This window comes from Oncorhynchus masou, chromosome 27 (genome assembly GCF_036934945.1).
Source record: "Oncorhynchus masou masou isolate Uvic2021 chromosome 27, UVic_Omas_1.1, whole genome shotgun sequence".
Classification (NCBI taxonomy): Eukaryota; Metazoa; Chordata; class Actinopteri; order Salmoniformes; family Salmonidae; genus Oncorhynchus; species Oncorhynchus masou.
This window is the reverse complement of record NC_088238.1, coordinates 21,941,899-22,083,635: the sequence shown is the minus strand read 5'-3', so window position 1 is coordinate 22,083,635 and position 141,737 is coordinate 21,941,899. Positions and strand designations below refer to the sequence as shown.

The 141,737-nt window shown below is 45.8% G+C and overlaps 8 protein-coding genes and 3 long non-coding RNA genes across 17 annotated transcripts in view; 4 read left to right on the top strand and 7 right to left on the bottom strand.

Annotated features, from left to right (window-relative positions):
• The window catches only part of LOC135515794 (golgin subfamily B member 1-like), a 24,954-nt gene extending 6,958 nt beyond the window's left edge, over positions 1–17,996 (bottom strand). The window contains 13 exon segments of the mRNA XM_064939531.1: positions 1–347; positions 466–5,683; positions 6,671–6,740; positions 10,428–10,504; positions 10,620–11,202; positions 12,407–12,520; positions 12,628–12,759; positions 12,873–13,040; positions 13,214–13,327; positions 13,711–13,869; positions 13,872–13,889; positions 14,346–14,436; positions 17,910–17,996. The exon segment at positions 1–347 is cut by the window's left edge and continues 77 nt beyond it. Of these exon segments, the coding sequence (XP_064795603.1) occupies positions 1–347; positions 466–5,683; positions 6,671–6,740; positions 10,428–10,504; positions 10,620–11,202; positions 12,407–12,520; positions 12,628–12,759; positions 12,873–13,040; positions 13,214–13,327; positions 13,711–13,869; positions 13,872–13,889; positions 14,346–14,426 (7,081 nt within the window). The 5' untranslated portion in view covers positions 14,427–14,436; positions 17,910–17,996.
• On the top strand, positions 17,555–21,563 carry LOC135515807 (uncharacterized). Its single transcript, XR_010451856.1, has 2 exons — positions 17,555–17,637; positions 17,985–21,563. It is a non-coding gene; the product is annotated as an uncharacterized LOC135515807 (long non-coding RNA).
• Positions 21,564–22,889: 1,326 nt separating this feature from the next.
• LOC135515291 (guanylyl cyclase-activating protein 1-like) lies at positions 22,890–25,437 on the top strand. The gene is made up of 4 exons (XM_064938983.1): positions 22,890–23,087; positions 24,872–25,021; positions 25,115–25,208; positions 25,310–25,437. Exons 1-4 carry the CDS (start codon positions 22,890–22,892, stop codon positions 25,435–25,437), a joined length of 570 nt encoding a protein of 189 aa, XP_064795055.1.
• A 3,373-nt stretch (positions 25,438–28,810) lies between these two features.
• On the bottom strand, positions 28,811–68,814 carry LOC135515790 (origin recognition complex subunit 5-like). 3 transcript variants are annotated; one of them, XR_010451851.1, is made up of 14 exons: positions 39,680–39,770; positions 39,274–39,450; positions 38,326–38,604; positions 38,060–38,134; positions 37,486–37,597; positions 33,646–33,776; positions 33,047–33,095; positions 32,770–32,860; positions 32,517–32,572; positions 32,028–32,140; positions 31,656–31,703; positions 31,455–31,565; positions 30,751–30,903; positions 28,811–30,430 (listed from the first exon to the last, which is right to left on the bottom strand). XR_010451851.1 is itself a non-coding variant. In XM_064939529.1 (14 exons), the coding sequence occupies exons 2-14, from the start codon at positions 39,385–39,387 to the stop codon at positions 30,385–30,387; spliced, it is 1,338 nt and encodes a 445-aa protein (XP_064795601.1). In that variant the 5' UTR covers positions 39,388–39,450; positions 68,489–68,814; the 3' UTR covers positions 28,811–30,384. The 3 variants fall into 3 exon arrangements, 2 of the variants coding, with proteins under 2 accessions (XP_064795601.1, XP_064795600.1); XM_064939529.1 differs by lacking the exon at positions 39,680–39,770 and adding an exon at positions 68,489–68,814 and having other exon boundaries at positions 30,751–30,863; XM_064939528.1 differs by having other exon boundaries at positions 30,751–30,863.
• LOC135515791 (LHFPL tetraspan subfamily member 3 protein-like) lies at positions 42,335–84,239 on the top strand. The gene is made up of 4 exons (XM_064939530.1): positions 42,335–43,848; positions 80,794–81,021; positions 82,482–82,522; positions 82,632–84,239. The coding sequence occupies exons 1-3, from the start codon at positions 43,419–43,421 to the stop codon at positions 82,499–82,501; spliced, it is 678 nt and encodes a 225-aa protein (XP_064795602.1). The 5' UTR covers positions 42,335–43,418; the 3' UTR covers positions 82,502–82,522; positions 82,632–84,239.
• Positions 84,240–85,158: 919 nt separating this feature from the next.
• LOC135515792 (uncharacterized) lies at positions 85,159–86,090 on the bottom strand. 3 transcript variants are annotated; one of them, XR_010451854.1, is made up of 4 exons: positions 86,008–86,090; positions 85,771–85,902; positions 85,658–85,723; positions 85,159–85,192 (listed from the first exon to the last, which is right to left on the bottom strand). It is a non-coding gene; the product is annotated as an uncharacterized LOC135515792 (long non-coding RNA). The 3 variants fall into 3 exon arrangements; XR_010451853.1 differs by having other exon boundaries at positions 85,165–85,225; XR_010451852.1 differs by lacking the exon at positions 85,159–85,192 and adding an exon at positions 85,431–85,476 and having other exon boundaries at positions 85,654–85,723.
• A 459-nt stretch (positions 86,091–86,549) lies between these two features.
• Positions 86,550–86,893, bottom strand: LOC135515793 (uncharacterized). The gene is made up of 3 exons (XR_010451855.1): positions 86,816–86,893; positions 86,680–86,782; positions 86,550–86,595 (listed from the first exon to the last, which is right to left on the bottom strand). It is a non-coding gene; the product is annotated as an uncharacterized LOC135515793 (long non-coding RNA).
• A 315-nt stretch (positions 86,894–87,208) lies between these two features.
• LOC135515789 (zinc finger protein RFP-like) lies at positions 87,209–90,511 on the bottom strand. Of its 2 annotated transcripts, none has more exons than XM_064939527.1 (2): positions 90,365–90,511; positions 87,209–89,416 (listed from the first exon to the last, which is right to left on the bottom strand). In XM_064939527.1, exon 2 carries the CDS (start codon positions 89,412–89,414, stop codon positions 87,783–87,785), a length of 1,632 nt encoding a protein of 543 aa, XP_064795599.1. In that variant the 5' UTR covers positions 89,415–89,416; positions 90,365–90,511; the 3' UTR covers positions 87,209–87,782. The 2 variants fall into 2 exon arrangements, with proteins under 2 accessions (XP_064795599.1, XP_064795598.1); XM_064939526.1 differs by lacking the exon at positions 90,365–90,511 and adding an exon at positions 89,668–89,860.
• Positions 90,512–93,708: 3,197 nt separating this feature from the next.
• LOC135515788 (inactive histone-lysine N-methyltransferase 2E-like) lies at positions 93,709–127,072 on the bottom strand. The gene is given in 23 exon segments (XM_064939525.1): positions 93,709–95,928; positions 96,324–96,403; positions 96,499–96,856; positions 96,962–97,558; positions 97,645–97,880; positions 97,994–98,162; positions 98,863–99,156; positions 101,111–101,446; positions 101,605–101,778; positions 102,298–102,369; positions 103,909–104,013; positions 105,241–105,508; positions 107,429–107,538; positions 107,684–107,801; positions 108,104–108,176; positions 108,179–108,233; positions 108,369–108,608; positions 108,828–109,012; positions 109,766–109,905; positions 110,120–110,349; positions 111,551–111,662; positions 115,936–116,120; positions 126,757–127,072. Coding segments are annotated over 22 exon segments (5,070 nt in total). The 5' UTR covers positions 116,007–116,120; positions 126,757–127,072; the 3' UTR covers positions 93,709–94,881.
• Positions 127,073–130,734: 3,662 nt separating this feature from the next.
• Positions 130,735–132,140, top strand: LOC135515787 (NADH dehydrogenase [ubiquinone] 1 beta subcomplex subunit 2, mitochondrial-like). Of its 2 annotated transcripts, XM_064939524.1 has the most exons (4): positions 130,735–130,895; positions 131,323–131,467; positions 131,614–131,706; positions 132,043–132,140. In XM_064939524.1, exons 1-3 carry the CDS (start codon positions 130,810–130,812, stop codon positions 131,686–131,688), a joined length of 306 nt encoding a protein of 101 aa, XP_064795596.1. In that variant the 5' UTR covers positions 130,735–130,809; the 3' UTR covers positions 131,689–131,706; positions 132,043–132,140. The 2 variants fall into 2 exon arrangements, with proteins under 2 accessions (XP_064795596.1, XP_064795595.1); XM_064939523.1 differs by having other exon boundaries at positions 130,736–130,895; positions 131,614–132,140.
• Positions 132,141–132,234: 94 nt separating this feature from the next.
• The window catches only part of LOC135515786 (lysine-specific demethylase 7B-like), a 24,321-nt gene continuing 14,818 nt past the window's right edge, over positions 132,235–141,737 (bottom strand). The window contains exons 7-16 of the mRNA XM_064939522.1: positions 141,199–141,361; positions 139,205–139,399; positions 139,003–139,094; positions 138,643–138,729; positions 138,123–138,359; positions 137,580–137,865; positions 135,925–136,013; positions 135,667–135,818; positions 134,988–135,367; positions 132,235–134,848 (exon numbers count right to left, since the gene is read on the bottom strand). Of these exons, the coding sequence (XP_064795594.1) occupies positions 134,760–134,848; positions 134,988–135,367; positions 135,667–135,818; positions 135,925–136,013; positions 137,580–137,865; positions 138,123–138,359; positions 138,643–138,729; positions 139,003–139,094; positions 139,205–139,399; positions 141,199–141,361 (1,770 nt within the window). The 3' untranslated portion in view covers positions 132,235–134,759. The remainder of the gene's footprint in view (positions 134,849–134,987; positions 135,368–135,666; positions 135,819–135,924; positions 136,014–137,579; positions 137,866–138,122; positions 138,360–138,642; positions 138,730–139,002; positions 139,095–139,204; positions 139,400–141,198; positions 141,362–141,737) is intronic.

Genomic DNA, 141,737 nt, shown 5'->3' with positions numbered 1-141,737 from the left:
TCTCTGTCAGGGTCTTGGAGGAGCGCAGGTCTGTCTCCAGTTGTTCCACGCTCAGGCCCAGCCTCCTCCCCTCTGCCTCCGTCTCCTTCAGCTGGGACCTGACCTCGTTGGTCTCTCCCTGCAGCTTCCCAACTGCCTCTTCCAGGGCCTGGGTTCTGTGGCGGAGCCCCTCCGCCTCGCTCTCCAGGGAAGCCAGCTGGGCGCGAGCGTCAGCCAGGGAGGTCACGGTCTGGGCTAGGGACTTCTGAAGCTCTCCCCTCTCCTGCTCCAGGGCAGCCTGGTTCTCACGGAGCCTCTTCTCTTCCTGCTCCCATTTCAGCTGCCACTGCTCGTCTGCTTTCTGCAGTCTGGACAAAAAAACAAAATAAAACACATTACATAACACACTATAGTGTATCACAAACCTGGCAGGAAATTGGGGCAATTTAATTAATTAACTTTTTCAGGAACTGTAGCCATTTTTACCTGTCCACTGTAAGCTGTAGCTCTTCTCTCTGTGCGGTCTCTTTCTGCAGCTGTTCAGCCAGATCTCTGGAGCGGGTCTCTCCCTCCCGCACCTCGGCCTCCTTCCCCTGGAGGGTGCTGTTGAAGCGACTCTCCCACTGCCGGGTCTCATCCAGCACGCGGTCCCTGTCGTCCTGCAGGGAGGACATACAGCGCGAGAAGGCAGCCAGTCGGGCCAGAGACTCATCCAGGCGGGCCTGCATCTGCTGGGCCTGTCTCTCAGCGGTGTCAGTCAGCTCTTTTGCCTCACGGGTGGCATTCTCCTCTCTCTCCCTCTCCCGGTAAGACTCCTCCAACCTCAGCTCAATCTGCTTCAGCTCAGCTCCCAGTCTGAACCTCACAGAGTCCAGGCTCTGCTCTGCCTCTGCTTTCAACTCAGCTTCTCTCTGTAGAGCAGTCTGCTCACAGGCTCTCCTCTCAGCTTGGGCCTGGCTGGCCTCTGTCTGGGCCTCAACCAGCTGGGCTTTGCAGCTAGATAGCTCAGCCTCAGTCTTCTTCAAAGCGTCTGTGACGTTGGTCCTCTCCAGATAGGCTTGCCCAAGCTCTTTGTGGACCTCGTTGCTGCCCAGTTGCAAAGCCTTGCCCTCCCTGGCCATCTCGCTGATCCTTTCCTGGTACTGGATGCAGTCCTTCTGCATCTGGCGCACCTCCAGCTGCTTCTCTCTCAGCAGCTCCTCCAGCTGCTTTGCCCGGCTCTGGCTGCCCTCTTTCACCCTCTGGGCGGACTTCAGCTGCTGCTCCAGCTCCCTCTGCTTCCCTGACTCTGCCTCTGCCTCGGCCCTCTCTCTCTGGGCCTGCCTCTTGTCCTCCTCCAGCCTGGCTGCCCGGTCCCTCTCGCTCTCGGCCAGGGCTTCCAGTTCGGCCCGCTCCCTCTCCAGTCTCTCCACCTCCCGCTGCAGTTCCGCAAGGCGCTCCCGGCTGTCTGCCGCGTCCTGCTGGTAGCCGGCGATGCTGCCATTCAGCTGGGCCAGCTGGTTCATCAGACGCTCCTCTAGGTCGTCCTTCTCTACCTCCAGGCTGCTGTGGAGCCCCTGGAGTTGGGCTTCCCTTTTAGAGCTCTCCTCCATCAGGCTCTGTTCCTTACCTTTACTCTCCTGAAGGAGCTGCTCCAGAGAGGCTAGTCTAGCCTTGAGTTTAGCCTCACTCTCTTGCCACTGTTCCCTCTCTGAATGTAGGGCTGCCTCCATTTCCCTCCGCTTTCCCTCAATTGTGGCCAGTTCACCTTCAGACATGTCCGTCTTCACTGACTCCTCCCCCTGGGTCTGTTCCTTTTCTTTACTCTCCCGAAGGCGCTGCTCCAGAGAGGCCAGCTCAGCAGTGAGTTCAGCCTCGCGCTCTTGCCTCAGTTCCCTCTCTGACTGTAGGGCTGCCTCCATTTTGCTCAATTTCACATCAATTAGGACCTGTGTACTTTCAGTTATTTCGTTCTTCCCCGTCTCCTCAAAAGAGTGCATTTCAGGTGCAGCTACCTCAGACTCTATAGCCTGACTATGTGGCTCTATGTCCTGAGGCTGGCTCTTAACTGGCTCTTGGGTAGTTTCAGTCATGACTGTACTAGACTGCTGGGCAACAATAGTTTCCTCCACTACATCAGAGATGGGGTTTTTATCTGGAGCTAATCTGTCCCCTTTCTCTAGCTCTTGGGCTAGTTGTTCCCTCACCTCAACAACTTGCTGTTCTAAGGAGTCCCTCTGTGCCGTAGTGGCATTCAAATCAGCTTTCAGAGCCTCAAACTCTTCTTTGAGTCTTTCAAGTTCTCCTTTGAGTGCCTTGTCCTCCCTTCTTATTCCTTTCTTTTCATCCATCTCTCGGAGTCTCTCATTCTCCTCCTCTAAATCCATGATTTTCTGCTGCTTGGTCTTGGCAAACTTCCTCATCTTGTCTTTGACAGTGTCCACCTCTTTCTGGGCCTCTTCTTTCTGCCGTTCAGCCTCCTGCTTGGCTGCCTCGTGGGTCCTGGCTCTAGCAACAAGCTCCTTCCTCTCCTGCCTAGCAGCTTCCAGCACCCGTCTCACACGCTCTGCCTCATCACTCACGTTCTCATAGGACTTTAGCAGAGTCTCATACTCATCCTTCATCCCATGCACCTTCTCCTCCCATTCTCTGCATGCCCGGGCAGCCTCCTCCTTGGCAGACTCGGCCTCTCTTTTACAGAAGTCTTTCTCTGTCAGCATACCCTCCATGGCCAGCTTGAGGCTCTCGCAGGACCCCCCAAGGCTCTGGTTCTCCACCAAGGTCCGATCAACCTCCTCTATCAGCCTCTCTCTTTCTGCTCTCAGCTTCTCCAGCTCGACTTCTCTAGCATCCACCCTCTGCTGCAGTTCAGTGATGAATTTCTCAGTGGAGGCCAACTCCTCTTTCTGGCTTTTGTTCTCTTTGAGGGCCTCTTTGCGGGAGATAAGGGCGGCCTTGAGCTTCTGCTGAAGCTGCAGGATCTTGGCCTCGCTGCCCTTCTCTTCCTCCTGCCTCTGGGGGACCTCGGCCTCCAGTCTCTGGCTCTTTTCCTTCTCTGCTCTCAGGCCTTCCTGCAGGGAGGCGATCGACTGGTCCTTCTCATACACTGTCTCTTGCATGGACTGGAGGAGGGAGCTTTGCTCACCCAGCTGCTGGCCAAGCTCCATGATCTCATCGTTCTTGTTGCTCAGGAACTGCTTGAAGTCCTCCACCTCTGTCTGCAGGACGGCAATGGTGGACTCAGTGGAGTCCGAGGCGGCTCCCTTGGCCACAGCCTCCAACTCTGCTTTCACAGCTTCTGCATAGGTCTGAGCCTGGAGACACTTCTCCCTCAGAGCCTCCAACTCCTCATAGACATGTTCAATCTGGCTCTCCTTCTCTCTCAGGGCCTGCAGCTCTTTGCCCAGCTCTAGAAGCTCACTTTCCCTGAGTGACAGGCTAGCCTGGCTCTCCTGCAGTTGGCCCTTCAACTCTGTACAAGATGCCTTCTCAGCCTGGACCTCTTCTTTCAGAGCTTGAAATGAGGCCTCAATGTCAGCTGAAAGTACCTGAGAAGGTTCCTCAGCACTGGGAATGGGTTTATCACCTCGTTGTTGTGCTTCGTTCTCAGGAGCGGCAAAGTCCACCCAGTCTTCCTGGACCCAATCTCCTGCAGCTGGCTTCTCAATCTTCTCCACTGCAGCGTTGGACTCCAGCTCGGCATGGACTTCCTTCTCTGTGCTCACCTCTTTCTGTGCTTGCAGTTCCTCGAGCTCGCTCAGTCTAGTCAACAGCTCATCTCGTTCACCAACCTGCTCCTCCAAACGCTCCAACAGCCCGTTGTACTCTTCCTTTTGCTGTTTAAGCTGGTCGCGGTGGTGCCTGTCCTTTTCTTTGGCCATGCGGATGGTGTCTTTGCGAGAGTCCTGGGCCTCCTGGAGTTTCTTTTGCAGTGTTTCGCAATCTGACTCCAGTGAGGCCACCTGGGACTGCAACGCAGTGACTTCAGATGAGGTGTCAGCCTCTGGAGTCTGCTGAGCTCCCTCACTCAGCCTTCTGTTCATTTCAAGTGTCTCTTCCAGAACCTGATCCTGCTGGCTGATTTTCCGTTCCAAAACCTCCATGACCTCTTCTTTAGACCTCAAGGCTTGTCTGAACTCTTCGAGAGTAGTCTCAATTGCCATGACCTCTTGTTTTCTGTCTTTTTCTAAAGCTGGTACACTTGCAGGGGCTTCCTCTGTTGCTTTCCCTACCTGTCCTTTCCTTTGATTTGCCTCTTTCTCAAACTCTGCAACTTTTTTCATCAGCTCTTTGCGCTGCATCAGGGCTGCCTGCAACCTCTTTTTAATGGTGGCCACTTGGGTTGTCAGATCCTCTTTGTCCTTTCGCAAACTAGTGAGCTCATCACCATCCTCTACATGACTCTCCCCTGTCACTTTCTCCTTTTCTCCAGCTTTCTCAAGTTCAATTATCTGCTCCTTCAGTTTCTTGACTTCAGCACTCATCAGGAACTTCTCCTCACCGGTCTGGAGCAGTTTGGCAGACATGCCATTGCTCAGCTCCATCATCTCCTGCTCTTTCTGGGTGATGCGCAGTTGCAGCTCGTTAATCTCTGTGTCCCTCTCAGATAGTACAGCTTTGGCCATGTCCCTAGCCTGGGAGATGTCCAGTAGGCTGGCCTCCATGTCTTGGAGCTTCTGCTCCAGCTCAGAGGAGGTGATCTCCCCTTCTTCCAGCTGGGCACTCAGCATCCTGGCCTGGCCCTCCTGCTGAGAGAGAGAGCGCTGAGCCTCGTCCAGGTCTGCCTGCAGGGCCTGGATCTGCTGCTCTTTGGAGCGGCCTTCTGTCTGCAGGCTGTCCAGCTGCTCCTCCAGGAGATGCATCTCCATGCTCTGCCTCTCCATGTCAGAGCCACTGTGCTGGGCCACCGTGTCCATCTCTGACCTGGCTGACTGGAGCTCTTCCTCATATCTCTGGGCCTGGGACTCTGCCTCATCCTTGGCAACTGCCAGGGACCGAATCTCTTCCTCAAGGCCTTGGGTTCTCTCCTGTGACTCTGAGGCAGCCTCTCTCAGTCTCTGGAGCTCAACCATGAGCTCACTGTACCTGTTCTGCAGCTCATCTGCTAGGGCCTGGGCAAATACCTGTCCAGGGGCAGAGTCAGAGTCAAAGAGGGTCGCCCCCTGCTGGCTGAGGTGCACCTGCACAGTCTCACGGATGATGACTGATGAGGACTCCACCTGGACTGTGGATGTTTCCTGCTCAGAGCTGTTCTCTTCCCAGGATTGCATCTGGAGCTGGCCAAAGCCCTGCAGTATGGGAGGCGACTGCTGACCTTCATCTTGGTTCACAGCCTCTAGGAGGGTCCAGCTGCTGTGGGCCACCTCGGAGTCACTGCTCGTGACCATCTCATCAGAGGAGGCCCCCTTAGATTCTCCGGGAGAGTCAGACTGGGGTTCAATGAGCTCTGGACTGCTCTCGTTATCAGCGGAGACTGACAGGATTGACCTATCCTCTGCCACCAGGGTGGTGTCCTCCTCTCGCGTGTCTTCTAGGAGGTCTGGCAGCACTGTAGGACTGTCGTTGGGGGCCATGGCAGTGTCCTCACTCTGGTCTAGAATCTGATCAGCGCTTACCTTGAATGCATCATTTGAGCCCTGCTCTTCAGCCAGCACAAGTCTCTCTCGCAGGGCAGCCAACTCATGGTCTTTCTCCAATAGCTGCTGCTCCAGAGTCAATATTTGGGCTGGGGAAGTCAATAAAGATGAAAATTAATAGCCAGCCTAATTATCTCACAATACACAATTAATTGATCATACCTGAATTGTCAAAACAGATATTTTTTTCATGACTGCCTATATATTATAGATTTCCTTTCAGATTATTGCTTCTAACTGTTAACAATTGAGATGATTATTGACATACTGTCAACATACTGACAATACTGTTAAAATACTATCAATACTGTTGACATGTCTACTAAACCACCAGTCTTTCAGGTTTAGTTACAGACTGTGTGAAATGGGTAAGGCCTGTAACCGCATCTGCATCACTACGCTGAACTCTGTTGGCAGCGGGGCCTGTGACAGCACAGTGTCCAATCCTATGCAAACACATCAATAGAGGGTGTGTGTGCTGCTGGCAGGATGTATGACTGGTCCTGGCGGTTGGCTTTCAGATGTATGACTGGTCCTGGCGGTTGGCTTTCAGATGTATGACTGGTCCTGGCGGTTGGCTTTCAGATGTATGACTGGTCCTGGCGGTTGGCTTTCAGATGCATGACTGGTCCTGGCGGTTGGCTTTCAGATGCATGACTGGTCCTGGCGGTTGGCTTTCAGATGCATGACTGGTCCTGGCGGTTGGCTTTCAGATGCATGACTGGTCCCGACGGTTGGCTTTCAGATGCATGACTGGTCCTGGCGGTTGGCTTTCAGATGCATGACTGGTCCTGGCGGTTGGCTTTCAGATGTATGACTGGTCCTGGCGGTTGGCTTTCAGATGTATGACTGGTCCTGGCGGTTGGCTTTCAGATGTATGACTGGTCCTGGCGGTTGGCTTTCAGATGTATGACTGGTCCTGGCGGTTGGCTTTCAGATGTATGACTGGTCCTGGCGGTTGGCTTTCAGATGTATGACTGGTCCTGGCGGTTGGCTTTCAGATGTATGACTGGTCCTGGTGGTTGGCTTTCAGATTCAGAGAATAAAAACACACATCTTAAAATAGGTCTCCTTACCTTTTTCAGCATCAGTCACGTCTTCCACAGCCGGGTCAGTCACACACTGGACCAATGACTCGCTGGCAGCCTAGGAGAGAAAGACAAAGGCCTGAGTTATTTCTGAACACACAGAGGGTGTAAACCTTATGACTTAATAATACATCAATCCCATTGAAGTTTCGACTACATTCAACATGAAATGAGTTAACAGTTTCACACAGCTGTAATGTAGTTACACAATAGTTACACTGTAGTTATGATGAGCCTGGGTGTGAAGGTCAGCCCAGGGCTGCAGTCATAACAGAGGATCAGTGGAGAGGCGATTAGCATTGCCTTGACCCAAACGACAGGAGGACATTCTGCCTCAGCATTATTAAACCTAACCACTGTCTCTGTCCCTCAGGCTGTCCCCTCTGAGATAGATTGTGGCCGACTGACCTGCCCCAGTAGTCAGGGCAGAGACCAGAGAGACTTCCCCACATGAATAAGCATGTGCGACACTCAATGTGCTGACTGGGCAGTCCTCACAGCACAGTGAAATAACAGCACACCAATAGATCATATTGTATCAGACTGCACACACATACAGCACAAATGTCTACAGAGGGTTTGTTGCTTTCTATTGTGACTCCGCACAGTCAACAAATTTTGTCTAGAAGGGGGATTGTCTAACAATTAGATTGAACATAAAGTGCCTTCAGAAATATTCACACCCCTTGACTTTTTCCACATTTTGTTGTGTTACAGCCCGAATTTAAAATTGATTAAATTAAGATGTTTTGTCACTGGCCTGAACACAATACCCCATAATGTGAAATTGGAATTATGTTTTTAGACATTTTTCAAATTATTTAAAAATTAAGAGTTAAAATGTCTTGAGTCAATAAGTATTCAACCCGTTTGTTATGGTAAGCCTAAATAAGTTCAGGAGTAAAAATGTGCTTAACAAGTCACATAATAAGTTGCAGGGACTCAATGTGTGCAATAATAGTGGTTAACATTTTTTTTTTAATTTTACCTTTATTTTACTAGGCAAGTCAGTTAAGAACAAATTCTTATTTTCAATGACGGCCTAGGAACAGTGGGTTAACTGCCTGTTCAGGGGCAGAACGACAGATTTGTACCTTGTCAGCTCGGGCATTCGAACTTGCAACCTTTCGGTTACTAGTCCAACGCTCTAACCACTAGGCTACCCTGCCGTCCCGTGGTGGTGGTGGTTAACATGATCTTTGAATGATTACCTCATCTCTGTACCCCACACATACAATTACCCCTCAGTCAAGCATTGAATTTCAAACACAGATTCAATTACAAAGACCAGGGAGCTTTCCAATGCCTTGCAAAGAAGGGAACCTATTGGTAGATGGGTAAACATTTTAAAAGCAGACATTGAATATGCCTATGAGCATGGTGAAGTTATTAATTACACTTTGGATGGTGTATCAATGCACCCAGTCACTACAAAGATACAGGTGTCCTTCCTAACTTAGTTGCCGCAAAGGAAGGAAACCGCTCAGGGATTTCACCATGAGGCCAATGGTGACTTTAAAACAGTTAGAGTTTAATGGCTGTGATAGAAGAAAACTGAGGATGGATCAACAACATTGTAGTTACTCCACAATACTTACCTAATTAACAGAGTGAAAAGGAGGAAGCCTGTACAGAATAAAATTATTCAAAACATGTCTGTTTGCAACAAGGCACTAAAGTAAAACTGCAAAAAATGTGGCAAATAAATTAACTTTTTGTCCTGAATACAAATAGTTATGTTTGGGGCAAATCAAACACAACACATCACTGAGTACCACACTTCATATTTTCAAGCATGGTGGTGGCTGCATTATCTTATGGGTATGCTTGTCATCAGTAAGGACTGGAGAGTTTTTCAGGATAAAAAGAAACAGAATAGAGCTAAGCACAGGCAAAATCCTAGAGGAAAACCTGGTTCAGTCTGCTTTCCAAAAGAGACAGATTCCCATTTCAGCAGGACAATAACCTAAAACACAAGGCCAATTATAAACTGGGTGGGTCGAGCCCTGAACGCTGATTGGCTGATAGCCTGGTATATCAGACTGTATAACATGGGTATGACAAAACATTTATTTTTACTGCTCTAATTACGTTGGTAACCAGTATATAATAGCAATACGGCACCTCGGGGGTTTGTGATATACAGCGTTGCGTCGTGCCTAAGAACAGCCCTTAGCTGTGGTATATTGGTCAAATACCACACTTCTGGCCTTATTGCTTAAATATACACTGAGTGTACAAAATATTAAGAACACCTGTTCTTTCCATGACATAGACTGAACAGGTGAATCCAGGTGAAAGCTAGGATCCCTTATTAATGTCACTTGTTAAATTCACTTTAAATCAGTGTAGGTGAAGGGGAGGAGACAGGTTAAAGAAGGATTTTTAAGCCTTGAGACAAGTGAGACATGGATTGGGTACATCTGCCATTCAGAGGGTGAATGGGTAAAACAATAGATTTAAGTGCCTTTGAATGGGGTATGGTAGTAGGTGCCAGGTGTACCGGTTTGCGTAAAGAACTGCAACACTGCTGGGTTATTTCTCAACATTTTACCATGTGCGCTAAGAATGGTCCACCACCCAAAGGACATCGAGCCAACTTGACACAACTGTGGGAAGCATTGGAGTGAACATGGGCCAGCATCCCTGTGGAATGCTTTCGACACCTTGTAGAGTCCATGCCCCGACAAGTTGAGGCTGTTCTGAGGGCAAAAGGGGAGGGAGGGGGCAACTCAATATTAATAAGGTGTTCTTAATGTTTTTTTCCTAAGTGGCCTAGTTACAGTTGACTTAAATCGTCTTGAAAATCTATGGCCAGACTTGAAAATGGCTGTCTAGCAATAATCAACAACCAACTTGAGAGCTTGAAGAATAAAAATAAATAAAAGTGAAAATATTGCACAATCCAGGTGTGCAAAACTCTTGGAGACTTACCCACAAAGCCTCAAAGCTGTAAACGCTGCCGAAGGTGGTTCTAGCTGTATTAACTCAGTGGTGTGAACACTTATGTAAATTAGATATTTCTGTATCTCATTTTCAATAAATGTAGGAGCACTTCTAAAAACATGTTTTCACTTTGTCATTATGGAATATTGTGTGTAGTTGGGTGAGAGATTTTGTAAAAAAAAAATTAAAATACATTTCGAATTCAGGCTCTAAAACAACAAAATGTGGGTTATGGGTCAAAGGTTATGAATACTTTCTGTAATTTCACTGTGTGTGAAAACATCTGACAAATAGATGCCATATATTAACATAATAATAATTAATAATTAGGTGCTTCTACACCTGCATTGCTTGCTGTTTGGGGTTTTAGGCTGGGTTTCTGTACAGCACTTTGAGATATCAGCTGATGTACGAAGGGCTATATAAATAAATTTGATTTGATTTGATAATAACTATCTTGGATCATTGGTCATAGTTTTTTTGGCATTGCATAACTTCTCAAACAAGCATTGTAAGACATCCACAGCTTTGTCTTTTACACAGATGAAAATGAGCCCACCATTTGGTCAAATTACAGAAATACATTAGAGAATCTAGCAATGGGTACAACAGACTGAAGAGTCTGGTAATTTGGGGTTCACAGATAATAAACCATATAAGCTATTTCTCCCAAAGTACATTTTGATGTTTATTTTCAGGTTATTACAGGATTCAAAACAAGCTTACAACATGTGCTACCTTAATTCATTTAGTAGTCGTAACAATCTCCAAAATTAATTTAGTGCGTCTGACTGCTCACCATTCCAATTTGCTGCTCCAGCTGTTGTATCCTAGCAACTGCCTCTTTGCCTTCTGCGGTGCGCTTATCCAGTTGTTCTGAAAGAAAAAAGAAAATTATTAAATATGCTGCAAGCAAGCCACTTGTTAGGGTATCATGAATGCTATACACTTATAAACGGAACTTGCATGATAGTGTATTTGGTTCCCTTACCTTGCAATGTCTCCATGGTGTGGGTGACCTGGGCGCAGCGTTCCTCGCTCTCCCTCTGCTCCACCCTCAGCCTCTCCAGCCGGGCCTCCAGGGCCTGCAGTGTCCCCAGGCACTGGGCCGGGTCGGTGGGAACAGGGCTGTCCTCCTCGGCCCCCTCTCCAGCCAGAGAGCGCAGGCCTGTCAACAACTCAGCCAGGGCCTCTCCTGATCTTTGTCTCTCTCCATACTCCTCTCTTAAGGCAGCAAGCTCCTTCTCTAACCTGGCTACTTCTCTGTTGGTCAATTCCTCCCGCTCTCTAGTGGCCCACTCCAGTTTCACTGTCAGCTCCTCCATCTGGGTTGATCTGTCTCTCTCTGAACCCTCCAGACTGGCTAGCTGAGCAGCTCTGTCATGCTCTGAGGCCTCCAGGTTGGCTAGCTGGGCTGCTCTGTCCTGCTCGGAGGCCTCCAGGTTGGCTCGGAGGGCCACCAGCTCTGCCTCGGCCTGGCTGGACCACCCAGCCCACTGCTGCCTCTCCTCCTCCCTCTGCCTGCCAGCCTCAGCCAGCTCCTGCTCCATCTGGCGGAACTGAACTGTGAGGATCTGCAGAGAGAGAGAGAGAGGCAGAGAGAGGCAGAGAGGGCAAGAGAGGCAGAGAGAGAGGCAGAGCGGGAAAGAGAGGCAGAGAGAGCAAGAGAGAGGCAGAGAGAGCAAGAGAGGCAGAGAGAGAGGCAGAGCGGGAAAGAGAGGCAGAGAGAGCAAGAGAGAGGCAGAGAGAGCAAGAGAGAGGCAGAGAGGGCAAGAGAGAGGCAGAGAGGGCAAGAGAGAGGCAGAGAGGGCAAGAGAGAGGCAGAGAGGGCAAGAGAGAGGCAGAGAGGGCAAGAGAGAGGCAGAGAGGGCAAGAGAGAGGAAGAGAGGGAAAGAGAGGGGCAGAGAGGGAAAGAGAGAGGCAGAGAGGGAAAGAGAGGCAGAGAGGGAAAGAGAGGCAGAGAGGGAAAGAGAGAGGCAGAGAGGGAAAGAGAGGCAGAGAGAGGGCAAGAGAGAGGCAGAGAGGGCAAGAGAGAGGCAGAGAGGGCAAGAGAGAGGCAGAGAGGGCAAGAGAGGGGCAGAGAGGGCAAGAGAGGGGCAGAGAGGGCAAGAGAGAGGCAGAGAGGGCAAGAGAGAGGCAGAGAGGGCAAGAGAGAGGCAGAGAGGGCAAGAGAGAGGCAGAGAGGGAAAGAGAGAGGCAGAGAGGGAAAGAGAGAGGCAGAGAGGGAAAGAGAGAGGCAGAGAGGGAAAGAGAGGCAGAGAGGGAAAGAGAGAGGCAGAGGCAGAGAGAAGCAGAGAGACAGAGAGGGGCAGAGAGACAGAGAGGGGCAGAGAGACAGAGAGGGGCAGAGAGACAGAGAGGGGCAGAGAGACAGAGAGGGGCAGAGAGACAGAGAGGGGCAGAGAGACAGAGAGGGGCAGAGAGGGAGAATGAAGACAGATGAAGATGGGGACGGTAGGGTCTACAAGGAGGACTGCTCGGCTGTGCGAGTAAAGCAGTGATTTTGCATTTAGATGAGAAATGAGTCTGCCCCTCAGCCCTTATGTAACATGCAACTTGTCAATCACCAAATGTACTTACTCAATCAGTGTCACTCCGCTGTCACACGCGTAACTTGGTGAATAATGTAATACAGTACTCTGTCAGTCTCTTCAGATGGGCTCATTTTGCTCAAGGGTCAGTCAGGTTGCATTGTTATTCTATTGTGGGACCTTCATTGAGAAAACACCATTCCCACTATGGTTCTACACTGACCAGCACAGTAGAGCATGTCTGTACCTGTTTCTGCTGGTCGGCATTGTTCAGCTCCCCCTGCAGCATCTCCAGCACCTGGCAGCGTGACCGCATGGCTTCCTCCTGCTCCTCACAACGCCGCTGGGCTGCACGTAGAGCCTAGCAACACACACACACACTAAAGGCTTGGGTACAGGCTAAAAACAGTGTATAGGACCTGGCCTGTGTGAGGGAGTGTAGAGTGAGTCAGAGAATGAAGTTTGTACCTGCTGCACCTGCTGCAGCTCAGCGTCGTTCTGGCTCTGCACTGTGACCCTCAGCAGCTCGTCCTCATGCTTCTGGATCTGCTCCTGGAAACGCACGTCCTTTTCACAGACAACTGCCTGAAGCACACGAACCTAAACGCATGACACATCTCTGCAGTCAGCTGAAGGGCCCCCCTTTTTTTTTTATACCATGCAATCCATAACATTTTCATTGCAAATGGTTAGAGTAACAACAAAATTGGCACCTGCTCCGTGTGTACGGCTTCCTTTTCACACAGGGCCTGTTCGGACATCTGGAGACGCTCCTCGAGGTTCTTCGCCGAGGTCGAGACCTCACTGAGCTGCTTCCTCAGCTCCTGGAGTTCCTCCTCCACAGCAGGAGCTGAGCTGGTGAAGGAGCTGTCTGGAGAGCTCTTCAGGAAATAGACAAGCATTTCAAAATGTTATTGATGACAAAATAGTCTAGTGTAGACCAAACTGGCTGTAAAGAATCGACAACATTTAAATGAATACATAACAGCTAAAATACACATCAGAACCATGCTTAATGAACGTAGAGTTATTTGAACTCTGCAAAATGACTCACTGTTGCTCCCTCCTGCCCCTTGAGGTCAGCAATTTGTTTGTTCAGAGTAGCCATCTTGGCTTTGGCCTGCAGCTTCAGTTTAGTGAAGCGTGCCTCCGCTGTCTCCCTTTCACTCTGTAAACACACCAACAAACACAGCATTGAAACTTGTGTTCCAGCAACAACAGCATCATCTCAGTATACTTCTGACCACAATCATTATTTGACAAGAAGTGCATCAAATATGAATATTTCATGAACCCAACCCACACAGGAGAGTAAAAATCAAAGCTATGCATTGAGGGCACATCCATATAAAACCACTGCATTCATGTCTCACACACGCATAAAAGTCAAAGCAATATACACAGGCACGCGCACAGGCACGCACGCACGCACGCACACACACACACACACACACACACACACACACACACACACACACAGACACAGTCAAAACAATACATGCAGGTCCACAAAACCAAAGGAAAACACACCCACCTGTACCCAGGCCTCACCTTGAGCTGCGTTTCGAATGTGGCCAGCTGGCTGTCCTTATCTCTGACCACCTCCTTGAGATGCACAGTCAGCTGCTCCAGATGAGCCAGCCTCTCCAGGGGCTCCTCCTCCACCCCAGGCCCAGACTCCTCAGGGGCCCCGGGGGCATCTCCAGGGGGAGCTGGGGGACCAACATATCCTGCAACAGAGCCACAGAGAAGAAGAGTGGATACAAATATGGGGACTTGGAGAACATTAAGGTCTTCAAAGGTGATTCGTTAGAGCAGGGTTTCCCAAACTGGGTCCTGGGGTCCCTCCTGGGTGCACGTTTTGGTTTCTGCCCTAGCACTACACAGCTGGTTCAAATAATCAACGCCTGATGATGAGTTGGTTATTTGAATCAGCTGTGTAGTGCTAGAGCAAAAACCAGAACGTGCACCCAGGGGGGACCCCAGAACCGAGTTTGGGGGACCATGTGTTAGAGTGCTGATCAGTTTTGCCTTTTAGATCACAATGGATTTATTATTATGGACAGAGAGGAGCTGATCCTAGTTAAACACTACTACTCTGAGACAGTTGATAAATATGGGGCCCAGGACAGAAAACATGTACCACGTTATGTAAGCTTGTGAGGGGTTGAGGGGGTGTCTCTTACATGAGGGGCTCCATCGGGGGGCTCGTCCCCAGACAGCTCCTGCAGGACGTTGGTAAAGCCCTGGGACAGCCGGCTGAACATGTAGCCGAAACTGGTGGTACAAGACAGAGTCATTAGGCCTTTATCTGGACAGGTGGGACCTGGGTCAAGGTCAGTAGGTTGCAAAAGATCCTACCCAAAAAAGATCCTTCAAGAGGTCCTACCTAAACTTTCCAAATATATTTTGGGGCTTTCTTATCTTCTGAGTCCATAGATGCCACAACAAAATAAATTATAAGCTTATCAAAAGTTTCTTAAAAATTGTGAATATTCCATGCAGTGTTTCTTCCCGTGCAAGATCCCTGATCAAAGAAAACCCATGTCCTAACATGATACTTTCACCTTGGTTTGACATGTTAGATATGGGATTTCTGAGAGATGCCCAAGATTCTAGAGTTTGGAGATCGAGGGTTCTGTCTCAATCAATCACTCTTTATAAAGCCCTTTTTACATCAGCAGTTGTCACAAAGTGCTATACAGAAACCAGATAAAAAAATCTCCATGGCGTTATGATGCATTTCCAATGTTAGCACCCCTGTTACATTATGATTCACATTTCTGTGTATTGAAATTATTTAAGACAAAAACATAGATAAAAATAAAATAATAAATGGAAATAAGTTTAGTGGATGATAACAATTGAGACCAGTGAAATCATAGAATGAGGATTCCTGGACAGTCAATCACTGGAGGCCCCTCGGAGGACCATCCTCCTCAGTGAATTTCATAAAAAATTATGACATTTTCAAAAAGTTATTATTTTTTGATCAAACTAGAGGTCGACCGATTAATGGCCGATTAATTAGGGCCGATTTCAAGTTTTCATAACAATCGAAAATCTGTATTTTTTGGCGCCGATTTGCAGATATTTTGTATATTTTTATACCTTTATTTAACTATGCAAGTCAATTAAGAACACATTCTTATTTTCAATGATGGCCTAGGAACGGTAGGTTAACGACAGATTTTCACCTTCTCAGCTCGGGGGATCCAATCTTGCAACCTTACAGTTAACTAGTCCAACGCAATAACGACCTGCCTCTCTCTCTCGTTGCACTCCACAAGGAGACTGCCTGTTACGCAAATGCAGTAAGCCAAGGTAAGTTGCTAGCGAGCATTAAACTTATCTTATAAAAAAACAATCAATCATAATCACTAGTTAACTACACATGGTTGATGATATTACTAGATATTATCTAGCGTGTCCTGCGTTGCATATAATCTGACTGAGAATACAAGCATCTAAGTATCTGACTGAGCGATAGTAGGCAGAAGCAGGCGCGTAAACATTCATTCAAACAGCACTTTCTTTGCTTTTGCCAGCAGCTCTTCGTTGTGCGTCAAGCATTGCGCTGTGTATGACTTCAAGCCTATCAAATCCCGAGATGAGGCTGGGTGTAACCGAAGTGAAATGGCTAGCTAGTTAGCACGCGCAAATAGCGTTTCAAACGGCACTCGCTCTGAGCCTTCTAGTAGTTGTTCCCCTTGCTCTGCATGGGTAATGCTGCTTCGATGGTGGCTGTTGTCATTGTGCTGCTGGTTCGAGCCCAGGGAGGAGCGAGGAGAGGGACGGAAGCTATACCATTACACTGGCAATACTAAAGTGCCTATAAGAACATCCAATAGTCAAAGGTTAATGAAATACAAATGGTATAGAGGGAAATAGTCCTATAATTCCTATAATAATTACAACCTAAAACTTCTTACCTGGGAATATTGAAGACTCATGTTAAAAGGAACCACCAGCTTTCATATGTTCTCATGTTCTGAGCAAGGAACTGAAATGTTAGCTTTCTTACATGGCACATATAGTACTTTTACTTTCTTCTCCAACACTTTGTTTTTGCATTATTTAAACCAAATTGAACATGTTTCATGATTTATTTGAGGCTAAATTGCTTTTATTGATGTATTATATTAAGTTAAATTAAGTGTTCATTCAGTATTGTTGTAATTGTCATTATTACAAATAAATAATCGGTATCGTCTTTTTTTGGTCCTCCAATAATCGGTATCGGTGTTGAAAAATCATAATCGGTTGACCTCTAGATCAAACTATACTAAATATATTCACGTCACCAAATAATTGATGAAAACACACTGTTTTGCAATTAAGGTCTACAGTAGCCTCAGCAGCCCTCAGCATGTTAGCACCATAGTGTAGCTGGAGGACAGCTAGCTTCTGTCCTTCTCTGGGTACATTGACTTCAATACAAATCCTAAGAGGCTCATGGTTCTCACCCCCTTCCATAGACTTACACAGTAATTATGACAACATCCGGAGGACGCCCGAGAAACCTATCACAGCATGAACTGACATGTTGTCCACGCAATCAAAAGATCAGAGAATGAATCTAGTACTGAAAGCATAAGCTTCAGCTAGCTAGCACTGCAGTGCATAAAATGTGGTGAGTAACATTAGTTGACTCAAAGAGAGAGAAAGACAGTAGCTGAACGGTTAACAAAATACTTTTCCTTCATTTTTTGAATAAATTAAGAGAGAGTGTTGTATTTTATTTGTGTTACTTTCACTTACTTAGCTAGCAAATGCAGCTAACAAGTTAAGTGTACTGAAACAGAGAGGGATGCTATGTTAACAAGCTGGCTATCCAACACTGGATTTCTTCCAAGGTAAGCTTTTTATTTTTACTTATTGCCGCCGGTTCATAAACGGAAAGAAACTGGGGGGGGGAAAGACCTGAATTTGTCCAATAGAAATTCACATTTGCAACTGTCAGCTGGATGCAGTCAAGAGTGTGGAAGGCGGTATTGACTGTGTCACTGTCTGTCACCTTGATTTCCCACCTCATTCATAGGCTAGGTTGTAGCAACATCACAATGGTTACAGGGGAAATTAGAGTATCATGTAGTAGCCTAAACCTATCGATGTTAGCTGGGTGAATGTGAATGAGTCATCCGATATGCTGTAGAAGTAAGGCCATACTCATAAAAATGTATCATCCTCCCTCATCTTAAATGGCCCCGACCGCCACTGCAGTCAATCATCCTTTGTGCCAATAATATACCTGTGGCAACATACATTTACGGGCATTATTGTTATTGCGACCCAGATAGTTCGTGCAGAGGACCTCGGGTTCGAATGTCACCCGAAGAACCGAACACTGCCGAACAATAGGGCCATTCGACTGCGGCTGCGTCACTTCGTTTTGCCCACTACTCCTGAACAGCAGATTATGGGGAGAAATGGATGGCTTACTTTCTGAACATTTTGACAGTGCTGGCTCCAACCATAGTAAGAGTATTTGATGTTTATACATAAATCGGAATTATGATGTATTGGTTGCGCTTGTATAAAAACAGCACAGTAGACAATCTCAGAGAGAAAGCGAACGACTTAGCTTTTCAGTGCACGTAGACAAGCAGCTAGCTAGCTTGCTGGCTAACAACGATAACAATATTGTCTAAATATATCGCCGTGCCTTGTTTAATTGGAGCTTGTGGCAGCTGTTCTAAATTGCAACTCTGTGAATGGTGTGCTGATAGTTGAAAGAACGAGCGACTAACCTGTATGAAAGCTTCTCAGATGTCTGTTTATTCTTTTTATATGATAAATCTCCTCTGCTGTATTTCTGTGCATAGCCACATCACCAAACATCCCGGAAACAAAACTTGCAGAGCATCGATTGGCCAGTGGAGGATTGCTCAACAGTAAGGGGGAGTCTGTAAATTCCGACCTTTACCATTTTTATAGAGACCGTCTTAGGGACATGGACATTTCAAAAAACGAAAAATGTGCAACATGCGCCAAAACACTTAACAAAAAATGTTTTTTACAAGATAATGTTTTTGTCTTTTTATACCACGATTAACCTTCTTATCCATTTCCGTTTGGAACCAGACTGCTGAATTTATTAGGATGGGGCCGGGTCATGACCCACGGGTCAATCTGATCATCAACAATGGAAGGCAACTTGGACGAAGCCTTCTCCTACTTGCACACTACACCACAGTGTTTCTGACCTTTGTGAGTCGCTCTGTGAACTGGTTCGTGCAGATGCTAAAGTGGACCACGCTGTTTGCACGGTACACCGTGTCCGTCTTTGACTCTATCTACAGACACCTGCATTGGTGGCGTAGAAGGGGCGGTGGAGGGGTTGCCAAGCAGATCTGCCCCAGCCCTGACACAAAATCAGGGTGACCAGAGTAAACCTGCCAAGTGCCTTTAAACCTGAAGAAGTCTCAATTATTCTAAGAGTTTTAACAAACCCTATCACTAACCGGACAGCCTGCTCAAGACATCACATCAGAAGATCTCACTGATCTTTTGGGTAAATGAAGTGCAACAGTGGTGAGAAAGTTGGGAGAGAGTTGAAGTAGAATGGAAAGAGCACCTTACTGAAGTCATTCAGCTTGAGCATTTCATTTTTAAATTTAATTTATTACTAACAGTCTAGTGTTTTACAGTATATGCATGTATCTGTTGCATGTGTATTCCTTGTACTGTAATGCCAATATGAAAGTTACATGTTTGAATATTCATATCATAAACTGCTATAATAATGTTCAAGGAAAGCTTCTCCAAAACCACTAACAGGAGGGGACGAATCGGGCATTAAACACACTATTGTAACACTTTTCTAAAGGGGATAACGTCAATTCAACTACACTACCCACCTATGAACTGTCATTTGTATCATGTATAGGATGTACAGTATAGGGGTATAACTAAGCAGCTATTTTGTCCCACAGCCAGCTTTTCATGTGACTGTACATAACTGAGAAGTGTGTTTCCTGGGCCACCAGACAGGGAATGGGTCTTTCACATTCTAATCTCGGCACCCAGAACCAAATCTACTCGATTACATTCATGTTCAGTCTGTCACAAGACTATTCCCATTCCTGCATTATACTGTGTCAATCAGAAATTCAAACCACTATTGAGTTGAACGAATACAGAATTGTCTTTATCTATGCTTATGTGTATTGTTTTATTATTGTATTTACTTATTTTATTTGTACAAACTGTGAAATTACTATATGAATGGCAGCATTGTGGTCAAAATCATGCCAACAATAATCCCTAAAGTTGCAAATATGTTGACTGTTGTCTGGATGTGTGAAGTTGGCTGGATGTGTGAAGTTGGCTGGATGTGCGAAGTTGGCTGGATGTGCGAAGTTGGCTGGATGTGTGAAGTTGGCTGGATGTCCTTTGGGTGGACCATTTTTGTTACACACATGAAACTGTTGTTAGAGTGGAAAAACCCAGCAGCATTGCAGTTCTTGACACAAACCGGTGTGCCTGGCACCTACTACCATACTCCATTCAAAGGCACTTAAATATTTTGTCTTGCCCATTCACCCTCTGAATGGCACACACACACTCGATGTCTCAAGGTTTAAAAATCCTTCTTGAACCGGTCTCCTCCCCTTCACCTACAGATTGAAGGGGATTTAACAAGTGACATCAATTAGGGATCATAGACTGTCCAGGTGAAAGCTATGTCATGGAAAGAGGTGTCCTTAATGTTTGGTATCCTCAGTGTATATCACAGGTGTCAAACTCATTCCACGGAGGGCTGAATGTCTGCGGGTTTTCGCTCCTCCCTTGTACTCGATAGAGGAATTAAATCAAATCAAATTTTGTCACACGCACCAAATACAACAGGTGTAAATCTTACAGTGAAATGCTTACTTACAAGCTCTAAACCAACAATGCAGTTAAAAAAATACAAATAAATCAATCAATAAAGTAACAAATAATTAAAGGGCAGCAGTAAAATAACAATAGCGAGGCTATATACAGGGGGTACCGGTACAGAGTCAATGGACAGGGGCACTGGTGAGTCGAGGTAATTGAGGTAATATACATGTGGGTAGAGTTATTAAAGTCACTTATGCATACATAATAAGAGTAGCAGCAGTGTAAAACAGGGGGGAGGGGGCAATGCAAGTAGTCTGGGTAGCCATTTGATTACATATTCAGTAGTCTTGTGGCTTGGTGGTTGAAGCTGTTTAGAAGCCTCTTGGACCTAGACTTGGCGCTCCGGTACCGCTAGCCGTGCTGTAGCAGAGAGAACAGTCTATGACTAGGGTGGCTGGAGTCTTTGACATTTTTTAGGGCCTTCCTCTGACACCGCCTGGTATAAAGGTCCTGGATGGCAGGAATGTTGGCCTCAGTGATGTACTGGGCCGTACGCATTACCCTCTGTAGAGCCTTGCGGTCGGAGGCCGAGTAGTTGCCATAACAGACATTGATGCAACCAGTCAGGATGCTCTCGATGGTGCAGCTGTAGAACCTTTTGAGGACCCATGCAATATCTTTTCAGTCTCCTGAAGGGAATAGGTTTTTGTCATGCCCTCTTTATGACTATCTTGGTGTGCTTAGACCCTGTTTGTTTGTTGATGATATGGACACCAAGGAACTTGAAGCTCTCAACTTGCTCCACTAAGGTCACCCACTAGTAAGGAACTCCCCTCACCTGGTTGTTTAGGGCTCTATTGAAAGGAAAAAAACAAACCTGCAGACATGCAGCCCCACATGGGAATGAGTTTGACACCCCTGGTCTAGATAAAGCCTTTAAAATGGAATACACATTAGGGGAAACGGCACCACTGTCTCTCAAATTTGGCCGTACGTGTCCTCCTCTTCTTGATATATATGCCACACCTGTCTGGTGGATGGGTTACCTTGGCAAGGGAGAAATGTTCACAAACAGGAATGTAAGCAAATTTCTGCATTTCATTTTGGAAAAATTCTGGGATCTTATTTCAGCTCATGAAACATGGGCTCAACACTTTACATGTTGCGTTTATATTTTTGTTCAGTGTAGTAATATCCCAAACGGATATGAAAGTTTCACCATTAAAGGATTCCAGCTTTAAGAACCAGTAAAGCAAACTGTTTTGGGGATTTCTGTGAAAGCTACAGCATGTACCCTGTACAGTAGTCTAAGTAAGAAACCTCTAACCGACTGTAGGATGTGCCACAATGTTCTATCTGGGCCTAAGCTCCACAGTTGAAGTACTTTATTGTGCATTATGCTAAATCCACTGCTTGTCTAGCATCAATGTTCCTGTTGGGCTGCATGAAGAATCAAAGTCTGGCACTGTAATACAGAAAGCATTGTCTTGTAGTCATGATGAAGTTATTCGTGAGTAATGACCTGGGCCTACTTGGTCTATGAATGTGAAGGAATCTCAATAAACCAAACTAAACACAGAACTGTGCCATTCTTTACTATTTTCTTCCCTTTCCAGTTAAATGCCACACAGACACATGGTCCTGATTGACATAGGCTTGCAAATAGGTGAGAACATGAAATTATTCCAGATTGTTAGAGAACTTCTTGTCACCCTAAGAGTTAGTCTGTTGTTGCTGTTTTAAAGAGCTCAGTCTTCAATGAAAACATAATTTCCAGAAACAGTAGCATTTCCTTTACAATTGCTGATCCAGAGAAGCTCATATGTATGACTAATGATGCTGTAGTGCATTCAGTGGTGGAAAAAGTACTCAAAAGTCATACTTGAGTAAAAGTGAAAGTAAATGCGTGACATCAAATTTCTTCGATTAAGAAAACCAGATTGCACACTCCAACACTAAGACATCATTTAGAAACAGTATTTGTTTAGTGAGTCTGCCTGATCAGAGGCAGCAGGGATGACAATGCTTTATCGTGATAGGTATGTGAATTGGACCATATTGCTGTCCTGCCTTAGCATTTGAAATGTAAAAGTTGTCAAAAATAAAAATAGTAAAGTACAGACACCCCAAAAAACTACTTAAGGTTCAATGCAGCAATTTTTAAAATCTCAATATCAAATCATTTCTGGGTAACAATTAAGTACCTTACTGTGATGGTTTAATTAAAATTGTCAAAGAGCAATTTCTCAAGCAAGAATTTTGTTAGGACTGTCTGGGAGTTGTCTGAGTGGGGAGGGGAAAACTGAATATTAGCTGTTATTGGCCGAGAGGTTTTGAACTCTTTCTTATTGATCTATTAAATCATTTACAGCTTGGTGATGTCACCAGGCAGGCCAAAACTCCATCCCACTAAAACAGGCTGAAATTTCAGGCAGTCTTTTCAAACAGCTCTTACACTAAAAATAATATAATTTTCACAGTATTATTCCAACCTCAGTGTGAAAATATACATAAAAACACAGGAATATCACATTTTTGACTGCCTGGGCCATTAAATAGTACTTATCAGTTTGGGAAGAGAATACCAAGGTGTTAGTCAGCGTCCCTGTCCCATGGTTGGTGGACAGTGTACAGTCCTCCTTTCCTCCAATGGGACCTTAAGCCTTTTATCAGCTGCTTCACCTGGGTTACAGCCAATTAGAGACAAGGAGAACACAACAGGGTGTGGCCCGTCCGACCTGATACAAAAGCCCCGGCCGGTGCCCACCACCTCCCCAGGTCCCATCGTTGTGTGACTGTGAAGAGCGATACCCTCTGCTTCACAGTAGACCAACAGGGCTCTTAAGTCGACCCCCAACCCCGTCTTTCGACACTTCACAACACAGTCAGTCGACTGTACAGACATGGGTAACTCTACAGGATCCACCGTGGAAGATCTCCAGGCTGTGGAGAAGCACCTCTGGTATAAGAAGTTCATGACAGAGTGTCCTTCGGGTCAGCTCACCCTGCATGAGTTCAAGCAGTTCTTTGGGCTCCGGGGACTGGATGCTGAGGCCAACGCCTACATTGAGCAGATGTTCCGCACGTTCGATATGAACAAGGTAAGACTATGCGGAATTCATTGAACCGAGGCTGCTTGCAAAGGATGCTATAGGCTAAAATAGACGTTACATTCATGTAAAAGTAGGAACGCCTCAGGCACACTCAAAATGGTGAAGGGCACACCTTACCAACAGAGGTACGTATAAGGATATGATTGGCTGTATTGTAAATGTATGCACAAATTACAAGTGCACCTAAATATACAGTATTGTCATAATGCCAATACTCAAATAAGATCCCTAGTTCTCCATTTCCAAACGCTAAAGTACATTTTAAAAAGTGTACATCTTAAACCAGAAAGTATCTACAGTTCAACATAGGGAATCTCTTGAATCCACAGGTTTTATTTAGACTAGTCTTCCAGATGAGTTTGAAGAAGCTAATCATCTCACAAGTACTAAGGCTCAATTTACACAACTATATTTAGTAACCCTGTCACCTTTGATTATAATATTATAATAGGCTGGGATTAGATTCATATGCGATTTAGTGTGAGGATTATTTTGAGAGACAAGTTGTCAATATCTCTGTGGTAGGAGTGCGGTCTGAGTTTATCTACTATTCTCTTTAGAAAGACAGCACCAGGTTCTGGTATTCTCCAGTACATTCTGGTTGATTTCAGAATCAATTCAATAATTTCAGCATCAGAGACAGCTGATTTTAATTAGGAATAACTTATGTGAAAGTTTAATGACGGAACATGATGCATGTGAACAGTTGGTTACACTGATCAGAATATTGAATGTTCACTTCAAAGAAATTGCTTGAATCTCCCTTTTATCATATTGAAGCCTAAGGAATGTCCAGATCTCAAGAGCTGTGTGCCAGAATAGACCGTTGTCTTTTGAGTTTCCCATTTCTGTCAGTAGCTAGTAGTTTTATGGGTGGAGCTGGGGAGGTTGGTACTATCGGAGGTTGGTGCTATGGTACTATTCCCTGGGGACAGAACTGAGTGACTAACTGTTACTTTCAGATCTTCAGGACAGTGCAGTGAACAGGGCTGGTAATTGTTATAAAACGGGATGTTTGAATCCTGTCATACTGCACTTCTTAATCAGAATCCAATCTTAGATTGTGCACGCCAGCTGCGTTTAACCAGGCAGCCCAATTCTGATATTTCTTTTCAACTAACTGGTATTTTTATGACCAATCACATATCTTTTTCAGAGCTGATCTGATTGGTCAGAGACCAATTAGTGAAAAAAAAGATCAGAATTGGGCTGTCAGTGTAAACGCAGCCATAGTTAAGTGAGGGAGTGTGTCAGTATAAAGCTGAGGGAAGTGCGACTCATTTGGGTTGACCCAGAGGGCACTAATGCTGCCAAGTAATTTTGTAGGATCTTAAATGGGAGCAGGTTTTCTACAGCAGGAAAATAATCCTATATCAACAGGAAATGTGAATTATGTGGATTATAATTAATGGACATTTTTTAAGGGGTTGATGTGTTTTTCATGAGAGAAAATCAAGTCTGAAATGTCAAAGTGGAAATTAAACTTCAGAAGCCTTTTTAAACCTCAAATACACTACAGATTTAAAAAGTCTTACATTGCAGGAAAGTTAACCTACAACAGGGTGATCAAATTATGATCCTACATCTGTAGGTGTTCCCACGGCCTTGGCACAGATCAGTGTGGGATAATCCCCCAGAGATTATACATAGTTATCATCTCTGATAATGGATCTTCTAAGTAGAACATGATCACCTACATCTTGAGGAGATGACTGAGATAATCTGAGATGGTAAAAAGAGACGTTCCAACTAACACGCTTTCCTTTTTACAGGATGGCTACATAGACTTCTTGGAGTATGTGGCTGCTCTGAGCCTGGTGATGCGAGGTAAAATGGAACATAAACTCCGCTGGTACTTTAAGCTGTATGATGTGGACGGCAACGGGTGCATTGATCGAAGTGAGCTGCTAAACATCATAAAGGTATAGAGACCAGTCCAGTAACGCAGTGCTGTACAATGGAATCTGTATCACACAAAGGCATGCAGGCTAACTATTGCCTTTTGTCTTATTCAGGCTATCCGTGCAATCAATGGGAATGAAAACCAGGAAGTTGATGCGGAGGAGTTCACCAACCGGGTGTTTGATAAGATAGATGTCAACGGAGATGGCGAGTGCCCACTTCTTTTTTTGTCAGACTTGTAGGTTTGCGAGTTATGTCCCTTTCCATTTCAGGTTAAAAACCTCTTAACCTTGTCTTCTACCCATCAGGGGAGCTGTCTTTGGAGGAGTTTGTGGCGGGGGCTCACACTGACGAAGACTTCATGGAAGTGATGATGAAGACCTTGGATCTCACCCACATAGTCGCCATGATCCACAATCGGAGGCACAGTGTTTAGAGTCTGCCGAAGGGCCACATAGGAACTGAGCCATGAGCCCTCTCAAAAGTTCTAGCCCAGATTCGTATAAAGACAATCTTTATCTTAGCAATGCTGAAGGGCCATGCTTTAAATGCATTCTTTGTTGTCGGAATTCACAAGAGGTTGAATGACAATGAAAAATGCCCTTTGCCTGCATACAAATGACTCAGTCAACCGTCGCTGGCTGGTTAGTGCCCTTGTGCATGATCTAAATCTCTGAGAGGTCTACATGATGAGAGAAAGATCATCTCTCACACCGTCAGCTGAACCGGAGACCCAACTAGGTCATAACATAAGGAGGGTGAAGGATAAAGAGGGTGGAGGGAGTGGTGGGGTTCTATTGGTGGAAGTTATAATTCATCTATTTTCCTCCCAGAACAGTCAGCTCAAATATGACTAGAACACAAGTTTATTTTGTGCCATGATTAAACGGTCCAGTTCTTCAAGAAACAGGTACTTCCACAAGTTAGGGATCTTCAATTTGATACTTGTCACAAACTGCACTTAGTAAACAAATAAGACCAGCATGTTTTAACATTGCACTGGCCCCAGTTGTTAGATTAAAGTTAGCATTTTTAGGACTTCATTAATTTGAAGGAATATCTTAACAGAACTACATTCTAATGTTTTCCCTACAAGACAGTAAAATGTAAAAAACTAAATTGTGCAAATTTGTTTCTGTGAGTGTGAGACATTATGCATGAATGATCACTGCTCTCGCCTAGTGGACAATAGAATGAACTTTATATACAGTAGCAGTCAAGTTTGGACACTTACTCATTCAAGTCTTTTTCTTAATTTTTTACTAACATATATGGAATCATGTAGTAACCCCCAAAAAAGTGTGCAAATCAAAAATATTTGATATTCTTCAAAGTAGCCACCCTTTGACTTGATGACAGCTATGCACACTCTTGGTATTATTTCAACCAGCTTTATGAGGTAATCACCTGGAATGCATTTCAACTAACAGATGTGCCTTGATTACTTTATATGTATTTTTTATTTCTTTCCTTCTTAATGCGTTTGAGACAATCACTTGTGTTGTGACAAGGTAGGGGTGGTATACAGAAGATGGTCTTTTACCAAATAGGGCTAAGTCCATATTACGGCAAGAATAGCTCAAATAAGCAAAGAAAATGACAGTCCATCATTACTATTAAGACATGAAGGTCAGTCAATACGGAACATTTCTAGAACTTTGAAAGTGTCTTCAAGTGCAGTCGCAAAATCCATCAAGCGTTATGATGAAACTGGCTCTCATGAGGACCATCACAGGAAAGGAAGACCCAGAGATGCCTCTGCTGCAGAGGAAAAGTTCATTCGAGTTACTAGCCTCAGAAATTACAGCCGAAATAAATGCTTCAAAGTTCAAGTAACAGACACATCTCAACATCAACTGTTCAGAGGAGACTGCGTGAATCAGTCCTTTGTGGTCGAATCGCTGCAAAGAAACAACTACTAAAGGACACCAATAAGAGGAAACTGGCTTGGGCCAAGAAACATAAGCAATGAACATTAGACCAGCGAAAATCTATCACCTTGGTCCGATGAGTCCAAATTTGAGATGTTTGGTTCCAACCACTCTCTTTGTGAGACACAGAGTAGGTGAACGGATGATCTCCACATGTGTGGTTCCCACCGTGAGAGGTGATGTGATGGTATGGGGGGGTACTTTGCTGGTGACACTGTTGGTAATTTATTTAGAATTCAAGGCACACTTAACCAGCATAGCTACCACAGCGTTCTGCAGCGATACTCCATCCTATCTGGTTTGAGCTTAGTGGGACTATCATTTGTTATTCAACAGGACGATGACCCAACACACCTCCAGGCTGTGTCAGGGTTATTTGACCAAAAAGGAGAGTGATGCATCAGATGACCTGGCCTCCACAATCACCCGACCTCAACTCAATTGAGATGGTTTGGGATGAGTTGGACCAGAGTGAAAGAAAAGCAGCCAACAAGTCCAACAATATTTTCATCACACTCCACAGCTTTAATTGCTCGCTATTGTTTTAGAAATCAAAATGCCTAACAGACATTACAGTCTCTGTGGCGTAATGAGGGAGACAGGGAGGTGAGTCACAAGACAGACCGTGCCAATATGGTTTCCATGACAACCAGGACCCATTTCCATGGTAACACACATCCATAAAGCACTACAAAAAGGTTGATATATAGAAAACACCCAAACCAAATAAAAAGGAGTTTAGGTCACAGTCAGTCAGGGTGAGGACCTAAAACCACCAAAACTCCCCTTGTGGATCTGACTGTACTGGCTTTACCTCTGCAGACAGGCAGGACAGACTGCATTGTGCTGTGCTGGACAAAGGCCTTTAATCATCTCTAAAATACAGCCGCAGCTTGCAGGCACATCCCAAAGCTGGTTCAAGAGGAGGCCATTGTCATCACCATTGTTACGGGATTCACTGGGGCAGGAATGGCTAGTGACAAATAAACAAGTACCCAGGAACATGGCACCTGTCAACCCAGAAAGCATTAATAATCTACAACTGCAGCCCAGAACACACCACTAACCACATATACTAAATCAATGCACCACTGTTATCAGGAAGGATGTCAACCATCATGGAGAGCTGATCATTTTACGCTTCTTACAGTAGCGAGTGCATACATTTTCATACTGGTTCCCCGTGGGAATTGAACCCACAACCCTGGTGTTGCAAGCACAATGCTCAACCAACTGAGCAACAATGAAACAGGTGGACTGCTACTACCTAGTGCTTTAGCTCAGATCCCTCCCACATATAGTTTAAAGAGAATCTGAGAGACTACGTAGTACATGGGCTTTGACCATTATAGAATTTTGGGAAATGATTAATTGTCATGAAAACGGTCATGGATATTGTCAGTCATTTTTGTTGAAAAATATTTTGCGCTTTTGATGTATTATACTGAATCTTTGAAAATAGCCATACCTAATGAATACAACACAGCTTTGGTGACAACCGCGTCTCAAAAATGAATGGGTTTGACCGCTTGGAACATTTGGAAAGAAAGTTTCTCCTCTCGACCATGCCGTTCTGCTCGTAAAACGATGACCAACTTTACCCTCATGTAAAAATGAAAAATTGCTATTGAGTAAACTTGTCTATATCTACTAAATAAAGTGGAACCACCCCTCCCCCTCCTAAAATGAAGGTTTCAAGAAGAATTAACATTTTTGTTCACAGTTATTGCCCATAATTGTCATTTACATGATTATTGTGCCAACCTTATTTCATACTATCAGCACAGCCATTTACGCAACGGAGCAATTTGACTTCATGGGAATGCAAGATCTAGAATCAAAGAGAAGGAAACCTAGAAATAAACTAAAGAAACGTCCTCACTGTCAACTGCGTTTATTTTCAGCAAACTTAACATGTGTATATATTTAGTATGAACATAAGATTCAACAACAGACATAAACTGAACAAGTTCCACAGACATGTGACTAACAGAAATGGAACAATGTGTCCTTGAACAAAAGGGGGGGGGGGGGTCAAAATCAAAAGTAACAGTCAGTATCTGGTGTGGCCACCAGCTGCATTACCCCACTCTTCCACCAAGGCACCTGCAAGTTCCCGCACATTTCTGGGGGGAACGGCCCTAGCCCTCACATCCAACAGGTCCCAGACGTGGACAATGGGATTGAGATCCGGGCTCTTCGCTGGCCATGGCAGAACAATGACATTTCTGTCTTTCAGGAAATCATGCACAGAACGAGCAGTATGGCTGGTGGCATTGTCATGATGGAGGGTCATGTCAGGATGAGCCTGCAGGAAGGCTACCACATGAGGGAGGAGGATGTCTTCCCTGTAACGCACAGCGTTGAGATTGCCTGCAATGACATGCTCAGTCTGAGCACTGATGGAGTGATTGTGCGTTCCTGGTGTACCTCAAGCTCGTTGTTGCCATCCTGTACCTGTCCCGCAGGTGTGATGTTCGAATGTACTGATCCAATGCAGGTGTTGTTACACATGGTATGCCACTCAGAAGACGATCAGCTGTCTGTCCTGTAGCGCTGTCTTAGGCGTCTCACAGTACGGACATTGCAATTTATTGCCCTGGCCACATCTGCAGTCCTCATGCCTCCTTGCAGCATGCCTAAGGCACGTTCACGCAGATGAGCAGGGGCCCTGGGCATCTTTCTTTTGGTGTTTTTCCAGAGTCAGTAGAAAGGCCTCTTCAGTGTCCTAAGTTTTCGTAACTGTGACCTTAATTGCCTACCGTAAGCTGTTAGTGTCTTAAGACCGAGCAAGCATGGGAAACAGTGTTTAAACCCTTTACAATGAAGATCTGTGAAGTTATTTGGATTTTTACAAATTATCTTTGAAAGACAGGGTCCTGAAAAAGGGACTTTTTTTGTTGCTGAGTATATTATATTTCCTCCATTTTGTACCTTAAGAATTCTTTGATGAATCCTTCATTCTACCAGGTTCTTATTGTGCGTAGCTGTAGATGTCAGACTATGGAGAGAACAGAATCCTGTCACAATTATGAAACCTTTGTTAACAGGGACATTTTATTTTGAAGTACTGAAAAATAATATTAAAGTCCACCAAAACCCGAAGATATCCAAGGGCTCCTGTGAATCCAGAAAATTATGAATGTTCTCTATTGTTTGTTCACCACAATCAAACAAGTGTAGCTAGGGAATCAATAGGCGCATTCACAATACAGTACATTCACAATGCTGCAGATGCTGGTGTCTGACAGTCGTTCCAGTCAGTCACCAGGGGGCAATAAAGCATAGGCTTAATGATTCCATAGTCCTCCGGTCCTGCAGAGTGCACACACAGTGAGGAGTCCAGACAAGAGAAGCATCTCCCACCTTTCTGCTCATGTTTGTCCAATGTCCACCAGTACATTCCATTCCATCAGAGTCCAGATGAATTCCTCTCCCTTAAACCACCACGACTAGAGGAAGTCATACAGGTACTTTACCATGTCAAAGCTCACAGTCCTAGAAATTAAGAGCAGCGGTCACAAAAGTCAGCATCTGATATTCTAAAAATAGAAATGTCTAGCAGTAAAACAGATCTGTGGCGAATACACTAAAGCAGGGCTCTCCAACCCTGTTCCTGGAGAGCTTACCCTCCTGTAGGTTCCCTTCAACCCTGTTCCTGGAGAGCTACCCTCTTGTAGGTTCCCTCCAACCGATTGGTTGATGAACCGAAAGAGGTCAGTTACAACTGGGGTTGGAGTGAACACCTTATGGAGGGTATGTCTCCAGGAACAGGGTTGGAGAGTCCTGCACTAAAGACAACAGTAACATATACACACCTGGAGATGGTGCGGATGAAGTCCAGAGAGACAGCACATTTGTATTTAGGCGCATCCAGCTGGTCATCGTGGCCCACCTGATTCAACAGTTGAAGGGTCACCAGGGAGGAGATCTGGGGGGGGGCGGCTTGTCATCAACCATGTTTCATTTGGCTTTACACAAATAGAGAATTCAGACTGGAGATCAAATCATTTTAAAATCACTTCACATTAAGCCCGTACCACACATCAATTCAAGAGCAAAGTAAAGTGTTGGTCCCATGTTTCATGAGCTGAAATAAAATATCCTAGAAATGTTCAAGAAATCTTTCCAGCCTAGGGCCTCCATATCCAGCTCCTTCACCTGCAGGAACGTGGGGGGGGGGGGGGGTACTGAGGAGTATTTCTATATGTAATAAAGCCCTTTTGTGGGGAAAACTCAGTCTGATTGGCCAGGCCTAGGTCACCAGTAGATGGGCCCGGCTCCCTATGCCCTCCCAGGACCACCCATGCATTTATATTTTTGTTCAGTATATATGATTGCATTTTACTTTTCATGTATTGACTTGTATATTCATGTGTATAGTGATGTGTAGGTTTGATACAGGGCTCATCTGTAAGAGACCTTATTCTCAGCATAACTCCCTGTTAAAATAAAGGTTAAATAAAACAATTGAGATGATCCCTTGGATGGCACTGCAGAAAGCCTGAGTGTCTCAGCTGACCTGACAGAAAACACTGGCGGTGGGGGCCACTCTGCTGTCCACCACACTGTAGAAGATGGCCAGGAGACGGTCCAGAGGGAATGGCTTGGGCCCCAGCAGGTGATTACTGGTCTGAATGGGAGGGAGGTGAATTCACTAGGTAGAACATCTCATTGACTAAACCTAAAGAATAGTACAACAGCTTTAGCTAAAGACAATCACCTTTTCATGTTTCTTCAAAAAGTTGGTCTTTTTTATTTTGCCATGGTGCTGTTAGGTAAGGGAGAGAGAGAATCATGTAAATCACCAACTAAAACACATACAAGGGGGGGGATTATGCAAACAATTACATTGATAGAAGCTACAATCCATCTGCAATGTTAAAGCTGATCTACCCCCCCCCCCCACAAAAAAAGAGAAAAGGAAAAAAAAAATATTAGTAGGAAAAGTAGCAGGCAAATAGAGTTGGTGAATAGCAGGTGGCATTGATGTTTAACAACTGACTCCTATTCCAATGATGACTTGACAGTCATGTGTCTAGCTTTTGAGATGATGAGGTGAATGAGGTTCAGGTGCTGAGGAGAGAACAGGTACCTTGAGGAAAAAGCGTTTGTCAGTGCGAGCAGGGTTGTAGGAGGCCAGGTATGCAGCTATCAGCAGGAACTTGGAGTAGTAAGGCAACTCCACATGGGCATGAGCAGACAGACCTGAGAAAGGCAGAGGACTCTCTCAATGTCATTACCTGGGAAACATGTACAACATCTACAGACGGCTTGTGGATAGGAGATGAGAGAAACATCTGCTGTTGTTTCCACTGTCTGGGTATCTAGTACCAATGAGTCTGGAGTGGACCCTCCATTCAGAGATAAACATAGGGGTAGTTTAGAGGGTCCACTCTCCTGAACTCCCTCTCAGGCTGGGGACAAGCAGCAACACAAACAAGGGGATAACTGGGGTCTGGGAGTGTGTGAACTGGTCCTGGTCACTAGATTCTAACTAGGTTATTTCTACCGGTCTTGTTCTCAGTGCATGCGTGCATATGTTTCTGTGTGTATCGGTGTGTCCACACTTCTCCTTGCCTACCTCTCACGACTCCTGCCTCCTTCTCCTCCATCTGCAGCTGTTGCTCCCACTGCACACTGAGCAGAAGAGAGACATGACCAAGTCAGGGGACACACCACTATTACAGAGCCAGCAGCACTGAGCCGCTGTTGTGTAATAAAAGCCGGCAAATGGAATAAAGGCTGCCTGTCAGACCGTGAGAGAAGGTCGGTCACGGAAGCTAAATCAATGGGAGTCGATCATCTTTGGCTGAGGCAGATGTACACAGACAGACCTGGACACCTCTCGCAGGTACACTGTCTGCATGGCCTTCTTCAGGTGAGGCTCGATATTCCTCCACAGCTTGTGAGTGTCACCCTCTTTCACTGAGGGCAGAGAAAATAAAAGTTGAAATTTAAACATTGATAATCTGAGAGACAAGCTAGAGAGAGGATGACATGAAAGGAATCCCATCATCAAATTAAAGTACAGATAGAGAGACTAAGGGGAGACAGCAAAGTAATTGAAATATTGACGTCGTTATTACTGTTCTAGAAATATGAATATATTACCTTTGCCTTGCTCCAAAGGTTCAATGAATTTAGAGAAATGGAGGGCAGCCTGTTTGAAAGGAGAATTAAAAATATGAAAGGACAACAAGTACAGACTATGACAATGTAAACAACATGCCTGCGTTGGATCATTATTACAATTCTGCATATCAAAGAAAACCCCAATCCTTAGAAGTAGTAACTCAAGTTGACTAAATAAAATAGTGATGGATAGCCTGGAAACAAACTCATACTGAATCCTCAAAGGGTAGCATGGAGAGTGTGTCCGTACATATTCAGAGCAAGCTGTTGCCTAATCTGAAATTAACCCCTTGCACCAACATATTGACATTTCTTTAAGCCCCCAGAATACATCTTAAAAGGACTGGATAAGTGTGTATGCCATACCTTTTCTTCAAACATACATGGGGGCATCAAGATACATCTAGAGAGAGGTGCAAGAGCTAGTTCTTTGTCAGAGAGTGTGTCATGACAGCGTGTTAACAGCTATGTGAGAGTTGAGAGTTACTTTGAATGCGTCTGTGTCCTTACTGAGTGTGGTCTGAATGTGAGCATGTGTCTGTGAGAGTTCAGTGTTACTATGAGTATGCATAACTGACCAGGTGTCTGAGCTCTCTGAGGTCCCTGCAGACAGAGTAGAAGACTCCCAGTAGGATGTTGATGAAGGCAGAGTAGAGCTCTGGGGAGTAGGATGGGTGGCTGTCCTCAGACAGGATCTGCTGCAGCTCCCCTGTACAGGAACAACACACTCAGTCAACGCCTGAAGTCACACACAAAGACTCTCTCACACGACTGTAGTCATTTTATGTACAGGAACTCAAGACATTCTTTCAAACATTGATTAAAGCCTAAGTGTTCATTTTCTTGCCGTTCTCTCACGGATGCCTTTATTTGTTGTATTTTGTCAAAATCAAATCAAATTTTGTCACATGCGCCGAATACAAGTGTAGACCTTACTGTGAAATGCTTACTTACAAGCCCTTAACCAACAGTACAGTTAGAGAAGAGTTAAGAAAATATTTACCAAATAAAATAAAGTAAAAAATAAATTATTTTTATTAACACAATAACAAGGCTATATACAGGGGGTACCCGTAACGAGTCAGTGTGCAGGGGTACAGACCAGCTGAGGTAATTTGTACATGTAGGTAGGGGAGAAGTGACAATGCATAGATAATAAACAGTGAATAGCAGCAGTGTACAAAACAAATGGAGGGCGGGTCAATGTAAATAGTCCGGTGGCCATTTGATTAATTGTTCATCAGTCTTATGGTTTGGGGGTAGAAGCTTTTAAGGAGCCTTTTGGTCCAAGACTTGGCGCTCCGGTACCGCTTGCCGTGAGGTAGCAGAGAGATCAGTCTATGGGTGACTGGAGTCTCTGAAAGTTTGATGGGCCTTTCTCTGACACCGCCTAGCATATAGGTCCTCGATGGCAGGAGGCTTGGCCCCAATGATGTACTGGGCCATACGCGCTACCCTCTGTAGTGCCTTACAGTCAGATGCCGAGTTGCCATACCAGGATTTGATGGTGCAGATGTAGAACTTTTTGAGGATCTGGGGACCCATGTCAAATCTTTTCAGTCTCCTGAGAGGAAAAAGGTTTTGTCGTGAAGAGGGTCTGGGGACCCTCTTCACAACTGTCTTGGTGTGTTTGGACCATGATAGTTTGTTGTTGATGTGGACACCAAGGAACTTGAAACTCTCGACCTGCTCCGCTACAGCCCGTTGATGTTAATGGGGGCCTGTTCGGCCTACATTTTCCTGTAGTCCACGATCAGCTCCTTTGTCTTGCTCACATTGAGCGAGAGGTTGTTGTCCTGGCACCACACTGCCAGTTCTCTGACCTCCTCCCTATAGGATGTCTCATTGTTGTCGGTGATCAGGCCTACAACTGTTGTGTCGTCAGCAAACTTATTGATAGTGTTGGAGTCGTGTTTGGCCACGCAGTCGTGGGTGAACAGGGAGTACAGAAGGGACTAAGGACACACCCGAGGGGCCCCAGTGTTGAGGATCAGCGTGGCAGACGTAAAGTTTCCTACCCTTACCACCTGCGGGCGGCCCGTCAGGAAGTCCAAGATCCAGTTGCAGAGGCAGGTTCAGTCCCAGTGTCCTTAGCTTAGTGATGAGCTTCATGGGCACTATGGTGTTGAACGCTGAGCTGTACTCAATGAACAGCATTCTCACATAGGTGTTCCTTTTGTCCAGCTGGGAAAGGGCAGTGTGGAGTGCGATTGAGATTGCGTCATCTGTGGATCTGTTAGGGCGGTATGCGAATTAGAGTGGGTCTAGGGTATCCGGGAGGATGCTGTTGATGTGAGCCATGACCAGCCTTTCAAAGCACTTCATGGCTACCCACATGAGTGCTGCGGGGCAGTAATCGTTTAGGCAGGTTACCTTCGCTTCCTTGGGCACAGGGACTATGGTGGTCTGCTTGAAACATGTAGGTATTACAGATTCAGCCAGGGAGAGGTTAAAAATGTCAGTGAAGACACTTGTCAGTTGGTCCACACATGCTCGGAGTACACGTCCTGGTAACCTGGGGCTTTTTGAATGTTGACCTGTTTAAAGCTCTTGCTTACTTCGGCGACCGAGTGCGTTGTCACACAGTCATCCAGAACAGCTGGTGCTCTTGTGCATGCCTCAGTTTTGCTTGCCTCAAAGTGAGCATAAAAGGCATTTAGCTAGTCTGGTAGGCTCACGTCACTGGGCAGCTCGCGTCTGGGTTTCCCTTTGTAGTCCGTAATAGTATTTAAGCCCTGCCACATCCAACGAGCGTCAGAGTCAGTGTAGTAGGATTCAATCTTAATCCTGTATTGACGCTTCACTTGCTTGATGGTTAGTCTGAGGGCATAGTGGGATTTCTTTCTCCTTGAAAGCAGCAGCTCTAGCCTTTAGCTTGATGCGGATGTTGGCTGTAATCCATGGTTACTGGTTGGGATATGTACGTACGGTCACTGTGGAGACGACGTTGTCGATGCACTTATTGATGATGCCGATGACTGAGGTGGTATACTCCTCAATGCCAATGGATGAATCCCAGAACATATTCCAGTCTGTGCTAGCAAAACAGTCCTGTAGCGTAACATCCGCGTCATCTGACCACTTCCGTATTGAGCGAGTCACTGGTACTTCCTGCTTTAGGTTTAGCTTGTAAGCAGTAACCAGGAGGATAGAATTATGGTCAGCTTTTCCAAATGGAGGGCGGGGAGAGCTTTGTATGCATCTCTGTGTGTAGAGTAAAGGTGGTCTAGAGTTCTCCCCCCCCGTTGCACATGTGACATGCTGGTAAAAATGTGGTAAAACTGACTTAAGTTTGCCTGCATTAAAGTCCCCGGCCTCTAGGGGCGCAAATCTAGATGAGCATTTTCTTGTTTGCTTATGGCCTTATAGAGTTGGTTGAGTGCGGTCTTAGTGCCAGCATCGGTCTGTGGCATCGGTCTCATCTACAAATAATATAGATGAGAACTCTTGGTAGATAAAGTACCTTATGATAAGCTGTAGACCACACTATCTCAGGCGAACAATACCTTGAGACATGTTTAATATTAAACATTGCGCACCAGCTGTTATTGACAAATAGACACACAAACCCAACCCTCGTCTTACCAGACGTAGCATCTTGGTTCTGCCGGTGCATGGAAAATCCTGTCAGTTCTATGTTATCCGTGTCGTCATTCAGCCACGACTCGGTGAAGCATAAGATATCACAGTTCTTAATTGCTGGTAGGACAATCATAATCGTAGGTCATCAATTTTATTTTCCAATGATTGCATGTTAGCAAGTAGAACGGAAGGCAGTGGGAGTTAACTCGCTCGCCTACGGATTCTCAGAAGGCAGCCCTATCTGTGTCCTCTTTTCCTCAGTCTTTTCTTCACACAAATGACGGTGATTTGGGCCTGTTCCCGGGAGAGCAGTATATCCTTCGGACTCGTTAAAGGAAAAAGCTTCTTCCAGTTCGTGGTGAGTAATCGCTGTTCTGATGTCCAGAAGTGATTTTCAGTCATAAGAGACAGTAGCAGCAACTTTATGTACAAAATAAGTTGAAAATAAGTTACAAATAATGTCACTTTTTTAAATTTTTAAATAGCACAATTGGTCAGGAGCATGTAAAACGTCAGCCATCCTCTTCGGTGCCAGCTTTGTCAGAGTCATTTCTCAAGTGTTGGTGCAAAACCACATGTACAAAGAGTTCTCACTAATCACATGAGGTTGGTGGCACCTTAATTGGGGAGAACAGGCTCGTGGTAATAACCGGAGCGGAATCAGTGGCATGGAATCGAATACATCACACGTTTTCCAGGTGTTTGATGCCATTCCATTTGCGCCTTTGCGGACATTATTATGAGCCGTCCTCCCCTCAGCAGCCTCCACTGCCACTCATCCATCTGTACTTAATTCAATGCTAAGGCCATAGATGCTTATCTGTTGACAGCTGTACCTTTCCTGTAGTCAGGGAAGTGGAGCAGCAGTGGTTCAAAACAGCCAGTGTTGGGTCGGAACTTATCCCACACGATCTCACTGAGCAGGATCACCGTCACATTGTCCTCGACCTGCCAGGGAAACAGTGTCCGTTACGTAGAGGTACAGGATCAGATCACATTGTGGATTCACAAAGAATACAACTATGTTTGTGTTCAACATTTAGTAGTCAACTACACCTTTACAGTACCACTACAATATCAATGTAAGGGGACGGGTTTTTAAAACACTTCTACCAAGATAAAGACAGGTGGCATTTAGCTTTAAAAACTAAACAAAAACTAAACTAAACATTCTGGGTGTCTATCTGCACTTTTGAGGTTCAGAATTAATATGCAAAGAATGATTATCAAGAATGATTGTCATTCTTCCTCATCTCTGCCTTTCAAAGCACTTATTCGAGTGCCTCCTTGAAACATTCAATTCAAGGTTATCAATCAAAAAGGGACCCTTCTGCGCTAGTTCACCATCCATCACTCAGTCTGTCTACAACTTAATGAAGTAGAATGCTCAACAGGTGACATGACTCTTACCAGTTCCTGAAGGCGCAAGAAGGCAGGGAGGAGATTGGCTTCCATATCTCTAAGGAGCTCAGCCCGGTCCAGCACCTACCCATATACACACAGCAGAGGTCACTGTAACTGTTTCATCATACATTGTATAACACAAATTATGCTTTATAACAATTCACTTTATATTTCATCAGAAAGAGAACCTGCAATGTAACTGAGGATGTAATTTTTAAAAAGAAGTGGATTATCAAGCATGAATATCACAGATGAGGATGATTTTTACTCACAATGTATCGTGTCTGCTTGGCCGAGGCCTGGACACACAGTTGTTTGTAGACTCGTACGAAGTCTGACAGGGAGGGACTGCAGGACAGTAGGGAGGCAGAGTCGGAGCCAAAGAGGGAGAGGAGAATCTGCTCAAACAGCAGTCCTACAGAGACACATTCCACACAGCTCACTGTGGCATAGGGAAGCTCCAATTCCTTCAGCAAGGTGTGTATCACATGGCTTTTTCCTGTGGCACGATGACCATAAATGAAAATGGAAGGGTAGCTGCATTGCTCTGGCTGTAGGCACAAAATGTATTAAAGTGTCAATACAATGATTCACATATTTGGGCTAGAATTATTTTTTTTTTAACATATGTAATTGTGGCGGTGGGTGCTGTTTAAGATGAAGGAGGACAATCATTTTTTATTTTATTATCATTGCCTTATTTCTATTACAGCATATTGGATGACTGTCATTCATATTCCATTGACCCAGTTCAATGTAACATTGATTTAGGCTACTACATGATACTTGAATTTTCAACAGAATCATCTAAATCAATACACCCCTGATCACACGTAAACCCAGTTCACTTTCATAGCAGCCACGTTGTATTCCTTCTCGCATATACTCGCAAAAAATACTTTCCAAGCCAAACCCGCTACACACAGCCTACAACTTTGTTACCATATGAGCTAAAGTAACGTCATTGTCAACATAGCTAATTGAATTAACACGTTAATAAACCCACTACAATCATGCAGTACAGTGTTAAGCAGTTTAGCAGTTAAACCGACAGGCCCCGATGGCAATACATTTGTAAAACCAAAAGCTTAACTTGACTTGGAAGAGTTCCTGTGTTAGATAGTTAGCTGGCTATGACTATCTGTTGTTTTATTTAACCTTTATTAAAACTGTTTACCGTAATGTGCTTGATGTTACAATGTTTCAAATCAGACACAGACCTCTCCCATCAACGCCAGCAGCATGCTCGCCTGGACATCTCTGCAAGGCAACCTCTCCATCACGCGCTGCAACTTTTCATCCTCATACCCAAGGTGCTGAAGTTGTGCTGCCATTGTTTAGGCAACTTTTAGACACACACCGAACCGTAAAGTGTATGACTTACAAAGTAGTTTGGCCTATAACAGAAATAAAGAGACATTTACAGAACAAGGTAACGTTAACTCTTTTCAAACTAGCAGTGCATTGTGCAAATTGTCTGTCCTTGCTTGCCTTCCTCTGCAGCAGTGCTAACTAGCTAGCTAACTCAACTGACAACAACAGTGTAGCTCTCGTGGAAACTCAAGGGTAATGATAAGTTGTTGAAAGTTCATATTTTGTTACTGCAAGCATACTGAATAATGTTACCTGGTTGGAGTTCATGCAGTGAAATTACCCATATCCAACATCCCTGTAAACATGTCAAGAGTTTCCCGCGTCTCCAAATGCTACGTCACAATTTCCTGTCTCTTTACAAGCCAATCACCGCCAGGTTAAAGCAGTTGACTCTGGGAGTTGTAGTTGTCTATTTGCAACGTAATGCCACTATCACCAAATGCCGTCACCCCTATTTGCAATGTTTTGGATGTATGAAATCGAGTGATTTAATTAAGGACATTTTTTGTTTCATTGCAAAAATGTTCAAACACCGGCTTCTCGGGCATTAGCACTTAAATAATCTACCAGTTTACTGAATACCATTGGTGTTTAATATGAGGGTTTTAGCATTAAATATCTTTTATATTTTTTTACACACTTATTTGACTACTTTGTTGTAAATGTTTTGACGCCAAACTGGTTGAAGTTGTGAAATAAGTCAACACTTGGAATAGTTAATTGAAAATAAATGCCACTCATCAGCCTAATTAGGCTATTTGTTTTGGAACATATGGTCTATCCACTAGAAGCCCCACAATATGGACCATATAAAAAATGTATACTATATATGAATACTTTTAAAAATTGTTATTCAAGTATAGGCCTACATTTCCAGTTACCATAGATTTCCATAGATTACTTGTTGCCATAGATTACCGAAGATGTAGGTTACGTTGGTCAATTACCCGTAGTTTTGCAACTCTGTAGATCTGTATCGGCGGCTTGATGGAAGCTGGTAGGCTACTCCTGGCTAAGTGAGGTCAGGGGCAATCATTACCCCCGCCTGCGCCACTCTCTCAAAAGAAGAGAGCTTCCATACTAACCAAACTACCGATGATTTTACTTGACAGCTTTACTATTTTGTGTAGTTGGTTTTTGTTTGAGATGGTTAATTAATTGTACCATGGTACCTGCAGGATTGGAAACAGAACGTGAGAACACTCTGAATTAAGGATGAGTAGAATATGGTTATTTTTTATTTTATTTTTATTGACCTGATATTTCTCCTCATTAAACACTGTTTGGTAGATCGCTATGTAGACAATCAACATCAGTCTACCCTACTCGAATTATATTTATTTCAATGAAGGTCTTATCTAAATGTTTATGCTGAAACAATGTATTATACCGTCCTGTGTGGCTCAGTCGGTAGAGCATGGCGCTTGCAACGCCAAGCGTCGTGGGTTCGATTCCCGCTGGGGCCACCCATATGTAGTAGTGGCCCCAGCCGACTTGTAAGTCGCTTTGGACAAAAGCGTCTGCTAAATGGGATATATTATTATTATTATTATATTATATAGCGTTTACAGCGGGACACTACAGGCTAGGTAGTAGATGACGTGGGACAATATTGTCTCATTAGAAATGCATTAATGTCCCACTTCACCTGGCACTTATTGTGAAATCATATATCCGACTTTGTAGAGGCTTAGGCCTATATACTGTATAAAACACGCTCAGTTTTCACCATGTCGTGACAAAAATCTTATACTAGACTCACCCCATGCCCTATGAATATTGACTTGGGAAGATTCCAAGCTCTTGGTAAAAATCTAACTAAAATGAGTCTGCACACCTTTTAATTGATCCTGGAACACCTCTATTATTCCCCAAATGCTGTCCAATTTCATGAATTCGTTAAAAAAAATCATAAATGTTTCTATTCTCTCTTTCTTACATGTCATGGTCCTTTCTTTCTATCCTTACCGTCACACTTGTTATTTCCCTCTAATTCCTTCCACCATCATCCTATGCTGTTTTATGTGATACATAGCCTCTAGAATTTATTTTGAGATGTTATGAACAACTACAGTAACATATTTCCATGTATTTTTAGAATATCGAATGAATTAAATTACATTTAAATTGATTAAAGGTTTAATTTGAGCATTTTTGTAGCTGAAAAAAGGTCCATATGCCACTATTCAAACACCATTCGTTGGAATTGGGACAGTACTACACATTTGCTTTTTGAGAAATACATGTTAACATGGTTATTATATATTTTTTTTAAACTGACAATAACTTCCTTTTAATACCAAAAGTTAGATTGCTGAATTATAATTGACAGAATGACAGACATCATTCAAGCGCAAGGTTTCATAGTTTTCATGATTTTCAACGGGTCACCCATCTAAGAAACCTGAACACACACTTTGCTCAGAGTCTGTGTGAATGGTCACCTTGTCTTCTTTTACAGCTATGAAGTTTGTAATTTCTTTGTTTTTTTTTTTTTTTCACATTGAAAATGATTCAATTTGTCTTACACCATTCATAAACTAATAGGTATGCTACTGTAAATATAAAGTAATTTTCTCAGCTGCACAATAATTGTAACCACAAGCCTTCTCCTAAATAATGAACATAAAATGTTTTCATGCCTGTGTACACGTTGTTTGTTTTTCTTGTTTGGCCTATAGGCTACCTCTCCGTGCCGTGGGGAGAAATATGCCACATGCAGCTTTGAGAAGGCTAATCCTGAAGAAGAAGAATAGACTGCACTGAGAGAAGGTACTGGCAGAGCAGTCAAAGCCACTTCAGAATCATCAAGTGATCAACAAGAAGAACATCAAGTCAACCTAACCACTGAGCAATGTGCATACTGTTGCCCGCTGCATAGCACACACAGTTGGAGACTTGGAGTAGGCTATCAAACAGATTATGCATTTATAGTGATTACCTAGACATTGCAGTCATGATTAAGTTTAGCCAATTAGCCTATATCACGACTTCGTGATAAAATGCCATGTCGCAGGGCTGAGTTTTATAGCCTGCCCTTGATGTTGATGTGCACTTGCTCGCTGTGCGCTAAACACCAGAGCGTCTTGATGTGCGACAGAAACCGTCCTATTTCGGTGGACACAGATCAACACCGAGAGAGAGAGAGAGAGAGAGAAAGCTGAAACTTCAATATTCTGCCTCGAAGGTCAGAGCCAACCTAGACTAAATCAAATAGGAGTGTTGCATTTTAGATTTAACGATTTTATTTCAGATGTCTCCCATTCCATCATTGCACTGGGGCATGAGAGAGTGGGATTAGGGGATAGGCTGTATTGCGCATGGTGCTTTATCAGAGGGGCTTTGATAGGCCTATCGGTTGTGACAGTCGGACTGCGCCTGTCTGGAATACAGGTGTTCTTTGGTCAAATATGGACGCAGAGCACATCATGCACAGTGAGCAGATTGTCAACACTCGCGACTTCATCATCTCAGTTAAATGCACCTCCGACACCTCGGGAAAATCGGCATTCGGTGGAAGATGAGGTTGTAGCCTTGACCACTACGGTAGTGGCCACGTCTGTGAACGGGGATCTCAGCTGCTCTCGGTGGATTGTAGCATTTTTCATTGATTATTCATCTCTGTGCGCCCTCAATCGAATGCAGTTCTGACCGTAGGATGCTTGTTTAGCCTACTATGGCCGTTTCGAATTAACACCCGGTGATTATTACATGCTGTTATCTCAGTGATCATTCATTCAGAAGATTCCTCCTCAGTATTATTCGTAATATCTCTCGGATACCCAGCCTACCATTCAATAAATATAAGGAAAACGGTGGCGGACCCAAGTACAGTGCAAGCTGCAAGGCTTTAGTAGGCTGAACACTCGCCCAGAGTGGAGCAGTTTAGTCGGGGATATCATGTCACATTGACGCGGCCGGGATGTGCTTTGTGCTTGATTAAAGCTCTGTGTGTGAACAGTTCGTAAATGTAAAAACCTTTAGAGATTGAATGATGGTGCCTGGGGCTCCAACAACCATGCTTCCCGCTTCCGAGGCTGCCAAAATCTACCAGACCAACTATGTGAGGAACTCCCGCGCTATCGGGGTTCTGTGGGCCATCTTCACCATCCTCTTCGCTATCGTCAACGTGGTGTGCTTTATCCAGCCCTACTGGATCGGAGACGGGATGGACACGCCGCAGGCCGGTTACTTCGGCCTCTTCCACTACTGCATCGGAAACGGGCTGTCCCGGGACCTGAAGTGCCAGGGCAGCTTCATGGAGTTCAGCACGATCCCTTCCGGCGCCTTCAAAGCCGCGTCCGTCTTCATCGGGATGTCCATGGCGCTGGTCATCGGATGCATCGGCTGCTTCACGCTCTTCTTCTTCTGCAGCACAGGCACGGTCTACAAGATCTGCGGCTGGATGCAGCTGGCTGCGGGTAAGTCCCCCCGTCTGCATATTGATTCATTGAAGGGTGAAGGATTTCAGAACTTCAGCATTTCTACAACCAGAGAGAGATCTCTGTATTCCAGCTGTTCAATCAGCAAGGAAGGGGAAATAAACTATGTGTTAAAGCTAGAATCCTTAGTTGCTACATCCATCCATTCTTGGACTTAAAACGTAAATTATAGGCTGCCAATTGATTATTGATGAATATAACTGATACATGCCTCATGAGTTTAGTTCAACTGTTGTGCCCCATCAGAACCCTAAATATAAACTTGTTTTACTCCAATGTTGATAAACAACGTAAATGTAAACAAACACTGTATAGCCTAAAAACATGGTTAAAACTATGCTTTCGATATCATTGGTGGTTAGTCCTTGCATCTATAGCTCTGTCTGTGAATTTTAGAGTGGTTACATTTCTCCAGCCCAATCCCTTACATTTTTTTGCAAAACGGGCGGGGATGCTCTTTACTATTGTTTAAATTACTGATTCTCGCTTTAATCAAATCAAATTTATTTTATTTGTCACACATACACATGGTTAGCAGATGTTAATGCGAGTGTAGGGAAATGCTTGTGCTTCTAGTTCCGACAATGCAGTAATAACCAACAAGTAATCTAACTAACAATTCCAAAACTAATTTCTTATACACAGTGTAAGGGGATAAAGAATATGTACATAAAGATATGAATGAGTGATGGTGCAGAGCAGCATAGGCAAGATACAGTAGATGGTATCGAGTACAGTATATACATATGAGATGAGTATGTAAACAAAGTGGCATAGTTAAAGTGGCTAGTGATACATGTATTACATAAGGATGCAGTAGATGATATAGAGTACAGTATATACATATACATATGAGATGAATAATGTAGGGTATGTAAACATTATATTAGGTAGCATTGTTTAAAGTGGCTAGTGATATATTTTACATAATTTCCCATCAATTCCCATTATTAAAGTGGCTGGAGTTGAGTCAGTGTGTTGGCAGCAGCCACTCAATGTTAGTGGTTGTTGTTTAACAGTCTGATGGCCTTGAGATAGAAGCTGTTTTTCAGTCTCTCGGTCCCAGCTTTGATGCACCTGTACTGACCTCGCCTTCTGGATGATAGCGGGGTGAATAGGCAGTGGCTCGGGTGGGTGTTGTCCTTGATGATCTTTATGGCCTTCCTGTAACATCGGGTGGTGTATGTGTCCTGGAGGGCAGGTAGTTTGCCCCCGGTGATGCGTTGTGCAGACCTCACTACCCTCTGGAGAGCCTTACGGTTGTGGGCGGAGCAGTTGCCGTACCAGGCGGTGATACAGCCCGCCAGGATGCTCTCGATTGTGCATCTGTAGAAGTTTGTGAGTGCTTTTGGTGACAAGCCGAATTTCTTCAGCCTCCTGAGGTTGAAGAGGCGCTGCTGCGCCTTCTTCACGATGCTGTCTGTGTGAGTGGACCAATTCAGTTTGTCTGTGATGTGTATGCCGAGGAACTTAAAACTTACTACCCTCTCCACTACTGTTCCATCGATGTGGATAGGGGGGTGTTCCCTCTGCTGTTTCCTGAAGTCCACAATCATCTCCTTAGTTTTGTTGACGTTGAGTGTGAGGTTATTTTCCTGACACCACACTCCGAGGGCCCTCACCTTCTCCCTGTAGGCCGTCTCGTCGTTGTTGGTAATCAAGCCTACCACTGTTGTGTTGTCCGCAAACTTGATGATTGAGTTGGAGGCGTGCGTGGCCGCGCAGTCGTGGGTGAACAGGGAGTACAGGAGAGGGCTCAGAACGCAAACTTGTGGGGCCCCAGTGTTGAGGATCAGCGGGGTGGAGATGTTGTTGCCTACCCCCACCACCTGGGGGCGGCCCGTCAGGAAGTCCAGTACCCAGTTGCACAGGGCGGGGTCGAGACCCAGGGTCTCGAGCTTGATGACGAGCTTGGAGGGTACTATGGTGTTAAATGCCGAGCTGTAGTCGATGAACAGCATTCTCACATAGGTATTCCTCTTGTCCAGATGGGTTAGGGCAGTGTGCAGTGTGGTTGAGATTGCGTCGTCTGTGGACCTATTTGGGCGGTAAGCAAATTGGAGTGGGTCTAGGGTGTCAGGTAGGGTGGAAGTGATATGGTCCTTGACTAGTCTCTCAAAGCACTTCATGATGACGGAAGTGAGTGCTACGGGGCGGTAGTTGTTTAGCTCAGTTACCTTAGCTTTCTTGGGAACACGAACAATGGTGGCCCTCTTGAAGCATGTGGGAACAGCAGACTGGTATAGGGATTGATTGAACATGTCCGTAAACACACCAGCCAGCTGGTCTGCGCATGCTCTGAGGGCGCGGCTGGGGATGCCATCTGGGCCTGCAGCCTTGCAAGGGTTAACACGTTTAAATGTTTTACTCACCTCAGCTGCAGTGAAGGAGAGACCGCATGTTTTCGTTGCAGGCCGTGTCAGTGGCACTGTATTGTCCTCAAAGTGGGCAAAAAAGTTATTTAGTCTGCCTGGGAGCAAGACATCCTGGTCCGTGACTGGGCTGGTTTTCGTCTTGTAGTCAGTGATTGACTGTAGACCCTGCCACATACCTCTTGTGTCTGAGCCGTTAAATTGAGATTCTACTTTGTCTCTGTACTGACGCTTAGCTTGTTTGATAGCCTTGCGGAGGGAATAGCTGCACTGTTTGTATTCGGTCATGTTACCAGTCACCATGCCCTGATTAAAAGCAGTGGTTCGCGCTTTCAGTTTCACGCGAATGCTGCCATCAATCCACGGTTTCTGGTTAGGGAATGTTTTAATCGTTGCTATGGGAACGACATCTTCAACGCACGTTCTAATGAACTCGCACACCGAATCAGCGTATTCATCAATGTTGTTGTCTGACGCAATACGAAACATGTCCCAGTCCACGTGATGGAAGCAGTCTTGGAGTGTGGAATCAGCTTGGTCGGACCAGCGTTGGACAGACCTCAGCGTGGGAGCTTCTTGTTTTAGTTTCTGTCTGTAGGCAGGGATCAGCAAAATGGAGTCGTGGTCAGCTTTTCCGAAAGGAGGGCGGGGCAGGGCCTTATATGCGTTGCAGAAGTTAGAATAACAATGATCCAAGGTTTTGCCAGCCCTGGTAGCGCAATCGATATGCTGATACAATTTAGGGAGTCTTGTTTTCAGATTAGCCTTGTTAAAATCCCCAGCTACAATGAATGCAGCCTCAGGATGTATGGATTCCAGTTTGCAAAGAGTCAAATAAAGTTTGTTCAGAGCCATCGATGTGTCTGCTTGGGGGGGAATATATACGGCTGTGATTATAATCAAAGATAATTCTCTTGGTAGATAATGCGGTCTACATTTGATTGTGAGGAATTCTTGTGTGGTTGATAGTGTTATACTTGACGTCAGTTTTATAAGACATGCATGATCAATGTCGGGGGGTTAAGCAAATATATTTCTATAAAATGAGCAAAAGCTCCTTGCAGATGACAGCCATGTTTGTTTATCTGTCTTAAATCACCATACACTGTCACACTATCTTTAACACATCTATTAATGGAGCAAAGACAACTACACAAAATACAGCCAGACACGCGAACGACACCGGCCAAGTTGCATGTAATAAACCTTGCAAAAATAAATGTACACACGCACGTGTCAAGCGCAAACGTGGTTCTATTTCAGATGCTGCAGGTGCTGCAAGTCCCCCTCCTTATTGTATATCAGGAAGATACAAACCCACATAGATGCTTGAAAAACACACGATAAGAGATGAATTAACGATAACTAAACACCAACTAGGTTTCCCTTTTTATCTGTAGATGAGTCCTTGGAGTAGAGAAACACAAGATTATGTATTCTACAAACACCCATTTTAAAGGAGGACCATATGAATGTTAGGTAAAATAACAACCCAATGTTAATCTCCCAGCTAAATATCCATTAACGTTTCACGTGTTTCGACCAACCCAAAATTAATATAATTGATGCACAGTTGATTTGAGTTTTAACCTGCATGTCATGATTGCATCTTGTCAGATAGACAAAATCCCAGTGGCATGCGGACGCACTCCAGTGGTGTAGTCTGCACGTAATGCTCTCTTCTCTCATACATCAGAATTTACCCAAGCTTGTAAACAAGCATCACAGTGAAAGTTACTTTGCAGAATTTAAGCTGGTAAAGAATGCACACAGACTCCAGGTTGTGGCTTTAAAGCGGGTGCTTACAATCATCCAGTGATCCATCAAAGGCAACGATCCTTCAACTCATCTCTGTAACAAGTAACACAAACCACTGATTTAAAAAACATAATGAATGGGTGTTAATGCTGCTTGACAGATGTTGGTCTGAGACCCACAACACCATCCGTCTGTATAGCTGCAGGAGCCTCGCTGTAAATTCATGTTGAACACAAACACCAGCATGGAGATTATCCGGAGGATTCCACAGCATTCTCGTCCCAGACTGAGTTCAAACGGAAGCCCTGCCCAATGAACACAGCCAGGGTGTTTATATCAGCACCTTGTCTTTCCACATGAAAGAAAGACACTGCTTATCCCTCAGTGGTGACCGCTTGGTTGGTATCCACAAAATTGTTCTCAGGGTAGGAGTGCTGATCTAGGATCGGTTTTGCATTTAAAAATCATCATGAGTATGATTATATGGACAGATCCTAGATCAGCAGGCCTACTCTGAGATGTCTTCATAATACGGTACAGATCTGATCATGTTCAGACTATACAGGGGGGTGATCAACAAACGGACTAACACGGCCTGTATGCTGCCAAAAAACACACTACTAAACATATTGTAAATATTTACGTAATTTAAATTAAGATTATTATTTTTGACGATCTCTGCCTAGTTATGGGGCCTTTTCACCACTGAGATTCTCCAAAAATACAGGTGACAAATATGTTTTATCAACTCAACAGTCCATGCCATGTTGAGGTCACTGTGAAATGGGCTATTAAGACGTTCCTGGGGAGTAGAAAATGGAAATATATTGTACTTTTATTTTCTCATTGCAGCCACAGATCCCAGGCATGATTGTCAAATCCTTCTAGCCTCAGTGTAGTCAGACTTCTATCCAGGACCAACTGGCTGTTGTGAGTGTCTGCCAAAGACGGCTCATAGCGAAGATGCACCTCTCCTTAAAAGCAGAGGAGAGGATGAACGTCTGATGAGAACAATCTAACTGTAGGCATTTGAACAGCAACGCCAGAAGGAAATGTACATGAAACCAACTGACATGTTCCCGCCGCAGCAATACAATACCCAAAGAAGTCTGTCTCCTTACTACTATTAACACTCTTGAATAATCTGCTTAACTGGCACACTGCACACAGCACTTCTCAGGTAGACATGCCCAGTCTGCACTCAGCCCAGTAGCTGCCTGCAAACTGGAGCAGCTGGACCATCCGCCCTGCCTCCCTCCATCCTCCCTCTCTCCCCCCTTGTGTCGCCTTGACCACCCCGATCACTGCGGACCAATTAACTCCCAAACTAAGACTGACAGGAAGCCCCCTCCATGGCAACCACACTGCATGGTCGGTCGATGATAATCACACTCATCCTGTGACAACTTCCACCAAATGCCAGGCGCTTCTCCACTCTAGTGGAGGATGTGATGGATGGGTTGGCTCTGGCAGCATGACAATGCCTGCCTGTCTAGCTCTAGTGAGGAAGCAGATTGGTGCTCGGCTCGCCATCCTGGATGGAAACAAGAACTCCGCTGACCATCCCTATTTCCCACCCTCACCAAGGCAAATGCCTGAACACGCAGGAAGGTGATTATCAATTCATGTATTCGGCAGGGGCTCCTTGCTCAGTTTGGATATGGCTTCCACAAGCAAACAAAGGAGCCAGGGGGGCTCTTGAGTGCGTTATGGAGGCATTTCAATGACCTGTTTCCTGGCTCTGTTTGGACCACTAGGCTGCCCGTACGGGCAAGTGGCCGCACATTGCTGCACTCAGTACTGGTCCAATGGGTCCCCAGAGACGGAAGCTGGCATTAGCATCAAACATTAAAAGGCCCATTTGGTTGCTAGTGGTTTATTGATCCAGAGGTTTCTGTGCAGAACAAAACAGCACAAAGCTTCACTAATGGGAGACATATGCTGTCACCGTCTGGCTCCTCTGCTGCTTACAGGCAGTACTGTCTGTTGGTCTATTTATTCAGGTGTGTGTGAGTGTTTGAGTGTGTGTGTGCTACTCTTTACTGCGTCTTTAATTTCTCATAGGTGTCTGTCACAATCCCTCAGTCTGGGGATTGGGCCAACTCGTGCCTATGCATGAAAATGCATGATTTGGCATTTAAATACACACAGTCTGTTCAGCACTCATACAGTACTGTGGCTGTTGGGGATCTTTGCACAGTGTGGCTCTCCATTTCTTACACTTCTTTAAAATGGAGGCAAGTGAGAGACATCACATGGTGCCTTGTTGGGGGAAAGAGAGGAGGTGGATAAGAGATGTCAACTAAGGGAGGGGATGAAGACCAGCAGGGAGGAAAAGATAAAAGCACATTAAAGAAAATGGAAAGTGATGGTCACAAAGAAGGTTTTGGAGAAAAAAACAGAGAGAAGAAGAGTTAAAATATTGATGCTGAAAAGTACTATCAAGAGATGAGGTCAGGAAGAAAGCCATGCCATTAGAAGTTCAAGCTCGGGCCCAGCCTTTCTGAACCGAACATGACCAAACGGGAGTCCCAGTTACTCTCTCACACACACACACACACACACACACACACACACACACACACACACACACACACACACACACACACACACACACACACACACACACACACACACACACACACACACACACACACTCTAGAGACATTAGTCAGAGTTTTAGAGGACAGCAGAAGTAGTGTGGTGGGACATCAGGAGAAGTTGTGAATGGGGCTGATGAAAGCTGGCCCACTTCTCCAGCTCTTTGGAAGCCCATTGAGACTCCCACAGCATACTCCACAGATCAGACTCTCCCACAGCATACTCCACAGATCAGAGACTCTCCCACAGCATACTCTACAGATCAGAGACTCTCCCACAGCATACTCCACAGCAGAGACTACAGACTCTCCCACAGCATACTCCACAGATCAGAGACTCTCCCACAGCATACTCCACAGATCAGAGACTCTCCCACAGCATACTCTACAGATCAGAGACTCTCCCACAGCATACTCTACAGATCAGATACTCTCCCACAGCATACTCTACAGATCAGAGACTCCCCCACAGCATACTCCACAGATCAGAGACTCTCCCACAGCATACTCTACAGATCAGACTCTCCCACAGCATACTCTACAGATCAGAGACTCTCCCACAGCATACTCTACAGATCAGAGACTCTCCCACAGCATACTCCACAGATCAGAGACTCTCCCACAGCATACTCCACAGATCAGAGACTCTCCCACAGCATACTCCACAGATCAGACACTCCCACAGCATACTCCACAGATCAGAGACTCTCCCACAGCATACTCCACAGATCAGACTCTCCCACAGCATACTCCACAGATCAGAGACTCTCCCACAGCATACTTTACAGATCAGAGACTCTCCCACAGCATACTCTACAGATCAGAGACTCTCCCACAACATACTCCACAGATCAGAGACTCTCCCACAGCATACTCCACAGATCAGACACTCCCACAGCATACTCCACAGATCAGAGACTCTCCCACAGCATACTCCACAGATCTCCAGAGAGGGAGATAGAGAAAAAGGGCCCACCCCTCCATCCCTCTCCTCCTTAACTCATCCCTCTCTCCGTTCCATCCCCAATCTGCAAAGCACCTGTCCAGGCCCTGCTGTCAGACACACACACCATCCTTTTAGAGTGTAATGTTATTTACAATGGGCCAATGGACCTTTAAGCCTCCAATGCAGTCATCAGGAAGTTAGATGGTGCGCCTGCCAAGCATGAAATGTGTGATTTCTCAAACCCACCTCCCAAATGATCAGCATAGCATGCCTCTTAATAGAACTGTCAGCTGGTAAATAAATCAGAAAGCAGACGTTGTACGTCAGGAGGTGTGAAGGTGTCAGAGCAGGAGGTGTTTTATGTATCTTCCTGTGGATTAGAGGTGGCAGATACAGTGCCAAGTTTAGGATGTCATTCTGACACATCCTGTACCTGCCAATGACCCATAAGATGGGTTTGTGCTAAGAGGAGAGAATGACTGTAGATGCCATTATTGGGATTTGCTTCAATAAAATTTCATTACTAGATCTGATGGTTTATATGCAGTCTTATTATTCAGATACGGGAAATTGTTTTAAAGATGTTGTGATCTCATCGTATTGGTGCACACCATTACTTTGATAAAATAGCTCGTCAATTTTTCATGAGTTTGATTGGCAGCTGTGATGGAGGACTTGCTAGGCCTGTTAGAAATAGAGTGAGAGTGACATCTCTGATTGAAGAGTTGCATGGTCTTTTGGGACTAAACTGTGACTGACTTATGATTAGATCTAAGAGGGTGATGATAAGAAGGTGACGAGAGACAAATGTACAGCAGAAGAGAGGTTTGAAAGACAGCTGATTCCAGAGAGAGACATCTAAAATAGCATGACAATGCAAATCCCTAAAGAACAGTTAGTCCTCTGGGAGTACAATATAGCCTCATTCAAAATGGGTTCTAACACTCAACTATCTTATGATCAATTTCCTGCCAATCGAATTTGCTTGGTATGGAATGCAAGCATCAGCCATACTGCCAGGGAAAATTCAGAGCAATGCTAAATATATTTGATGGAGGCCTATCTGTCAATACACTGTTCCTCTCTGGAGTCAAATTCAAGCTTTCATAACCACAGGCACTCTGACTCTACTGCATCATTAAACCAACTTCCAGTAAAATAGAGGCATTTAAATGCTCTACGAGCTATTAAAGTGGGTTCCTGCGCATCAGTGGATTTTCATTGTAGACTGGCACAGTTGAACCACAAATTGAACTTTGTAATTTTTCAGGTGAAGGCTTTCCCCGGTACATGTCGCGCTTCCTAAAGAGCTGTGTCTTTCTGGACCTTTTCTCCCGGGGTGTCAGCCTCGGTGCCACAGGTGGGTGGGGGGTAACTCACTGTGTTCGCCCTGGTACCGTGGCACCGGCCGGCGAGCGTTAGTGTTATTTCCTGCTGTTGCTCTTTCAATGGAGAGGGGGGGTTAATAATGGGATTAGGACTGGTCGACTGACTGAGACGCTGGTACAGCTGACAGGAGAGATAACACAGCCTTTCCTAGAGGTCCTGCAGGATGCACATGGTGTATTTGTCAGTCTGCTGTTGGTGATGCATGCTACAGCTCAGTAACAGTACTAATCATGCAAATCATAAAGAACCACAGAGGGACTACTAGTGCTACTGTACCAGTCAAAGGTTTGGACACACTTACTCATTCAAGGGTTTTACTTTATGTTTTACTATTTTCTGCATTGTAGAATAATAGTAAAGAAATCAAAACTATGAAATAACATATGGAATCATGTAGTAACCAAAAAAGTGTTAAACAAATCAAAATATATTTTAGATTTTAGATTCTTCAAAGTAGCCACCCTTTGCCTTGATGACAGCTTTGCACACTCTTGGCATTCGCTCAACCAGCTTCACCTGGAATGCTTTTCCAACAGTCTTGAAGGAGTTCCCACATATGCTGAGCAATTGTTGGTTGCTTTTCCTTCACTCTGTGGTCCAACTCATCCCAAACCATCTCAATTGGGTTGAGGTCAGGTTATTGTGGAGGCCAGGTCATCTGATGCAGCACTCCATCACTCTCCTTCTGGGTCAAATAGCCCATACACAGCCTGGAGGTGTGTTGGGTCATTGTCCTTTGGATAAACAAATGATAGTCCCACTAAGTGCAAATCAGATGGGATGCCGTATCGCTGCAGAATGCTGTGGTAGCCATGCTGGTTAAGTGTGCCTTGAATTCTAAATAAATCACAGTGTCACCAGCAAAGCACCATCACACCTCCTCCTCTATTCCATGCTTCACGGTGGGAGCCACACATGCGGAGATCATCCGTTAACCTACTCTGCGTCTCAAAAAGACACGGCGGTTGGAACCAAAAATCGCAAATTTGGCCTCATCAGACCAAAGTACAGATTTCCACTGGTTGAATGTCCACTGCTCATGTTTCTTGGCCCAAGCAAGTCCTCTGTACAGTTGATGTTCAGATGCGTCTGTTACTTTTACTCCGTGAAGCATATATTGTGGCTGCAATTTCTGAGGCTAGTAACTCTAATGAACTGTTCCTCTGCAGCAGAGGTAACTCTGGGTCTTCCTTTCCTGTGGCGGTCCTCATGAGAGCCAGTTTCATCATAGCCCTTGATGGTTTTTGCAACTGCACTTGAAGAAACTTTTGAAATTCTTGAAGCTTTCCGTATTGACTGACCTTCATGTCTTAAAGTAATGATGGTCTGTAGTTGCTCTTTGGTTATTTGAGCTGTTCTTGCCATAATATAGCTTGGTCTTTTACCAAATAGGGGTATCTTCTGCATACCAATCCTACCTTCTCACAACACAACGGATTGGCTCAAACGCATTAAGAAGGAAAGAAATTCCACAAATTAACAAGGCACATCTGTTAATTGAAATGCATTCCAGGGGACTACCTCATGAAGCTGGGGCGGCAGGGTAGCCTAGTGGTTAGAGTGAATAAGAATTAAATAAGAATTTGTTCTTAACTTACTTGCCTAGTTAAATAAAGGTAAATAAAAAAAGCTGGTTGAGAGAATGCCAAAAGCGTGCAAAGCTTTCATCAAGGCAAAGCGTGGCTACTTTGAAGAATCTCAAATATAAAATATATTTAGATTTGTTTAACACCTTTTTGTCTACTGTGTGTGTAGGTGTGTGCAGCTGTATGCAGCATTGTCTGTGTATTCCTACACATTTGACAGTTATCCTTCAGGAGTTATGCGTGTGCAGTATTTGCCAGCACTACCTGGGTAATCTTGGGTAGAATGAGCAATCTACAAATGCTCTACTCTGCAAATGTTCTACTCTGCAATAGAGATCTTGCTCAGTCTGCTGCAGTGCAGATGTAGGCTATTAATTTGAGCCAGCATGCTTACAGCAGGAAAATAATCCTGCAGCAACAGGACATTGTAATTATTATGTGTATTATAAATAATGGACATTTTTGTAGGAGGTGATTCATTTTTCGTAAATACAAATCTAAAATGGAAATTACAAACTTCAGAAGGCTTTTAATAAACCTCAAATAAACCAGAAGTTTTACATTTCCTGCATTTCAGTTAAGTTCTCCTGTGATCAAATTAAGATCCTACATATGTATCATCCATCCCCAAGGGAGCGTCACTAAATAGCTAGGCTACCCACCACTGCACAAGGGATCAGTGACAAATCCCCTAGCAGGGGAAAGTGATCATCTCAAGGAGCATAAGCTTCTCCCAAGAAGAGAAAATACTGCCTGTCTCTCACTTTCTCTCTCCATTCTCTCTCTGATACAACTCAGCTATCACTGATCATAGTGAGAGAAGCTGACTTATTTAAAGCAGATGGGTTTATGCCACATGTAAAACTTAATTTTAGGTCACTTGTAGAAGTAGCTATCATCAACTGCAGTAGTGTGTAAAAAATAAGTTGACCCGATTGACTTGTAATTTTTATGTTTGTCCTACTGCAGTTAGTCAAACAGTATGTGCTGAAATAAACGTTTAATACAACTGTCATGACGTGCCCTGGGGGGAGGATCCAAGCCCCCCCCCACCCCTTCAATTCAATTCAAGGGGCTTTATTGGCATTTGAAACATATGTTAACATTGCCAAAGCAAGTGAAGTAGATAATAAACAAAAGTGAAATAAACAATAAAAATGAACAGTAAACATTACACTCACAGAAGATACAAAAGAATAAAGATATTATAAATATCATATTATGTATATATACAGTGTTGTAACGATGTGCAAATGGTTAAAGTACAAAAGGGAAAATACATTTAAAATACATTTACAATGGTGTTTGTTCTTCACTGGTTGCCCTTTTCTTGTGGCAACAGGTCACAAATCTAGCTGCTGTGATGGCACACTGTGGTATTTCACCCAGTAGATATGGGAGTTTATCAAAATCGGGTTTGTTTTCAAATTCTTTGTGGATCTGTGTAATCTGAGGAAAATATGTGTCTCTAATATGGTCATACATTTGGCAGGAGGTTAGGAAGTGCAGCTCAGTTTCCACCTCATTTTGTGGGCAGTGTGTACATAGCCTGTCTTCTCTTGAGAGCCAGGTCTGCCTACGGCGGCCTTTCTCAATAGCAAGGCTATGCTCACTGAGTCTGTACATAGTCAAAGCTTTCCTTAAGTTTGGGTCAGTAACAGTGGTCAGGTATTCTGCCACTGTGTACTCTCTGTTAAGGGCCAAATAGCATTCTAGTTTGCTCTGTTTTTTTTGTTAATTACTTGACACATTGGAAGTAATTATCTTTTTGTTTTCTCATGATTTGGTTGGGTCTAATTGTGTTGCTGTCCTGGGGCTCTGTGGGGTCTGTTTGTGTTTGTGAACAGAACCCCAGGACCAGCTTGCTTAGGGGACTCTACTCCAGGTTAATCTCTCTGAAGGTGATGGCTTTGTTATGGAAGGTTTGGGAATCGCTTCCTTTTAGGTGGTTTGTAGAATTTAACGGCTCTTTTCTGGATTTTGATAATTAGCAGGTATCTGCCTAATTCTGCTCTGCATGCATTATTTGGTGTTTTACGTTGTACACGGGGGATATTTTTTCAGAATTCTGCATGCAGAGTCTCCATTTGGTGTTTGTCCCATTTTGTGAATTATTGGTTGGTGAGCAGACCCCAGACCTCACAACCATAAAGGACAATGACTGATTAAACTGATTAAAGTATTTTTTGCCAGATCCTAATTGGTATGTCGAATTTTATGTTCCTTTTGATGGCATAGAATGCCCTTCTTGCCTTGTCTCTCAGATCGTTCACAGCTTTGTGGAAGTTACCTGTGGCGCTGATGTTTAGGACAAGTTATGTATCGTTTTTTGTGTGCTCTAGGGCAATGGTGTCTAGACGGAATTTGTGCTTGTGGTCCTGGCGACTGGACCTTTTTTGGAACACCATTATTTTGGTCTTACTGAGATTTACTGTTAGGGCCCAGGTCTGGCAGAATCTGTGCAGAAGATCTCGGTGCTGCTTTAGGCCCTCCTTGGTTGGAGACAGAAGCACCAGATCATCAGCAAACAGTAGACATTTGACTTCAGATTCTAGTAGGGTGAGGCCGGGTGCTGCAGACTTTTCTAGTGCCCTCGCCAATTTGTTGATATATATGTTGAAGAGGGTGGGGCTTAAGCTGCATCCCTGTCTCACCCCACGGCCCTGTGGGAAGAAATGTGTGTTTTTGCCCATTTTAACCGCACACTTGTTGTTTGTGTACATGGATTTTATTATGTTGTATGTTTTTCCCCCAACACCACTTTCTATCAATTTGTATAGCAGAACCTTATGTCAAATTGAGTCAAAGGCTTTTTTAAAAATCAACAAAGCATGAGATGACTTTGCCTTTGTTTTGGTTTGTTTGTTTGTCAAATAGGGTGTGCAGGGTGAATACGTGGTCTGTCGTACAATAATTTAGTGAAAAGCCAATTTTACATTTGCCCAGTACATTGTTTTCACTTAGGAAATGTACGAGTCTGCAGGTATGATAATGCAGAGGATTTTCCCAAGGTTGCTGTTGACGCCTATCCCAGTTAAGAATTTGTTCTTAACTGACTTGCCTAGTTAAATAAAGGTAACAATAATAATAATAATACTTATTGGGGTGAAATTTGTCTCCACTTTTGTGGATTAGGGTGATCAGTCCTTGGTTCCAAATATTGGGGAAGATGCCAGAGCTAAGCATCATGTTAAAGAGTTTTAGTATAGCCAATTGGAATTTGTTGTCTGTATATTTGATCATTTCATTGAGGATACCGTCAACATCACAGGCCTTTTGGGTTGGAGAGTTTTTATTTTGTCCTGTAGTTCATTCAAGGTAGTTGGAGAATCCAGTGGGTTCTGGTAGTCTTTAATAGTTGATTCTAAGATTTGTATTTGATCATGTTTTTTGCTGTTTATTATTTGTTATATAGCCAAAACGATTGGAGAAGTGGTTTACCCATACATCTCCATTTTGGATAGATAATTCTTCGTGGTTAGAAGTGGTCAGAGTCTATGGATTTTTCAATTACATTGAGTGGATTTCTGACGTGCTGTTCCTTCTTTTTCAGTAGTTTATTTCTTTATTGTTTTAGTGATTCACCATAGTGAATGTGGAGACTCAGGTTTTCTGGGTCTCCATGTTTTTGGTTGGACAGGTTTCTCAATTTCTTTCTTAGGTTTTTGCATTCTTCATTAAACCATTTGTCATTGTTGTTCATTTTCTTTGGTTTTCTGTTAGAAATTTTTAGATTTGATAGGGAAGCTGAGAGGTTAAATATACTGTTAAGATTTTCTACTGCCAAGTTTACACCTTCACTATTACAGTGGAAAGTTTTGTCCAGGAAGTTGTCTAAAAAGGTTTGAATTTGTTGTTGCCTAATTGTTTTTTGGTAGGTTTCCACACTACATTCCTTCCATCTATAGCATCTCTTAACATTACTCAGTTCCTTTGGCTTTGATCCCTCATGACTGAGTATTGCTCTGTTCAAGTAGACTGTGATTTTGCTGTGGTCTGATAGGGGTGTCATTGGGCTGACTGTGAACACTCTGAGAGACTCTAGGTAGAGGTCAGTGACAAAGTAGTCTACAGTACTACTGCCAAGAGATGATCTATAGGTGTACCTACCATAGGAGTCCCCTCGAAGTCAACCATTGACTATGTACATACCCAGCGTGCGACAGGGCTGCAGGAGTTGTGACCTGTTTTTGTTGGTTATGTTGTCATAGTTGTGCCTAGGGGGGCATATGGGGAAGGGAATGCTGTCACCTCCAGGCAGGTGTTTGTCTCCGTGTGCTGAGGGTGTCAGGTTCTTGTCCGGTTCTGGCATTTAGGTCGCCACAGACTAGCACATGTCCCTGGGCCTGGAAATGAAGGATCTCTCTCTCTCTCTCTCTCTCTCCACAGTTTTATGACTTTACGACAGGTCGTAAATGCCTGGAAGGGACCCTCTCCCCCTTTAGACATGCAGTATTGAGAGAGTATTGAGGGAGAGAGAACAAAGAACTTCTCTTGTCAAAACTCCTAATCACCGAAATGGGAGTATTAAACAATATTTCTACATTTGAGAATGTGGGAATGGTCCGTGGACACTTAAGGGACAGTTATAACAAGTGTGTTTCAGTTCGTGATCTCATGAAGGACAGGAAACACACATAACTGTATCTCTTAAAGTGTACATTTCCCAGCCGTCAGGTTTACATCTAAATATTGTGAAACGTATGTGATTAAACATTAAACTATTTGTGAAAAGATGTAACGTGATGTTAACCTTCTCAATGAGAAAATATGGGGTTTCATATAAAGTTAACCAAGTCAGTAACCACGCCCACGTGAGCATAGACATTACGTTGGCGTTATGGACCGCCCTTTTCTCTGAAGTGTGTAAAACCCACTCCTGATGAAATTCACATTAGTCCAGAGAACATGCAGCTGACGCTTCATGTGAAATAGTTTAAACTACAACTCTACCAAAGGACAAGTCTGAGAACTCCGGGACAGAGTCCCCAGGTTGGAATGGCTACAATTCTATAGGTCATTCTATAGGAGACCATGCAGCTGTAGTTTTGGCTACACGGCTGAAAATTGTTCCACTCTATCGATCACTACAGAATAACTATCGACCACTACAGAATAAGAGCAAATCTTAGATGCATGATTACTAGTCTGCAGCTTGAAATTACATAAACCTAGAACGAGAAAACCGACAACCACCAAAGCATCTATTCTATGAGAACATTTCCGAATGGTATTCTGAAGTATCCATTCTAAATACCTACAACCACGAAAGACATTGAAACTTCTGGGAAAGGTAACCAGAGACTCTGATGAACTCTACAGGACAATCAAGGATTCCAACAGAGAAGACAACAACGACATATGGGCATAAATATATACATTTAAATTATTCTCGAATGAGTGGCCGTTCAGGTGCAAAGGACTAGCATTTCAATTATTATAATTATCCATTGTGTGTCGTGAATCGCTTTTGTCTTTCCTGCTCTCTCAATCCCCACCCATTTCCTTTGTCTACCAAACCGTCATATTGGCTTAGCCCACTAGGGACTTTTCTATCATTGTTAGTAACCAATATCAACTGTTTGTTTGTTATGTATTTCTGTGATTACTTAGTTAGTAAATAAATAATTAAGCCAATTTGTATATTGATGATTCATTATGGAAACTAGGGTTCGTGCAGATATCCAAGGGTTTGCGACGTTCAGTAATGAGAACTGATGAGGTAATAATTCATTAATAGAAGACTAATTGATCAGATATTAATATATATATAAAAATTATAACTCTGTAGCTCTAACCATTTTCCCGTGGTGCCACGTCTTCCTAATTAATTCATGTTTACATGATTAGCTTAATCACATAATAATTAAACCTATAGATCTGATTTTATATAAATAAGTCTCCACATTTAATGATAGTCCAGACACGACACAGCATTGACAAGAACATCAAATGTCAGTGTTTGTCCTACATTCATTTAGCAATGGTGCACCAAATGTCTGCCGAGACTCGCTTTTAAGATCAGAGTGACACGTTACAACATCAGATCGTCCGAGAAATCTCCAAGGTAACTAGCTAGCTAGGTTGTAATCCTGGAAGTGTATCCAACCCTATTAATATATTTATAAATGTATGCCCCAGGAAGACCCTGCTACCTCTGCCACCACTGGTGAAAGAAATCCTAGGGGAAACACTGCATGGGAGATAGTGGCTGCTGCAAACACCAACCGCTAAAGATAAGACTAGAAATCAGGGCATTTAGTTTCAGAATTGTGTACTTAATGTATGTGTAAGACATGACTTTAACTTTGGTGTATCTAAGGGTCACAACAAGGCTCTCTAAAGAGCCACAATTGAGTGACTTTCTCTGGGCTGAATTTCCCCCAGGTCTGTGAACCTTAGCAGTGAGAGCAATCACAATTGAGATCTCACTGTCAGAATTGTTTATCCGTTAAAAAAATGCTGCATGCCGAAATGCTAAATACATGACCTTGTAGAATGTGTTGAAGCATCTTGAATCATTGAATGCATAGAAATGCATGAGCCATATCAATAACACTGCGTAACTCTGGTTTGTGAATAAAGTATAGTTGCGTCAAATATGAATGAAAGGCTTTGAAGGCGTTTGGTATTTCAAGTTGCCGTGTGGGAGCAGTTTTAGATGAAATGCAATCGTGAGTTGTGCAAATACATTCATATCTGCTGTAAACAGGGGATAGCAGGTAGGAAATAAACTCAGTTGCTCTTTTGAATCACATGAACTCAAACACAATGGTGCAGCCCATTCCAGCAAGCTGAATCTCCCTGCTCAACCACAGGTTCTTGAAAAAGAAAAACAGTCCTGAACAAGCATTTCCCTTCCTGACTTCATAATTAAGAAATAATGACAGTTTAGAGTTGTTTAATTATGACTAGAGGCAAAAGAGTAAAAATGAACTACAGATAAAGACAGGATGGCGCCGGAGGAGATGGCTGACGTTTTACAGGCTCCCAACCAAATGTGCTATTATGTGTGCTTTTTCTCATTATTTGTAACCAATTTTCTACATAATGTTTCTGCCACTGTTTCTTATGACCAAAAAGAGCTTCTGGATATCAGGACAGCGATTACTCACCTCGTAATGGACAAAGATTTTTTCTTTAGATCCTTCGTGTCCGAGTCGGACACAAAGGATTTACTTCAGACACTTGACAAGGCCCAAATCCCCATCATTCGCATGAAGAAGAGACGGAGACATCGGTGACGTAGGTCGGGGTGCTTTGCAAGGATCCGACGGTGAGTGAGTAATCACCCTCTACCATCAGTCCTCGTAACCAACGTACAATCATTGGATAACAAAATGGATGAGCTCCGATCAAGATTATCCTACCAATGGGACATTAAAAACTGTAATATCTTATGTTTCACCAAGTTGTGGCTGAATGACGACATGGATAACATACAGCTGGCTGGGTTTTCAGTCCATCGGCAAGATAGAACAGCTGCCTCCGGTAAGACAAGGGGTGCGGTCTGTGTCTATTTGTAAATAACAGCTGGTGCACAAAATCTAATATTAAGGTAGTCTCGAGGTTTTGCTCCCATGAGGTAGAGTATCTCATGATAAGCTGTTGATCACACTATTTACCAAGAGTTTTCATCTATATTTTTCATAGCTGTTTATTTACCATAACAAACCGATGCTGGCACTAAGACAGCACTCAACGAGCTGTATAAGGCCATAAACAAACAAAAAATGCTCATCCAGAGGCGGAGCTCCTAGTGGCCGGGGACTTTAATGCAGGGAAACTTAAATCCGTTTTACCTAATTTCTACCAGCATGTTAAATGTGCAACCAGAGGGAAAAAAACTCTAGACCACCTTTACTCCACACATAACTCTATCCTCCTGATTCCTGCTTACAAGCTAAAACTAAAGCAGGAAACACCATTGACTTGCTCAATAAGGAAATGGTCAGATGACGCAGATGCTATGCCACAGGACTGTTTTGCTAGCACAGACTGGAATATGTTCTGGGATTTTTCCGATGTCATTGAGGAGTACACCACATCAGTCACTGGCTTCATCAATAAGTGCATTGATGACATCGTCCCCATACGACCGTACGTACATACCCGAACCCATGCAACATCCGCACTGAGCTGTGTAGAGCTGTCACTTTCAAGGAGCGGGACTCTAACCCGGACGCTTATAAGAAACCCCGCTTTGCCCTCCAACGAACCATCAAACAGGCAAAGCATCAATACAGGATTAAGATCGAATCGTACTACACCGGTTCCGACACTCGTCGGATGTGGCAGGGTTTGAAAACTATTACAGACTACAAAGGGAAGCACAGCCACGAGCTACCCAGTGACACAAGCCAACCAGATGAGCTAAATAACTTTTGTGCTCTCTTTGAGGTAAGTAACACTGAAGCATGCATGAGAGCATCAGCTGTTCCGGCGACTGTGTGATCACACTCTCCGTAGCCGATGTGAGTAAATAGGTCAACATTCACAAGGCCGCAGGGCCAGACGGATTACGAGGACATGTACTCCGAGCATGCCAACTGGCAAGTGTCTTCACTGACATTTTCAACATGTCCCTGACCGAGTCTGTAATACCAACATGTTTCAAGCAGACCACCATAGTCCCTGTGCCCAAAAACACCAAGGTAACCTGCCTAAATGACTACCGATCTGTCGCACTCACGTCTGTAGCCATAAAGTGCTTTGAAAGGCTGGTCATGGTTAACATCAACACCATTATCCCAGAAACCCTAGACCACTCCAATTTGCATGAAAAAGGAGGATCGAGCACTCTCCCATTCTCATCGATGGGGCTGTAGTGGAGCAGGTTGATAGCTTCAAGTTCCTTGGTGTCCACATCACCAACAAACTATCATGGTCCATACACACCAAGACAGTCGTGAAGAGGGCACAACAACGGCTATACCCTCTCAGGAGACTGAAAAGATTTTACATGGGTCCTCAGATCCTCAAAAAATTCTACAGCTGCACCATCGAGAGCATTCTGACTGGTTGCATCACCGCCTGGTATGACAACTGCTCGGCCTCCGACCGCAAGGCACTACAGAGGGTAGTGTGTATGGCCCAGTACATCACTGGGGCCAAGCTTCCTGCCATCCAGGACCTCTATACCAGGCAGTGTCAGAGGAAGCCCCAAAAAATGTCAAAGACTACAGCCACCCTAGTTATAGGCTGTTCTCTCTGCTACCGCATGGCAAGCAGTCACCTACAATGCTTTCCGAATTAACTACATAATATCGACTGAACATAGCCGTTTTTTCACATATCTCTTCATTGAGCAGTACCAAGTCTAGGTCCAAAGGGCTTCTTAACAGCTTCTACCCCCAAGCCATAAAACTCCTAAACAGCTACTCAAATGGCTACCCAGACTATTTGCATTGCACCCCCATTTTTACACTGCTGCTACTCTCTGTTTATTATCTATGCATAGTCACTTTACCTCTACCTACATGTACATATTACCTGAATTACCTTGAACTGGTACCCCCTGTATATAGCTACAACTACTGTTATTTTATTGTTGCTCCTTAATTATTTGTTATTTTATTTATTTTTTACTCTTGTTTATTTTAGTAAATTCTTTCTTAATACTTTTTTTCTTAAAACTGCATTGTTGAGGGCCTCCCGGGTGGTGTACTGCAGCGCCAGCTGTGCTGCCAGAGACTCTGGGTTCGTGCCCAGGCTCTGTTGTAACCGCCCATGACCGGGAGGTCTGTGGGGCGACGCACAATTGGCCTGCGTCGTCTGGGTTAGGGAGGGTTTGGCTGGTAGGGATATACATGTCTCATTGCGCACCAGCGACTCCTGTGGCGGGCTTGGCGCAGTGCGCGCTAACCAAGGTTGCCAGGTGCACGGTGTTTCCTCCGACACATTGGTGCGGCTGGCTTCTGGGTTGGATGCGCGCTGTGTTAAGAAGCAGTGCGGCTTGGTTGGGTTGTGTATCAGAGGACGCATGACTTTCAACCTTCGTCTCTCACGAGCCCGTACGGGAGTTGTAGCGATGAGACAAGATGGTAGCTACTAAAAACAATTGGATACCACGAAATTTGGGAGAAAAAGGGGTAAAATTTAAAAAAAAAACCTGCATTGTTGGTTAAGGGCTTGTAAGTAAGCATTTCACTGTAATGTCTACATCTGTAGTATTCGGCGCGTGTGTCAAATAAAATGGGATTTGATTTGATTGTGTTATGATTGAAAATGAGATCCTTATTGTTAAAAACTCTGACCTACATGTGCCAACAAACAAACCACAAGACACACACATGAAAACAGGTGTGAACAAGATCTGTTTCTTATGCTGGATATTCCTGAGGAGGCTTCAACACCCTGAATGTTGAATGAGGGCCATTAACGTAGACTTGTATTGGCCATGTTGATGAACTATGACAAGCACATCTAGCATACAGCATGGTGAACTCTTCTCACCACCAAACATTCTGCTCTCAACCTGTTAAATAAAATCGCTGTTTGATCCATCAGTCCAGACAGTGTTGTTGTAGTCTAAGTAGTGATAGGCTATAGATGTATTGACCCCCATATCTCCTCCAGTCTCTGTCCCAGCCAGCATTCAGAGGAGTTGGCTTTATAGATCTCCAAACTGTGTTTATCTTCTAGATCACCAGAGCCAAGCAAAGGAGACAGGGATTTGATTTATCCTCCTCTTCCAGAGAGAGGAAGGGAAGAAGGAGGGAGGGAGGGACAAGGGTATGGTGAACCATTAAAAAAGCAGCGAGGCGGCAGCAGCAGCATCGTGTGTGTGTGATGTTGGTGTGTCTGAGTTTGCTTTGTTAAGAGACTGTTGCGCAGTTCCTGTTTCTGTCATCATCAGTCTCTCCAACCGGCTGGTTATGACACCTGGCTTTCATTGTTGGGTTCTGTTGTTGAGTGATTAATGGGGAATGAATGAGATGCAGCGAGGGTAAGACTACTTGGCCCAGTTACTCAGGTCTAGAAAACAACAACGCCACCTGTAAACTGCTCATCTTTAAGAGACTGTGTGCTTGATATATGACTGTGTGGGCAGTGGTGACTCGTCTCGTACTGGCCAAAGTTTTCAGAGACCTTTAACTTTTTTGTTCATTACTTCTCAGTCCTCGTCTGTGGCATCCATTTTAAGTTTCCACGCCAATCAAAGGAGGACATAGGGCAAATCCTTTGATGTGCTGGACCTGGGCAGCCATCCACTGTGTTGGAGTGTGTACGCCTCATCCTACTCATCCGGTCTCTCTCTTCCTCCCCTGCTCCTCCTGACCCATGGCTAATCAATCACTCATTGTTTTGATCACATTTTCAAACCGTAAACCAAAACCCAAGCCCTGAGGGCAATCTCATTCTCCATGTTATCCATGGCCGCCTCATCATCTCGACGCTCATCATTTTAATCTGCTCATCAATCAATGCATCATAATGGATTGGGTTTTCCTGGGCTTGGCTGGCATATTGCCGTGCCTCCAGCATGTATTACCCGAGCTAACCCCAAGTCCCTCCCCCCCTGGGAGAAGCAGCCTGTGAAGATGTAGGTGGTCAGCTGACCCCAGAGTTGAAGGGAAACATGACAGCCTATTGCTAGCCAGCCACAGAGACCGGGACCTGGCATAGGGGTCTAATAAATGACCAGCAGGGATGTTTTTCCTGGAGCACCCTGTCATTGTCAAGTAAGCACTAACACCGCTTGGGGAATTGCCCCCGAACAGTAATTACTGTGAAGGAAGGCAAGTGCAGCCATTGAATGGGAAATTAGCCACTGGGCAAAAACTGGTGAAATCAATCATTGGGGTGACATTGAATCAATGTGGAAAACTGATTGGATTTGCAAAAAGTCATCAATGTATGGGCATTTCATATTTTTTTCAACCAACTTTGAACCTAGAACCAATGAGATGGTGACATTTTTTGATTTCACGTTAAATATACATAAGTTTATAACTCAACCAAGTGTGTTAAATGTATGTGAAATGGGACCAGTGTGTATATTTAAAGGTATTGGATCTCTGTAAGACAAGCCATTTTTATTAATTGGTGCAATATCTAAAGGACTGGTAGTACCGAGCAGAGCTGGTTTTGAGGAACAATGTTCCCGCTGTGAAAGAAACAGCTAATGATGTTGACAGAGTGTTTCTTTCAAAGCGAGCCTTGCCAAGACCGTGGTAAAAAAAAAAACTTGTACAAATGAGGTCTGTGTTGTGAGGACATCAAATGGCTTCGGCACTCGCGGAGCAGCACAACAGCAGAGGTTGTTATCTGAAAAATTTAGCGCAGTATATTGGTCTCCGGGAACGTGTGGTTGATACTCCAAGGAGTCTGGATGAGGACACGTTCTGTGTGCATTGCTGCACTTGTGACTTATTCTACAATTTCCCCTGGGTTCAAATGCCATACTTCTCTTTAATGGGATACTTTAATGAGATCGTCTATGTTACAGCTTCTGGTTTAGCATTGTAGTTAAGTAATTTTTGTGTTGCGGTGTTGATCTAGCTGTCACCCAGTACGTTTACATGGACCTGTTTATGAGGGTTACGGCTCGGAGGATGCGTAGCTGAGAGAGAGATGCACTGTTTCACCGTTCGCTGCCAGCTCTGGAGTCAATATTCTTTCCGAGCTTGGCTCGCTCACTCCCCTGGGTTGCCATGGAAACGGCACACTACTCGCTCGCTTCCTGCCTCTCCCACTCTTGTTGCTGTGAGATGGGCAGGAACTCTCGGACACGGCGGGCGGAGACTGGTGTAGTGGTCAAAGAGATTCCTGCTGGGAAGGCACCGCTCGAGTTAAAAGGTGTGTCTCCATGGCAACCAGCTAGATATCGACCAGTCTGCCCTTTAAGCCGTTCCCTGCTGCCCTCGCCGCATGGGCACTAGTTGGCATCAAAGCCTTCCCTCTGATACAGCTCTGCCATTCATCACTGCTCACCAAGCTCCTGCTGATCACTCTTGTTGATCATCATGACATAAGATCAGAGTGGGCAGAGAGAGACATTATGTGTCTGGCCCCCTACACAGACAATGAAAGGACTGACAGTCCATCATTTAGCTTGGAAACTAGATTCAACCACTCACATCTCTCACTCTGTAGACATTTTCAGCTTTATAAATAACTTTTAAATTCCACAATTATTTCAGTATTCCACTCTCTGTGACACACTGCTTCCAGATTCTCACTATTGTCCCATTCAACAGTCTCTTCCCACTTCAGCTGAATGTTATTTTCATGATTACAGCACAACAGAGACGGTTGCATAAAGTAACTGTGCAAGATCACTCCCTCTTTCCCCTCCTCTCTCAGTCCATCATTAGTCAGCTTGGTACTTTCAAACTGATCTCCAAGCAGTAGAGAGAGGATCACATCACATGTACCCTTCCGTCAGCCCAGATCAGAGGAATATTAAAACAATCCCATCAGCCAACTTCAAACAGAGCTGGGTGGGAAAAAGAAACGAGGACATCTAGAATATTCACCTGAACTGCCTTAGCCATCTTCCACTTCCAGAACTCTGTCACCACATCTGAGGAACTTGGGAAAGAAAGGAAGGATCCACGCTGAATAGTGATGAAGTTATTCTAATCTAATGGGGAGATGATGAGGCTATACTAGGGCCTGTCTCTTTCTGTTCAACTAAAAACTCAGGGAAGGGATTTTTGTTAGACATCAAGCATTGATGAGACACCTGGGTTGATTGGCGCAATGTAGAACTAACCCTGTGGGGGAATTATCTTGGAGGCTTGCAGCTCTCCATCAGAGTGGAGGAAATTGCTTTTCTATTGCTGCTCATTCAGCACAGTCAGTAAGCAGTTCCCAGTCTGTAGCTGGGTCCCATCCAAAAAGCCTTGTTACTTTATGATACTATACTACTACTACTCAGCTTATACTACTACCGTACTCATTCCCTCTCATGGAAGAGCATCAAAACATTATTAGGTTGATTTTTTTTCTTCTTCTACTCACATGATTACACAGTGTGTCAATAATTGTTGTTTTCCCTGTGAGGCTGCATTTCTTGTCACTGTGGCTCCTCGTTGGCAGACACTCGGTACTCGGCGGGTCTGCTGGCAGCCGCCGGTAATTAATTGTAACACCTGTTCCCCAATCACCTCTTCTGCTCTTCCGCCCTAGAGGTTCATGGGAGACAGTGTCCTCTGTGCAATGTGTCAGGCTACTGTAATACTACAGCACTTTATGAGTATGATAAAGGGCATGTCATATCTGAGCGAGGGGTTGAGCGTGAGTGTCCGTGACTCTTTAGAGGGATTGAGGCATATGGCAGGGTTGGGTTTACTCATGAGATGCAATGAAAGAGTGACCGATCAAGAGAGAGAGAGAGAGAATGAGGGAATTAAAGAGAGGAACAGAGAGGAAGGGGAAAATGAGAGAGAGAGAGAGCTGGCTGTGTGACTCATGTTGTCCTCTGTCACTGTCACAGCGTCAGGAGTGTGTGACTCTCTCGGCTCCCTGAGAGAGCCAGGAAGAGGTGACGCAAGAGGTTTTAGTCCGCCCAAAATCTGTCCATGAAAATAAGGAATTTAATGAGTGTCAACAAAAAATGTTATTGCTGATTTGCTGTGTGTGGCTTATTTGATCGAATAGAAGTTTTGTAATGGTTAAGTTGTTATGAAAGCACTGATATAAGTGGACGCACATGGCATTTCTGCAACTTTATATCAGACCCTGTTGTCATAGAGATAGAGGACTCATCATGGATATAACCCGTTTAGCATGGACATTGCCATTGAGGGCTTCCACCATTTCATAATAGTCATCTGGGTGGGGATTTCTATGCATTGGGAGCAATCAGCCAATGAAGAAGAAGAAAATGGAATACTTTAAAATGGAGCCCTGTAACAATGTGCTCTGAGAGTCAGATAGCAAGTTAAGGGAGTGAGTGTTTTAATAAAAAAACACAACATAATACAAAATAAGAAATACGAACAATGCACAGAAGGAAGGATCCAAGGGGAGTGACATATATAGGGAAGGTAATCAAGGAGGTGATGGAGTCCAGGTGAGTGTCATGAGGTCCTGGTCCATGTGACGATGGTGACAGGTGTGCGGGATAATGAGCAGCCTGATGACCTAGAGATCGAAGAGAGAGCACACGTGACAAGCCAAGAGGGGGTCAGTCAGTGGGCTTTCATAGAGAGATTTAAACCAGAGGAGGTCCGTCAGTGGGCTTTCATAGAGAGATTTAAACCAGAGGTCTGTCAGCGGGCTTTCATAGAGGGATTTAAACCAGAGGGGGTCCGTCAGTTGGCTTTCATAGAGAGATTTAAACCAGAGGGGGTCCGTCAGTGGGCTTTCATAGAGAGATTTAAACCAGAGGTCTGTCAGCGGGCTTTCATAGAGAGATTTAAACCAGAGGGGGTCCGTCAGTTGGCTTTCATAGAGAGATTTAAACCAGAGGGGGTCCGTCAGTGGGCTTTCATAGAGGGATTTAAACCAGAGGTGGTCCGTCAGTGGGCTTTCACAGAGAGATTTAAACCAGAGGGGGTCCGTCAGTGGGCTTTCATAGAGAGATTTAAACCAGAGGGGTCCGTCAGTGGGCTTTCATAGAGAGATTAAACCAGAGGTCTGTCAGTGGGCTTTCATAGAGAGATTTAAACCAGAGGGGGTCCGTCAGTGGGCTTTCATTGAGAGATTTAAACCAGAGGAGGTCTGTCAGTGGGCTTTCTTACAGAGATTAAAACCAGAGGGGGTCCATCAGTGGGCTTTCATAGAGAGATTTAAACCAGAGGGGGTCCGTCAGTGGGCTTTCATAGAGAGATTTAAACCAGAGGAGGTCCGTCAGTGGGCTTTCATAGAGAGATTTAAACCAGAGGGGGTCCGTCAGTGGGCTTTCATAGAGAGATTTAAACCAGAGGAGGTCTGTCAGTGGGCTTTCTTACAGAGATTTAAACCAGAGGGGGTCCATCAGTGGGCTTTCATAGAGGGATTTAAACCAGAGGAGGTCCGTCAGTGGGCTTTCATAGAGAGATTTCAACCAGAGGGGGTCCGTCAGTGGGCTTTCATAGAGAGATTTAAACCAGAGGTCTGTCAGTGGGCTTTCATAGAGAGATTTAAACCAGAGGTCAGTCAGTGGGCTTTCATAGAGAGATTTAAACCAGAGGGGGTCTGTCAGTGGGCTTTCATAGAGAGATTTAAACCAGAGGTCTGTCAGTGGGCTTTCATAGAGAGATTTAAACCAGAGGAGGTCCGTCAGTGGGCTTTCATAGAGAGATTTAAACCAGAGGGGATCCGTCAGTGGGCTTTCATAGAGAGATTTAAACCAGAGGGGGTCCGTCAGTGGGCTTTCATAGAGAGATTTAAACCAGAGGGGGTCCGTCAGTGGGCTTTCATAGAGAGATTTAAACCAGAGGGTGTCCGTCAGTGGGCTTTCATAGAGATATTTAAACCAGAGGTCTGTCAGTGGGCTTTCATAGAGAGATTTAAACCAGAGGTCAGTCAGTGGGCTTTCATAGAGAGATTTAAACCAGAGGGGGTCCGTCAGTGGGCTTTCATAGAGAGATTTAAACCAGAGGTCTGTCAGTGGGCTTTCATAGAGGGATTTAAACCAGGAAAACAACATTTACACCTATGAGGATTATCATAATGATTCATGTAGTGATGAAAAGACAGACGTTTTTTTCTATTGCTATATCTGACAATGGGTTGAATGGGTCATTTTGCTGTTGCATTTTACGATAAACTACACTATGCTGCCTTGGGAGACAGTAATGACATCAGTCCTGCAAATACAAGAGCATGGTCCTGCATGGCCTAATGGATAGAGCACAGCACAGCAACATCAGGATTGTGGGTTAGATTCCCGCTGGGGCCACCCATACAGAAAAACATTAGGATGGTGGGTTTGATTCACGCTGGGGCCACCCATACAGAAAAACATCAGGATTGTGGGTTAGATTCCCACTGGGGCCACCCATACAGAAAAACATCAGGATTGTGGGTTAGATTCACGCTGGGGCCACCCATACAGAAAAACATCAGGATTGTGGGTTAGATTCCCAGGATTGTGGGTTAGATTCCCGCTGGGGCCACCCATACAGAAAAACATCAGGATTGTGGGTTAGATTCCCGCTGGGGCCACCCATACAGAAAAACATCAGGATTGTGGGTTAGATTCCCGCTGGGGCCACCCATACAGAAAAACATCAGGATTGTGGGTTAGATTCCACCCATACAGAAAAACATCAGGATTGTGGGTTAGATTCCCGCTGGGGCCACCCATACAGAAAAACATCAGGATTGTGGGTTAGATTCCCGCTGGGGCCACCCATACAGAAAAAAGGTGTATGCACACGACTGTGAAACGCTTTGGATAAAATCATCTGCTGAAGGGCATATACTATAACGCTCTGCATTTTCTGACGGAATCAAAAAACATCTGAAAACAAAATGATCTGAAATATTCTTCATGAGGAGTCACAACAGTGTACCCTTGTACATTTGGTAAGAATAAGGCATGTAGAAACTTGTGTTTCGGTGGACTGTTTATTCCCCCTCCCCCACCCCTGGCTATTATGAATAGCTAATAATAGTATAACTGCTGTGATCTTGCCTGGGCCTGGGGCTGATACAGACGTGGGCGGCTTGCTGCAGAATGATTGGATTATTCATTTGATCCCCAATCACTTTTACGGCACACTGTCCTCCAGGGACCATCCATAAACCCCTCTGCTTTAGGAATGGAGAACAGAAGCAGATTTCTCTGCTGTGAATAGGATAGGACTTTTTCACAGTCAGGGTAGAAAAGACACAAAGGTCAAAGTAATGAATTGCAGAACAAATGCAACATATCTATTGGTTTAATTAAGAACCACCATTGCTGCTCAATTAAGGACAGGATGGAGTAGTCTTGCTTGTTGAACACTTCCTTTCCTCTCTTTGTGTCAGATGGTGTCACGATCGTCGTAGTGAAGAGACCAAAGCGCAGCGTGGTGTGAATACATTCTTTTAATGTTAGACGAATGAACACGAAGATCACTAAACAAACAAACAAACAAACAAACAAACAAAATAAGACGACCATGACCGCTATCAATACTGTGTGCAAACATGCAACATCACATAGACAATAACCCACAAACCACAATACAAAACAGGCTACCTAAATATGGTTCCCAATCAGAGACAACGACAAACACCTGCCACTGATTGAGAACCATATCAGGCCAAAACACATAGAAACAGACTAACTAGACATGCAACATAGAATGCCCACTCATATCACACCTTGACCAACCAAAACATAGAAACAAACAGCGCAAATAATGGTCAGAGTGTGACAGATGGGACTGGGATTCTAACCCTGTATCCTCCCGATGGTACTTCCATTCAGCAAGCCCTCCCTCTATCCCTCTATCTTCTCCCCCATCCACACTCCCTCTATGTATTCCCACCTTCCTCCTCTCCTCTCTCCCTTGGAAAGAAAACAACAGGCACCTCATATAACTCTTACTCTGTTCAGACACTCGTTGTATAAACTAATAGTGCGTGTTCCTGACATGATGCTCTTTGCCTCTCTGTCTGCCTGCTCCACCTGTGCACAGCAGAGAAGCAACAGCTACAATTGATATTATTCTGCACCTGAGCCATAGAGACAGAGTGCTCAGCTCTTTCCCTCTCTCCTTCTGTCCCTCTCTCTTTCTAATCTCATTCCTTTGCCTTTATCTCTCCCCCTCTCCTTCCCTGTCTGCTTCCTTGTAAAATCCTTGTCGGCCCCAACGACAAGTGAAACAAGTTGTCGTGGAGGGAGCGAGAATAAGAAGCATGCCAATGCTATAGTCTGCCTGAGTGTGTTGGATGCATACAGAGATGAGGGGGAAGAATGCACTCGAATCCAAACCACAGAGCAGCTCATGTAAGCCAGTTGGGTGAATGCAGCAGGTCTCCAATGGGGGTTTCAGCACCTCTTGATTGGACAGCTCCCTGCTAGCATTAAAATTCAACGGTCTAAAATGAATCTCTTTGGCTGTAATCGTATTGACTGCTCTGTTTGTAGAGTCAATGTGCGGTGCTGTAATTGGCTGTGCGTGTGCGTGCACATGGGTGTTTGCATTTGTGCTTTTGATGAGCTAATGAGCCTGGCCATATGCAGAAGACGGCACAGCATCCATGTCACACAGCCTACATCCCCACATTACCCTCAGCCTTTAACCCACTGAGCCTGTGACCAGCAGCACTATGGGAGGATTGAGGGGAAAGGTGTGAGAGGATTCGCACTGTAGAGGAGAGAGCCCAATTTTCATCTATCTGTCTCTGCCCCAATTTACACTCTCTATATATGCATTTGGCATGGTTCACCTCAATCCCAACCAACCAGCACTGAAAGAAAACCTGCACGCACTGAAAGAAAACCCAACCAGCCAGCCTCAATCACAACCAACCAGTACTCAATCACAACCAACCAGCCAGCCTCACACAGCCTCAATCCCAACCAACCAGCCAGCCTCAATCACAACCAACCAGCCAGCCTCAATCACAACCAACCAGCCAGTCTCAATCACAACCAACCAGCCAGCCTCATTCACAACCAACCAGCCAGCCTCAATCACAACCAACCAGCCAGCCTCAATCACAACCAACCAGCCAGCCTCAATCACAACCAACCAGCCAGCCTCAATCAACCAACCAGCCAGCCTCAATCACAACCAACCAGCCAGCCTCAATCACAACCAACCAGCCAGCCTCAATCACAACCAACCAGCCAGCCTCAATCACAACCAACCAGCCAGCCTCATTCACAACCAACCAGCCAGCCTCAATCACAACCAACCAGCCAGCCTCAATCACAACCAACCAGCCAGTCTCAATCACAACCAACCAGCCAGCCTCAATCACAACCAACCAGCCAGCCTCAATCAACCAACCAGCCAGCCTCAACCAACCAGCCAGCCTCAATCACAACCAACCAGCCAGCCTCAATCACAACCAACCAGCCAGCCTCAATCACAACCAACCAGCCAGCCTCAATCACAACCAACCAGCCAGTCTCAATCACAACCAACCAGCCAGCCTCAATCACAACCAACCAGCCAGCCTCAATCACAACCAACCAGCCAGCCTCAATCACAACCAACCAGCCAGCCTCAATCACAACCAACCAGCCAGCCTCAATCACAACCAACCAGCCAGCCTCAATCACAACCAACCAGCCAGCCTCAATCACAACCAACCAGCCAGCCTCAATCACAACCAACCAGCCAGCCTCAATCCAACCAACCAGCCAGCCTCAATCACAACCAACCAGCCAGCCTCATTCACAACCAACCAGCCAACCTCAATCAAGACAATAAGCAGCCGTGGAGTGAAAGGGCGGAGAACTGGGGTTGTAATCTGGCTGTCTGTGTTGAGGAGAAGCAGCAACAGTTGGCGGGAGGAGACGAGGAGTGAGAGGACTGAAAGTTTCTGACTCTGACTCCTCCACTCCCCGATCCCCCCCCCCCCCCCAGGCCTCTACCCTGCCAATAGCTATCAGCTGGGAGGAGGAGACGAGAGACAGACAGAGACAGAAAGAGGTTAAAGAATTAAATTAAATTTAAAAAATTAAAAGATGGAAGGGGAGTTAGGAGAAAGAGAGTGAACAAGGAAAGGACAGACTCTTAACTTTCAATGATAGAAGGTTAGAGAATCTTCAGAAACTACCTAAAAACATGGTATGCAACATGTGGTAATGGCATGTTCTTTAGCTGTCGAACCTCAAAGCAGAGGTAAGGATATATATTATACGGTGAACAGGGAGAGCTGGGATATGCAGAAAGATCAGCAGACGAACACTAGATCCACATTCGATGCTGGCAACACATGAGAGGGGGAGAGAAAGAGAGAGGATGACGAGAGAGAAAGATGGGGAGAGAGAGGAAGAAAAGCCAAGGAAAGAGAGAGTGGCAGGGAGTCGAGAGGAGGGAGAGGAGAAGGTCTAGAGAAGGGGGAGATAGTGAAGGATAAATACACTGAACAAAAATATTTTAAAAACATGTAAAGTCTTGGTCCCATGTTTCATGAGCTGAAATAAAAGATCCCTTAAATGTTCCATATGCACAAAAAGCTCATTTCTCTCATGTTGTGCACAAATTTGTTAACATTTGTTAACATTTCTCCTTTGTCAAGATAATCCATCCACCTGACAGGTGTGACATATCAAAAAGCTGATTAAACAGCATGGTCATTACACAGGTGCACATTGTGCCGGGGGCAATAAAAGGCCACTCTAAAATGTGCAGTTCTGTCACACAACACAATGTCATAGATGTTTTGAGTGAGCATGCAATTGGCATGCTAACTGCAGGAATGTCCATCAGAGCAGTTTCCAGATAATTTAATGTTAATTTCTCTACCATAAGCCGCCTCTAACATTGTTTTAGAGAATTTGGCAGTACGTCCAACCGGCCTCACAACCGCAGACCACGTGTATGGCGACGTGTGGATGAGAGGTTTGCTGATGTCAACGTTGTCAACAGAATGCCCCATGGTAGCGTCAGTGGCTCATTAATTGTCATTGGCTCATTAATTGACTTATTCAATGTTTGCCTGAGTCTTAAACTTTAGGCTCCTTGTCCATTTCAGATGTAGGATCTTAACCCATATTGTCACAGTAAAATAATCCTGCAACAACAGGATTTGAACATTTGATGTTGCCTGTTCGTTGGTTAGGCTAATAGCGGGTCAAAAGTAGGCTACATGAAAAGTGCAATACTGTTATTATAACCGTGTGTTAGTGTGGGTTTTCAGGGACTTTTGTAAATCACGAGGCTCATCTGCATTTCCTGTGTTGCAGGAAAATTGATAACAAAAGTGATCAAATTAAGATCCTACATCTGTAGGTTCCCATGCTCTCTCCTCACTCTGCATCTCCCTGGTTCACTGCAAGAGGAAGTGAACGGGTAAATTATGTTTTTATTATTAATGATGAGTTCAGAGTTAGAATGACTGCCCTCCTCTCAGTCTGGACCCAAGCTATAAGACCACCTCAGGACCGTATTGTGTCATTAATGAAAAGGTCTGGAAGTGAGAGGACCATAGTCAAATGCAGAGCATCCAATCCAACGCTCTCTCACACACAGCACATATAAACAAGATCAACGTTAAAAACGAGAGAAACTCATCGGTGTCCCATCCTCTGATCCGAGAACAGTGATTAGCAATGTGGATGATCAGTGCCGGAGTCTGACGCAGCGCTAACGCTCCCGGCTAGGACGATCTGTTCACAATGATTCATAAATAGAGAGGCATAGGTGATCATATCTCAATGTATTTAATTGAAATGATTATGTTTTTGTCAAATGCTATTGGTTTGGGCTACTTACGGTCAATTTACAGAGTACAAATGATTTTAAATTGTGTTCCGGCCCCCTGACCATCCGCTCAAGAAAAAATTGACCCGTGGCTGAATGTAATTGGGGACCTCTGGTGTAGAGGTGGGATTAGATTATAGCTATTACACGCTTTAACACCAGTGTGCATTATTACAGACCATTTAGCACCGTTTGTATCATTACCACAATTCTGATCCATATCATCATGTCCTGTTCAACTCCAGACTAACAGGAAACCACATGTCCTGTTTAACTCCAGACTAACAGGAAACCACATGTCCTGTTTAACTCCAGACTAACAGGAAACCACATGTCCTGTTTAACTCCAGACTAACAGGAAACCACATGTCCTGTTTAACTCCAGACTAACAGGAAACCACATGTCCTGTTTAACTCCAGACTAACAGGAAACCACATGTCCTGTTTAACTCCAGACTAACAGGAAACCACATGTCCTGTTTAACTCCAGACTAACAGGAAACCACATGTCCTGTTGTCCTGTTTAACTCCAGACTAACAGGAAACCACATGTCCTGTTTAACTCCAGACTAACAGGAAACCACATGTCCTGTTTAACTCCAGACTAACAGGAAACCACATGTCCTGTTTAACTCCAGACTAACAGGAAACCACATGTCCTGTTTAACTCCAGACTAACAGGAAACCAGTCCTGTTTAACTCCAGACTAACAGGAAACCACATGTCCTGTTTAACTCCAGACTAACAGGAAACCACATGTCCTGTTTAACTCCAGACTAACAACAGGAAACCACATGTCCTGTTTAACTCCAGACTAACAGGAAACCACATGTCCTGTTTAACTCCAGACTAACAGGAAACCACATGTCCTGTTTAACTCCAGACTAACAGGAAACCACATGTCCTGTTTAACTCCAGACTAACAGGAAACCACATGTCCTGTTTAACTCCAGACTAACAGGAAACCACATGTCCTGTTTAACTCCAGACTAACAGGAAACCACATGTCCTGTTTAACTCCAGACTAACAGGAAACCACATGTCCTGTTTAACTCCAGACTAACAGGAAACCACATGTCCTGTTTAACTCCAGACTAACAGGAAACCACATGTCCTGTTTAACTCCAACAGGAAACCACATGTCCTGTTTAACTCCAGACTAACAGGAAACCACATGTCCTGTTTAACTCCAGACTAACAGGAAACCACATGTCCTGTTTAACTCCAGACTAACAGGAAACCACATGTCCTGTTTAACTCCAGACTAACAGTTTAACTCCAGACTAACAGGAAACCACATGTCCTGTTTAACTCCAGACTCTGGAAACCACATGTCCTGTTTTAACTCCAGACTAACAGGAAACCACATGTCCTGTTTAACTCCAGACTAACAGGAAACCACATGTCCTGTTTAACTCCAGACTAACAGGAAACCACATGAACCACATCCTGTTTCCAGAACAGGAAACAGTCCTGTTTACTCCAGAAACAGGAAACCATGTCCTGTTTAACTCCAGACTAACAGGAAACCACATGTCCTGTTTAACTCCAGACTAACAGGAAACCACATGTCCTGTTTAACTCCAGACTAACAGGAAACCACATGTCCTGTTTAACTCCAGACTAACAGGAAACCACATGTCCTGTTTAACTCCAGACAGGAACAGGAAACCACATGTCCTGTTTAACTCCAGACTAACAGGAAACCACATGTCCTGTTTAACTCCAGACTAACAGGAAACCACATGTCCTGTTTCCTGAGATTGTGTCTTAAGTAGATAGATTTATCTCTCTGTACTCTCTCAATGACTCTTTAGCTTAGCCTCTGACAGCAATGTCCGCGACTGTTAACACACACAAATGCCTCTACTACGGACTCTGCTGCTGTGACTGTGTGGGAGTGCTAGATATCCTCTGACAATACTTTTATTGATCTGTTACCACAGCCTGCACTGAAGTCTCCGTGTTATTGTCACACACTCTGAACAAGTGAATTGAATTGAAGACAGTCCCCGTGTCTCTGGCTGGAGTGGGTGTGCGTACTGTTTGTGTCCATGGGGAGCTGCAGTGGTCACTCTGACAGTGGTCAGGAGATCAGGAGAGGGAATCAATCAGCTAGTGAACAGAGGAGAGGAGAGATTACAGCAGTAGGGGAACAGGAGAGACTACAGGGGGAGGATGAGAGGAAGGACTACAGGGGGAGGATGAGAGGAGGGACTACAGAAGGGGTGGAGGAGAGGAGGGACTACAGAAGGGGTGGAGGAGAGGAGGGACTACAGAAGGGGTGGAGGAGAGGAGGGACTACAGGAGGGGAGGAGGAGAGACTACAGGGTGAGGCGGGACTACAGAAGGGGTGGAGGAGAAGAGGGACTACAGTAGGGGTGGAGGAGAGGAGGGACTACAGAAGGGGGGAGGAGAAGAGGGACTACAGAAGGGGTGGAGAAGAGGAGGGACTACAGAAGGGGTGGAGGAGAGGAGGGACTACAGTAGGGGTGGAGGAGAGGAGGGACTACAGAAGGGGTGGAGGAGAGGAGGGACTACAGAAGGGGTGGAGGAGAGGAGGGACTACAGAAGGGGTGGAGAAGAGGAGGGACTACAGAAGGGGTGGAGAAGAGGAGGGACTACAGAAGGGATGGAGGAGAGGAGGGACTACAGTAGGGGTGGAGGAGAGGAGGGACTCCAGAAGGGGTGGAGGAGAGGAGGGACTCCAGAAGGGGTGGAGGAGAGGAGGGACTACAGAAGGGGTGGAGGAGAGGAGGGACTACAGAAGGGGTGGAGGAGAGGAGGGACTACAGAAGGGGTGGAGGAGAGGGGGGACTACAGAAGGGGTGGCGGAGAGGAGGGACTACAGAAGGGGTGGAGGAGAGGAGGGACTACAGAATGGGTGGAGGAGAGGAGGGACTACAAAAGGGGTGGAAGAGAGGAGGGACTACAGTAGGGGTGGAGGAGAGGAGGGACTACAGAAGGGGTGGAGGAGAGGAGGGATTAGAGAAGGGGTGGAGGAGAGGAGGGACTACAGTAGGGGTGGAGGAGAGACTACAGGGGGAGAGATGGAGGAGAGACTACAGGGGGAGGGGAGGAGGAAAGACTACAGGGGGAGGGGAGGAGGAGAGACTACAGGGGGAGGGATGGAGGAGAGACTACGGGGGGGACTACAGGGGGAGGGATGGATGGAGGAAAGACTACAGGGGGAGGAGGGGGAGGAGAGACTACAGTGGGAGGGATGGATAGAGGAGAGACTACAGGGGGAGGGAGGACTACAGGGGGAGGGATGGATGGAGGAGAGACTACAGGGGGAGGGAGGACTACAGGGGGAGTTATGGATGGAGGAGAGACTACAGGGGGAGGGAGGACTACAGGGGGGGATGGATGGAGGAGAGACTACAGGGGGAGAAGGGGGAGGAGAGACTACAGGGTGAGAAGGGGGAGGAGAGACTACAGGGGGAGGGGGGACTACAGGGGGAGGGATGGATGGAGGAGAGACTACAGGGGGAGGAGGGGGAGGAGAGACTACATGGGGAGGAGGGGGAGGAGAGACTACAGGGGGAGGGATGGATGGAGGAGAGACTATAGGGGGAGGAGGAGAGACTACAGGGGAAGGATGGGAGGAGAGACTACAGGGGGAGGGTGATGAGTTTAGAATGCTGCATAGATATGGTATGGGTTAAGCTAACACTATCTCTCTTTGTATCTCTCTCCCTCCACCTTTTCTGTGTTTCTCCTGTACTCTCTCTTTTCTGTAATCTCCCCCTTTCTCCCACTTCTTCCTTTCTCCCTCCATCCCCCCATCCCTCCCTCCCTCCCTCCCTCTGTCTCTCCATCCCCCCATCCCTCCCTCCCTCCCTCCCTCTGTCTCTCCATCCCCCCATCCCTCCCTCCCTTCCTCCCTCTGTCTCTCCATCCCCCCATCCCTCCCTCCCTCTGTCTCTCCATCCCCCCATCCCTTCCTCCCTCCTCCTATCCCAGGTACGTGTCTGATTCTGGGCTGTATGATCTACCCAGACGGCTGGGACAGTGACGAGGTGAAGAGGATGTGTGGGGAGCAGACAGACAAGTACACCCTGGGAGCGTGCTCCGTGCGCTGGGCCTACATCCTGGCTATCATGGGCATCATGGACGCCCTGATACTCTCCTTCCTGGCCTTCGTCCTGGGAAACCGTCAGGATGGGCTGATGGCTGATGAACTGCTGGATAGTAAGGACAACACTTAATCTAAAATCAGTTTGGGATTTTAGGTCATTATGAATAAGATTACATGGACAGGGGGGACCTGATTCTAGATAAGTACTCCTACCCTGAGATACTTTATGAATACGAGCTGTGGACTTTCCTCATGTGAGCATGTCATACAGAGGCTGTCTCAAAAAGTGATATGTGTGATAGTTCAAGTCTGTGTAAGGTCATAGTGCAATGCTCTTCAAAGCTGCTCCTGGTGACCACAGGGTGTCTACCTGTCTCTGAAGGGCAGCACCATACTGATGTGTTAGTGCAGTGCTGGACCAAACACCTGCACACCCTTTGGCTCTCCGGGACCAGGAGTGAAGAACACTATTGCACAGAATAACAGAACATCTGTAACTGAAGTCTGAACCCCCTCTCCTCCAGACCCTTCCACATCTCCCATATCTTGGGGTTTAATGTATTTAGGCTAATAAATAAACACTTCTCATCAACCCCCTCCTCCAAAGCCCATAGCATGGGGTGGGTGTGTTTCAAATGTATCAACTGTACCCTGCTGTCAAAACCCCACACCCCACATGGTAGATATTCATATTCTGTCCCTTTTTATGCAAATATTTTCAGCATAATTTCACACACCCGAGCCACCACCAATTAACATATTTTAACTGCTTCTCACATAACACCTGCCTACTGTTATTACCGAATGGGATTGGGAATTGGTGAGAGAGAGAGAGAGAGAGAGAGAGAGAGAGAGAGAGAGAAAGTGTGAGAGAAAGTGTGAGAATGGGAGTGGAAGATAAGAAAACAAGATGGCAGAGTCAAAGAGAATGGCTAAAACGACAAGAAGGGGGGAAGGAACAGAAAAAAGAGAGAGATGAAAAGAAATGGAAAGGAGAGGGAGATGTAGAAAAAGGATGGAAGAAAAAGGGAGAGAATTTACGGAGTCCTGAATTACTAATGGCTGTTTACACAGCTTGGCTATCAGCCTGTCTAAATGAATCACATGAGCTGATCGGCTAGGGCTGCCTGTTGGCGCAGGAGAACGCCATGGAACAGAGGGAGGATGCCATTATCAGCTATGGGACAAGAGGAGAGAGAGAGTCTCAATTGGGCACATTTTCAAATTAAGTCTAGTAAGCTCTGCTTCCAAAATCCGAGACACCCTCAATTATCAATGTTATAGGGTTTCAAGATGTCTGACTTCACACGAGAAAGAGAGTGACCGAGTCTCATTTTGGCAAAGTGATTAATTGTTCTGTTGCAGTAACGTATGGTTCAGTCCAATGATTAACTATGTTTATAAAGGAGGTCTCTGAGCCATTTAGATAAGGATGTCATTACCTTAACACTGATTGGTGACTTTTCCTCACTACTGCCACCCACTGGCGTGTCTCTGGTACTACAAGTACAGAAGCTCTAGTGGTATTCATAGTGACATTACCAATGCTAACCTCTCCTTTCTGTCCTCACAGAGACTGGTAATTCCATATAAACAGCCAAATACTGTACAAAGGTGGGTGTGCTTTTTTGTGAATTGTGAATTATCTGATGTACTTTCATGGGATCAATATCCATATGCTTGTGTTGCCATTGGTACATCTAATTGTGCTCTTTATTCACAGGTGTTGGTGCCCATCAGAGGTAAAGGATAATGTAACACAACGTTCCACCTTCATACCTGTCACTCTGAAGGTGGAAAGGAGAGCTACTGCTGTTGGAAAGAACAGAACGAGAAAACGACGAATGAATGAGAGGAGACATCCACTCCAAGAGAACCCACTTAGTAAAGACCAACCCCTACGGCCCTTTCTCACCCAGACATGACCTTGAGAGCAACAACAGATGGAAGACTTCATATTGTTTTATGAAATCCGTTACTGAGTGGACACAGTAGGCCGATGACTTAACGGGTGGCAGATAGCCAAGTGGTTCGAGCATTGGGTCTGTAACCGAAAGGTCGCTGGTTTGAATACCTGAGCCAAGGTGAAACAAAATTCTGCCGTTGTGCCCCCTGAGTAAGGCACTTAACCCTGATTTGCTCCAGAGGCGCTGTACTACTGTGACTGACCCTCTAAAACAACACATTTCACTGCACCTATCCAGTGTATGTAACAATAAAACATATTAGGAAACATATGAGAAAAGTTTTGTTTGTGAAAAAGACCTTGAGATTCTGTCCCACCATTCAAGGCCCTAGCATAGAAAAAGACAAATTAACCCAGCGTTTCCCAAACTCAGTCCTAGGGATCCCAAGGGGTGCACGTTTTGGTTTTTGCCCTAGCATTTGACACAACTGATTAAAATAATTAACTAATCACCAAGCTTTGAAAAAAAAACATGCACCCCTTGGGATCCCCAGGACCGAGTTTGGGAAATGCTCAACTAACTCAAGACCACACATGACCGCTAGGCTACAGCATTGGATTGCTCAGACGTCTGATCAAACAGAGCTGTCGTCTTTATTGTGTCAAACTCACCTCTGGACCACATGTACCTGAACTGTGGATTCCTTCTTGACTTGTGTTCCACTCTTTTCTCATTGTTAGACTGTTTACAGTGGGTGAGCATGGTCCATGAGAACTGGAAGCACTGTCTGGAAAGGGTGCAAGGGTCAGCGGTGCCTGGGAACCTTTGGACGTCCCTACACAAAACCCTAACCTCTACCCTTACCTTAACCTTTTTAAATAGAATCTTCAACTGGGTGACATCAGAATTGGGATGTCCCAAGGATCCCATTTAGACGTGTCCGTACTGGAAGACAACGGCTGAACAGAGAGCGATGCTCCACCACTGACACCACATTAAATGTGACCAAGTTGAAGGTAAAGAAGAAATCTTGTAGCTGTAATGAATGACTGTTGTGATAGAATCAGCGAGGTAGAGATCAGAGCCATGTAGGACTAGAGGTCTCGAGCAGGCTGCCAATCTTAGTGTCCTCGGCAACCCTGGAGAAAACCATGCTGAAGTTTTAAGTAGAAGAAAAAGCCTATTAACAAATACAAACAGCTGTTCTACGTGTTGGAATTTTATTTTGTCTCGACTATGATATTTACAACCGATGCGGTATGTTAAAGCTATTGATTCACTTCAGATGTGTGTGCCATACAATGTATACAGACAGTATTGTAGAGTATTGCCATTTTACTATGGGAAGAAGTGTTTCCATAAAGTGTGGCTCAGTGTCTTGAATTGTATTATCTGGGAATATAACCTTAGAATCCATCTGCAACTTTATCACGAGTAGCAATGTGTCGTTAACGGAAAGTCATTCTTGCACTCTATCCAGCACATTTTTATCAATTAATAAAAATACAATTTCTTGAAGGTCAAAATATGGACGTTATGGCCGTATAAATGGACAGAACTGGTTGAAAAGATCAGTAGCCTCCAGAGCCCATGTAAACTCAAGTCACATAGTTTAACACTGTCACACAAACAGGGCTGCAACACAACTTTATAACTATTATTTCAGCAGTCTACTGCCAGCAGCATAGCACCCTGCATCCCACTGCTGGTTTGGCCCTGAAGCAAAGCACGGTTGGTCCCGGTCAGTCCCTTGATGGAAGACCAGATGCTGCTGGAAACGGTGTTGGAGGGCCAATAGGAGGCACTCTTTCATCTGGTCTAAGGAGATCCTAATGCCCCAGGGCAGTGAAGGGGACATTGCCCTGCATAGGGTACTGTCTTTCAGATGGGAAGTTAAATGGATGTCCTAACTCTCTGTGGTCATTAATAATCCCATGGCACTTATTGTAAGAGTAGGGGGTTAAATTCCCAACCTGGCCACCTAATCATCCTCCTAATTGGCATATATCACTTTCCAGCTGGTGAGTGTAGTGCTTTATGAATCCACTCTCATAATGTTGTAAATGTGCCTAGTGTTCTTATAGGGCTTCTGGGCTGAAACAAGCTCAACTTAACATGTGAACCACAGGAAGCTGCTGTGGGGGCGGCTCATAATAATGTCTGGAACGGAGTCAATGGAATGGCATCATACCACTGATTCCACTCCAGCCATTACCATGAGCCAGTCCTCCCCAATTAAGGTGCCACCAACCTCCTGTGATGTGAACTAATCAACATGTGAACATATTCAATCAGTGCAAACCCCACTTACCTTATTTTACTGGCCAGTCCAACTCCCACCTACCTTATTATACTGGCCAGTCCAAACCCCACTTACCTTATTTTACTGGCCAGTCCAACTCCCACCTACCTTATTATACTGGCCAGTCCAACCCCACCTCCCACTTACCCAAACCCCACCTTATACTGGCCATCCAAACTGGCCAGTCCAACTCCCACCTACCTTATTATACTGGCCAGTCCAATTATAGTAACCCCAAGGTTATTATACTGGCCAGTTCAAACCCCAGCTGACAAGGCTATTACCTTAACTGGCAGTTAACCCACCTGTTCCAGTCCAAACCCCACCTACCTTATTATACTGGCTAGTCCAAACCCCACCTTGAAAATAAGAATGTGTTCTTAACTGACATGCCTGGTTAAATAAATACTGGCTAGTCCAAACCCCACCTAAACTGGCCCCAAACCCCACCTACCTTAATACTGGCTAGTCCAAACCCCACCTACCTTATTATACTGGCTAAAACCTAAATTATACTGGCTAGTCCAAAACCCCACCTACCTTATTATACTGGCTAGTCCAAACCCCACCTACCTTATTATACTGGCTAGTCCAAACCCCACCTACCTTATTATACTGGCTAGTCCAGTCCAATACTGGCCAGTCCCACCTACCTTATTATACTGGCCAGTCCAACTCCCACCTACCTTATTATACTGGCCAGTCCAAACCCCACCTACCTTATTATACTGGCCAGTCCAAACCCCACCTACCTTATTATACTGGCCAGTCCAAACCCCACCTACCTTATTACACTGGCCAAACCCCACCTCCAAACCCCACCTACCTTATTATTACTGGCCAGTCCAAACCCCACTTACCTTATTATACTGGCCAGTCCAACCACCTACCTTATTATACTGGCCAGTCCAAACCCCACTTACCTTATTATACTGGCCAGTCCAAACCCCACCTACCTTATTATACTGGCCAGTCCAAACCCCACCTACCTTATTATACTGGCCAGTCCAAACCCCACCTACCTTATTATACTGGCCAGTCCAAACCCCACCTACCTTATTATACTGGCCAGTCCAAACCCCACCTACCTTATTATACTGGCCAGTCCAAACCCCACCTACCTTATTATACTGGCCAGTCCAAACCCCACCTACCTTATTATACTGGCCAGTCCAAACCCCACCTACCTTATTATACTGGCCAGTCCAAACCCCACCTACCTTATTATACTGGCCAGTCCAAACCCCACCAAACCCCACCTACCTTATTATACTGGCCCAAACCCCACCTACCTTATTATACTGGCTCCAAACCCCACCTACCTTATTATACTGGCCAGTCCAAACCCCACCTACCTTATTATACTGGCCAGTCCAAACCCCACCTACCTTATTATACTGGCTAGTCCAAACCCCACCTACCTTATTATACTGTCCAAACCCCACCTACCTTATTATACTGGCTAGTCCAAACCCCACCTTACCTTATTATACTGGCCAGTCCAAACCCCACTTTACCTTCCAAACCCCACCTACCTTATTACTGGCTAGTCCAAACCCCACTTACCTTATTATACTGGCCAGTCCAAACCCCACCTACCTTATTATACTGGCTAGTCCAAACCCCACCTACCTTATTATACTGGCTAGTCCAAACCCCACCTACCTTATTACACTGGCTAGTCCAAACCCCACCTACCTTATTATACTGGCCAGTCCAAACCCCACCTACCTTATTACACTGGCTAGTCCAAACCCCACCTACCTTATTATACTGGCCAGTCCAAACCCCACCTACCTTATTATACTGGTTGTCTGATCAGCAAGTAGTGACAGGATCCAGGCAGTTTCCAAGTGTAGCTGGAGGAGTTGACTGCATGACAAAGTGTATTTACGGGTTAACACTGGGGTGCACAGTCCAAAAATCTCTGCACACATCCCGTACATATCCGATAACAGACCACTTGTGTGTGCAGACATGTATATGTAAATTGGAGATGTACGGGACAATGTTAGACCCTGGGAGTGTGTATGAAAACCTGGGAGGTGAGGAACCAGGGAAAGGGGTTTGTCCCAACCATTTCCATGTACATAAAAACATTAAATATTATCCTAAGAATACAAGTTTTTAGAGAGCCAAAACAGGGGGGTAAATAAACCTTAAAAACAAACTCACTGCATTTGTTTCTTTAATGGTGTTTCTTTCAAATGTAATGACATTGTGTTACAATCAAAGACAGAACAAGCAACACAAGAAAGGCACTTCAAAATATAGTCGTGTGTTGTGTGGTAAAGCTTTGTCCCAATGCACGATGGGGACAGGAGAGCACTTGTAACCATGAAGAGGCTGCTAAATCCTTGATGTCAGAGATGACATGAAATTAATCACAATACAGTCACATCAGCACAACATTATTACATAACACACATTATGTATATGTACATTAAGAAATGACCAAACGGAAGAGACTGGAACAATTTCATCTAATATTAAACAAAATATTTGCAGGGATCTTTTTTTCTTCTTTTTTTTTGTGATTCATGTGATGTTAATGCAAAGTGCAGTATTTTAAACTTAACGGAATCAAGGTCCATGCTGAGTATTTGTCAGGATACCATTATCTTTGGTAACATCTCCACACTTCTGCAATGTCAAAACATCATCCTCAGTCTGTGTGATTGACAGGAGAGATAATCAGAGGAGCAGAGTTTTCATCCCCAAAATTAGCACAAGGTCCTAAGTATGGATATAGTTTCTTAGTGAAAGTGCAGCCAGTGAACGAGTAGATATGAGACCTGGCCTCCACATCATAAAAGGAGACCTGACCCTCCTCATAATCCACAAACACCCCCACCTTCTGGGGCTTCTCTCTCAGGGAGAGGAGGACAGGTGTGGAGGTACAGGCTAGGTACTTACACCTTTCCCTCAGTGCCACAGTCCAGTAACCATCCTTAGGGCTCAGTGTGATATTTCCCTTCCTGTTGATGGACTCTCTGGCCACTCCTAAATCCCACTTAGTCTTTCCCTTAACAGTCACCTCATAGTAAGATCTTCCCGAGGAGACACCTTTAGTTCCAAGGACACAGGGACAGGTGGAAAACCTCTTTGGGTTGTCAAGGAGATCTTGTTGTTTCTGTTGATATCTCACTTCTTTCCCACTTTTCGACAGGATGATATAGGGGTTTGCCGTATCAGGGTCCAGAGTCACATCCACTGCATAGCGCTGCGCCCTCTTCAATTTGACTTTATCCATCTCTTTATTCAGTGTCTCCTCCAGTTGGGACACAACTCTCCTCCCAGTCCCCACATACAGATCACTGTGAACACTGATCTTAGACCAGTCCTTGGTGGGTGGAAGGGTACAAAGAGATGGGAAGCTCTGTAGGAGGTGGAGGTGGTCCTCAGTGTGTGAGAGCTGCTCCAGCTTAGTGCTTCTCCTCTGTAGCTCAGTGATTTCCCGCTCCAGCTCTTTAATGAGCCCTTCAGCCTGCCTCTCTGCTTTTTTCTGCTTCTCTTTGACCACCTCAATGAGCTCAGCCTGACTTCTCTCAATGGAGCGAACCAGAGCAGTGAATACCTGCACACTGTCTAATATCTTTCTCTCTGCAACTCTCTTGCTGAGCTCTACAGAGTGTTTGATCTCCTTAACCTTTCTAGATCTTGTATGCATCATCTGCTGTACTACTGCCATCATCTTCCCCAGTTCAGCCATCTTCTCTCCATACTCTTCCTCTAGAGGGACTGTGTTGTGAGTCTTGTGTTTTGCCTCAGTGCAGAACTGACACACACATGTCTGATCAGTCCTACAGAACAGCTCCAGGAGTCTGTCGTGCTTCTTGCACATCCTGTCTTCCAGGTTCTCCACAGGGTTGATCAGCTTGTGTCTCTTTAAGGCTGCGACTCTCTGATGAGGCTCCAGGTGAGTCTCACAGTAAGAGGTCTGACACACCAGGCAGGACTTCAGGGCCTTGAGCTTCATCCCAGTGCAGATGTCACAGGAGACTTCTCCAGTTTTGGCAGGGAGTTGGTCTGAGCTGCTGGTGGCTTTCACTTCAACTGATTTCCTGAACTGAGCAGCCATCTCAGAAATGAATGTATTGATGAACAGATCTGGTCTCTTATAAAATGTTTTTTTACACATGGGACACTGGCACATGTCATTGCCATCCCAATACTTCCTGATACAGGCCATGCAGAAGTTGTGTCCACATTGAATAGAGACCGGCTCAGTGAACACATCCAGACAGATGGAGCACAGGAACTGCTCTTCAGCGAGGACACTGCTGGAGGACGCCATATCTAGACAGAGACCAAGGTAAAACCATAAAGCATTTCTTGCAATCAGTCTGCTCTTGACAGTTTAGCAGCATTGCCTTATGGGCAGACTAATCAATCATGATACAAGGTGTTACCAAGAAACTTAGAAAATAGTTATATAACCAAAGGACAAAGAGTTGACGTTGGCCTACTGTAGCAAAGAAAAAAGGAGAATAAATAAACAAACACTGTAGAGCTGATCTTCAAATGTCCATGTTAATCTCTCTACTCACCTGCATGTGTTTGTGGATAAGATTTCAGTTCTACTTTCTGTTAGGTGTTAAGAGGTCCAAACACTGAATTTCACTATTTAATAGTTTTCTGAAGAGCTGGGGAGTTGGGTCTCATGCACAACATACTGCGCGCTTTAGTTTCACTTCAGAGAAATGACAATGTAAATGTTCCTGCTCCCCACGCAACACTGCATTGCACTTCTCTTCCTGGAATAATTAACTATACACAACCCAAGAGCACTCACTTGCCCAACCCTTATAGCCCTATTCTGATTGGACCATTTTGTTTTGCATGGCCCAGTTCCCCGTGTGGGTGGAGAATTCACTTAAGGACCAATGGAATATTCTAAAATATGCGATCTCCACTCAACCGGGGAACCGGGCCATGCAAAACGAGCCGAGCCAGGCATTGAACACAGACATCTCCTCCAGATGGAACAGCACACTCCGGTAAAACGAGAGGGGCGGTCTGTGCATATTTGTAAACAGCAGCTGCTGCACGAAATATAAGAAAGTCTCTAGATTTTGCTCGCCTGAAGTAGAGTATCTTGTGATAAAATGCAGACCACACTACCTGCCTCGAGAGTTTTCAGCTATACTTTTTGTGGCTGTTTATTTACCACCACAGACAGATGCTGACACTAAGACCGCACTCAGTCAGCTGTATAAGGAAATAAGCAAACAGGAAACCACTCACCCAGAGGCGGCTCTCCTCGTAGCCTTTAATGCAGGGATACTTAAACATAATTTCCATCAGCATGTTAAAAGTGCAACCAGAGGGGGAAAAAAAAAATTCTAGAGCACCTGTACTCCACACAGAGACGCGTACAAAGCTCTCCCTCGCCCTCCATTTGGTCAATCTGACCAGTTATATCCTGCTGATTCATGCTTACAAGCAAAAATTAAAAGCAGGAAGCACCAGTGACTCGGTCTATAAAAAGGTGGTCAGGTGAAGCAGATGCTAAACTACAGGACTTTCTTGCTAGCACAGACTGGAACACATTCCGGGATTCCTCCGATGGCATTGAGGAATACACCACATCAGTCACTGGCTTTATCAATAAGTGCATTGAGGATCTCGTCCCCACAGTGACTGTACGTACATACCCCAAACAGAAGCCATGGATTACAGGCAACATTCGCACTGAGCTAAAGGGTAGAGCTGCCGCTTTCAAGGTGAGGGACTCTAACCCGGAAGCTTATAAGAAATCCTGCTATGCCCTGCGACGAACCATCAAACAGGCAAAGCGTCAATACAGGGTGAAGATTGAATCCTACTACACCGGCTCCAACGCTCGTCTTATGTGGCAGGGCTTGCAAACTATTACAGACTACAAAGGGAAGCACAGCCGCAAGCTGCCCAGTGACACGAGCCTTCCAGATGAGCTAAATTACTTATTTGCTCTCTTCGAGGCAAGCAACACTGAGGCATGCATGCGAGCATCAGCTGTTCTGGACAATTGTGTGATCACGCTCTCTGTTGCCGACGTGAGTAAGACCTTTAAACAGGTCAACATACACAAGGCTGCAGGGCCAGATGGATTACCAGGACGTGTGCTCCGGGCATGTGTTGACCAACTGCCAGGTGTCTTTCACTGACATTTTCAACATGTCCCTGATTGAGTCTGTAATACCAACATGTTTCAAGCAGACCGCCATAGTCACTGTGCCCAAGAACACGAAGGCAACCTGCCTAAATGACTACAGACCTCACGTCCGTAGCCATGAAGTGCTTTGAAAGGTTGGTCATGGCTCACAACACCATTATCCCAGAAACCCTAGCCCCACTCCAATTTGCATACCGCCCAAACAGATCCACAGATGATGCAATCTCTATTGCACTCCACACTGCCCTTTCCCACCTGGACAAAAGGAACACTTATGTGAGAATGTTATTCATTGACTACAGTTCAGCGTTCAACACCATAATGCCCTCAAAGCTCATCACTAAGCTAAGGATCCTGGGAATAAACACCTCCCTCCAACTGGACTTCCTGACAGTCCACCCCCAGGTGGTGAGGGTAGGTAGCAACACATCTGCCACGCTGATCCTCAATAATGGAGCCCCCCGGGGTGCATGCTCAGTCCCCTCCTGTACTCCGTTTACCCACGACTCCAACACCATCATTAAGTTTGCAGACAACAGTGGTAGGCCTGATCACTGACAACGACGAGACAGCCTATAGGGAGGAGGTCAGAGACCTGGCTGTTATTCTGGCACCACCCAGAATAACAGCCTATCCCTCAATGTAACCAAGAATAAGGAGACGATTATGGACTACAGGAAAAGGAGGACCGAACACACCCCCATTCTCATCGACGGGGCTGTAGTGGAGCAGGTTGAGAGCTTCTAGTTCCAACAAACTAGAATGGCCCAAACACACCAAGACCGTCGTGAAGAGGGCACGACAAAGCCTATTCCCCCTCAGGAAACCAAAAAGATTTGGCATGGGTCCTGAGATCCTCAAAAGTTATACAGCTGCAACATCGAGAGCATCCTGGTTGCATCACTGCCTGGTACGGCAATTACTCGGCCTCCGACCGCAGGGCACTACAGAGGGTAGTGTGTAGGGCCCAGTACATCACTAAGCTGAGTGCCATCCAGGACCTCTACACCAGGCGGTGTCAGAGGAAGGCCCTAAAAATTGTTCTCGACTGTTCTCTCTATTACCGCATGCTAAGCGGTACCGGAGTGCCAAGTCTTGGACAAAAAGGCTTCTCAACAGTTTTTACCCCCAAGCCATAAGACTCCTGAACAGGTAATCAAATGGCTATTTGCATTGCGTGCCCACTCCCAACCCCTCTTTTACACTGCTGCTATTATGTTTATCATATATGCAGTCACTAACTATACATTCATGTACATAATACCTCAAATTGGGCCGTCCAACATTGGCTAACCGGGCTATCTGCATTGTGTCCCGCCACCCTCTTTTACGCTACTGCTACTCTCTGTTCATCATATAAGCATAGTCACTTTAACCATATCTACATGTACATACTACCTCAATCAGCCCGACTAATCGGTGCCTGTATGTAGCCTCCCTACTGTTATTTTTCACTGCCGTTTTCTTTACCTACCTATTGTTCACCTAATACCTTTTTTGGTACTGTTGGATAGAGCCTGTAAGTAAGCCTTTCACAGTGAGGTCTACACCTGTTGTATTAGGCGCACGTGACAAATAAACTTTGATTTGAAACACGTTTCTCTCGACCACATGTCCCTGAACTGTGGAATCTCTCCACTTGTGAACATGGGAGAGACACTCCAAAACCAGAAGTGGTGTGTTGTTGTGAAGCTCATTTGTGCTGGTTAGTCATGCATAACGGGGACATGAGAGCACTTGTAACCATGAAGGGCCTGCTTAATCATTGATGTTCATCAAGACCGGAGTGTCCGCATTGATATGCACACAGCACAACAGATCAAAGAGAGGGTTGTCGCACCATCTGCTTACCAGTGAGGGACTACCACTAACCAACATGCACCAGTCAGGAAGAGGCAGGCTCTCATTAGATGCAGTTAATGTTGTTCTCCTGATGGAACTGTCTCCAATCTGTTGTGATAAGATAGCAGGCAACCACTAAAGAAATATGAATGAATGGACATATCTGTTGCTGGTATGATGGTACATGTTCCTTAAACCTGAAAGGTAATCCACTCTAAAGGAGTTCTCAGGGGACATGAAGATGGTTCAGGTCTCTGTGGTGCCATGATATGGTGAAGTTGTCCGACAGCATCCAACCACGACTTTTCACAGGAGTTTTATTTGGAGGCGACAGGCAGCTTGCTGGTGGCCTGTCGGGTAGGTTAGTGCTATTCGGGGTTCCTTGGGACATCCCTACCCTAAACATAATCCTTCCCTAACCCTTTCCTTGACCATTTTCAACGGTAACTTCTATGGAGTAGGGACGTCCCAAGGATCCCAGATAACAAGGACCACGTCAGGTAGGAGGCATCCGTCAAACCGTTTGAAAGTGATGCCAACATATCAGCCTTCCTTCTCCCAGACAGACAGAACATACAGACAACACCACCAGTGGTATAAAACTGTCATTACAGTGATTTATTATAATGAACCATGAAAATAGCCAACCAGTGCAGTGTTTGAGTCTCTCTCCTCTGCACAAACATACACTCACACACAAATAATAAAAAAAGACACTGAATAGTCCAGAGTGGAAGAACAAAAGAAAAAAGTGCTACGGTCACAGAAACATTAATCTTTGCCAAGAAGAGCGCTCGTATTTACAACCATATTCCAAAATGGGATGGGAGCCTATTGTACAAGCATAGGAAAGAAAAGAAGCAAATATATACAACCTGTTTCCGGAGGAAGCTGGAGTAACCACCTATACATTAAATTACAATTTCTACAAATAACCATTGATATTCAAAAATAAACCGCTAACGTCCTACCTACGGGTGAGACCTCACTCTGGCTACCACAGAGGACTACTGCACTCGTTTCACACCATCACTTCCCTTTCTCCCACACAGGACAGACAGACACACACATACAGTCCATACACCTCCTCTCTCACACACACACACACACACACGAGTGCAGTCTCCTGGGGCAGTGAAGCGGGCTCCCAGAACAGCATTTTCTGAATCACTGCAGCGGTGCACAGATATTTGTTAAACAGTGGAATAAAAATAATAATTCTGTATTTTTTTATCTTTACAAAAAGCTTTCTGTTTGCTATAATGAGCCACGAGATAAAACGAATAAACGGTGTAGAAGAGCAGACAATAGACAAAGAGAAGTAGAAGTGAAAGGCGGACTAACTGACGAAGGGGGGTGGAGGCTGGAATGTACATTGATACAGAAAGTGCAGGACCTTACAATAGAAGTCCAAAACAGACAGACGGTCAGACACTCTCTCCGCCACAGGAGGGATATTCAAAAGAAAACAGGGGGAGGGACGAGAGAGAGAGAGTGGGATGAGCACCGGGGGAATCGTCCATCTTCATTTCAAACACAAAGTCTCTTAATAAGATTGTTTCACGGTCCTTGTTTTCAGTTTGTCCTTTAAAAAGCACCCCTTTATCCCACGTTCTCCTGTTTTTCCATTGGCCATGTGTTCAGGTACATAGAAAATATTTACAGCTTTTGTTGCTTGTTGTGTTCCGCTGACTGTCATCAAGCTCCTCTCAGAGTGAGTTCACAGGGGCTGGCAGGGCCAAGGGGGAGGCCTGCATGGAGGCGGTCAGTGCCACCCCGTGCCCAGGTACCCAGCATTGTGAAAAGGGGCGGGGGACGCAGTGGCACCACGTGTTCCGCTGGGCATCTGAGTGGCGGTGGGCACGGCCTGGGCCGGCTGAGTCTGCTGCTGGGGAGGGGGAGGAGGGGGGGGCAGTCCAGTCTGCTGGTGGGGCGGGGGGTAGGTGGAGGGGGGCACCGAGGGGTTAGCGGTGCCGCCGGTGTGCATCAGCGGGGTTGGAAAGCCCCCCAAGTTCTGGAAGTGGTGAGGGGCCTGCACTTGCATGGGGACACCGGTTGAGGAGGCAGGAGGAGGGGGTGGGGGTGGAGGAAGAGGCAAGCCCTGGTTGAGTGACAGGAGGGTGCTGGCACTGGGCTGCTGCAGCTGGTGAGTCTGGCCCTGTGGGGGAGGGGGCGGAGGAGGAGGGAGGGAGGACTGGGGGGCTGTGGTCAGGAGGAGCTGGTGCTGCTGGACAGGAGGATGCTGCAGGTTAACGTGTAGCAGGGCCGGGCCGGGCCCAGGGTGTTGTGGTGGGGGAGGGGGAGGAGGGGGGGGAGTGGTAGAGCTCTGGTAGTGCAGGGTGTGGGGAGGAAGAGTCTGCAGGAGGGGCTGGGCTCCAGGGGGGAATGGGGACGTCACGGAAGGCTTGAACCCAGGGAAGGATCCCACGGTGGAGGCTGACTGGCTGGGGAAGTAGGCCGCTGAGGCTGGAGGTGCTGGTGGAGGGGGGGGAGGCGGAGCGGACTGTGGGCTGTACTGGGAGAAGGGGGGCAGCCCTGGTTGAGCCTGTGGCTGGGACTGAGGAGGAGCAAAGAGGAAGGCCCTCTGGCTGCGGTAAGGGGAGCCCTGGGCCTGGGGGTTGGGGGAGTGGAGGAGTGAGGGGGCAGCAGGGTGTAGCTTGGTGGGGGTCAGGGGGGCTGTCTTGGGTACGGCAGGCTTGATGGGCTGCTGTGGGGCAGCCTGGGAGGGGGTCCGAGGCCGGCTGTCACTCTCCTCCTCCTTCACTGTGCGACTGCCAGGCTGGGACGGGCTGCTGGGACCAGGAGAACACGGCTAGGGAGGAGAGAGAGACTGAGCGAGGGAACGGGTAAGTCATGAACAATAACAGCCTACATCAGGGGTAGGCAACTACATTCAGCCGCGGGAGGATCTTTGTTGGAACGAATGGTCGGGGGGCACACTGCAAACTGACGACAAAAAGAGATTGTATTTGAAAATAACAATCATGACATACCTTGATCACATTGAGACACCATCATGTCTTATTCTTTGTGGGAATACTTGGGAACAGATTTCCTGAATTTTACAGACCGAAAACTAAATTTCAACTTTGACGGTTTTGGCTCATGCCAACCCCTGACCTACACTATAGGCTGTGTGATGGCTGTGTTTGGTAGCAGCATGTACTTCACACTACTGTTTGAGCCAGAAAGTGGAATGTTTCTTACCGTGTGGGTTGGGGTCCTCTGCAGGCTAGGAGATGAACAATCTCTGCTGACTGGGGCCTCACTGCCCTCGGTCTCTCCATCTGAAACAAGCACACATTATTACAATTAAACTATCATCAGTAAAGAAGTTATGTCCAAGTGGTGTGTGTGTGTGTGTGTGTGTGTGTGTGTGTACCTTTGTCCTTGCTGTGGTCACTAAGCGACAGGGCTCTGTGGTAGCCACGCTCTCTTGCCTGCTCCACCGAGGTGGACGAGGTCCACTGTCCCTCTCCCCCCTCACTCTCCCCCTCGACAGAAGGCTCTGTGTCCTCGCTGGGCTGGGGGGTATTTGGCTCAGACGGGGTGGGGGCCACTGCAGCAGGGGCCACTGGAGCTTGGGCCGGAGCCAGGGGTGGAGGCTCTTGGGTGGTCTCCATGGGCAGAGGGAACATCTCCACCAGGGTAGGTGTTGTAGAGACAGGCGAGCCGCATTCCATTCTGGAGCCGCTGCGCCGCGCCTCACGCTGACGTTTCCTGTACTCCAGCAAAGACACCTGGGAAAACACATGACATCACACAGAAACAGACATACCTTTATCAGTCCAGGAACCTTAAAACAGATTGAATGGGCAGGCTGAATAGAGAATATAGCAACTCACCTTTTTCTTCTGTGGGGGATTCTGTCCTGACCCTCCCTCTCCGGTGCTGTCTCCACTTAGTGAACGAGAGAAGGCCAGCGTTCCCCCCTCCTCAGGGCAGGGGTAGAAGAGAGACCCTGCAGCCTCTGTGAAGGGTCCTGCTGCCAAGGGTACTGGTACAGTCACAACACCAGCCACAGCCACCCCCTCAGGCCTGAAGGCCAAGATGGGCTCCAGGGTGTGTGAGGGGGTAAGGTCCCTCAGGTTAGAGTTGATGGGGGAGAAGGACAGACCCCCTGGCCCTGACAGACCCACTCTCTCTGGACTCTTCATCCAGGGGGAGAGGAGGGAGGAAGAGGCTGGGTCTGTGGGGGGGGCCTCGCTGCTGCCCTCAGCCCCAGTCTCTGGCCCCTCCTCTCCCCCACAGTCCTGGGACTCGGCGGTGGGGGGCTGGGGGCTCAGGGGGGCGCTGATCTTGACCTCGTGGGGGTGGAACACCTCCAGACTGGGAGCCCTGACCGCTACACAGGGAGAGGAGAGCAGCGAAGGTGGCCGCTCAGCCTCTTGGGGGCTGGGTCTGCGACTGCCCTCTGGTGAGCTGTCCAGGGAAGACTCGCTCTGTGGACACAGGAACACAGATATTAACACATCGTTCACTTCCCTCTGAGTTTGTGTGTGTTTGTAGGTGAGAGTGTGTGTCTTACTTCCTGCGGGGCACTGAGTGTGTGTGTAGGAGTGCTTGGTAAAGCCTCGGGGCTCGGCTCCTCCATACGGGTGACGCGGGGTGGCGTGGCCAGCAGCAGGGGTGTACCCGGCGCCTCTGATAGGTCGGCCCGGGTTGGCGTGGCGCAGGGAGAGCCGTAGGGGGTGGAGCTCTCTGACATGCAGGCATCCAGTGGACACAGACCCAGGCGTCGCTTCTTCAGAGGAGTGGGTAACTCTGTATGACACACACACAGAGAGGAAGGGTTACTCACATGCAAAAAAACAGACACTTGCATACAAGACTTATGTTCCTTCTAAGTGATGAGAAACACATTCCTGAGTCCTCACCAGAGTCCTCACCTGGCAAGGTGCAGCTGCCGTTGTAGGGGAGTGGGCTATCAGAGTCCCCGTTGATAGGAGGGCTGAGAGGGCCCTCGCTAGGCATGACCAGGGTGGGCCGGCCGCTGCTGGGTGGAGGGGTGGTGGTCTCCTCCTCTAGAGCCTGCTTCAGCCAGCGCTGTGGGGAGAAGACAGGGAGGGAGAGGACTTAGACATGTCAACCACAAATACAAATCACGTTCACTAATCTCCAAGGCAGCTACATCTTAGAAAAACTAAGTCTCTGTTACTGACAATAATACTGCCCCTCTGCTGGTAACACTGTCAGTCTGCCCCTCTGCTGGTAACACTGTCAGTCTGCCCCTCTGCTGGTAACACTGTCAGTCTGCCCCTCTGCTGGTAACACTGTCAGTCTGCCCCTCTGCTGGTAACACTGTCAGTCTGCCCCTCTGCTGGTAACACTGTCAGTCTGCCCCTCTGCTGGTAACACTGTCAGTCTGCCCCTCTGCTGGTAACACTGTCAGTCTGCCCCTCTGCTGGTAACACTGTCAGTCTGCCCCTCTGCTGGTAACACTGTCAGTCTGCCCCTCTGCTGGTAACACTGTCAGTCTGCCCCTCTGCTGGTAACACTGTCAGTCTGCCCCTCTGCTGGTAACACTGTCAGTCTGCCCCTCTGCTGGTAACACTGTCAGTCTGCCCCTCTGCTGGTAACACTGTCAGTCTGCCCCTCTGCTGGTAACACTGTCAGTCTGCCCCTCTGCTGGTAACACTGTCAGTCTGCCCCTCTGCTGGTAACACTGTCAGTCTGCCTTTCGACCTTGCAGCTATACCTGACTGCTAACACTCTCCATTCCCCTGCGGGGTGGTGACCAACATACCTTCTTGCAGGAGCCTGAGGTGGGCGGCGTGTCGGGCAGCTCGCGGGAACGCCGGCGTCCGGTGGGCACCCCAGGGGTGGTGGGGCTGCGGTTGGCCAGGAAGGGCGAGGAGAAGCGGACGTAGTGTTTGGGCGTGCTGTAGACGTGCGGGCTGGGGCCCATGCCGGGCAGGGCGTTGAGCTGGGTGGCCAGCACCTCCGGGTCGCTGCTGATCCTCAGGGGCCTCTCCGGGGCCGGCTCTGGGGTCCGCAATGACCGCTCCTGCTTGTCGGCGCACCACTCACTCACTAAGTGCTGTAGAGAGACAGAGAGAGAGCTTTAGTCAGAAGCACACTGCATTTGACTATAGTATTGAGTAACATTTCACTAGAAGGAATAGAACATTCCTACAAGTCTAAATACACTGCTCAAAAAAATAAAGGGAACACTTAAACAACACAATGTAACTCCAAGTCAATCACACTTCTGTGAAATCAAACTGTCCACTTAGGAAGCAACACTGATTGACAATAAATTTAACATGCTGTTGTGCAAATGGAATAGACAACAGGTGTAAATTATAGGCATTTAGCAAGACACCCCCAATAAAGGAGTGGTTCTGCAGGTGGGGACCACAGACCACTTCTCAGTTCCTATGCTTCCTGGCTGACGATTTGGTCACTTTTGAATGCTGGCGGTGCTTTCACTCTAGTGGTAGCATGAGACGGAGTCTACAACCCACACAAGTGGCTCAGGTAGTGCAGCTCATCCAGGATGGCCCATCAATGCGAGATGTGACAAGAAGGTTTGCTGTGTCTGTCAGCGTAGTGTCCAGAGCATGGAGGCGCTACCAGGAGACAGGCCAGTACATCAGGAGACGTGGAAGAGGCCGTAGGAGGGCAACAACCCAGCAGCAGGACCGCTGCCTCCGCCTTTGTGCAAGGAGCAGGAGGAGCACTGCCAGAGCCCTGCAAAATGACCTCAAGCAGGCCACAAATGTGCATGTGTCTGCTCAAACGGTCAGAAACAGACTCCATGAGGGTGGTATGAGGGCCCAACGTCCACAGGTGGGGGTTGTGCTTACAGCCCAACACCGTGCAGGACGTTTGGCATTTGCCAGAGAACACCAAGATTGGCAAATTCGCCACTGGCGCCCTGTGCTCTTCACAGATGAAAGCAGATTCACACTGAGCACGTGGCAGATGTGACAGAGTCTGGAGACGCCGTGGAGAACGTTCTGCTGCCTGCAACATCCTCCAGCATGACCGGTTTGGCAGTGGGTCAGTCATGGTGTGGGGTGGCATTTCTTTGGGGGGCCGCACAGCCCTCCATGTGCTCGCCAGAGGTAGCCTGACTGCCATTAGGTACCGAGATGAGATCCTCAGACCCCTTGTGAGACCATATGCTGGTGCGGTTGGCCCTGGGTTCCTCCTAATGCAAGACAAGGCTAGACCTCATGTGGCTGGTGTGTCAGCAGGTCCTGCAAGAGGAAGGCATTGATGCTATGGACTGGCCTGTCCGTTCCCCAGACCTGAATCCAATTGAGCACAACTAGGACATCATGTCTCGCTCCATCCACCAACAGACTCCATGCACCACAGACTGTCCAGGAGTTGGCGGATGCTTTAGTCCAGGTCTGGGAGGAGATCCCTCAGGAGACCATCCGCCACCTCATCAGGAGCATGCCCAGGCGTTGTAGGGAGGTCATACAGGCACGTGGAGGCCACACACACTACTGAGCCTCATTTTGACTTGTTTTAAGGACATTATATCAAAGTTGGATCAGCCTGTAGTGTGGTTTTCCACTTTAACTTTGAGTGACTCCAAATCCAGACCTCCATGGGTTGATACATTTGATTTCCATTGATCATTTTTGTGTGATTTTGTTGTCAGCACATTCAACTATGTAAAGAAAAAAGTATTTAATAAGAATATTTCATTCATTCAGATCTCGGATGTGTTATTTTAGTGTTCCCTTTATTTTTTTGAGCAGTGTAGAATAGTGACTAGTCGTGTTTAGGGGTGAGCACTGAGCAGAGTAGAATAGTGACTAGTCGTGTTTAGGGGTGAGCACTGAGCAGTGTAGAATAGTGACTAGTCGTGTTTAGGGGTGAGCACTGAGCAGTGTAGAATAGTGACTAGTCGTGTTTAGGGGTGAGCACTGAGCAGAGTAGAATAGTGACTAGTCGTGTTTAGGGGTGAGCACTGAGCAGAGTAGAATAGTGACTAGTCGTGTTTAGGGGTGAGCACTGAGCAGTGGCTAGGGTACCTTTTTAGTTTTGGGGTACTTCTGCCCGGAGCGGTTTCTGTCAGGGGCCGGGGAGCCACTGTAAGGGGGGCTGGTGTCGGGGGCATGGGAGGAGAGGGCTTCTGGCTCGGGGTCCCTGGAGGCCTCTACGTCTGGGCCGTCATTGGCCAGGGGGTCCAGGAGTTCCCCGGGCGAGCCGGGAGGTATGTCAGAGCAGGTGCTGATGGTGCGCGCTCGCCGCCGCTGCTGCCCAATGTGGGTGCGGCTCCGTGAGAAGCTCTTCCTCTGCTTGCTGCCTCGCAGCTTGGCCGGCGTGGGCTTGTTGAGACCCGGCTCCTCCTTCACCTCTAGCAGGGGCTGGAAGAGACAGGTTTAGGAAAGAGTACAGTAGCATAGTTTTGGATGGGTTTATAGTCACCTTCAGCTGACCCTTCAGATTATTGACAACATCCTCTTAATACTAACGACCTGGTGAGTGCAGGCATAAAGAACTTGTTGAGGCAACTATCACTTACCGTCATGATACCAGGAGACTGCATGTCGGCCTCGGGGGTGGCAGGGGGCTCCTCCTTGATGCCCCCCTCTGACTTGGTGCCAATCTTCTCCAGGGCCTGCTCCCGCCTCTTCTCCCTCTTCTCCATGCGGGCAAAGGCCTGCAGGATGGCCTCCATCTTCCTCTCTTCACGGGTCTGTAGAGGAGAGGAGGACAGAGCAGTAAGCGTTAGTCCACGTGGCCTAGTCTCCTGAACCCACTGGGCCTAGAGGGGGAGGGACACGTTATCGCAACACAGGACAGGCAAGAGGCAGTCTGGCTGGCAGAGAAAAAACAGAGGCGGCGCAGAATGACAGAAAAAGGACCACCTCTTCCTCTTCCAGTGGAGGAAAAACCAATGGAGATAGAACAAGTAAACACCCTGTTGAAGTGAGACCAAACTAACTGGAAGTGGGAGGTGGGAACGTAACGCTAACCCTTAACAAACCATTCAGGGTGTTTAGAACACCACGGCTGCCTCCACCAGACTAGTTGTACCACCCCCAGTAGCACAGACACACTGGGGTCTGCCACAGGGCCGGTCAGTGGAGAGAAGATGGAGGTGGTGGTGGGGGGGGGGGGTTAGTATGTTTGTCAGTCAGTGGGGTCCCCTATGAGGTGGAGGGGCAGGCAGGCAGGCAGGGGGGTATGTTTGGGGTTGGTGGGTCAGGTTTACCTCCGGTTTACTCAGTCCCAGACAGCTGGAGGCCCCCACGCCTTGCAGATGGGACTCCTCCGCTGGGCTGGCCTGAATGGTTTACAGAGAGACAGCCTGGTTTAGAAGACAAGAGGCCCGGTCCCCCCCAATAACACACATAGAACATACACACACCACCACGGTTCCCCACTCTAGGGGCTTCAGTGTGTCGCCGACCCTCAGGGATCCTCAGACATGTGGGGGTGTGGAGAGGTGACCTGGGCACTACAAGGTTATGAAAGAGGGGAGAGAAGAGGGGGGCAGATAGGGAGAATGGCTGCCTTATGCCTGTAGACATGTGTCCAGTCAGGGCATCTTTCACCTTGTCTGCTTACACCAGCATATCCAGTAGCAACACAACCCACCACCACTGGAACTCAGCCACTTGTTCACCAGTGTCATAAACCACATACTGAACCCACGACACAAGAAAACGAAGACAATAGCAACCAACCCAATCGCCAACTTTCACCAAGGTTGATGACAAGCAACTACATACCATCTGCAACACCCAAAACCAAACCTTAGTGCAACCAACCTATTAACTGTGTGTTCCATGCCGTGTCTGTATCCCTGGCACCAAACCGGATCTTTAACATGAGTGTGGGAGACATACCATGCCAAACACACACAGACATCCCCCAGTGTTAAGAGCCCATGCAGACAGGGCATTGTTGTGGATGAGTGGTTGGGGTTGAACACCATAAATACACCACACCAGAGGACGACAGTTATGTCAGAGGACGACAGTGAATCCAGAAGCTCTTTCTTCCATAGTTTTGGGGGGTTACTCCTCCTGGACCAGCTTGCATCTTCCCTTGGAGGGAGGCAGGCAATTGGATGTCCCAAAGTCAACAAGGCCCTGGCAACAGAGAAGCCCCCCCCATCTTCTCTCTCCATTGGCCAGAACGATGAGTCAGCGCTTTACACCTTGGGCCTAGTCGTGTGAAAGGGAGCTGACGGCAGGGTAATTTCCAGAGTGTGTGTGTGTTTATATATATGAAAGAGGGAGCGCGTGCCAGCGCGTGTGTGTGAGCCCATCTCTCTGGGTCACAGAGCTCTTTAGCAAGGGAGAGGGGAGTAATTGGCCATTTCAAAACAGTTGGCCAATTTTGTACGTGAGGGTCATACTCAGACACACAGGGAGAGTTCCAGTACTTACGTGTGATGAAGCTGGGGCTCTTGTTTACTCAGATAATGAGAGGGGAGGAGGGGTAGGGGGGCCTGTGGCTCTGGAGGGCCCGGAATGGTGCAGTGTGTGATTGTTTAGCAAATTAACTCTTAAATAAATGTGGAAAATAACCCATGTATAATGATGACCAAAACACAGAGCCTCAGTGTTTGAGGGCTCTGCCAGAGGAAGTGAGTGAGCGACAGAGAGCAGGGGGGGGGAGGCCCCGTGGGCAAGGCTACACAGCAACAGAATGAGGCAGAGACAGCAGCAGAAGCAGGGAGGTGGGGAGAACCACCACCACACAAACAGTGACCCATACCAGCAAGGATGAGCGTTTTCCTATGGGTGAGAGGGGGGGGGGGGGTTATGGGCTGCATACAGCAGGGCGCGCTGCAGCCCTGGCTCACAGAACTTACCATCTTCCTCTTTCTCTCTGCAATGGTCTCCTCTGACTCCATCTCTACTTCACTGCTAACGGAGTTATCAGGTTGGTCTTCTACACCCTCTAACTCTGTAGGATCCTGTTAGAGGGGGAGAGGTGCTTTATCATGGCACTGACCAACCACAGGCAGTCTGGCTACAGACTAGAGGGTCTAGAGGAGTGAGGTGGTAGGTGTGGGTGTGGGGGTGACAGTTGGGGGCACTGACTGGGGACGTGGTGGGTTTGTCTGTGCACAAACTTGCTCAGAGCTCGTATTCGGTCTTAGGCAAGTTGTTGTGGCTCTTGTGGTCACACAAAGGTCTGTTAGCGCACAATGACAGATGTGGACAGCTTCCAAATTCAGTGTGTTCATTTCATGGTTTGTGCGTGTTGTTCCGATAGAGATGCCTCGCACGTCATCTCTGACGTCAGACCCTCTCTTCACCGTTCCTCATTCTAGACCAGGCCTGGGCAACTCCAGTCCTCGTGGGCCTGATTGCAAACACACCTGATTTAAACTAATTAAATTCTAAACTGAAGATCATGATTAGGTGATTATTGGAGTCAGGTGTGTTAGCTGGGGAAAGTGTGACACCAATCAGTCCCCCGAGGACTGGAGTTTCCCAGGCCTGCTGTAGACCATACATCAGTCTAACAAGTCTCCATAAACCATGCTTCTGTGTACTTCCCTCAGATCAGTCCTTGCCGATAAGGGTTGCCGATAAGACCTATGGCCTGGGTCGGGGTTATTAGACAATGCAACAAAATGTTTGCAATGGTATAGGAAAACAGACATTTCTGTTTTACTGATCACAAGGTTGGGGACCACCCCAGAGACAGAGGGCTTTCTCTCTGTGAATAACACTAAGTACAGGGATGCTTAGTGGTGCGTTCAGGAGCTCCTGCAGCAGAGAGGACACAGCGTGATAGCATGTCTCATCTGCCACTAAGGGCTAGATGCCAGACAGCTCTGAGCAGAGATACACGGCATGGTGAGAGAGATGGCTGGGTGCAGGAGTGGGCTTTGGACCAGGGAGAACCAAGATGGATGATAGAGGAATACAAGTAGTCTACGAATGGATAACACAAATAAAACAGAAATGCAGCAAATATAACAGAAACATTTACAAATGGCTACACTCATGGACATTGGACGCTAACTTATTGGAAAACAAGCTAAATATGATAACACAAAGGTCTTTAAGAGGAAAGCCAACTTAGAGGCTCCTATGGGGCAATCTTGAACAGAGAGAGTGATGGGGACCAGGGGGGGAATGCGTGATGGAGACATGGATTGAGGTGAGTTGTGTTGCCAGGGAAATCTTACCTGGTTGTTGGAAATGGAGAGGCGGAGGGGCGATAGCTTCCTCTGCTTTCCGTCGGCCCCCAGACCCTTGGTCCTGCCGTCACAGTCCAGGGTCATGTTCTGATTCTGGCCCAGTTCCAGGTGGTCCCCTCGCTGCATCATGGGCTCCTTGTCCTTGCGGCCCCGCCGGCGGCTGCTGGTCTCCAGGTTCTCTGTGGGCTCCAGGTTGTACTTCAGCACCGGGCACTCTGGGTTCCCCCTCACACATGCACAGTCCACCTTGTATTTACTACAGAGAGGGGAGAGAAAGAGAGAGAGGGGGGGGGAGAAGCAGGGGAGAAGAAAAAAGGTAGAAAGATAAGATTGGTCAACATCAACCATGTTGTCTTATATTATTATATACAGTGCCTTGCGAAAGTATTCGGCCCCCTTGAACTTTGCGACCTTTTGCCTCATTTCAGGCTTCAAACGTAAAGATATAAAACTGTATGTTTTTGTGAAGAATCAACAACAAGTGGGACACAATTCTGAAGTGGAACGACATTTATTGGATATTTCAAACTTTTTTAACACATCAAAAACTGAAAAATTGGGCGTGCAAAATTATTCAGCCCCTTTACTTTCAGTGCAGCAAACTCTCTCAAAGTTCATGAGGATCTCTGAATGATCCAATGTTGACCTAAATGACTAATGATGATAAATACAATCCACCTGTGTGTTCAAGTCTCCGGCACCTGCACTGTGATAGTCTCAGAGGTCCGTTAAGCAGAGAGCACCATGAAGAACAAGGAACACAACAGGCAGGTCCGAGATACTGTTGAAGGGTTTAAAGATTTGGATACAAAAAGATTTCCCAAGCTTTAAACATCCCAGGACTGTGCAAGTGATAATATTGAAATGGAAGGAGTCTCAGACCACTGCAAATCTACCAAGACCTGGCCGTCCCTCTAAACTTTCAGCTCATACAAGGAGACTGATCAGAGATGCAGCCAAGAGGCCCATGATCACTCTGGATGAACTGCCAGATCTACAGCTGAGGTGGGAGATCTGTCCATAACAACAATCAAATATTGCAAAATCTGGCCTTTAATGGAAGAGTGGCAAAAAAGCCATTTCTTAAAGATATCCATAAAAATGGTTGTTTAAAGTTTGCCAGCCACCTGGGAGACACACAAACATGTGGAAGAAGGTGCTCTGGTCAGGTGAAACCAAAATTGAACTTTTTGGCAAAATGCAAAATCTTATGTTTGGCAAAAGCAAACAGCTCATCACCCTCCACCATACCCACTGTCAAACATGGTGGTGGCAGCATCATGGTTTGGGCCTGCTTTTCTTCAGCAGGGACAGGAAGATGGCTAAAATTGATGGGAAGATGGATGGAGCCAAATACAGGACCATTCTGGAAGAAAACCTGATGGAGTCTGCAAAAGACCTGAGACTGGGACGGAGATTTGTCTTCCAACAAGACAATGATCCAAAACATAAAGCAAAATCTACAATGGAATGGTTCAAAAATAAACATATCCAGGTGTTAGAATGGCCAAGTGAAAGTCCAGACCTGAATCCAATTCTGTGGAAAGAACTGAAAACTGCTTTCAGTTTGCTTCCATCCAACCTCACTGAGCTCGAGCTGTTTTGCAAGGAGGAATGGGAAATGTCGTTCCACTTCATGATTGTGTCCCACTTGTTGTTGATTCTTCACAAAAAAATACAGTTTTATATCTTTACGTTTGAAGCCTGAAATGTGGCAAAAGGTCGCAAAGTTCAAGGGGACCGAATACTTTCACAAGGCACTGTGTGTGTGTGTGTGTATATGTATATATATATATATGTATATATATATATATATATATATATATATACACACGCTGTGTATTATGGTTGCCATATGTGTGCACAACCTTCAATGTTATGCATAATTATGTACAATTCTGGCAAATTAATTACGGCCTTTGTTAGGACGAAATGGTCTTCACACAGCTCGCAACGAGCCAGACGGCCCAAACTGCTGCAAATACCCTGACTCCGCTTACACTGAACGCAAAAGAACACAGTCTACTCGTGGATTGCAATGTAATTGGCCATAATCGGCATCCAAAAATGCTGATTATCGATTGTTATTGAAAACTTTAAAATCGGCCCAATTAAAAATCGGTCAAACTATATGTGTGTGTGTGTGGTACTAGGTGATCAATTCCACCCTGCTTACCAGCAGCCATAGTCATAGTCGAAGCCTATGGTGATCTCGGTGCCTTTGCTGATGGACCTCAAAGAGTAAATGTACAAATGGAGCATACCATCCTCTAACACATGCCGCACCTGAGAGAGAGGTGGAGAAAAGGGGAGAGAGAGGCACCTATTGAAACTCATGAGGTAACATTAAGTTGAAGTTAGTGGCTCTGGGGGGTGTGGTCAGGGTTTAGAGCCGTAGGTTTTGTATCGTGGTCTGCGATTGGCTACTCACCTCAGAGTTGGGGGTGCAGGAGCGCCGGATGAAGCGGGCCTCATTGCCAAAGCTGCGGGCGTCCACACACATCTCCAGCCCGTCAAACTTTGAGTAGAACAACACAAAGGGGTACGGCCTGGGGGGGAGAAAGAAAGACAGATGAATGAAATGGAGTGCTGGGCAGACACATAGTAACAGATTGGGGATGTCCATATGGTGACCAGGGGAAGACAGCCAGGAGCTCAACAAGAGCTGAGAAAGAAGGTGAGGGACTTCACTGCCCAGGAAGGACCACAACAAACACACCCCTTCTATCAATCTCTTCCTCTACCTCTCAAATGTCTCAGACATACAACTTTGGAAAGGAGTAGAATTCCACTTTTAAATTTGAGCTGAGGATTCTACTTGAGCTCAGGTTTCCACCAGATGGGTCCTCACCTCTTGAAGAAGCATCCGTTGGCCTCAAACTGCTGTCGCAGCATGAACTTGCCCCTGTACTCTATGATGAGGAGTCTGGAGCCAAATCCCTCACTGCCTTCAGGATCTTCTTGTTCTTCTGAACCTGGCTCTGGGGAGGGGAGAGAAAACAGAACATGAGGACAAAGGCTGGCTGACACTGATATTTGCAGAGGCAGTGTGTGTATGCTGCCTGCTCAGGCACTTTGAGGACATGTTTGTAGGTCACTGTGTCGGTTCCAACTACCTCCACGGGCGGTTTGAAGGTGGCCGTGTGAGTGTTGTAGGCAAGGGTCTTGCCGTCGCCGGCCTCCTTGACGCGGAGCAGGATCTGGACGTCCTCGCTGTACTGGTTGCTGCCGGCATCCTCGTAGGCCTCCATCCAAGCCTTCATCTTGTTCTCCCACAGAGACGGGTGCTCCCCGGGCTCCATTTCTGGAGCGCCACCCTTCACTCTGGAGGACTTCCTGGAGCCCTCACGGAACGCCTGTTAGACAACAGACTCCGGTAAGCAGACAGCATAAAACAACAAGGTTTACCACCCGTTTAAGTGACGTTACATAGTGCATAACAAATCGACAGATTTCTGTTCAAATAAAAATGCCAACTCATTTTGGGGTGAGTTGTAAAGCTCAGAGGTACAGTTGGGGTCAAGATAAGAAACTATTGAGTGTCAATAGGACTGAATGGAAGTTTGAACACAGACCTTCTTGGCTCGGGCCGAGGTGGCGACAGGCTCCTTTTCTCCACTCCTCTTGCGTTTCTTGTCGGCCTGCTTGTTGCCCGCCAGGCGGCCGGTGGTGAGTGTGATGCTGGTGGGCGTGTGCTGGAAGGCCGTGTACAACTCCAGCGGCACCTCGTCTCCACTCTCTGTGGCACTGGTGTCCCCGTCTGCAGAGATACATACCGGTATGCCTTAATAAAGCATTGGTAATAAAGGTTTATTTGGGCATCTTGTACAGCAGGGTCCAACCAAAGCAAAGTTTTCCTGGTTCTAACCTATTTATACAAATTATTTCTCAAAGGTAAAAACAAGATTTTCCATAGCAATCTGCCATTCTAAATGTCTGCATTGTTGTATTACTCGATGTGCCCAGCAGGTGTCAGCGTTCAGCTGAATCAGAGATGTGGTCCTGGGACCCCCTGGGTGCACATTTTAGTTCTTGCTCAGCACTACACAGCTGATTCAAATAACCAACTCAGCATCAAGCTTTGATTATTTGAATTAGCTGTGTCGTGCTAGGGCAAAAAACATGTACAAATTACCTTGACTAACCTGCACATTGACACGGCACCCCCTTTATATAGCCTCGTTATTGTTATTTTGTGTTACTTTTATTACATTTATTTAGTAAATACTTTCTTGCCTCTTTCTTGAACTATATTGTTGGTTAAGTGCTTGTAAGTAAGCATTTCACATTAAGGTCGACACCGGTTGTATTCGGCACGTGACAAATAAAATGTGATTTGATTTGTGGCCTGGATCTCTCCAGACCCACAAGGGGAAGAGGCTGCAGAAGTGAGCAGAGCAACCTGACTTACACAGCCTTTATTACACTGCCATCTGATCTGAGAGCTGTTTACTGGAGCGCACTGGGAGGGACTGGAAAAGGTAGGTATATATCTCACCATCTCTCCACTCACCGGACATGTTCTCCCTCTTGCGGGTCTGCAGCACGATGGCCCGGTCTCTGTCCAGGATGCGCGGCTGGCAGCGCTCACACAGGTACGTCTCAGGAATGTGCTGCCTGTCGATCCCCATGCAGTCTATGTGCTGCCACACACTGAGAGAGAAGAGAGAGCAGAGAGTCAGTAACAGCAGCCATTCACAATGCAACAGGGGATCTAGAGAGGGGTCACTAATCCCAAAGAAAAGTTGAGATGAGACATGGACACTGATTGAAGTCTAGAATGTTCATAAATCACTGCTAGGACAGTATGGACTCTGGTCTAAGTCACTGTGACCTGATAAAGGAGAGGGTCTATCCCAGTTCCTACCTGCACTTGTCGCAGCAGATCATGTAGCCGTCGTCGTGGGTGAAGCCACAGATGCAGCGGGTGATGTCGGCCCCGTAGCTGCCGTCCTCCGAGGTGCTGAGTGTGGTGCCCCTGGAAGCCTCGTCCTGCAGGCCCCCCGGCACAAACAGCCCCTCGCCTGGCCGGATCAGCATGGAGGGGGGAGGGGAGGCCGGGGGAGTGGGCGGGGGGCGCGCCCCATAGTTGTGGTCCTGGGGAGGAGGACATAAAGGTGGTGAAGGTGACACAAACAGGCCACAAAAATAAGAGACACACACTATATATAAACTCCCAGTAAATCACCAACTTTTCGGCATCACTGTGACTTCTTCAGTTTGACACATACAACAATAGAATGTCAAACATTGAAATTCTAATTCAACAACTGCAAACGGCCACTTATTTCTAATATTAATTGTTCAATTGTCTTGAATTGGAATTTCCTTTTCGTTATTCACTAAGCTAAGACGGCATTGTGATTGACCCTAACCCATATCCACAGTCTCCTCCCCCAGGTGAACTAGCCTGTATGAGGAGTATTACAGTGAACGGTAGCGTCCGTGTACTGCATTATGGTGTACGGTAGTGTCCTGTATTATAGTGAACTGTACTATAGTGTACGGTAGTGTCAGAGAACTGTATTATAGTGGCCGTGTCCTGTATTATAGTGAACTGTATTATAGTGTACGGTAGTGTCCTGTATTATAGTGTACGGAAGTGTACTGTATTATAGTGTATGGTATTGTATTATAGTGTACGGTAGTGTACCGTAGTATAGTGTACGGTAGTGTCCTGTATTACAGTGCACGGTAGTGTCAGTGTCCTGTATTGCAGTGCACGGTAGTGTCAGTGTACCGTTTTATAGTGTACGGTAGTGTCAGTGTCCTATAGTATAGTGTACAGTAGTGTACTGTATTATAGTGTCCTGTATTACAATGTACTGTAGTGTCCTGTATTACAGTGCACGGTAGTGTCAGTGTACCGTATTATAGTGTACGGTAGTGTCAGTGTCCTGTATTGCAGTGCACGGTAGTGTCAGTGTCCTGTATTGCAGTGCACGGTAGTGTCAGTGTCCTGTATTGCAGTGCATGGTAGTGTCAGTGTCCTGTATTGCAGTGCACGGTAGTGTCAGTGTCCTGTATTGCAGTGCACGGTAGTGTCAGTGTCCTGTATTGCAGTGCACGTAGTGTCAGTGTCCTTTATTACAGTGCACGGTAGTGTCAGTGTCCTTTATTACAGTGCACGGTAGTGTCAGTGTCCTGTATTACAGTGCACGGTAGTGTCAGTGTCCTGTATTGCAGTGCACGGTAGTGTCAGTGTCCTGTATTGCAGTGCACGGTAGTGTCAGTGTCCTGTATTACAGTGCATTATAGTGGTGTACTGCAGTTTAGCGTTGAAGTGGAGTGTACTCACGGCGTAGGGCAGCCCAATGTAACTGTGGGAGTGGTGAGAGCTAATGCTGTAGATCTGGTGCGGGTAGCTGGACTTCTCCACCACCACAGGGCTGGCCTCTACCGATTCTGGTCTGCTGGACAGAGAGAGAAACAGTTAGGAGGGGGATCCCATTCACAACGTAAGAGAGATCAGTGTGTTGTAAATAGAAGAGGTGCAGAAACAGTAAGGAGGATTCCATTTACAACTGTAAGAGAGAAAGCAGAGAGAGCAGAGAAAAGAAAAATGAAAGCTAGACATGAGATGGCGAGAAACAGGAGGGAGATGAATGTAGCGTTAAACGACAAGTAGAGTGAGAAAAGGGGTAGAATAGGAGAAAGAGCAGAGAGAACCTCCTCATAAGCAGTGAGTGTACTGTTGTGCTTCATTGATTCTCCTCTTCCACTGGCTAAATGAGGAGTGTTTATTTGTGGGGGCTTTAGGGGAGCTGACAGTGGTTGTGACAGAGTGGCATGTGTGTCCCCTGCCCTCTTCATATCACCTTTGCTAACTGGACAGAGCTAATAGCAGGGATAATAACTAAATGGGGGGCCTAATCTCTCCACAATATTTAAACCTGAGCCCCATTTCTGGAGGACACACACTACTGGAGGCTAACACACAACATTGACACATGCAGAAACAATAACAGGCATTCACTTCCGTGAGCTCATTTATCAAACCGGTAAATCCACTTTTATTCTATGACATTGCAGTGGCACAGAGAAAGCCTGTTGAACATGGGAGTATGGTTAAATAGGCAACTTCTCACTGGCATTGAAGGAGGGACGAGGGGTTCAAAAACAAGGGAAGTGGGATTGGCAAATGGACAAGAGAGGATATGAAGGAGGGAAGGTGTGATGGGAGGAGTGGCACTGTCAGGAGAGAAGAAAAGAAAGACCAGTGACAGCCTAGGCAGTTGAGACTCCAAGCTGATGTCATGACAAATCAGAAGGCCAGCTGAAGTTCCAACAACTAATACAGCAACTCCTACACACAGACACTGCCTGTTGGTCAGTCATGAGAAAGAAACTCCAAATCCTCCCCTTCTCATGCAGGATAGTCCAGACAACTGCTTCAAGGTCAAAGAGGGGGGGGGTGAAGGAGAGAGAAGAGAGATGCCCCCAGGTGTATCTGAGGCTGGCTTTGCACATTCACACACATTTCAGAAGCAAAATGAAACCTTGACAAGAGGCCAACTACCCTGCCAAAAAGTTTGGCTAACAATGCAGAGTACAAGAGAAAAGCCCATTAAACAAACTGGACAGCTTCACAGGTACCGTGTTATAACATGTATGTGTGGTCTGATGGTGTAGTAGAATCCCTGAGGGGATTCTATGGCTATATGGCTCAAACAGGCTATGTAGCATATTTGGACATCGAGTACAAGGAACAGTTGACACACAAACCTTGAATAATAAAGAGAATATGTGAAACTACACACACACAGCCCCGCAGAAACACTTCCAGACAGTAACTGGAATACATGACATGCCAGTAGCAGCACAGTAGGGTAGCAAAACTAGGCTACTCAAACGAATGGACGTGCCACGTGTCAGCATGTTAAAGTACAAACACACACACACACCTCTCCAATGCTCCAACCCTCCCTCTCCTTCTCTCTAGACACCCCGTCCCTCCTAGGGTAAAGCAGCAGTACAGTACCTGGTGGAGGCAGTCTTTCACCCCTAATCTCCCCGCGTGCTGCACACCATGACCACTCAATGCTCGCTGTGCAGCACTTCCTTAAACATGGTATTGGCGCTCAAGCACCAGGAGCTTTGTGTCAAACTGAAAACATAAGTGCATGTAAAAAGGTCTAGGGGCGGGCCCCAGGGAAGGTGTGTGTACATAACTTGCTGAAACACACACAAACACACACACACACACACACACACACACACACAGAGAGAGAGAGAGATCACTACTCTTCCCAAGGCAGAGAAGTATCCCAACCCAAAGAAACTTTAAAGTAGGCCACTGAAAACAGTGTGAATGATTTACTAGAGTCAAATCTATACTTCATAATCAGGGATTTGCAGGGATGCAGCATGCATCATTCAGTGTTGAGAGAACATTCTCATTCATCTATTAAAATGAAATCAGTGATCATATGATGAGTCATTAAAATGGCCTTTCTTATGTTTTCATGGGATAGTTCCTCTGGTGAGAGGGGGGGGGGTGATAGAAAAAGGAGAAGAGAACAGACATGTGATGAGCGAGTTTGTTTGACGGATGGTGAGGGGCCATGTTTGGTCTCAGTGTGAGTGGCCAAAGGGACTGAGACTGACTGCATCAATCATGTCTGTCTCATAGGAAGTCGGGGACGAAGGCAGAGAGACACAGAGCCAGAGTAGATGATGCTATAGTCAATCAAACACACACAAAAATCACACACACGTCTAGGGGGAAGCTATGAGATGTGAGACACCGGGAGACTCAGAGAGCAGAGACAGCAGAGAGAAACAACATAGATGGAACGGAGGTTTCAATTAAACAGACAGCTAGGCATGTGCTAATCATAGCTCACAGCTCAAGAGAGAGCTTAATATGGAGCAAGAGATCACACACACACAGAGAGAGAGAGAGAGAGAGAGCACTTCTGCACAGCCAGAGGCAACACCTTCACACCAAAGTGTTTCCACTGACTGCCATGGCGACGCACTGTAGCCGTCAGCGAGTGCACGCAAACTGTGCCCCGTGTGTCGCTGGGTAGCTAGAATAACACACACGGCAGCCGCGCACAGCAAGTCACGACACACACAGTCTGCAGCCACAGTGCATCCCCCTGCTCGTCACAACGCTGCATCTTTCAGAGGGAGGTGGAGAGAGTGACTGCTCCTCTGAGAGTAGTATTGCTGTTCCTAGGGTTAGCAAGTTAGCACACTAATGCTAACCTCAGCCCTGTGTTGAGAACACGAGGGCCTCGAAGAGTACCAAGGATCTGTGACTTGTTTTATCAGTAGGGTAGAAGGAAGAGGGCTAGATGAGAACTACCCTGGTCTGTGGGCACGCTGGCGGTCGGTAGTCTTGTGTGTGTGTGTGTTTTACAGAGAGCCAGCTATACTCTGTGTTCCCGCACATTGGAGGCCCAATTCAAGCTTGCATCAGGCAGGGGGTAGGTCACCGCAGGGCGGAGAGAGAAGGATAGAGGGAGAGGGATTAAAACCCGCCCCTGTGAACAGAAGGGCTCTGGGCTGAGACACAGTCCTATAAAAAGCTGACTGGAAGGGGGAGGAAAGAGGTGAGCGCGACGGGAACCATTTAAGACGCCTTAACCGCAAGAGGGCCACCTGCCATTCAGCCCGGTGACCATGGCAATGGCCCCTGCGCATTGCGGAAGGGAGACATTGGGGGGAGGTTGTCATGGCAACCAGCGGTGGCCGACTGCAACAGCTCTTAAGGCTGGGGGAGAGTGACACGGCCCCATTTAAAGAGACAAACCCTCTAAAAGGAGACCTTTCTATTCTTCAACCACAGGAGCACAGAGGAGGTCTCTCTTACTTGTCTGTAATACTTTGCCAGTATCCCCAAATAGGGTATAGGGAATACTGTGAGGAGGGTGGTATGTTGTTGCTGCCATGGTGCCAGGCTCCACTTCCCTAACAAGGTGCACAGCATACAGACAAGGATCAGGTGCATCATTTTCAGAGTAAAATTCTCCCTCCACCTGGTGGTGTCATTCTAAAATCATGACATTAGCTACACTGACATTGTATTACACAGAAGCAACTCAGAAATAGAAATTGAACAGTAAGGGTGTGTGATGATAGATAGTCAAATACAACATATGCTGTGCTTATAAGTGACAAGCTCTTCTGCCTCATATCTTCTCTACAAAGTGTGTTTTGTCATATATGGAACTTGGATGGTCTGGTCAGATTAACAGCTAGGACATTGAGAATGTTTATGGGAAGTGATGGTGTGAGACGGTGAGTGCTATGTATGTGATCAATGGCAGTGATTGACCAGGTCTGTCCCTTACAGCAGACAGCAGGGCTATGGAGCCCCTCAGCAGGGCTCGAGCAGAGACAATGCAGCACAGAGACACAGAGAGTAGATACACACACAGAGACAGAGAGATACACACAGAAACAGAGATACACAGAGACAGAAAGCACTTAAGGCCGTAAGGGGGAGATATGGTCGACAGACAGATGACAGGCCCAATTAAAGTGAATGAGGAAGCAGGGGAGAAAGGATGAAATAAAAAGAGAGAGTGGGTGAGAAAGAGATGGGAGGGGGGATGACAGCAGCAGACAATGGAGGAGAGGCAGAGAATGAGTGAAAAAGAGAATAAAGAGTAAGAGAAGGGTGAGATGAATCATGAGATGGTGAGTTGGGCCTGAAGACGTTGGTATACTCACTCTGAGCCTGCAGCCATTTCCAGGTATGACGTGTCTGCTGTGTCCACCCCTACTGGGATCACTATGCTCATGACGTTCTTTGCTGATCAATTCTTGTCCTACTGAGTCCAGAGCATGGGAGTCCAAAACACTGAGGCATGCCAGCCACAGCACTCATTGCAGACATCTAAGTGCATCCACAAGGCCTGCCAACACAGAGGGAGAGAGAAAGACAAGGGAGTTAGCATGGTGACAGTCACCTATCTGAAACTAGATCAGACAGACTGAAAACTGGGGTATTTCCAGGAATCACCATGATTCATAAATTCAGCTGTGTGAGATGTAGGTACTTGCTAACTGCTAGTAACATGGACAATGAACAGCATAATAAAAATTTCCCTCGCCCACCTCACTGGCTACCTGAGACATTCATAGATGCAAGGGGGTAGAGGAGCAATATACACAGGGCGGCAGGGTAGCCTAGTGGTTAGAGCGTTGGACTAGTAACCGAAAGGTTGCAAGTTCGAATCCCCGAGTTGACAAGGTACAAATCTGTCGTTCTGAACAGGCAGTTAACCCACTGTTCCTAGGCCGTCATTGAAAATAAGAATTTGTTCTTAACTTGCCTAGTAAAATAAAAAAACAGATTTGCAGGATGCTGCGGTGGCAGTGTTCCACCACAAGGGGGTGTGAGAGAACAGAGCTCTGACTGGCAGCCATTAATGTAGGGGAAAGAAAAACGCAACACTGAGGCCATCTTTTCACCGAGCTTTATTGTTCTATTGAGCAGAACAGCACACACACACACATACGCTCTCTCAAACACACAATCCTTTAACGCTGTAATTAGAGCTGTCACAAGCCCCTGGGCCTGTCTGGATGTGAAAGCCAGTGTTAAATAGGCATCTTGTCTCACTCTCCCCCTCTCACACTGTTTGTTCAGCATTGCAGGTGGACAGGCGATGCATAGAAAGACTAAGTCAATAATTAACTCCATTAGGTGTCAGACAGACTGCAGCCTCTCTCGGATGAAGAGAGAAGTAGGACGAGGGACTAAATGGTTGGTTGACAGACAGAGGTAGCCACTCCCGCCAACAGGCAATAACAATGCTATGTACATAGATTAAATAGACCTGTCCCAATTAGCCTATACACAAACGGTGGGTGCTAATGTACAGGCTATTATAGCTTATAGCCTACGTAATGCAATGCATGTGTCCAGACAGGGGCATATGCGCTGGCCCTGATACTGAGAGCACAGCGCTGCTGATAAGTGGGATTAGTGGGAAGGACACATGCCTAGACAAAATAGGATGGAGTTCACACCTCTGTGTGTGCGTGCACCAGCCCTATAGCAAAGAGGGCTCATCTCAGACACACTGCTATACAAATCTGGACATTTCAGGTTTACTACACCACTGAAACATTTTTACAGTCTCTTTAAACAGCAGGGCCCATATCACAACACAGCTTTGTGTGGCTCAAATAACAATAGAAACCAATTTTTGGTAGAACATTTCCCAGTAACAGGGCTCTTAGCCAGACCACTGAAATGACATAAAACCCCTTTGTGGTATCTCAAAGGCTCACTATGTTTTGGTGTAGTAAAAATCCCTTCCTTCGGAAACAGGCCGTCTGTTTCCAAGAGTTTTGCTGTGATCGTCTCTGCCTCTGTCAAAGAGAATCCTGCTGTCACTGCTCAGGAATGCCCCCCCCCCCCACAGACAGATAAACCAAACCCCCTCCCCTTCTAGACCCTTGCACACATTCCTTTGCTGGGAGGCACCCAGGGGCGCAAGCGCACACACAAACACAGCTACAGGCACTGCACCGGGGGCCAGACACATTCAAGACACACAAATGGGGGGGTTGGAAAAAAGGCTAACGAGGACAGTACAGCATTCCTGACAAAATCTGAGCGCTGTGAATGCCTCCGACGCTCCTCCCACTTCCTTTAGCGGAGCCGTCTGTCACACGGGACCAACATGCCAAAAAAAGCAGAGGAAAAAGACAAATGCTCCCTCCACCTCGCTCCTTCTGCCCTCCCTTGCTGTGCCCCATCCACCCCACCCCTGCCGGATCTCTCTCCTCCCTGCACTTCCTAAATAAACCTCAGAGCATGGAAGGGAAGGGGAGTGCCGCAGACAGTGCTCCTAATTACAAAGAGGCTGAGAGAGAGAGAGAAAGAGAGAGGCTGTGAGACAGGCTGAGCGAGAGGCTGAGAGAAATATCCAAAGTAAGCATTAGCAATATGTACATTGATACACCATGCCAATAATGCAAATTGAATTGAGAGAGAGAGAGAAAGGCTGAGAGAGAGAATGGTGAAGGGGAAAGGGGAGCGAGTACAAGAGGGAGATAGGGAGAAAGACAAAGCAAAACATTATAAATGGCAGAACACTAGCTCGTCAAGCGAGGAGGAAAGCTGCAGCTCTCGTCCCCCACTCCCCCTTGCATTCTGTCTGAAGTTCTCTCATCACGGATCTCACAGCGCTGCAGGGAGCCTTCCAAATGATCCATCTACCCTCTGTTTGGGAAGGGGTGGGGGAGGCGCCCAAACTCCTGTATGGGCACTAGGGTTCCTCTAGCACAGGCACAGCAGCCTTCTGAGACTGTGTGAGAGTAGAGCAGAGATGAGAGCTGAGCCCACTCCACCCTCTTCTCATTTGCCCTCCTCCCTTTCCCAATCTCCCCTCCTCACTAAGGCCATAGTCACGTCATTGTGTGAGGGAATAACTTTCCTTTTCAGACAGACCAGTCACTCTACTAAATTCAGCAGGGGAAACACACACACGCTCCCTCGTGCTAGGCTAGTTGGAGCCACTGTACGTCAGAGCTTGTTTTCATTGAGGCTCTTTGGGCCAAGTCTCAGTGTTTGATTTTGAGCCGGGAGAAGAAAACAATGGACATAAAGACGGGCTTCTAACTGAAGCTGCGCTCCTCCTTCCCTCTAAGTTCCCTACAGAGGGCTGAAGTGACCTCACACCATCCTCATAGGCCGAGTCATCGCAGCAGCCAGCCATGAGCGCACACACACCAAAATAAAGACACTCCTATACACTGGAAAAAGGCACCATCAGAATGTCACAACCCTTCCTTTCACAGTACCCAAACAGGGCTACTCTCTGCAGCAGCTGTCCTTCATTAATCACGGTGCCCAAGCTGCCAGGGCTCCCTCTGTGCTTTACCTCTGAAGATGAAACCATACATCAATAATACAGGACAGTAGAGATGTAGGCCTACATTGTGAATGCGTGTGTAAAAGATTGGGCACCACTAGCAGTGAATAGACAAGTTCCACTGTGATGTTTACCCATTGACCACCTATAGCGCAGCAGCAAACTGCCCTAAAGGGCATTGGAGAAAGAATGATATTGCATCGTCCACATCCACGCTCTGCAGAGCACACTAACCAGCAGACAATTGCCCCAGGCCAGCACTGTGTGTGCGAGAGAGAGAGAGACAGTGTGTCGTAGAGGCTACTCTACACACATCAGCCTACACACTTTGGGCTTGTACCCTGTCAAACAAACACACACATGGGGTAAAGGAGGGATCTCCCATCTCAGGTGCAGGGTACAGCCAGCCAGCCAGGGTTTTCAGTGCAGAACATCCAGGTTCTGACAGCTGGTCTGGGGCAGCCCTGCTCGATCCTACTCTCCCTCCGTACACCCTCCTCTCCCTAACACAGCACGGCCCCATTTGACATTCTTAAATCTGATAAGGGATGACCGATGAGAAACAAAATCTTGGATTTGCGTCGAGCTCGCCTGTCCACCTGTGTGACTCAGTCTTATCTATATTAGGAAAGAAAGGCCAACTACTCAAACCAAATCAAATTAGACTGACAGGCTCAAATGCAGCTTTTCTGTGCCTGGTGTTAATTGCCGAGAAATTGGGTCGCAATTATCACAATTGCAACATTTGGTTAAAAATTATGCCTAGGTTCTTTTTGCCCATATCGGGCAGCCCTACATGGCAGTGTGGAAATTATCTCAAATGAGTGCAGGAAATGCAGAAATTGATAAAAATGCAAGAAATGGTTTATAGTGTTTTCAATCTCATCCAAAAATAATCTGAATGGAGAAAGACACATTGAAACCACCCTAGGGCCTCACACTACTCAAAGCTAATTCACAACTTATTTTTTTAAACACCAAATACCATCAAAAATGTGAAAAATAAAGTGATTTGATATTTTGGCCATATCACCCAGCCCTGGTCAGAGACACTCCAGCCCCATTACAGCACAGTTCCATGATCGATTTCACACATGGCGTTATATCACCAATCACCACATTCACCCTCACCTCCACTGAGTCTGCCCAGTACCCAGCGTGCCCTGCACTAAGTAAGTAGTGTTAGCATGTAGCACAGCAACAGGAAGTGGGCAGGGCTAGGGAAGTATCAGGCCACCTATTTGGGAGGTAGGCTAACTAGTGAAAAGCCCATTTAACGAGGGATCCATTACAGCCCAGCACCGCAAAAACAGTTTACCTGAACCCTGTTTCCCTCTCCTCCTCGTGTGACCTACACGACCGTGCTGGGCCTCAGAGCAAGGCCCATGAGCTACTAAAGGCATGACTCTAGCTCTACACAGAAAGGAGGACACTGGAGGCTTAGTGCCAGGCAGCCCCACAGGGTAAAACTACCTAGGCTGGCAGTGTACTGTTGTCAGCCAGCTATATCTATACAGATGATAGTTTCAGGATGGAGTCTGTTGTTCTCCAAGGACAGAGGGAACAACACAAACACAAGTGGCACTCTTTACAGTGGAGGATGAGGCAGGCAGAGAGGAAGTCAATAGATTCTCACTAGCCCCACTGAGCTGTGGCCTTCTTCTTTCCTACCCTTCTGCCCTACCCAGTGCAGTAAACATCCTGTATTATGAACCCCTTCACTTCCTCACTCTGTGGCCCACTGTCCTGGCTATTGGCAGCTCAAAAAGCCTTCATGACTCATGGCTCTTATTGAGCCCTTCATGGATGCGTGTGTGCTCCTGGGATTGAGGTAAAAGGAAAGGTGTCACCCAGCAGCGAGAGCTCCCTACCACGCACTCCTCTGTCCCCCAGGGGGGAGTGGCAGGCAGGCCACATCTCCCTGTCTCTGTCAACACAGCCAGTGAAACATCATATCAGTTATTTACAGCTGTGTAAGAGTGTGCAGAGAGGGGGCACCCACCAGGGGAGCAAGGAGAGTGAACCAGAGAAGACAGTGTGAGTCAGTGTGTGAGGCAATTCGAATATGGTGCAGATAGGGAGACTGTTACAACGCTACGAGACTGTGACATGGTTATGGTAGCATGGCGTCTAGCACCAGGACAGAGCGCAGGCCACTGTCCCTTTAAGAGGAAGAAGAGGTAGGTGACTGGATTGTGTATTATATACCAGCCTCTGATTAGACACAGCAGGCCCGCTCTCATCCAGTATTTATGTCCACACAAAAGTGATAATTTTTTACTGAATTCAGGGAGGCCAACATCAGGGGAAACAGATTGTTACTGTGTCAGCTACATCCATACACACAGGCCTCGTTACTTGTCAGAGGGTTCCAGCCTGCAGTTGTTCTGACGAACGGAGCGGTTCAAACTGGTGTCTATTTTACTTCCCGACAGGGGCCCAAGTCTCCCAAGGTCTCTCTGCATCTAGGTCTCCACTGCATGAGTGACATCACAAACGTATCATGACATCATTCATTTGGAGGAGGATGAATCCCACTACGCAAAGCTAAGCTGTGGAAATACTAGAGGGAGCAGCATACAGCAGTCTGAGGCCTTACATTACCCCCACTGTTGACAGGCATTTGTGAAACAAGCACCTGTGTCAGTGAAAAGAAAGATCAGGAGTCACAAGCAAATGAGTGCCTGTATCAGTGTGTCAGTCAGTCAGCTGTGGCAGCGACGATAGCCTACACAGCTCTCACTAGGCTACTCTGGAGAAAGAGAGCAGCTGCACAGCCTCACTGTGGGGAAAACTGAAAACACCTCTGCCTCCAATGATTTGGCCTCCTGTCCCCAATTGGCAGAGGGGGAATTAACATAACCCTCGCCTCATAAGGACACAGAAGCCTAATTAGTGCCGTCCTGGAGAACCAAAACAGAATAGATTAATGGCCGTCTCTCTCGGCAGTCTCCATCCAAGATGGCCACAAATCCGGATAATTTTCTGTTCATGTGAGGAGGAGTCTCGTCTTAGGCTATGGCAACATGGGGTCATGAGGAGAAGAGGAGGAGAGAAAAACAAACACTGGGTGACTGTCTCAAACTGGCATTTGGACAGAGGCTGCCAAAGTTTGCGCCACAGAGAAGTATCCAGCTTCTTTAGTTTGTCTCATAGGCCAGAAGGGAGGAGGGAATGGAGCGGTGTAGAGCTGCCTGCCTCACACCATCCAAAAGCTACAACCACCACCAGGGGACTGAGGCATACTACTGGGAATGGGGCCTGAGCTGATGGAAAAATGTCACAACACATGAAAGGAAAGACATGCATTGTCAGGAGAAGATTGTTTGGGCAAAATGGAGTCACGTGTACGTGCAAGGTGTAGCCAGGCAGATTTAAAAAGTCTTGTTGTGGCACTGGGGCTCCTTCTCATTTCTATAATGGGTGATATAGAGCTCCTCGCTGGCCAGCGGTGTTTTATCATGAACTCTCAACACGATCACCAAAACAACAGACAAAAAAACCTGGCCATTTATTTTCATTGTTGGGTTATTTGACGACGGGCATCTGTTCTGAGCCTGTGAGGAGCTGAGAGGGCAAGAGGAGGGCAGCAGGTCTTTGTCAATGTCAAAGGGAAATAACCAAGTCACAGCTGTTGTTTCATTCCCCCTTCACAAAACTCAACACCTCTGACCACCAGGTAGGACTTGGGAAACAGCCTGTTGTTTATCTATTCATGAATTTAATGTGAATAAGGCAAATTCAAATTAGGCAAATCCGAATTGGAAAATACAATTGAGACAAAGTAGCCTATGTTCCAAAGAGCTAGGCCAAACCACACTGAAATCTTCCTAGCTAATTTAATGACAGTTTCTTGTACTAAGCATACCCGAACACTGGTAAATATTACACAAGCACATCGTTCCAGCCATAATGACACACACCATGGTTGTTGTGACCGGTTTCCTCTATGGTTCATATCCACAATCAGTGTCATGCTTTCCCCCTCAGTCGAGCTGACCTTTAGATAATCACTACTTATTAACTACATTTTAGAGGTTGACCGATTATGATTATTCAAGGCCGATACTGTTTATTGGAGGACCAAAAAAGCAGAGACCGATTAATCTGCCAATTTTTTATTTGTAATAATGACAATTACAACAATACTGAATTAACACTTATTTTAAGTTAAAATAATACATCAATAAAATCAATTTAGCCTCAAATAAATAATGAAACATGTCCAATTTGGTTTAAATAATGCAAAAACAAAGTGTTGGAGGAGAAAGTAAAAGTGCAATATGTGCTATGTAAGAAAGCTAACGTTTCAGTTCCTTGCTCAGAACATGAGAACATATGAAAGCAGGTGGTTCCTTTTAACAAAGTTTTAGGTTGTAGTTATTATAGGACTATTTCCATCTATACCATTTGTATTTCATTAACCTTTGACTCCCTGGGCTCGAACCAGCAACACAACGACACCAGCCACCATCGAAGCAGCGTTACCCATGCAGAGCAAGGGGAACAACTCCTAGAAGGCTCAGAGCGAGTGACATTGAAACTCTAACTAGCTAGCCATTTCACTTCGGTTACACCAGCCTCATCTCGGGAGTTGATAGGCTTGAAGTCATAAACAGCACAATGCTTGACGCACAACGAAGAGCTGCTGGCAAAACGCACAAAAGTGCTGTTTGAATGAATGTTTACCCGCCTGCTTCTGCCTACCATCGCTCAGTCAGATACTTAGATACTTGTATGCTCATCAGATTATATGCAACGCAGGACACGCTAGATAATATCTAGTAAGATCATCAACCATGTGTGGTGAACTTGTGATTATGATTGATTGTCTTTTTACAAGATAAGTTTAATGCTAGCTACTGCATTCGCGTAACAGGCAGTCTCATTGTGGAGTGCAACGAGAGAGGCAGGTCGTTTTTGCGTTGGACTAGTTAACTGTACGGTTGCAAGATTGGCTCCCCCGGGCTGGCAAGGTGAAAATCTGTCGTTCTGCCCCTGAACGAGGCAGTTAACCCACCGTTCCTAGGCCGTCATTGAAAATAAGAATGTGTTCTTAACTGACTTGTCTAGTTAAATAAAAGGTATATACAAAAAAAAAAAATATATATATATATTTTTTTTTAAACGGCACCCAAAAATACAGATTTCCGATTGTTATGAAAACTTAAATGGTCATTCCGATGAATCGGTCGAACTCTATTACATATGCGCATGTAGTGAGAGACTGGGTAGCCTAATGATAGTGAATTATGAGATATTAAAATCGTCCTGTCTAGTCATCGTGTTGCTTTCTACAAACATGAGTTAAGACTAGTAGCCCATTTACTGTTAAATGTGGTAACTTGGTCCAACTTGCCAAAATGGGTGGGAATGTTTAGTGTTCGACAAAGCATGAGGTCAAAGAAGAGTGGGGGTGGCAATAAACATCATTGTTCTTTATACAAAGTGCTGGGTTTATATCCTGTTATGCAACTCCTCAATATGACAACCTGCTAATAACATAGCCAAATTCAACAACTACAATAAATCTGAGCTGATGTATATTGCGTTGTTGTTGTAGTATCTGTATATACATCCTGCTCTTCAAATACAATGCATCACGAAACACAATATTAGCAAGGAAATGTGATTGAACGACATGGGGGGGGGTAGCTAACCAGACAGTTGGCCAGCGAATCTCAAACTTATGACCTGACAAGTGTATGTTTGTATCAAAGGCGGACATTGTCACAATTTTAATGTACGACAGAAAGCAGTCCTTAATAATCTATCCCATTGTGCACTAGCTTGCCCGTGACTGTGTGTCGGCGTTGCAGTCAGCTCAGCCGATAGGGGTGTGGAGGGCTGAACGTAGCTATTAAATTACCACAACATCAAGCCAAGCCGCCATTTTCATAGCGCTTTTCTAAGGACGGCAAGAAAACCGTGTAACTGGGGGACGGACACTCGCCACGAGAAGAAAATCAATCGTCTTTCAGACATTCTTAAGTATCAATCTGTCGATACCGTTTATGTGTAGTTATTAGAAAAATGTAGAATCTCGTCGACAATTTAACGAGCCATGCTAGCTAGCTGCAATGGCTTTCAAAGATACAAAACGTTGGCTAGCGAGTCTCGGCAAAGGAACCATTTTCTCAAGCTACATAGGTAGGCGGCTAACAAATTATATAGGGGCCTCTTCGTCTTGAAAAATACACAAGTGAGTTATTGTATCAATATTTGAAGCTTGTACTACTACCCGACTGCTACAACAGTTGTAGTACTTAGCTAGTTAATATTAGCGTTCGAACTGCGGTAAACGTCGTTACGCTAACCAACGAGGTCTTTAACATGGAAAGATTAGCTACCCAAGCTAGTTTAGTAAGGCAACTTGGCACGTCATAGTGTGAACAATGCACAAAGTTCACTTGCTGAATATACGTTCTCGCAGTTTGATTTCACTTTTATTAAGTAGCATTGAAACAATAGTGTAACCAATCGCACAGATTAAACGGTCAAAGAAGCTACATTGTCAGTGGAGGCAAGATTCCCCGATTTGAGTATGCCCCCCCCCCCACACTGAGGTATGGTCCCCTCCCCCCACGTTTGCAGCAGTTAAACCACATACCCTCTGAATCTAAATTAAGGGATGTAATGCATTTGTCAACTAGGAACAAAATAGAATGGTGGGCGTTTATCGGTCCAATAGCCGTTTGTTCATCTAGTGACAGAAGGCCTCTAGTTTTATATATAAAAAACATTTACACAATTGTGGACATGCGATTGAACTTTGACCAGAAATATAATGCAACTACAATTTCCAGAAAATGATACGTAGTCTTTTGTTATCTATATGTAAACAAAAGCCCTGGCAATGCCCTCTGCGCAACACCACATTTTGTGGACTAGCTGGCTACTCAAACGGAAATAAACCTTGATAGGATCAACAAGAAGTGCACTTCCAACCACATATGAAAATCTGTAACTAGATAACGAGCACGGATGTGTTAAACCAAGGCAGTCCAACAAATACTGCAATAGAAATCATGATTTACTTGTTCTGTAAGTACAATTTTACCACTAGCCTATTGCATGGGAGTACATTGGCAAACAGACCATCCTATGGGGGCTGGTTGAAAGAGAGCGGGGTAGTTCTCCATGCCACCTAGTTCGACTGCAACAGCATACTGACATTGCAGGTAAAGCGAACTAGTCAAAATAGTTAATGTTTGATATTGTATTGCTTCCCTTTCTCTTCATTAACAATCCAATGTTATTCAACTGCATTAAGTAAGCGTGCTAACGTTTCAGAAGCAGCCAGTTGAATCTAAAATTCAAATGCGCTAACGTTAGCTAGCTAAACACTACTGTCTAACTAGCAAATGCTAACAGTTGCTAGCCAGCTAATACAAGCTAACGTTACACCAAAACAATACTATAATTCAGGGCTAACATTCTAAGTAAGTGGCTCACTTAAATTAATAAATAACTAATTTCCGACCAGAAAGTTAGTTATCAACTTCCATCTAACTATAGCACCATCAGCATCCACGTAGCTAACGTTACTAGCTACAGTAGCTAGCCATGAGAAACCAAGTCGGCAAGCTGGCTAGGTAGACTAACTTGGTGAGCTCTTGAAACTAAGACAACCTATGAGGTAGTTTTAAAGCGTTTTACTTACAGTTAAAGTCCACTGTAGATACCCTGAATAAAGAAACAGCGACCTGGGTGAGACCCCCGTCGCTAGAGCCTCGCTCTCTACACAACCAAAACAATAGCTACTTCACTCCACACTGCGGCTCTATAAGGTTTGAAAATATTTACACTGATAGCAATCTTCTTTAGAGACTCCCCCTACTGTAATTAATTTTCGTTGGTAATTATTGGAACCCAATAATGACAGTCAGTTCCGAACCGTTAAAATTGTGTCCTACCTACGCCGACTGTTAGAAATTAGATCCCCTCTACCCTGTCTCTTTTCCCTTTGCAAAAATGGCGGCCCTGGCAGGACTGCCGTGACTCCGCCTCCTCCAGCCCCATCAACCCCTAACCCGAGCCCCGCCCCTACACTCTCCGGGGTCCACAGGCCAAGATTTCAGGGGCGCCGTGAAATGAGATGGCTACATGCGCGTTCACGCGTCCGTTCTGTTCTGTAGTTTTGTGTCTGTAGTCCAAATCTTGCCGCTATAATGCCACTATGCAGGATTTGTTTGTTCAGTTGCAACGAGTTGGTTCTAGAATATATATATACATATATATATATATCTATCTCCTCTTGTTTATAATCCTAATTTATACAATATGATCTCCAAACATAATTTATAACAGATGTAAGCATTCATAGGATTGATAAGAATCAACATCTCAGATTGTGTGAGTACAGCATCTCATGTTCAGCAACTCATTAAAAATGAATCCATTACCATGAATGGGATAATACCTCTATTGTCAATTAAAACATTTCATAAACATTTACATTTTCCTTCAACTGCTTGAAAGATCTAGCAACATGGTGCAACACAAAATTACAATACATGACAGACAATACAAGGCATAGACTAAACTCATGTACATAGTCCTGTATGTTTTATTCTGTTCAACATGCATCTGAGAACAATTTGTACACTTTGATGTGTGAGGGGGTAAAATTAGGGTGGTCAGTGCTTGACTTGGGCAGAAGTTTACTGAAGCTGCGTACCGGCACTTCAGATTATCTACTGCTTGGGCTCCTGCACCTATAGAATATTAGCTCAAAAGTATTGTGGAGCTCCTGCACCTGAATATAAACAGTACCCAAAATGAGTACTGGCACCTCCAGTATTTCAGTCCAAGTCAAGCACAGTGTGTGTGTAGTCAATGCAGTTTCTTAGCAGCCAAGGACAAAGTCCTGTTGCTTTTATTACTTCCTCTGGAGGAACTTGTTGAATTGTCAGCCCTTTCCCTCCTGTTTCACACTTCTCTCAACTGCAAAGCAATCTGATGTGCTTTTGTCAACCATATGACCACAATGTCTGGCACAGAGACATACCATGTTCTACATCTATGGTCTGCCATCTCACCACTGCTCATGTCTCAAAGATTCATTCATTCAAGTGCTCGTTTCACGTTTATAGATGATCCTGCTGCAAAATGTGAAACTTTATTAAAATAGAAAAAACAAACAAATATATTGTATTGTCACTGAGGTCCATGACACACCTGTATCTGCTACAAATAAAACAAACTCATGAATGGCAATTATTAGGCCCTAGTAACCAGAGTTTGAAATTAGCATCTAATTCTGCTGCCCAAGGCAGTAGGAGGAAACAAATATCTTCCACATGAGCCCGTGCTTTCTTTGATTTAACTGAAGGCAAGGTGGGTGGCAGGCAATACTGACCGATGTCAACACAATCTACAAATGGAAGCATCGTGCTATTGTTAACAAGTACATTTAATTCATAATTGCTGTTACATTATTCCAGTCCCCCCCCCCCCCCCAAAAAAAAAACCTGCACTATTATGAATACATGTTATATGTAGGCCTAGTTCAATAATACTGACAACAATGCGTATAGGCTACAAGAGGTCAAGGCAAACGGATCGTCGCATATGTAAAGTACAACGTCTCCATGGCCAATTTTCAGAGTATATCATCCACACAGATTAATTTTCTAAGAGCTAAAGAGGTGCGTCCAACAATGAATCAAAAAATACGTTGGACATGTCGTGTACTTGTCGTTCGAATTAAGGCGAAGATACAGTGGCTCCTGCGAATCTTCCAATCCTGTTCACATATACAGTCATTGCCTGTTCACATGACATTCCAGTTCGACCTCCCCTCCCCCACTGAGATCCTGCCAAACCGCATCCCCGCGCGCAAGCGTAATACAGAAACCGGGCTTTCTCGTCTGTTGGTTGTATCAGATCGTCTTGACAGAGTAGATGAGCCTTCATAACTGCTACAACTATACTAATTTCGGAAATCTTATAGCGAACGTAGGTGATATTGTACAACAGTCGTTGGGCTATAATACTGTATATATATATTTTTTGTACTTGATTCAGAGTGTAGGGTTTTCATAAAAACACTAGTTGGAGACGTTATCAAGAAGTAGCCGAGTCGGTTTTCGGGCAGTTTGATTAGGATGAGATTTGGTGGTAAAATAAAGCGTTCTCTCGTTTTCGCAAAATGGCGTTCTTGTTTTGATAGATTGACATTGCTCTCAGCCAATGATGCATGAATTGGCCTGTTTTTGCAGAAATGGTTGGCTTCTGATGACATCATTCGGACATCGGTTGTAGGCGGGTTCTGAGCTGTGAGGGGAGAGTGGCGCAACCGGAGAACTTGCAGAGCCAGGCGCCATTAGGGCTGAGTCAAGAAAAACAATGCTTTGGAATGCAAGATAAATACGGGATGAGCAATTTATTGCTGTTCGACGATAGGAATTACTCAAATGAACTCGCCATTCAACGTATTGTATGCAGATAGCTATATATCACTTTCCGTTATTTTTGTGAAATTGCAACAACGCAGCTGGTGGCAAATAAGATGGCGCCTGCCGTTAACGAGCATGCACGTGCATAAAGCGCACTGACGAGGCGGCGGCACTGCGCGCACTCCCGAAAGGAGTGCGGAAAGCATCGTTTCTAAACCATGCTCATAACTTTTGTCGTTAAGTCTTGTCAGTTTATACTATATTGTTTATGTATTTCCTATTCTGGCATTTAAACCGAGAAGCAGACTGACGAGCCAATTTATAAGTCGAAACATGGATGGAAAGTAACGGTCAATGTCTATGAAATTGTAAAAGTGGCCAACAAAAGCTGAACTGAACATTGTCATGAAAGGGAAGAATCTTTTCTGCAGGACTCTAAAGTAACAATTTGATAATAACAGCTGGATACATTACAACGGATGGAACGCGAAGTTAATTGCAAATTTGATATTTTTGTAATGGTTTCCACCAGAAAAAAAGCAACTGTCAAACCGCTTAGCTGTTGATAGGGAGCTTAGAGCTTGTCCGCCATGTTGTCCCACTCGGTTCTCAGATTCATTAATCAGTAAATGGCGAATACTCTTCACAATTACCCAAGAGAAGAACTGCTCTCGTAATTTAAATGCTCATTAACCATTTGTGCCTGTCTTTTGTCACTTGATTTTTTCATTAAACCTGACTGCCGTCCTATAATATCCCTCCACCTTAATTTACTATACAAGATGCAAAACAAATGCACTGCATTTTCTACTACTATTCACCACTCACCCATGTCATGGAAGACATATACACATTAAAGGAAGGAGGTGCATGACGTTCCAACACAAAACCTTTCCTCAAGAGGAAGGACTGCCATGACCACCAACCGTCCTTGCTCGGTTGTCAGTTTCTAAAAGTTTGCACAGAAGCACGTATGCATTAATTCACCATGTCACAACACAAGCTTCCAGCATTACATTCTCATATGAAAAATTAAATACACATTTCCCAAATATTTGCTATACGATTCCCTTTTAAGAGTTTCATACATAGATGTATTTAAAAACTATACTTCTGTAACTACCTAATATACATATACACGTATATAAAGGACTTTGTCTCCATCTAGTGTGCAAAAGTGGAAGCGACATGAGTCGATCCATTTTATGAACAACCCGCCATCTCGACCAATCATAGCGCTCGTTGTTGGTTGGTCGCCCTCTGTGTCAAGGTGGAACGACATTTTGAGAAAACAACACTGGGGGAAGAGAGAAACTATGTCTTCTTTAGGAAGGGTCATGGGTGTCCTTAGGGCCGGGACGCAGCTTCTTACACGTGGACCTCAGAAAATAGTAACCCGAAAGTAAGTAGCGTTACTGGTGTTATAAACGTTAGCTAGCTATGTGCTAAGGACGAAAGGTTGACTTCAATATTGTCCTTCATAATTAAATAAACATTATCAATCACACGTCAGCTGTACACATATCAGTCTTCTTAGCTTTAAACAGTAACGTTTGGCTATAGCTTATAACTAGCTTACAAGTTAACCAACTAGCTAGCAGTCTGACAGTAGGCCTACCAAACAGTAGCTTACAAGTTAACCAACTAGCTAGCAGTCTGACAGTAGGCCTACTAAACAATGTCCAGAGGTAGGCGCCATGATCAGATGTTAACCCATTGGGTTGTTGGGTTTAATCAAATGTGTAGAGCGTAGCTACATTATACTGGTATACGGTGATAGGGTGTAAACAGTGATACCCTCAGTGCTCTGGTTTTCTGTTAATTTTCAGAGCTGGTGGTGGACCACACATAGAGGCCCAGTACAGGCAATTCCCACAACTCACCAAGAGCCAGACGTTCCAAGCAGAGCTCCTCAGCAGTGCCATGTGGTTCTGGATCCTGTGGCACTGCTGGCATGACCCAGATGCAGTAATGGTGAGTTAAATGTAGATTAGGCTCCTAATCATAGTTATGCCTGGTATGTCCTGTCCGATCGAGTTTTGGCAGTTCATAGAGTAAAGGATGGAGACAAAGCCGGTGTTTGTCAAGCAGACTTAACCCCATAATGCCTCTTCTCTCAGGGTCACTTCCCATGGCCTGATGCATCCGCATGGACAGATGAGGAACTGGGGATCCCAGCTGACGATGAGGAATGAGGTGCCCTCTACCCCCAGGTGTGCCTTTTGTCCTGTCTACGGCCACATCAGTCTTCTCCACCACAGGATCTGTGACGCATCCAAGGGATGTTTGTCAATGAGAATGTCTTGTCCTCTAATGAAAGATTGTGTTCATCACGCAACAGTCATAAACTGTTGGTTTTATGCACATTTGCATTAGGATGGGAAATGTAATGCTTATTCAGTTAGTACAGTATTGCGATTGTTCATGCACGAGAGCCCTTCTGTAACAAGATGTGTTAATATGCCCATTTCAATTAGGTTCCTTACTGTAGCAGTGGCATGTTTTATAAGTATATTGTAATAGTACTTATCTATTTCTTGCATTTCTAGACTTTGTGTGTGTGCCCAGTCGCTACCTGGAGGTTAAGGGTGTCCCGAGAGGCTTTGTTGTACATAGACAAATAAAATTCAATTTATTCTAAAACATATCTTTGGGGTGTGTACATATGGAACGCAATGACTTTTTGAATGTGTATAATAACTCCTAGTTCTAGTCGTTTCCTGTAAAAAAACAATAACAGCATCAGTTCATTTTTATATTTACAGGTCACTTTTGAAATGCTGAAACAGTCAATGCATTAAGTAACATTGTCACAGTAAGCCAGTGTTTATGGTTCAAACCATCTGAAGGACTAATGCACAGAGAAGAAACATGACCATTGATGGAAAAAAATATGCAAATAGATTTGCATGTAAGAGTTTACAGGAAATACTGTACAATGAGAACTGCTGCTAATAACAAACCCTGCCTGCAGGCTAGCTCTTGTGCTTATTACACAGACGAGTGGTGAGGACTTCAACATGCAATAAGAGTTAAGGTGGAAATGTCTGGCAATAGGATTCAACACTATTCTGTGGAAGGGAAGACATTAAAGTAGTGTGATCTTAGTCATTAGGTGAAATCTCATTAAGGGCTGAGCGATAGACCACAATTACACCAAGGTTTGGTGCACTGCAAGTTGAAATCATAGCACAGCTTTCAAGTCAGATACTGTTCAAAGGGTGCTATTAAAGTTACTTGGCGACTAAGTAAGTCGATGTCATTTAGTGAAATACTCTAGACTAGAGAGTGGGTGTCTAAGGATGTCGGGACAAGCATTTAGCTCAACACGTACAAGTGGTGTTTGGGAGGGGGTCTGTCAAAATACATTTTTTGAATGTCTTGGATGTAGAGTTACACTTGTTAAGTAGCTAGGCAGAGCTTGAGCAGAGATGGTACAATCCCCCCCCCCTTCAAAATGTACTTTTCTTCAGATTAAAAGGACCAATTCAAAAGCACAACTGCTTAGTTAGATGAGAAAGAAGTGGAACAGGAGTCTGGTTGGAAGAACTTGCCTTAGTAGTGTACATAATGTAGCTGGTGATTAAATCAGAGGTCATATCTGTGGCATCATTCCCTGAGAGTGAATAACTACAATTCCAAAATCAAATCACACACTCACTTCAGCACCATATCATAGGAATCCCCCCCCCCATAAAAAAACTTGCGCAACCCCTTCAGATTAAAAGGACCACCAAAGATTTTCGTTAGCCTACTTGACGTTGTCTATAGGTGTAGCAGGGCAGGGGTGGTAACCTTTTGGAGTCACAGTATTACCCATTCTCTTAACACACAACCCCACTAACCTTTGGAAACCAGAAGAGATATAGGTTCAAATCAAGTTAAGAAGCCCTACTTGGACAGAATAGAAGTTGAGAAGAAAGTTTTAGTTAGAAATTATCTTACTGACCTACACAATATATCATGACCACATGAAGTCTAAAATGTCCACATATACAATAATCATGAGAGAACAAAAATAAACCCCTTTCGAAGAAAATCCGAGGTTTACGGCCAAAATATAATAAAATCATTATTCACCTCAATTAATAAATACATAATTCAGAAACCATAAAAAAATAACATTAAAATCACTTTAAAAAAAACTAGAAATAAATTAAGCAGGATATTGTACAAGTTGTTTTTCAACCAAGTAAACAACTTACACTATAAAACATTTCTTATTGAGGCAGCACTCTGTGTTAGTCTCCCTTTGACCATCAGAGGGCATCAAAATCATTTTGATTCTATATAGTGGAGTATGGCTTTCGTATGACCAAGCAAGCATTAAAGCATGTGAAATTCAAATAGAGAAACTTATGATGAACTAATGCAGACAGGTTAAAATGTCATTGTTTTAAACCTGATGGGGACCCCCCCCAAAAAAAAAACCCCACAAAAAAAACAGTGCAATGATAAATTCGGCAATCGTCTTTCAATAGATGACAATGTATCAGGGAATGCTAACCAAGAGAGTGCTGCCTCAAAACTTCTCTCAACGTCATTATTGCTGGTGTGATTGAGATAAGGGGAGTTGGGAGCATGGAGGACGTACAAACATTAAGCACCATTTCGAAAAATTAGCTTAGCACTTTCTTCCCTCGGGGCCAAAAAGGACCCCGCTGGAGAGAGCCCAGACACGGCGCCAGGTGGGTCAATGCCAGCCTGTCTATCCCAACTTCCATCTTGTCCTGGGTCTCATCCAGTTCATAGTGCTGCAGATATTCAAGGAAGGCAGCGCTGGGAGATGCAGATGGTGGGACATCACGCAGCCTGCATTGGCTTACGTGCGTCATTAACATTGGCTGAAGATTTGTCTTCAATGTTGCGATGTACTGTAGACCTCATTCCTACCTCATCCAGACATCTAACACTTCCCCATGACACGTTAATGCCCACTGGAACTCTCTCTAAGTTTCCCTGAAGTTGAGTAATCAACATGCTTTTTCCCCCCTTCTTCTCCATTACGTTTTAGAGTGCTTGCAGTGAAGCTGTGCGCTTGATTGGTAGCTTGCTCATGTGAATCCAATACCCTGTGGTCCTAAGCATGCACAGTAAGCCTGTTCGTTTGTGTGTCTGATAACAACAAGTCTCTCAGATGGGCCCTTTCGACAGGCAGTGATTTCTCCAGGCCAAAAAGGTGTGTCAACTAAATGTACAGAATAATCTGGATCTGAGGACAGGGGCCTGTTACCCTCCTTTAGCCCTGCCTGTGGCCCTCAGAGCTCTATACAAAGACGCCATTGTGTCGGTTCATCTTCAGAATCTTTCCCAGTCTCTGCTTGGCCGTGGCCATTCCTTTCTTGGGCCGCTTGCCTGAAAAACAAAACCCAAACCCCACATGAATGGCTGACGTGCTGAATAAAGAGAGAGTTGTGTCACAGTAGCATCCAATCCCTGAGAACATCAACTAATTACTAGACAAATGGAAATAATAAAATAGTTGGTTGCGTACCTTTCGTGGCCTGGTTGCTGACGGGAGGGGAGTTGGAGGCGTGTCTTTTGGAGGGGTGTAGAGGGGGAGACATTGAGGGATCACAGTACTGGTAGTTGTCGGCCTCTGGGCTGGCATCTTGGCTCAGTGCCCCAAGGGAGAGGGGCCCCCGATTGTCCCAGGCCTCGCTGCTGCTGTTGCCCTGGCTGTCCATGGGGCTCTTGTCCCCCACCAAACGACATTGGTGCTGCTCTCGGCACTCCGGCGAACATTGGCTCGGGCTGGACCACCACGGCTCCTGGGAAGTGGCGGCCTCGTCTGGTTTGGAGGGGCACAGCAGGCCAGCCATGGACAGCATGCCTTGAATGGCCTCCTCTGTGCTGGGTGAGGTAGGACGTTCTCTGCAGGGACACAGAAGAGTCAATCACAGGCCACCGCGCCAGACTCCACAAAATCCAACTGTGGTCATCTTTACCACTCAAAAGGGAAGTTCTAAATATAATCTTTGTATGCATAATTGGCACATGCTTCGGTTCCAATTCCATCTCCATGAGATTACTAAACTGATGGAGTGAACTTTTAGACATTTCTACAAGAAATCATCCCTTAATAAATAACTAAATTGCTGAAATATTTTTGTGATTCCAATAACAGGAGCTGCGTTTTAGCTCGCCCACGCACAGCGGGTCAGACCACCCACCTTTTGAGTGGCTTGTGTTTGTGCCGGGGGTTCAGGTCTGTTTGGTCCAGCTCTATGGTGTGCCCCGCAGCCCTCTGGGATGAGCCCCTCTCCTCCTCCTCATCATCATCACTCTGGGAGCTTCCTGAATCTTCCTCAGAAGAGGTGTTTTGCTGCAGAGAGGGAGAGACGAGAAACTGGTTGAGGGTTGATTCACAACAGAGTTAAGTTCTTACTGACAAAACCACAGTGGGGGTAGACCGTGTTAATATCAGGTACCTGTGTGTTGGAATCACTGTCCGAGTCCGACACATCGGAGTGTCCTGAGGCTTCTTCCCTGAGTTCAGTCTTAACCCTCTCAATACCCCCTGAGAAGGCAAACATACATCATTAACCACAGATAATGGTAGGAACCATTCCCTCTCCGTGTCCAAGTCAACAGGTTACTAGACCTAGTCTGTCAACAACATGACCCTTTAGAAAGCATGGTGTGTCTGGGACAATTAGGTCAATAAACTGACAAAGTTGAGTCAGATTATAAACCATACCACCCCCCACACACACACACAGTCGTATGAAAAAGTTTGGGCACCCCTCTGAGGCTGCATAATTTACTCTGTCGTCACAGAAAAAGACCACAGTGGCATGCCATTCATTTTCTAATAAAAGCTGAGTACTGGGGTATTGTTCAGACAAAGATTTTTAGTGTAGCAATATTAAATTGTATGAAATTAAATCAGATGTGAAAAATAGGCTATGCAAAAATGTGGGCACCCTTGTCATTCTGTTGATTTGAATACCTGTAACTACTTAGCACTGATTAATTGGAACACACAATTGGTTCGGTGAGCTCATTAAGCCTTGAACTTCATAGACAAGTGCATCCAATCATGGGAAAAGGTATTTAAGGTGGCCAATTGCAAGTTGTTGTTCTCTTTGACTCTCCTCTGAAGAGTGGCAACATGGGGGCCTCAAAACAACTCTCAAATGACCTGAAAACAAAAGGTTGTTCAACATTATGGTTTAGAGGAAGGCTACAAAAAGCTATCGCAGAGATTTAAGCTGTCAGTGTCCACTGTGAGGAACATAGTGAGGAAATGGAAGACCACAGGCACAGTTCTTGTTAAGGCCAGAAGTGGCAGGCCAAGTAAAATATCGGAGAAGCAAAGGCGAAGGATGGTGAGAAAGGTCAAAAACAGCCCACAGACCACCTCCAAAGACCTACAACATCATCTTGCTGCAGATGGTGTCACTGTGCATCGTTCAACAATTCAGTGCACTTTGCACAAGGAGAAGCTGTATGATGTGGAAGAAGCCTTTTCTGCACACGCCACAAACAGAGTCGCTTGAGGTGTGCAAACGCACATTTGGACAAGCCAGCTTCATTTTGGAATAAGGTGCTGTGGCTGATGAAACAAAGATTGAGTTATTTGGTCATAACAAGGGACCTTATGCATGGCGGCCAAAGAACACAGCGTTCCAAGAAAAACACTTGCTACCCAAGGTAAAATTTGGTGGAGGTTCCATCATGCTGTGGGGCTGTGTGGCCAGTGCCGGTACTGGGAATCTTGGTAAAGTTGAGGGTCGCATGGATTCCACTCAATATCAACAGATTCTTGGGAATAATGTTGAAGAATCAGTCACAAAGTTGAAGTTACGTTGGGGCTGGATATTTCAACAAGACCGACCCAAAACACTGCTCAAAATCTACCCGGGCATTTATGCAGAGGAACAAGTACAATGTTCTGGAATGGCCATCTCATTTCACTACTGAAATCTTACTGTGTCCATCAGTTATTTGATAGATCAAAATGAAATTACTGATCCAAACACCCAATTATTTATAAATGGAAATCATGGAAATTGTCAGGGGTGCCCAAACCTTTTCATACGACTATATATACATAGTGAATTGCTTCAGCATCATGACTTACTGAGGTGTCCTGGTTCCTCCTCTCCTCCCATAGTGCTGTGCTGTCGTTCCTGGTCTGACTCCGTCTTCATCTCCTCTCTGCTCTTCAGCTGGCCCACAGACGACCTCTCACTCCCAGCCTTCACTGGGCTGCTAGCCGTGCTACTACCTGGTCTCCTCGCGTCTCGGATGATCCGTCCGTTGTGCAGCGTGAGACGCAGGTGTGTGTCTGGGTTCTCAGCAGCAGCGGCAGAGGCGGTGGACACCATGTTGAACTTCCCATGCACCGGGGGACAGAAGGTAGGGTCCTGTAGTAGAGACAGAGAGAGAGTTATAGGATTCATTCAACACAGGTATCAGACTTTTCTATTGAATTGTATTACTTTGTCTAGTATGGGAACAGTATTGCTTTTTGTCGGAGTAATGCACGGAAAATACTAAATGTGGTTTATTGATTGATCTAATGATCATTTCCAATAATAACAAGGCATTTAAATACGACGTATGCCAGAGAGCGTGTGACATTCTAGTTTTACGTTGTGGGAGTTTGACCTGCTCCTCTCACCTCCTCCAGAGGGCCCACCTCCAGCCTCCTGAGCACCTCTCTGGTGTGCAGCTCCAGGATCTCCAGGTTAGAGGGAACCTTAGGGCCCTGCTCCTGCCGGAGCCTCCGGGCTGCCCGCCGCGCCTGACGGGCCGGGCACACCCTCTCCAGCGTGGAGCGCGTGGCCGGACACTGGCCTCCACCGCTTCCCTGAGATTTTACTGGCTTGTTGGTGCCACCACTGCTGGCCTGGTCTTCCTGTTGGAACACACACATAACATAACACCATTAGAGGAGGGAGGGGTTTGAACACAACCTCAATCTTTAAATCTAATATATGTCTATGGACAAGGAAGCCACAAGAGACAGATTGGCAGTTACAAATAAGGTGCAACAAATCCATCACGTCAGTGACATACTGCATGATCCTGAAAGATGGATTTGAAGCACTTCTCATACAGCCCCTCAGATCGAGTGCTCTTCCACCTACACAAAGGTGATGCTCCTCAGGCCCTCCATCCCCTGTGACCCCAGACCTTACCTCCAGGTAGCGGATTTCCTTGGTCAGCTCTTTAATGAGACGGTTGGGCCTGATATGGTCCGGGACCTCGCTGGTGGGCTCCGTAACCTGCAGTCAGAATGTTCCACACACACAATTAAGGTGGAGTTGAACAAAGGCTGTGTTTCCACCACTGGCACAGTGTCATCAGATCCGGGGAAATCCACTATGACCCCCCTCCCCCTCCTAACCCCCCATCATCAGAGCTCAGCTGGGAGATAAACTATTCAGTCTAGATATTCATCAGCCAACAGAGTCAGGTGCAGAATAGAGAAGGTGAAGGCAGTACCATCACCCAAAGATACAATGGAAAGATCACACATTTCATTCTGTGCCCCTCACCTCTCTCTTCAGCCAGGTTTTCAGTGGACTGATTAAAGATTTCACTCCCTCCACTAGGTAGGTCTGGGGCGGGCAGTTGTCTTCTCGCAACTCTGAGAAAGAGAACAAAGGCATTATATATTTGTTATGATGCATGCGAAATAAAATGTAAAAAGCCAATAAATATATTGTAGTATCATGTGGATTTTACAGCTTCACTCACCTTTCAGGGTCTCCAGCAGGTTCTTGGCCACATACCAGCAGATAGCCTCAAAGTAGGGAAACTTGAAGAGGTCTGGAGTCTTCAGACGACGTTCCATCTCGTAACACCTGAGCTGCATGCCAATGTTGAGGTTGTGGAGGAAGTTGCCTCCGAACGCCATGCAATCCTGAGAGGTGAGGACGGCATGGATCCATCCTGCAGAGGGCAGCACACACAAACACAGTCAATGTTTGACTCACTGACTGGTAAATACATGGACACTGGCCAGGTGTTGTATTCGTCAAACAGCAGCCAAGCATCGATCATCATGTCACCAGAATAAGACCATTGGAAAGGAGCATCAAGCCTATCACCTTGCACTTTCACCCCCCTGTATGTTGTGCTCTACCCCCTCCCCAAATATCTATCCCACCTCTCCACACCCCCTTAACCCCCTGGAAAAGACACAGCTGAAGCCCTGGTCATGATTAGTCTTAACCTTTACTCAAGTTAACCAACTTTTTTTTTGTGTGTGTGTGAATTTATTCTCCCCAATTTCATGGTATCCAATTGTTAGTAGCTACTATCTTGTCTCATCGGTACAACTCCTGCACGGAGAGACGAAGGTTGAAAGTCATGCATCCTCCGATACGCAACCTAACCAAGCCGCACTGCTCCTTAACACAGCGCATCCAACCTGGATTGTGCGTTGCCCCACTGACCTCCCGGCTGTGGCCGGTTACGAACACAGAGACTCTGGTGGCACAGCTGGCGCTGCAGTACAGCGCCCTTAACCACTGCGCCACCCGGGAGGCAAGGTATACAACTTTGGGAGCATTTTAAAACGTGTGGGTTTTCCTTATTGTTCCTATGGGAGTATTGACACAGACATGTATGGATACCCTGAACTTGTGAAAAGTCTGTTGAGTTGCACACGATTGCTATTCTGAACCGATGACATATCCTGTATAGTTTTACATCATCCTCAGGTGATCTCCACAGGCACAAAAACATGGAACCCTGTGATCTACAAATGAAATACGACCCCCCCCATCAGGTAAGCTTATGGAAGGATACTTGTGGTGACAACGGAGATGGTGAGATGGGGTTAAATCACTAAAGGACATGAGTGAAACCCCTCTGAAAGCCATCTGGAGTTAATGAAGAGAACAAGGAGCATGTGTTAACCATGAGGTTCTGCTTACTGCGGTCGCCCGTTCACGGCTCTCTAGACGTGTTACGTCATCAAGACATGGGGTGGAATGTGAGAGGTGAATTACAAGTCACATGCTATAGCAGAGGCTTGGCTGAGGATAAAGTAGGCCCAAGAGCTTCTAATATGGTCGCTTTCACGACATTACTGGTGCGGTTGTTCCATTAGGAAACTTCCTATTGTGTTACGACAATATAGACGGGTGTGTCTAGTGTCTAGGCTGTGGCTGAGCAAAGATTCCTTTTCCAAATTCACTTGGCAATGACATGTCATCAGTGTTTAAAAAAAGGGAGTCATTTTCCAGGCAGGCACCCTGGGAAACTAGACTGTTTCTGTTTTTTGAGGATATAGACCGGTTTCTCTACGGAGGGGCAGACAAGACTACCAGATAGTCTATTTATACATCACCAAAAGCAGGCGTGTGAGAGAGGTATTTAAGGACACAGTGGAAAAGGTCTTTTAAGGACACTGTCGAATTCCAGAGGGGTTTCTCTGTCACACGCTCACAGGTCTCCATCGTCAGTGGTAACCGCTCTTCATCTACACTTTTGTTCCAGGAACACAAGCCTAATGTAAGCTGTTGAGCTCTTCAGGAAAACTAAACACATGGCCTGTTACAAGAGAAGGCAGTGGAGGCTGCTGAGGGGAGGACTGCTCATAATGTCTGGAATGGAGCAAATGGCATGGTATCAAACACATGGTTTCCATGTATTTGATACCATTCCACCTGTTCCGCTCCAGCCATTACCACGAGCCCGGCCTCCCCACTTAAGGTGCCACCAGCCTCCTGTGACACACACACCTGTGGGGATGAGCAGCGTGGTTCCTTGCTGCACCACACACTTGTAGCACTTGTCCACCTTGTCCCCGAAGAACACTTCACTCTGGTTGGGGGAGGAGCTCCACGCCTCGTATAGTGCAAGGTTGGCCTGGGTCGGCTTGATCAGGTAGAATACCTTCTCACCCTGGAAACACAGAATTAACAAGAGTTCGTTAAAAAAAAATTATACATTTTAAACCAAAAAACATCCGAATATGACTATAAAATTAGAAGCACTCAGATGCCTGCAGAGGTTTTATTTCAGAAACACAGATGTGTTTGACTTTCACACCAGGGGAATTTTCTCTTCCTGTTTTTCACAAGCTGAGCTGCACATTGCTTCTATAGCGAAGGAGAGTGCTTGTCTGCCAGCCTGGTGATGTCACCATGAACACAAAGCACAGTTTGTGATTAGCGGTGGTTGGTTACTTTGTTGCCGTTGGAGGGATCATTTATTACCACGACGGGGACAGGATTCCCCCTGGAGCTTCCGCCAGGGTACCAATCAGCCTAGATTGCTC

Excerpts from the sequence above, each read along its gene's own strand:
- LOC135515791 (XM_064939530.1), top strand. The coding sequence starts at position 43,419 with ATGATGGTGCCTGGGGCTCCAACAACCATGCTTCCCGCTTCCGAGGCT. Across the intron at positions 43,849-80,793 it reads CTGGATGCAGCTGGCTGCGG|GTACGTGTCTGATTCTGGGC; the intron begins GTAAGTCCCCCC and ends CTCCTATCCCAG. Across the intron at positions 81,022-82,481 it reads GGCTGATGAACTGCTGGATA|AGACTGGTAATTCCATATAA; the intron begins GTAAGGACAACA and ends CTGTCCTCACAG.
- LOC135515787 (XM_064939524.1), top strand. The coding sequence starts at position 130,810 with ATGTCTTCTTTAGGAAGGGTCATGGGTGTCCTTAGGGCCGGGACGCAG. Across the intron at positions 130,896-131,322 it reads CAGAAAATAGTAACCCGAAA|AGCTGGTGGTGGACCACACA; the intron begins GTAAGTAGCGTT and ends GTTAATTTTCAG. Across the intron at positions 131,468-131,613 it reads ATGACCCAGATGCAGTAATG|GGTCACTTCCCATGGCCTGA; the intron begins GTGAGTTAAATG and ends CTCTTCTCTCAG.
- LOC135515789 (XM_064939527.1), bottom strand. The coding sequence starts at position 89,414 with ATGGCGTCCTCCAGCAGTGTCCTCGCTGAAGAGCAGTTCCTGTGCTCC.
- LOC135515790 (XM_064939529.1), bottom strand. The coding sequence starts at position 39,387 with ATGGCAGCACAACTTCAGCACCTTGGGTATGAGGATGAAAAGTTGCAG. Across the intron at positions 38,605-39,273 it reads TGCTGGCGTTGATGGGAGAG|CCAGAGCAATGCAGCTACCC; the intron begins GTCTGTGTCTGA and ends TTGTGCCTACAG. Across the intron at positions 33,777-37,485 it reads CTTCCCTGACTACAGGAAAG|GGGAGCTGCAGCAGATCCTG; the intron begins GTACAGCTGTCA and ends GTTCCTGTACAG.
- LOC135515291 (XM_064938983.1), top strand. The coding sequence starts at position 22,890 with ATGGGTAACTCTACAGGATCCACCGTGGAAGATCTCCAGGCTGTGGAG. Across the intron at positions 25,022-25,114 it reads AGCTGCTAAACATCATAAAG|GCTATCCGTGCAATCAATGG; the intron begins GTATAGAGACCA and ends TGTCTTATTCAG. Across the intron at positions 25,209-25,309 it reads GATAGATGTCAACGGAGATG|GGGAGCTGTCTTTGGAGGAG; the intron begins GCGAGTGCCCAC and ends TCTACCCATCAG.